The 144,179-nt window shown below is 38.3% G+C and overlaps 1 protein-coding gene across 1 annotated transcript; it reads right to left on the bottom strand.

Annotated features, from left to right (window-relative positions):
- Positions 1 to 79,450: 79,450 nt before the first annotated feature.
- Positions 79,451 to 141,753, bottom strand: LOC141332948 (neurexin-3b-beta-like). Its single transcript, XM_073837905.1, has 7 exons — positions 141,648 to 141,753; positions 139,458 to 139,573; positions 118,193 to 118,364; positions 103,710 to 103,799; positions 102,426 to 102,736; positions 89,889 to 89,967; positions 79,451 to 81,236 (listed from the first exon to the last, which is right to left on the bottom strand). Exons 1-7 carry the CDS (start codon positions 141,751 to 141,753, stop codon positions 80,272 to 80,274), a joined length of 1,839 nt encoding a protein of 612 aa, XP_073694006.1. The 3' UTR covers positions 79,451 to 80,271.
- Between the last annotated feature and the right edge of the window lie 2,426 nt (positions 141,754 to 144,179).

Genomic DNA, 144,179 nt, shown 5'->3' with positions numbered 1-144,179 from the left:
GTACGGTAGAACCATCACTTCTACTACAAAAGAAGTAAGTAATCTTCCTGATTTATCTGAAATCCTCAGCATATCCAATAGCTCAGAAAAACTTGATGATGTAATAGAAACTATGGACTCTTTCTTTTCTAGCACTTTAGATACAGTTGCTCCAGTGCGCTTAAAAAGATTAAGAAAAACAGTTTAACACCGTGGTATAACGATCACACTCACACCCTAAAGAGAAAAGCAGGAAAAATGGAACGCAGCTGGAGGAAAACAAAACTAGAGGTTTTTCGTACTGCTTGGCATGAATGTAACTTATCTTATAGGAAAGCATTAAAAACTGCCAGATCGGATTACTTTTCGTCTCTCTTAGAAGAAAACAAACATAACCCTAGGTATTTGTTCAATACTGTGGTTAAATTAACGAAAAATATAGCAGAAACAGGTGCAGACATTTCCCAACAGCACAGCAGTAATGACTTTATGAACTACTTTACTTCCAAGATAGATACTTTTAGAGATAAAATTGTAATCAGATAATGCATTGTAGATCTCCTGAGGAACAATTCCACTCATTCTCTATTATAGGACAGGAAGAATTGTATAAACTTGTTAAATCATCTAAACCTCTTATAAATATTATTAATTCGTCATTATCATTAGGATATGTCCCCAAAACCTTCAAACTAGCTGTTATTAAGCCACTCATTAAAAAACCACAACTTAACCCCACTGAATTAATTAACTACAGACAAATTTCGAATCTCCCTTTTCTGTCAAAGATACTAGAAAATGTAGTATCCTCACAATTATGCTCCTTCTTAGAGAAAAATGGTATCTGTGAGGATTTCCAGTCAGGTTTTAGAACGTATCATAGTACTGAGACTGCTCTTATTAGAGTTACAAATGACCTGCTATTGTCAACCGATCGTGGTTGCATCTCTCTATTAGTTCTACTGGATCTTAGTGCTGCATTTGATACTATTGACCACAACATTCTTTTAAATAGACTTGAAAATTATGTAGGCATTAATGGTAGTGCACTGGCATGGTTCAAATCGTACTTATCTGACCGTCATCAGTTTGTGGCAATAAATGAAGAGGTATCATTTAAATCGCAAGTGCAGTATGGAGTACCTCAAGGCTCAGTACTAAGGCCATTACTTTTTACACTTTACATGTTACCCTTGGGAGATATCATTAGTGTAGTGAACAACGGTCAAAATGGCATTCCAAGGATCAGTTTATGGCAGGCCCCCTTCTCTATCTGCCAGGGTGGAGGTAGATGTGCCACACTGTGATTGGATCTTGGTTGAGGAACATACACAAATGTTCAGAAACATCAGATAAGATGCCAAGACAACTACCAGACACCTCTAACAGAACAGGAAGGGAGACCTTCTGCAACCACGACCACCTAAAAGAGGACTCCTCATTGGACTACGGATTGAGCCCCCTCCAATCCTAAGGTTTGGGAATGACTGCCATAAAAATTCCTTCAGAACTCTGGATACAACAGCAGTGGCCGAAACAAAGAAGGTCACAAAGATCCATCCAAATCCTTTCATACATATGTTTGGAGACCTTAAATTGATGTAAACTGCAACAGATTCACTTAACCCTTTGATAAAGTACAATGTATGTTGATGGCCACCCGCGGTTACGAGTCATTCAAAAATATTTTTAATGATTTTCGGGTCGCGGTCGGTCGGGTCGTTTGAAATAAAGATGCCAATTAAATCTTTGTAATTTATATAGAACTAGACACACTTTTCTATGAAATACATAGACCTACACTTTATTGGCTGAATAATATTTACCTTTTGAATGTTGAGCGTTATTAACTGTTGAATAAATGCTGACGCGGGACAAAATGCCCGATTTCCCAACACCTTGAACTGATCAATGCCATTGTACCATTTTAATAGGCTACTTTTAAATGCATATAATGTCAGCTTTATGTGTTTTCTGAGAGGGGGTGGGATTTTTATTGGGAAAGTCGGGGAGAGATGCACACTTCGATTAGACTGGATAAACACATGCAGCATGCATCTTAATTCTTAAGAAAATGGTATTCCTAATAAATGTCTCGAATAATTTCATTATGTCCAATGTTTCTCTTTCTTTATGTAATTATTAGACACATTTCACTATGTCTTTTCAAATGCCTAGGTCTGTTTAATTTCCTTAATTATAAAATTTAGCACTATTTTTTAATGTTTATTTAAGCAATAATATATAAATTATCTCATGTATATGCTTGTTTAAAACCAGGGATTAAAAACGAATTCCGAATAAAACCGGTATTTTTCTTTACATTTCCAGAGAGCGAAACGAACGAAATTAAGCATTACTTAATAAATTCAAGGCACTACAATTTCCTTATTCATTTGATACAACTATTATAGCTATACAATTAATATATATATATAAATATTTTGTCATATTCGTGATTCCTGAATTTATATATGAAAACTTCATTTTGAAGTGCGTTCTTATGTTTGTATAAGAAAAGTCGTTAACCTAGTTGATTTAATATTCTTGATCATTTTAAGAAGAATAAAAGTTAAGAAAAAAGGAATTAGCTTGTACTCTATATATATATATTTAGGGCTATAGGCTAATCTTTTTCTTAACTTTTATTAGATCGAAATAAAATAACTATTGATCATATTTAACATCGGAGAATCACTGACATAATTTAGTGTAGCCTACTTCGAAAATGAAACTATTTAAATCTGTATAAAGGCAAGACAAACTAAATCACAACATGAACAATCTGTATTTTTCTTGTAATCAAGAACATTTCTTTTGACAAAATTACCTAATTAATGCCGAATGATGTTTGACAGTGAACGCATCTCCACCGCATATAGCCGCATATAATCGCTGGTGTCAGTCGCTAATATTAAACATGCGGGTCAGGAAGCGGGTCGGGTACAATATTTTCTTTTTTTATTTTGCGGTCCGAGTTGCGGGCGGGTTAGTTGAAGACGTCGGTCGGGTTCGGGTTGTTTATCCACTGACCCGCGCATCACTGAAAGGTACCCTCCGAAAAGACACTCCTTGTACTGCGTCTAAGTCCTGTAAGGGAAGAGACATTAACAGCTACACCGTTCTGAGTCTGAGCCCCACAGGGGAAGAGACATTAACAGATACAAGGTCCTGAGTTTCTGGCCTGACGAGGAAAGAGACCTCAAGACAGCTAAGGTTCCGCTCAGCTCTTGAGTAAACCTTTTATATTGAATTCGGCTGCCCTTCAGTTGCAAAGGACCCAGCAGGGATGGACCCCGTCTGACTCTTGCCACTCTGAAAGCAGCGCAGCCCAGTCCGCAAAGGACCTCCACATTGGCAGACACTGCCTTAACCACACGGCTCCTCAACCACGCAGTCCGGCTGCAAAGGACCCTGTGGAGACCCATCTGACCCAGCTGCCCGGTCCACGCTCTAAGGACCCCCTTTGGAACAACAGAAGTCCAGCATTCTCCAGGTCAGCGCCTCGACGGCTACCGGAACGCAACTACAGTATGTGCCCTCCCCACTGTATGCAAACCGCATCACCAGTGGAAGACGTCTCTGCCGCCGGACTGATCACCCGACCAAGTGGAACATAACTATAAACTTACCAAACCTCTTTTCTAAAGACCTTGGCTTAGTTTATACCTGCAGCCTATGTTTTCTAACCTGTTTAGATAACATTTACTTGTGGTCAGCATTACAAATTATAGCTATATTGTTTGTTCTGAGATAAATACGCAGTTATTTATCATTAAACCTACCAGAGCAATTAAGTGGGTTTCCCATAGACAACATTACCATAGAAATCTCTTCTATTGCTACATTCAGCTCAACAGCATTGCATTCTGCCATTCTGCGCTCATTCAATTTTGTTAGTTTCTAGACTTTATTTGGTATCTTCTTTCACATTTAGTTGCCTATTATCTATTAGCAGTGTGTATTCATTTATTGGTTTATCACTAGTGTTGTATTTACTCTTGCATATCTATTGTAAATAAATTTCATTAATTTTATTACAATTGTGTTTTCATTGTGTTGATGATTCAAGGCTCTACTAGCTAGCTAAACCACCAAACTTTCAGACAAATCAGTTGACCAACTCTCAAGTCTCAATTTATTGACCTATTGCCAAATTAACAGTCTTTGACTGATACACTGAACCCAGCGAGTTGGGAATTGGTCATCTGATTCACAAATGCACCTTGAGTGACGTGTGACCCAAAATCACAGCGTCATTGGTGACGTGAGCCCCGTTTACTACATTAGGAAACATGGTGTTAGCTTTCATTGTTACGCTGATGATACTCAGCTCTATATTTCTTCGCAGCCCGGCAAAACATATCTATTCGAAAAACTAACAGAATGCATAGCTGATATTAAAAACTGGATGGCGAATAACTTCTTACTGTTAAATTCTGAAAAGACAGAGGTGTTAATTATTGGACCTAAAACCTCACAAGTAATAACTAAAACACAGTCTAATACTAGATGGCTGCTCTGTAAATTCGTCATCATCAGTTAGGAACCTAGGCATCCTATTCGATAGCAATCTCTCCTTTGAAAGCCACATTTCTAGCTTTCTTTGCATTTGCATTTTTCCATCTTAAAAATATATCGAAATTACGACCTATGCTATCAATGTCAAATGCTGAAACATTAATTCATGCGTTCATGACCTCAAGGATAGATTATTGTAATGCTTTATTGGGTGGTTGTTCTGCACGCTTAATAAACAAACTCCAGCTGGTCCAAAATGCAGCAGCTAGAGTTCTTACTAGAACTAGAAAGTATGACCATATTAGCCCGGTTCTGTCAGCACTGCATTGGCTCCCTATAAAACATTGTATAGATTTAAAAATCTTACTAATTACTTATAAAGCCCTCAATGGTTTAGCTCCTCAGTACTTGAGCGAGCTTCTATCGCATTATAGTCCCTCACGTCCACTGCGTTCTCAAAATTCTGGCAATTTGATAATACCTAGAATATCAAAATAAACTGCCAGCGGCAGATCATTTTCTTATCTAGCGCCTAAACTTTGGAACAATCTACCTAACACTTGTTACGAATCTGGTCTGTGTTCTGCGGACAGCTCACCACCAGATGTTGCTCTTGCTCTGTTATCACACACAGACTGTTGATCTACACCCCAGACTTCATATCCCACTATCCACCACGCTTATTGGGCCATACACCTGTGGCCAATCAAAGGTCCTATTTAAGCCCCGGACTTTCACTCGGTAGGCACAGAGCATTGTGGAGTGTTTACATGAGAACTGTTTCGGTTGCGTTTAGTGCTCCTCTAGTGCTAGCACCGGTTCTTAGTTCCTGTTATTCCTAGTTCCCTGCGTTTAATAGCTTGGCTTTCTCTTTCCGCCTGCCTTTCTGGACTCTCGCTCGTTGTAAGGATTACTCTTCTGTTTCACGTCAAGGATTATGTTCGCCGCTGATCGACTCACGCCAGCTTCACGGACTACTCTTGTGCCTCGCGCCTACGTACCCGTTTGTGATTGTTTTGACCCTGCTCGTTCGACTATGTTTCAGCCTTGTCCCATGAATAAAAGTTTGCAGATGGATCCGCTCGCCTATCGTCTTTCACTCAATGTTACAGAACTGTTCGGGAGGCAGACACAATCTGTCAGTTTAAATCTAGATTAAAGACACATCTCTTTAACCTGGCTTACACATAAAAACATTAACACATTCCTATAACTCAAATCCGTTAAAGGATTGTTAGGCTGCATTAATTAGGTCAACCGGAACCGAAAACACCTCCCATAACACCTGATGCACTAAGTGCATCGTAAAAAGAATGGCATCTACGCTAATATTAGTCTGTTTCATTCTTATTCCGAGGTCACCGTAGCCACCAGACCCAGCCTGTATCCAGATCAGACAGTCACTCCAGTCCCCCGGATCCAGTCTGTACCCAGCTTAGATCATGGATCACCACCTGGAGATGACTTCAATAGCCGGATGAGCTCCAGAGACGGACCATCAATGAAGACCTCACCAACCTAGACGGCCATCGGTGCTACACCACAGGAACCTGATGAGTGACTTGACTTGACTAAAGGTGACTTGACTTGACTTGGTCCAGAATAATTTTGACGACGGAAAATCAGCCATAGTGTTATTTTCAGACAATGTAAGTCACTTAATAATAACTTCTTGTTTATTTAACTGCTGTATTAAATCAATATCTCATTAACAAACTCCCATAAAAATATTAAAAGCTGTCACTCAACTTAGTTTCTGATATCACAAAGCCCTATTATAATCACGACGCTCTCTGTACCGCAAGATCAATCTCTTATTTACACTCTCTCTACACTTTGTTTATAGAAGAATTCTTGAGATATATCTGTGATGCATTACTGTGCTGTGAACCCAGACACGTCAGCATTTGGCTTTCTGGTGTATTTAGGACTTACACAACAGGTACAAAGCAGCGATCGTATTTATCTCTGCCATGGTTGATCGCGCCTTCTTGTTATTCGCGCTAGTGACAGGAAAAACTACAGCGAGTGACGCAATGCGCATATTCGCTTGGCGTTCGGTGTGAGCGCACCATTAGGCTGTATAGGTCCTGTCTACTGTCCCGAGCATCTCGCACACTGGCCCCGGGCCATCAGGCAGTCCTTATTGTCGAACCCTGCATGTTCTGTAGATTGGCAATGTTTCTAAGATGGAAAAATGCTGATTTTGTAACATGAGAAATATGATTTTACTAAAGACAGGTTGCTGTCTAACATAACACCCAGATTTTTGACTGCAGAGGAAATAGCAGTACATTCGTCTAGTTGCAGATTGTAATTCAAGAGATTCCATTTACACTCAAGATTACGAGTTTCTTTTTTGAGAGACAGGTGACAATAATCACCAACTAATGAAACAATAAAAGGCAATAATAAAGGTCAAAAGGAAACCTAATAAACAGAAATATGAACAGACAAATAAAAAACAACATATTACCCAGACAATGTGTCTTTCAATTTATGTATTTATTTTGTTTCCCCTTGCATGTGAAATTTACAAATTTGTGTAACTGCTCATTATTGGTTTCCTAAATGTGTTCAATTTCTTGCAGTTTGGTTTCAATGGATAACTCTTCCTATAATGAGCAGGATGTTTGACTATTTGAGGATTTATTACACACATTAATGCTGACATGTTATTTCAGTGACTGAAGTTCAGCTACAGTATTATTGTAATTGAAAATAAAAGACTATAATCTATTCTAGTTCAACACAGTTTCACTGATCCTTTATAAACAGTAAACCCAGTATAGAGAGGCTGAGTATATATGGTTTGGATTGTGTGGATGAGGCTCATTGTGTTTCTGTAGACACTGTAGAAGGACAGAGTTCCTGTACTCTCATCCACATACACTCCTATTCTATGACATCTAGACATCACAGGGAGTTCAGTCTCAATGTTATTGTGTCTGAATGAGTAATTGGAGGGAGAGCAGATAAAACTCCAGGACTGATCATTACGTCCAAACACACACTCACTACCCAGTCCCTTCCTTCTGATGCTCTTATATGACACTGATATATATACACGTCCACTCCACTCAATCTCCCAGTAACAGCGTCCACACACACTCTCTCTACACAACACCTGAGCATACACATCAAATCTGTCTGGATGATCAGGATACGGCTGTACTGTGTGAGTGTAAGTAATCACTCTGTTGTTCTCAGACAGACGGAGGCGTTTATTGACTGTGTTCAGATCCAGAGTGAGCTGATGGGAATCTGATGAAGATAAAACACATCAGAATCAGGAATTATGAATCTGTTTGATCTTTTTTTTTATGTAGCTGAACTCTAAATCATCATTTACGTCATCAATTATAACCTTAATATATCTTTAACCTTCTCAGGAAGAAAATGAACACACTCTGTTTGTTGCACACAGAGTTTTTCTGCTGGTTTTCTTACTGACTTACATTGTAGGAAGTCCTTCCTGGTCCAGAGATCAATGTTGGCAGATGTGACTGTGGAAATCAACAGACATGAACAGTGTGATTCTCATGATCCTGCATTCATTTGTAAAATGATGCTCTCCAAGATATGAGATGACGATGGACTTGTTCTTGAGAGCAGATAAATCACCACGACTTTAGCTCTGTCTGAGATCTTCTTGAGCTGCTTTTTACAGGAAAGCATATATTTTGAAAAATGTCTAGTGTTTACAGACCCAAATCATCATAACACAATAACTGTCACAGTTTTGTCATTGGTTTTTCCCATTTGTCTTCCCCCTGTCATTTTGTGATCATTTGGTTTAGTCCTCGTTTGTGTAATCACCGTCACCTGTGTTTAATCATGAGTTACCCTTTATAAGTCTGTCTTTGAGTTCAGTGTATTGTCGGTCCTTAACGTTATTTTGATGTGTGTGAAAGCCCTCTGTGTTCTTGCCTGTTCCAGCCTTGATCATCTTTGAGAATTCTATTAAATATATAGTTGATTGTTAATCTCGTCTATCGTCTCGTCTCGTCCTGCACACACCCGTGACAGAAGGACAGACCGCAACAGTTTACCCGGCACCTTTCCCTGCGTTTCTTTTCCGTTTTTTGTATCAGTGTTTATTTTATTTTTTTCCCCGTCATGGATGATCCTAATGTCCTCATCATCCTCCTGAAGCAGGGGAACCGCTCTCTCGAGGACCACACCAGAGACTTCATATTCCTCGCCCCGTTAACGCACTACCCGGACAGTTGCCTATGCACGTTCTTCCGCATCGGACTTAATGATACCATCAAGAGGCAGCTGTCCGGGGAGGGTCCTACAGAGACTGTCGACTTTGTCGAGGAGGACGTCAGCCCCGCTCACGACCCAGAGAACAGCCAATCATCGCCCCGACACTCAGAGTGTGAACCCGAGCGCACCGCGGATGAGGGATTAGAGCCGCGAGCGACAGAACCGGAGTCTTCTCCGGCTGATCAGGTGCGTGAGCCGGATTCTACATCTGTGACGGTGGATTGCGACGTGGAGCAAGTGAGGGAAATGGAGAGCCCTGCCCACTGCAACTCCGCTGGGGGTGAGCTGGAAAACATCTCTGGGGACTTAATTGACTTTGTTTCCGAAGTTGTGGAGTATAACACGCCTGATTTAATAGACTTTTTCTCTGAACCTCTGGATTACATAAATTTCCCACCCACCCGCCCTCTTCTGTCTGAATCTGCCTGGTCCCCGCTGGTTCCGACCAGCCGTCCTGAGTCCCCGCTGGTTCCGCCCAGCCGCCCAAAGTCTCCCAGGTCATCAGTCAGTCCCCTTGCTCACCCTCAGCCCACCATCTCTGCAGTGGCTCGCCGCAGGGATGCCAGCTTACATCGGTGGCATGGCTGGAGGATCCCTCAGCTCCGCCTCCAGCCTCCGAGTCCAGATCTCCACCTCGGCCCTCCGACCCTGCGGCTCCACCACGGCTCTCAACGCCCTCCTCTCCACCGTCGCCCGTCGGTCCACCAGCTCCACCGGGCTCCATCGTCTCTCCGGCTCCGCCCTGGTCAGTCGTCGTCCCTCCGTCACCTAAGGACTCTGCTCCTCCGGCTGTGCCTCGTCGCGCCGTCCCACCGGCTCCTTCGGACTCCTCCCTCCCTTCGGCACAGCCTCCATCCTCTGTCGCTCCGGCTCCGCCGTGGACCTCCGGATCTCCGCCTCCGCCTCGGCCGCCAGAGCCTCCTGTTCCGCCTTGGCCCTCCGGATCCGCGGTGTCGCCCCGGATCTTCAGCTCTCCATCTCCGCTTCGGGTTCCTCTGCCAGCTGCTCTGCCTCTGTCGGTCGGCCCCCTGGAGTCGGCGGTCCTTCCTCCACCATGGCTCCTCCCTCCGTTGGCTCCGCCGTGGGCCGTCATCCTGGCTGCGATCTGGGTCCTGCTCTCCTGCTTCAGGTCCCTCCTGTGTCTTCCCTGGCTCCTCCCTCCGTCGTCGCCCCCTTGGACTGTCTTTTTTGCTCTTTGGACTTATGTTTTGGTCCCCCTCCTTCGGTTGCGTCCTCCGCCAAAGCCCCCTCCCTCATGGACTCAAGGTTTCTGGTTTTCCGCCCCTCTCTTCTTTTTTGTTTTTCTACGGCGCGAGGACGCGCCTATTCGGAGGGGGGCGTAATGTCACAGTTTTGTCATTGGTTTTTCCCATTTGTCTTCCCCCTGTCATTTTGTGATCATTTGGTTTAGTCCTCGTTTGTGTAATCACCGTCACCTGTGTTTAATCATGAGTTACCCTTTATAAGTCTGTCTTTGAGTTCAGTGTATTGTCGGTCCTTAACGTTATTTTGATGTGTGTGAAAGCCCTCTGTGTTCCAGCCTTGTTCATCTTGGAGAATCGTCTCGTCTCGTCCTGCACACACCCGTGACAATAACCATGAGGATTAATGTTATTGGTGTGTCACCTTCTGTATACATCAGCTGATCAAAAGATTTGAATTGATCTGAGAGTAAATAATTAAACTTATTTGCTCTCTTCATCATCAAACTAAACCACTAAAAAACATATTTCATAACTTATTATGTCATATACCATATATATAAGCAATATCACACAAGTAGACATAAGAAATGGCTGTATTTTGGCACACCTGTGATTTAGCCAAAGGTAAATTTCATATTCTCCAGCTCAATTTCACATTCAAAAACATTAGTTTGATTTCATGCTGAGGAAAACGTTATCTTTGGTATAACATTAATATCCTTTTATCTGTTAAGGATGATTTCTGATGACATACAGAAGTACTTTGCTGAAAGAAGTACCACAAGCATAGTGATGCAATTACAAACTGTGAAATGAGTTTTGTTGGACTATAAAAATTGCACTCTTATTAGCCAATCAGATTTAAGGACCTGAAAGAATGTCCAGGTTACATCTGTATGTCGAGTGGCCTATTTGGGATCATACTTGAGATTCCTATCACCTCTGAGCTAAAGAGAAAAGGCCAATGGACATTGGCGAGTGGAGTTTGTATGCCTAGCCACTCCCCCATACATACAGGTATATAAGATGGTGGCAAATTCACTCATTCAGGTTTCTGTTGAAGAGCTGAGCCTCGACCCGGCAGTCAGCACAGTTTAGGATTGTGGCAGGGGATGTAACGGCTCTGTTCCCTCCTTCAGGGAATGGGGGTTACAGATGTAACCTAGACATTCCCTCTCAGTTGTTCACTCCAATGTTATGTCGAGTGACGTATTTGGGATCTACCCGTGGAAAATGGCACAATCCTATACCGCGTTAGGTAGTTGAGGCACAAATGCTGAAAGGCAAGCGTGTCAAGACAAATGGACTAAATACGTAACCTGCCCAACGCCCTGTAAGCCGGATATATGGACCCACCAGGGGTGCTAGATCTACTGAGGTTGGGGGGCAGAGACAATGGCAAAACTTCATGTGTAATAAAGGGAAAGGAATATACCTAAGTCATAGATATATGAAGGGGAAACATAAAGAGTAACCGTGGAAAAATACTGAGACATGATGCCACAACTGGAGGAGGCGAAGGAGACTCCCTACCGGAGCACAGTCACAGACTACTCCGTCCTAGGCCAGGCTGCAGGGCATGGAGGACCCAGAGTTCACACAAGGGGAACAACTGAGGGAACAGCGCACGGATCTGTAAGGAATGGCGCTGCAAGTCGACACCAAGCCGACCTCCCACAAATTACCTGATGTTACCTGATGTTACATGGAGATTATAGAACCTTGCGCAGGTATTGTGTCCCACCCTGCAGCTCTACATATGTCTGCTAGAGAGGTACCTCTCTAGACATCAGCTGACCGAGGGACTGCGCCTTGACCTTAAACAAAAAAAATGAACGTTTAATTCACAAGTGTACTGCAACCGCATGCTCCACCTGGGGAACATCCACGTACACCCTGGCTGCCCCACCATCAAGATTAGTAAGGAGGGGAAGCTCAGATGTGAACAAGCCATGTAGGGGGCCCTCCAAACCTTGGTGAGCTCCTCATGAACCTCCAGGAAGAAAGGCACTGGGGCGGAGCAAGGTAGAACGTTGCTACATGCGCCCAGAAACCAATAATCAAGCTGCGAGCACTCGGGAGAAAGTGCCTTGCACACGCATAGCAACCGCAGCGGGTTCCACTGACGAAAACCCCTCCTTTGATGCCGCGATAGACATTCTGTCTTCCTCTGGAGCATCAAAAGTGATGCTAGGCTCACCGCGGGATAAGCAAGAGCCATCTTTCGGAAACTCAACGGGGCTATGATAGTGCTCTTGTCCATTTACTGAAGTCAGGAAACTACCACATCCAGAGGCACATGATCGAAAAGACATCCCATGACATGGGGAAGGGGAGGACCATGGCATACTTCGCTGGAATGCAAGAGACCAGCTTGCACTTTGCAAAAGGAGCTGGCTACACAGCCTGAAGATCGCAAAACTTCTTTCTTCTTTTTTCTTCTTCATGAGGCGATGTCTCTGAAGTAGAAATCTGAATGAGTGAATGCACGCCGCCATCTTATATACCCGTATGTTCAGGGGAATGTTACTTGATAGGTCTCTCAAGTACAATCCCAAATACGTCACTTGACGTAACGTGGGACTGAACGACTTAGAGGGAACTGTTGTATAATATCCTATATTAGTGTTTTACCCTGCAATTGTTGTTTGCTATTTTCTTTGAAATCTACAGTACACAAGGAGTCCATGATTAAAATAAGGATAAAACCGCATTTGTGGTTTCTCAGTATTTACCCCCAGTTGGTTTTAATTCAGCACCAGCAAGTGCAACATCCTCAATACTGCCCTCAGCCTGATCTGTGAGAGTGAAACAGATCAGAATGAGAATACAGTGACATTAAGTCACACAAACACATCAGCAGAACAAAAAAGAAATCTTCAGCTCAAAGCCAACAGTACATTTATTCTGAAAACATTCACGCTGTCAAACACCAATCATAAAAAATACAATAATTCCTATATGAAATATATAATTGACGTTTTTATTGATATATTCATAAATGAGCCTTCTTTAATGTAACTGTTTAATTTTATTTTTAAGGCAGAGTTAACCATTTCAGTTTCACTTTAACCTGTTACCTTGCTTGTGTTTGTTCTCTAACTCTTCAGCCAAATGGTTGTAGTTCATCTTTCTCAGGATGTTCACTGTGATCTTCACAGCTTCTTCTGGTCCAAAACGCTTCATCATCAGATCCACTGTGTCAGGAGCATCTGCCTTCTCCAGATCAGCAGCTGAATAGCCCTTATAATTTTTTAAGTGCCATTTAAATCTCTTCAGTTTTTCTGTCTAGATAGTCCAGAGCTTCCAAAATCTGTTCCGAAACAGACGCCATCACCCTTCACAGATTCACTTCTGCAGCATAAGCAGAAAAACACCTGAAGATACAGAAAGTCATCTGATTTGTGTTAAACAGCTATAATTACTTTAAAAAGAGTTAACAGTTGCCTTTGAGTTTTAATAATGAGCACAAAAAAAAAACATTGTAATACATTTTTGAACTAATTATTGTGTATTTTTTAACTTACCATGAAAAATCAGGACGCTTGTGGGTTTCTTGTTCTGTACTTGCAGCTGGAAAAAAGCCCTGAAACTTGTTTCTGGCAAAGCTTTTCTTTACACTAAACCAGAACATTACAGGAAAACAAATGAAACTTGTTTTTCAAATGACATGCGAGTGAGTCTGCCATCAAAATATTCAAATGACTTGCAAATAAGAAACATCATAGGCAAAGTAAATATGACTTACAGGAAGTTCCTTCTGTAGCATTGCTGTGTTGTGCTTTAAGCCAAATCAAATCTCAGTGGCAGCATATTTGATCTCATTGGTCTATAACTCCTGTCAATATGCAAATAATGTGCCTGCTGCTTAAGAGATGTGTAGTTTTAATAAACTCACATGTTTAACTATAAAGTATACCTACATCCAGGTAATCTTCTTGTAGGTTTGGAAAATAGGTCATCTGCCATGTTGACGTTATCATGTGTCTTACAACGTTATAACAAGCACAACAACTATAAGCAACATGTTTAATTCATCTATCTGTAAATATCTTGATAGTGATGAAACTTGCTAATTTTGTGGTCTTGTTCATGATTTAACTTCACATTTATTTTGTTATTGTAGTATAACCAATACATTTTGTGTTGATCTACCCTTCTAATGTGACCCACAGTTTAACCCTAAATGTCTTATTTATTATGAAAAAAAAATCTTTATCTTATTTGCAAATTTTTTCATTTACAAGCAAAAGTGTCTTTTTCTTTGTGAAATTTTAACCCTAAAAATATTATTTCTTATAAAAAAAAAATATTTCTTAATTTTTTGTGCAAATTTTTCATTCATAAGCAAAAGTGGCTTAATTCTCTTTTATCATTTCATTCTTCTTGGTGAATTATACTCTTGTTTTATCACAGGTTCATAAATAAAGGAAAAAGCTATTTTTGACACATTGTGATGAATTATTCAAAGACATTTAACCTCACCTTTTTGGCTATTTTCGTCCTGTTTTTAACCCCCCTCATCAGAATGCTCTGTTTAAATAGGCATGACGGACTGTAGACTCAGAAGTAAATGGCAACTGCATGGATTGTGTAATGTTTGACAGTCTATGCTTCACATCTATGTTCCGTGTTCCCCCCACCTTAGTTCATATTTCCTTATATGATTTGCTTCCTTTCCTTGTTAACTGATTAATCCTTGCACCTGGCTCTTGTTTGTTCAAGACAGCTAGTTCCTCATTTGAGTATTTATAGCCCCGCCTTTCCTCTGTTTCTTTGTCCTTTCTTAAACGTTTTTTCAAGTGGTTGTTTTCCTTTGTTCCTGTTTTGATCTATTAAAAATTCAGTTTGGTCGACTTGCTGGCTCCTTCGTGTTCTCCCTCGTGCTTCTCACCTCCCACAACCCATGACAGAAGACAGGACCACAAAAGGACGGTTAAGGACAAGCTGTGGCATCTGCGGCAGGGCGGTCTGAGGTTGGAGCGGTATGTGGTGGATTTTCTTGAGCTCGCTAACCACCTGAGCTGGCATGACACTGCTCTAGGTGCGTGCTTCTGGATGGGCCTGGATGACGAGACTATATGCTGCGATCTTCCTGTGTACAATTTCTTCTTTATCGAGTTTATCAATCTCATCTTTTATTTAAATGTCTATAATTTCAAGATTGAATAAATAAAGGAAGATTGGATGTCTCATCATCCAGCCCCCTCTGGAGCACGACATTTCGTGCCAGCTCACCCCACACCAGGAACGCCCACATACCTCACCAACGATTCGGACTGCCTGCCCAGCCCCAAACACCCCTGCATCATGCTGGCCACTTAGCGCTCAAGCCCACAACGTCAGCAGGTCTCTACGATGTCATGTCACCAGGCCAAGATGGCCACCTCTCCTGAGTCTCCAGCCAAGATGGCTGCCTCACCTGAATCCCCAGCCACGTTTGAGTTTATGGACATAACGGACATGGCTTTCGCACTGGAGTTTTCCATCCCAATCCTCTCTCCTGAGTCTCCTTCATCTCCACTGGTCTAGTCCAGCTCTCCTGGGTCAACTTCATTTCCGCTGGTCCCGTCCAGCTCAGCTGAGTCCCCTTTGTCCTGTGTAAACAAAGGGTAGGCAAGGTAATAACTAAAGACAGTACAAAGTAAAGAGAAATAAACCCTCAGTAATGTTCACCGGGGCAAAATGAGACTTTGGGACAGGCCTCGCTGTAAGTGTGTTATAAATAGCCAGGTAAACAGGGCTCAGGTGTCAGAGGTGGTCAGTACCAGGTACGGGGGTTATGGGAAATGTAGTCGGGAAAGGGAACTCAAAACTCTAAGCCGGAAGTCAGACTCATGTCGTAGCCCCATCGAGTTGCTGGAAGATGGTGCTTGCTCATCCTGCAATGAACCTAGCATCTCTTTTGGTGCTCCAGAGGATGATAGGATGTCAATCACTGCATCAGAGGAGGGGCTTTTGCCTGCTGAGGCAGATGATTCCGAACTGGCGGCCATGCTCCCTCCTAAATACCCTTAAATGCGTCCCTTAAATCATTCAAACTCTGTAAATACTCGGCACACAAACAGAAAAGTGGTATCTACAGAAAGCATGATATTTATGCTTTTAAACGAAGTAAGTTTTATCTATAATCTATTTATAATATTCTGTGATAAAGTAATCCATATGAAACCAAGGAGAGGTCTAGTCTATCCAGTTGCAGCTAATTATTTTTAATTTGATCACGCCCACGAGCTATGTTCTTTTGATATTATAATTAGCCATGTGCTACAAGCGCGGCAAGGACTGGAGTATCTGAATGCAAGGAAATAGGAATAGGTATAAGACTTATATTTACCTCGATCAGAAGAAGGACACAATGCGACGCAAACCCAACAGGAAGAGACATTTACATGAGTAAGTCTTACTTTTATTTGCCTACTAGCTTTTGCTGTTATTTACTGTGACAAAACGTGTACACATTTTACTAGTTAGACTTATTCCAAACTATAATTCTAGACTATAGACTATATCAAATGAAACATTATGTAGTACGTTTGATTGCATTGCATTTCTCACGATGCCAGGATATTTTTAATGTTCTAGAAAACAATGCGTTTATGACTGTAAGATGCATTTATGACGATTTGTTTATGACTGTAGGATCATATTTATTTATTTTATTGTATAACAGTAAGGCGTAAAAGTAATATGAGTGCTTACACTGAATGTATGTTTAAATCACGTTTATTAGTAATATAGTGCTAAACAATAATTATTTGTTTCTCAGATATTACATGTCCTTTTTTACAGTAGTACAAATGCTAAAGTCTATGACTATATACTCTACCAGTTATTCTCTTGTAAAGGGAAGTGTGTCCAAACCTTTGCCTGGTAGTATGTGTTAGGGTGCTGGTGCTGGAATGAGGACTGAACACGACATACGATACAATATTATATTTTAATGACTTCAGGACTGGAACAAGCAGAAACAGTGTTAATATCCACACACGAAACATCAACAAATGTTAAGGACCGAGATGAAATTGAAAACGAGGGCAGGCTTATAAAGGGAACTAATTTTCAAACACAGGTGACAAGGATAATGGAATAATAAGGGCAAAACCAATGAAAACAGAATGACAGGGAGAGACAACCCATACAGAAATGTAATATATGACATATATGTCCCTATATCAGAAGTGCTACTCTCATATATATTAAATATAGGGCAATATATTATTATCACATATATCCATCTTCTGGATATATGTAGATACATGTTTATAACATATATGAATTTCCCATAATACAATTTGTATATAAACATATATTGAAAGTATATATATGGTCAACTTTTATATGGTATTGCATGTTATGACTGTCAGAATCATGTCTGTGTATTGTCCTGTTCTGTCATGTTTTCCAAGTGTTTTTCCCCCCATGTTTCTAGTTCTATTGGTTTAGTCTGTTCTCCCCCTTTTGGTTAGTCCTTTTGGTTCCTTCCATGCCCATATTTGTATTTCCCCCTCGTCATCCTGTTATCTCGTTTGTGACCACGCCCCCGTTTCAGTGTATTTAAGAGTCTGTGTGTGCACTCCCCATTTGTCCGTCAATGATTCTGTTACTGCTGTTTGCTTGGTTTCATGTGCTCATCCTATACTCCCAGTTTTTGTTTTGTTTGTATTAGTTACTGTGTTTTATTTAATAAATCTTTATTCATTCTTCTCCTCCGGTTCTCCTCATCATTGTCCACTCCACAACCCCGCCTGGATCATGACAGATTGACGGACCTAAACAAAGGATGAATTGGGCTGAGGCTTCCTTGAGGGGACTGCGGCAAGGCGGTCGAGAGTTGGAACGGTATGTGGAGGAATTTATCGAGCTCTCCCACCAGGTAGGCTGGCATGAAGCTGCCATCTGCGCTGTGTTTGTTTTGGGGCTGGAAGAGAGAAGTAGGGTACCATGTGTCAAGATGTTTGATTGATTGCATGTCATAAAAATTCCACCCCCCTCCCCAACTGGACACCTGTTTTTGGACACCCCCTACCCCTCCCAAAACTGGACATCTGTTTATCCGGACCACCAACTCAATGGAATTTATGGTTGTTTTCCTATTGTTTTTGGGGTATGTGTATTTGAAACGGGGCCATGGAAAACTGTTCAAAACTATGTGCTTTTCAACTTTAATTGTGAAATAGTGTATATGTTTGGGAAACAGGGCTTAAGGGGTAGTTTTTATTAAAGTTGTGTTTTTCTTCACATATACAATAGAAACACAGAGAGGTTTGTATTTTCCAGAAAACTGTGAAAACAAAATCTATGTTGTAGTTTGTAGCATTACACCTTTTTAAAAATGTTTAAAAGTTTGAATAGTTTTTTTTTAGTGATAAAAGAGTTCTTGTAGAGTTCAAATCTTGTAGCATTACAATTTTAAAAGGTAGAGTTTTGTTACTGATACATGTGTTAAAGTAAAATAAACCAAATGTTGTAAGCTATAGAATAACAAAACTTTAAAGTTTTTACTGATACATGTGTTAAAGTAAAACAAAACCTATGTTGTAGTCTAAAGCATTACAACTTTTAAAAACGTTTAAAAAGTTTTTTACTGATACAAGATCAAGGAAAAGTCCTGTGCATCTCACACTGATCTAAAAAAACTACAAAATATCAGATGCAAACGTTAAGCAACAGCATAAGATACTTGACAAAAATCTATGTTGTAGTCTACCATTACAATGTAAAAATGGTAGAGTTTTTACTGATACAAGAGTTAAACTAAAATAAACAAAATCTATGTTGTAGTCTAAAGCAATACAATTTTAAAAATGTTTAAAAGTTTAAATAGTTTTTTTTACTGATACAAGAGTTAAACTAAAATAAACAAAATCTATTTTGTAGTCTAAAGCAATACAATTTTAAAAATGTTTAAAAGTTTAAATAGTTTTACTGATACATGAGTTAAAGTAAAATAAACAAAACCTATGCTGTAGTCTTAGCATTACAATGTAAAAAATGTAGAGTTTATACTGATACAAGATAAAGTAAAGGAGAGAGACCAGTGCATCTCACACTGATCTAAAAAACTAAAAAATATCAGATGCAATCGTTAAGCAACAGCATAAGATACTTGACAAAAAAATCTATGTTGTAGTCTACCATTACAATGTAAAAAACTAGGTAGAGTTTGTTACAAAGTTAATAAAATTTAAGAATCAAACACCTTACACTGTTTAGCGACAATACACCCTTTCTCCTCGCTGTCTGACTCAGAATGAACTTACGGGCGCTGCGGACAAACCCCACCCACAACAACCCCCCCTAACACACGCAGTAAAGCAGAGACCAAAGGTTTAAATGTATGGTAAAATAATTAAACAAATTAATACTTTTAAAAATCGAAGAAGACTTCTTATTTGAATAAATCGATGACATTTCATAATTGATGAAATCATTCCTCTGTTTAACATTAAACATTCCTCAGTTTTTTGTTTGTTTGTTTGTTTCATGATTCCTTTCAAACAAACGCCGCCTAAGCCACAGGAAAATATTTATTTATTTATTTTATTTAGTTAATCACAGATACTCCTTTAATCTATCTTTTCATTTTTGACAACTCACAGGACCACCAATTCAAAGGAGTTTATGGTCGTTCTCTTATTGTTTTAGGGAATGTGTATTTGAAACGGATCCATAGAAAACTTTAATTGTGAAATGGTGTTTTGTAAAACTGGTCTCAAGGGCAGTTTTTAGCGGATGTCAGTTTCCTTTTAAACAAACGCCACAGGAAAATATTTATTTATTTCATTTAGTTAATACAAGTTACTATCTTTTTATTTTTGACAATCTTAGAACTTATACGGTCTGTTAGGCTACACCAGCTGAGCCGTTTGTATGCATGTACATTAAAATATCCGAATGAAAGCAAATGCTTTGTTCCACGCTGCACAATAAAGGCAAGAGAGGATTCCGCAATTTTATTCCCGTACGTAAGACTTGCGGAGTGGTAGTTAAAACACATACACGCGTGTGTATTTAATAGTCTAAACTTAACAACATCATATAAATGTAAATATCTTGAATCACACAGCCCAGTAAACCAGAGAGGTTGGTGAGCGCAGTCTACGATCGCTGATGCATTCTTATCAGATCAGCCTACGTTGTAAAAACTCTTCTGGGGTTGCGACTCGTCACCTAGGGGGGTGTAGATGGGTCTACTGGCGCTGTGAACTTTGTTAAAAGTTTATGCCAACGTTAATTAAGAGGTCAAAGGATGTGCAGTGGACTTTTTTTTTTTTTTTTTTTACAATACGCACCTGCGAGTGTGTTTTCTTGTGAACTCTGCCAGAAGTTTAGGTAAAAGTTCAGTAGGTCAAAAGATGTGTAATTAGCCTTTAACAACACAGCTGGATTTGCGTGGGGCATCTGGTGGATTGTAACATTTAGGAAGAACACATCTTTCCTAATAAAAAACAGGTTTACAATGTGGATGTGGTGAATGTGTCTTTAAACTGATGTTCAGAATGAATAACAACAAGCTAAAATTAGCTGGAGGGCCACGAAGTTTGTTTTTAACAAACCAATCTATGCTAGTGGAAAATCTTGTTTTATTTTTACTTGTTTTTAGTTCCAGTTGTTTTTTCTTTATATTCAGTCTTAGCTCTTTCAAGTCTCAACACAAGCACAAACACTCACACAAACACAATGCACACATGCAAACTAAAACACAAACATACATGCAACTTGCGACTAAAACACAAAAAAGCAAACACTTGATGCAAAACACAAACACAAAACACAAACATACATGCAACTAAAACAAAAAACGCAAACACATGATACAAACTTAAACACAAAACACAAACATACATGCAACTAAAACAAAAAACGCAAACACATGATACAAACTTAAACACAAAACACAAACATACATGCAACTAAAACAAAAAACGCAAACACATGATGCGAACATACATGCAACTAAAACAAAAAACGCAAACACATGATGCAAACTTAAACACAAAACACAAACATATATGCAACTAAAACAAAAAACGCAAACACATGATACAAACTTAAACACAAAACACAAACATACATGCAACTAAAACAAAAAACGCAAACACATGATGCAAACTTAAACACAAAACACAAACATATATGCAACTAAAACAAAAAACGCAAACACATGATACAAACTTAAACACAAAACACAAACATACATGCAACTAAAACAAAAAAACGCAAACACATGATGCAAACTTAAACACAACACACAAACATACATGTAAACTAAAACAAAAAAACGCAAACACATGATGCAAACTTAAACACAAAACACAAACATACATGTAAACTAAAACACAAAAAGTAAACATACATGCAGCAAAACACAAACACAAATAGCAAACATACATGCAACTAAAACAAAAAACGCAAACACATGATACAAACTTAAACACAAAACACAAACATACATGCAGCTAAAACAAACGCAAACACATGATGCAAACTTAAACACAAAACACAAACATACATACAACTAAAACAAAAAACGCAAACACATGATACAAACTTAAACACAAAACACAAACATACATGCAGCTAAAACAAAAAAACGCAAACACATGATGCAAACTTAAACACAAAACACAAACATACATGTAAACTAAAACACAAAAAGTAAACATACATGCAGCTAAACACAAACACAAAGCAATCATACATGCGACTAAAACACAAACAATCCGTGTTAAAATGATGGCTTACACAAACCTTTTACAAATAAAAACGTTTAGCACCACATGATTATGGGAAGCAGTATGATTAAACAATGATGTAACTTTTGTTTTGAGATTTTTCTTTATGAATTAGACCTGAATTAGACTGAGATTTAGTTGTCATAAGTTTGTTTTGCAACAAAAGTATGTCTTAAACAAGGTGCTAAAAATGTCTCACAGAATTATACAGACTTTTCTTTCTTTCTTTAAAAATGGTATTATTATTATTTATTTTTACACTATGATGTTTTATTTTTTGTAAATGCAAATAACTGTCTTTATAGTTTTATTTAATAAAGATTTGGACAAATGATTTATAGAAGAAATAATCAAATATTCGATAAGTCCATCTTATAACACCCCAGGCTGATGTGTCTGATGGTTTGTGATGACATTAATATCTTACTGATACAGATGTGTTAAGTTTCTATAGTTATAAGGCTTATAGTTTGCAGTAAAATCACAACTTTTACCTGAAACATTTTTCTTTCAAACTCTCTCACGTATGTACACACCTTTCACAGACACCCACAAACAACCAACAACATCCTTAAGTTTGTTTTATCATTTCCGAGGCCCGAGACCCTGATGGAAATATTTTACCCCCAGTGTTAGGAAGTTTACTTTGGAAATGTAGTAGGTTATAGATTACAAGTTACCCTATTTTAAATCTAATAAGTATTTATAACTATTTCAATTACTCTTAAAAAAGTAATGTAACTGATTACATTTGATTGCTTTTTGTTACTTTTCTAAGTATGTAATGTCTTCAACTGTTAATGTTTTGAAACCAGGCAGGGTTAACAGGTCTCAAGGATTTTCACTTGAATCGCGATTATAATAATTTAGTTTTATAGCACATCCACCACTAAATCAGACTTACTTTGAGATTGTTCTGAGCTTTAAATACACATTTAAAACCATAACAAGATAGTTTAATAGCTATCATACTGTTTTGAAATCAAATCTATACACAGCTATGACAGGAAACATTGGCATCTAACAACAGGCTGGAAAAACAGTTAAACTTATAAAATAAATATACATCAACCCAAAAAGGAAATAAAGCAGTGACAAATAAGTGCAATACAGTCAAACAGTCAATGCAATTTATGCGCGATATCAATCTTTGTAATCGTTAACATTTTCATAAGTAACTGTAATTTAATTTTTCCCAGTATGTTGTAATTAAGTTACAAATACATTAAACGTTAAAAATGTGATCAGTATCACTTAACACTAGTTTGACAAACAAGGCTATGCTCATAAAACCAACCTGACTGAATTTGAAGCATCCTAACAACAAGTACAACCATTGCAGAAAACATTGCAGTAAGATAAAGCTATGAATGAGGGATTGACCAACTTGTAAAATGTTAAACCTATTATTACAAGTTCCTGCTTACCTAGTTTTATGATGAAACTTGAAAATTTAGGCCTGAGCTAACAATCGGTAAAATTAGCTGGTCGCGCTCAACATACATGTAGGCCTAGAACTCAACAAACATACCCCTTTGGATCATGAAACACCCTGTCTAACACAACACACACCCTACAGAATGGGGGCGATGGGTTCATAATTTCATGACGAAGACTGGTTGGATATTCAGACAGCAGGGCCTTATTCACTTTTTCTTAAGAAAAAGACAATTATTTAATTTCAAGAGCACACAACTAAAACCTAATGCTATTTCACAAGATAGCACAACAACGGTTGCTCCATTACAATATACACATCAAGTCTGTTTTAGTATATGCATATTGTATTACTCTTGAATATATTTGTTTAGTCTAACTATGTTTCAACAATTCTTTTTTGTTTTCTGTTTTTTTACTTTTACAAAGATGTTAAACTGAACACGTGTAACTAATACCTCATTCAAACGCTGTAGATTTTCAGGTCAGGGAACTACAATACCCAGCATACACCTCAGACTTCAAACATGGGGATGCACCCAAAATAATCATACATGACATCGCTCTAAATCGTTGGGGTGCTGATTATAGACACAATCAGATACCTTATTTAAAATGACTCACATTTCCACACTTTTTTGTGAAGTATACGCTCATACAGTGTTGTTATAAACCCCCCTTTTTGTGATCTGTGTTAGTGATCCAAAGTCTAAGTCTAATTCGTTTCTGCAAAATGATCCATTTGGACAGTTCGGCTCAATGAGCAGGTTCAAAGAATCGATTCATCGGATCCTTCTCGCACTGATGGCACCACACACTTCTTTACTAACAACTCAGGGTCATTTTATATCAGTGAAACATTTAAATAAAGTTAACTGTGAGAACGCGTATAATCTTTTGTTCCTTTAAGTTAATGATGTCTGCGTCCGAAGTTTCATGCACAGATCCTTCATTGTTTGTTTAGCTTAAATATTAGCTTTTAGTAAGTTTCAAAAGTGTCTGGCATGAAATGGATTTGTATTTTTAAATAATTACGGTAGTGTTAAAGGTTTAGGGCAGGTGTGTGTAAGCGGTGAAAACTTAAATGTGCCAGTAACAGATGAGAGCATTACTCAAACACCTCACCACGTCAGCTTTTAATAAAATATACCACCGAATGTCGCTAAAACAAATGATGTGACAGTGTTCATCAAACTTTGAAATGAATAAGCGTACAAATAGAAATACATGGTCTGACAAAGATTCTCAGTGAAGATGAAGATTTCGTGAAACAAGATTCCCAGTGTCTGATGATTGTGTTGGAAGATATGTGTTTGACAAAGAGTTGCAGACTGGTAAACTCTATGTTTTGGAATCTTGCAAAGAATATACATCCAAAAGTGACTACCTGCTTTTGACGGCCATAGACTGGGCATATTTCTACAATCAAATTTGGAGAGAATTTAATTTTGGTGACAAAACCTGGTACTTCATCCAGTTTAATGGATCCGTGCAACAAAGTCACCATACCACATAACCATTTCATCCTGTTGGAACAAAATGCTTCGTGACCAAAATTACCTATTTATTTTATAAGTTTAACTGTTTTTCCAGCCTGTTGTTAGATGCCAATGTTTCCTGTCATAGCTGTGTATAGATTTGATTTCAAAACAGTATGATAGCTATTAAACTATCTTGTTATAGTTTTAAATGTGTATTTAAAGCTCAGAACAATCTCAAAGTAAGTCTGATTTAGTGGTGGATGTGCTATAAAACTAAATTATTATAATCGCGATTCAAGTGAAAATCCTTGAGACCTGTTAACCCTGCCTGGTTTCAAAACATTAACAGTTGAAGACATTACATACTTAGAAAAGTAACAAAAAGCAATCAAATGTAATCAGTTACATTACTTTTTTAAGAGTAATTGAAATAGTTATAAATACTTATTAGATTTAAAATAGGGTAACTTGTAATCTATAACCTACTACATTTCCAAAGTAAACTTCCTAACACTGGGTGTAAAATATTTCCATCAGGGTCTCGGGCCTCGGAAATGATAAAACAAACTTAAGGATGTTGTTGGTTGTTTGTGGGTGTCTGTGAAAGGTGTGTACATGCGTGAGAGAGTTTGAAAGAAAAATGTTTCAGGTAAAAGTTGTGATTTTACTGCAAACTATAAGCCTTATAACTATAGAAACTTAACACATCTGTATCAGTAAGATATTAATGTCATCACAAACCATCAGACACATCAGCCTGGGGTGTTATAAGATGGACTTATCGAATATTTGATTATTTCTTCTATAAATCATTTGTCCAAATCTTTATTAAATAAAACTATAAAGACAGTTATTTGCATTTACAAAAAATAAAACATCATAGTGTAAAAATAAATAATAATAATACCATTTTTAAAGAAAGAAAGAAAAGTCTGTATAATTCTGTGAGACATTTTTAGCACCTTGTTTAAGACATACTTTTGTTGCAAAACAAACTTATGACAACTAAATCTCAGTCTAATTAAGGTCTAATTCATAAAGAAAAATCTCAAAACAAAAGTTACATCATTGTTTAATCATACTGCTTCCCATAATCATGTGGTGCTAAACGTTTTTATTTGTAAAAGGTTTGTGTAAGCCATCATTTTAACACGGATTGTTTGTGTTTTAGTCGCATGTATGATTGCTTTGTGTTTGTGTTTAGCTGCATGTATGTTTACTTTTTGTGTTTTAGTTTACATGTATGTTTGTGTTTTGTGTTTAAGTTTGCATCATGTGTTTGCGTTTTTTTGTTTTAGCTGCATGTATGTTTGTGTTTTGTGTTTAAGTTTGTATCATGTGTTTGCGTTTTTTGTTTTAGTTGTATGTATGTTTGTGTTTTGTGTTTAAGTTTGCATCATGTGTTTGCGTTTGTTTTAGCTGCATGTATGTTTGTGTTTTGTGTTTAAGTTTGTATCATGTGTTTGCGTTTTTTGTTTTAGTTGCATGTATGTTTGCTATTTGTGTTTGTGTTTTGCTGCATGTATGTTTAATTTTTGTGTTTTAGTTTACATGTATGTTTGTGTTTAAGTTTGCATCATGTGTTTGCGTTTTTTTGTTTTAGTTGCATGTATGTTTGTGTGTTGTGTTTAAGTTTGCATCATGTGTTTGCGTTTTTTGTTTTAGTTGCATGTGTTTTGTGTTTAAGTTTGTATCATGTGTTTGCGTTTTTTGTTTTAGTTGCATGTGTTTTGTGTTTAAGTTTGTATCATGTGTTTGCGTTTTTTGTTTTAGTTGCATGTATGTTTGTGTTTAAGTTTGTATCATGTGTTTGCGTTTTTTGTTTTAGTTGCATGTATGTTTGTGTTTTGTGTTTAAGTTTGTATCATGTGTTTGCGTTTTTTGTTTTAGTTGCATATATGTTTGTGTTTTGTGTTTAAGTTTGTATCATGTGTTTGCGTTTTTTGTTTTAGTTGCATGTATGTTTGTGTTTTGTGTTTAAGTTTGCATCATGTGTTTGCGTTTTTTGTTTTAGTTGCATGTATGTTTGTGTTTTGTGTTTAAGTTTGTATCATGTGTTTGCGTTTTTTGTTTTAGTTGCATGTATGTTTGTGTTTTGTGTTTAAGTTTGCATCATGTGTTTGCGTTTTTTGTTTTAGTTGCATGTATGTTTGTGTTTTGTGTTTAACCCTCTGGGGCCTGAGGGTGTTTTGAGGCCCTGAAGAAGTTTGACATGCCCTGACATTTGTTGTTTTTTCAGTATCTTAAAAACATTTTAATGGCTAAAGTCTGATTACATTTTAATCAGCACATATTGGGCTACAATAATATGTAAGCAACATTAATGTACATGGTTGTGTTTTTGAGAAAACTACGTTTATGCGTGGTTAGTGAAAAACTAAAGTTTTGAAGTCACTGAAATAAGGTCATGAAACACATACAGGCCATTTGTTTACAAGACTTTTGAGAATTGTATGGAGTAGGCTAGAATTTTATCAACCAAATGATGTGAAAATCATCTCGTTCACTCGTTCAGAAAAAACAATATATTGATGTAAATTTTCTAAAACATGTTTTGTGATCGAAAGGGATTATTCATAGGTGTGGCAATGGCCCATGAATATTTAGCAATTCACACCTGAAAGACAAAAGAGCCCTCCCTAATGGCCCCATCAATGACTGACTTGACTAGCAGAAGAAGAAACAATGTGAGAAGATTAAAAAAAAATCGTTTTTTAGATTATTTGTATTTTATTTACAACACAGTATAATCAAAACATACATAATGAAGGTCAAAGACACAATATTGAGCTCCCTCATCTAACCACACAGATGTGCACAGACTTTGTGGCATTTCTGAAAACTTTTTCTGAATTCAGTTCCACAAATAAAACAAGTAAATCTTACCTGATATTAAAGTGTGTGCACTTTAAATATCTGTATTTGTACTGTATTTTTATCTGTATCATCTGAAGTTTGTACAGCGCTCTCAGAGGAAAACAGTTTGAAGAGACTCAAGGAAAGGACAGCAAGATTCATCTGTTGAGCAGGTTTCTGAGCACTAAAAACAACAAAAGCAAAACATCTGTGAGCCTATTCATATTAGGAGCATCTATAATAAATAAATACACACATACACTACCAGGCAAAGGTTTGGACACACTTCCCTTTACAGGGGAATAACTGGTATATAGTATATAGGCATAGATTCTAGCATTTGTACTAATGTAAAAAAGGACATGTAATATCTGAGAAACTAATAATTATCGTTTAGCACTATATTACTAATAAACGTGATGTAAACATACATTCAGTGTAAGCACACATATTACTTTTACACCCTACTGTTATACAATAAAATAAATAAATAAATAAATATGTATGATTCTACAGTCATAAACATATCGTCATAAATGCATCTCAGTCATAATCACATTGTTTTTCTAGAACATTATAAATATCCTGGCATCGTGAGAGATGCAATGCAATCAAACGTACTTCATAATGTTTCATTTGATAAAGTCAGGAATTTTAGTTTGGAATAAGTCTAACAAGTAAAATGTGTACACGTTTTGTCAAAGTAAATAACAGTGAAAGCTAGTAGGAAAATGAAAGTAAGACTTACTCATGTAAATGTCTCCTCCTGCTGGGTTTGCGTTGCATCGCGTCCTTCTTGTGATCGTGGTAAATATAAGTCTTATTCCTCACAGCATATCTTCATTCAGAAACAAACTGTAACCAAGATGAACTTGAAGTCATGTTGCTTTGTTGCGGTGATGTGGGAGTTTCCTCGCATACAGATACTCCGGTCCTTGCCGCGCTTGTGGCACATGGCTAATTTGCATATCTAAAGGATTTTCGCTAGTGGGCGCGGTCACATTAGAGATAATTAGTTGGAACTGGATAGACTAGACATCTCCTTGGTTTCATATAGATTAATTTATCACAGATTATTTGTTTTTGATCAAACTTACTTCGTTTAAAAGCATAAATCTCAAGCTTTCAGTAGATACCACTTTTCTGTTTGTGTGCTAAGTATTCACCGAGTTTGAATGATTTAAGTGACGCATTTCTAAAAGCAGTTCGCGGAGACAGAGAAAACAGAAATCACCCTGTTTGTTTTCTTTATTCTAAATAAAAAAGCACAACTTTCTGCAGTTCTTGTGAGTGTGCACAAATAAAAGTACACACTTTACAGTTTCCAATGATGTATATCTCTAATTTGTATGACTAAAACCGACAGAGCATTTTTAGTGTCTTTTGCACTGATCTAAAAAAAAATGAGCTGGTATCGCCGGCGATACAGCCGGCCTCAGGGAGTTAAGTTTGTATCATGTGTTTGCGTTTTTTGTTTTAGTTGCATGTATGTTTGTGTTTTGTGTTTAAGTTTGTATCATGTGTTTGCGTTTTTTGTTTTAGTTGCATGTATGTTTGTGTTTTGTGTTTGTGTTTTGCATCAAGTGTTTGCTTTTTTGTGTTTTAGTCGCAAGTTGCATGTATGTTTGTGTTTTAGTTTGCATGTGTGCATTGTGTTTGTGTGAGTGTTTGTGCTTGTGTTGAGACTTGAAAGAGCTAAGACTGAATATAAAGAAAAAACAACTGGAACTAAAAACAAGTAAAAATAAAACAAGATTTTCCACTAGCATAGATTGGTTTGTTAAAAACAAACTTCGTGGCCCTCCAGCTAATTTTAGCTTGTTGTTATTCATTCTGAACATCAGTTTAAAGACACATTCACCACATCCACATTGTAAACCTGTTTTTTATTAGGAAAGATGTGTTCTTCCTAAATGTTACAATCCACCAGATGCCCCACGCAAATCCAGCTGTGTTGTTAAAGGCTAATTACACATCTTTTGACCTACTGAACTTTTACCTAAACTTCTGGCAGAGTTCACAAGAAAACACACTCGCAGGTGCGTATTGTAAAAAAAAAAAAAAAAAAAAGTCCACTGCACATCCTTTGACCTCTTAATTAACGTTGGCATAAACTTTTAACAAAGTTCACAGCGCCAGTAGACCCATCTACACCCCCCTAGGTGACGAGTCGCAACCCCAGAAGAGTTTTTACAACGTAGGCTGATCTGATAAGAATGCATCAGCGATCGTAGACTGCGCTCACCAACCTCTCTGGTTTACTGGGCTGTGTGATTCAAGATATTTACATTTATATGATGTTGTTAAGTTTAGACTATTAAATACACACGCGTGTATGTGTTTTAACTACCACTCCGCAAGTCTTACGTACGGGAATAAAATTGCGGAATCCTCTCTTGCCTTTATTGTGCAGCGTGGAACAAAGCATTTGCTTTCATTCGGATATTTTAATGTACATGCATACAAACGGCTCAGCTGGTGTAGCCTAACAGACCGTATAAGTTCTAAGATTGTCAAAAATAAAAAGATAGTAACTTGTATTAACTAAATGAAATAAATAAATATTTTCCTGTGGCGTTTGTTTAAAAGGAAACTGACATCCGCTAAAAACTGCCCTTGAGACCAGTTTTACAAAACACTATTTCACAATTAAAGTTTTCTATGGATCCGTTTCAAATACACATTCCCTAAAAACAATAAGAGAACGACCATAAACTCCTTTGAATTGGTGGTCCTGTGAGTTGTCAAAAATGAAAAGATAGATTAAAGGAGTATCTGTGATTAACTAAATAAAATAAATAAATAAATATTTTCCTGTGGCTTAGGCGGCGTTTGTTTGAAAGGAATCATGAAACAAACAAACAAACAAAAAACTGAGGAATGTTTAATGTTAAACAGAGGAATGATTTCATCAATTATGAAATGTCATCGATTTATTCAAATAAGAAGTCTTCTTCGATTTTTAAAAGTATTAATTTGTTTAATTATTTTACCATACATTTAAACCTTTGGTCTCTGCTTTACTGCGTGTGTTAGGGGGGGGTTGTTGTGGGTGGGGTTTGTCCGCAGCGCCCGTAAGTTCATTCTGAGTCAGACAGCGAGGAGAAAGGGTGTATTGTCGCTAAACAGTGTAAGGTGTTTGATTCTTAAATTTTATTAACTTTGTAACAAACTCTACCTAGTTTTTTACATTGTAATGGTAGACTACAACATAGATTTTTTTGTCAAGTATCTTATTCTGTTGCTTAACGATTGCATCTGATATTTTTTAGTTTTTTAGATCAGTGTGAGATGCACTGGTCTCTCTCCTTTACTTTATCTTGTATCAGTATAAACTCTACATTTTTTACATTGTAATGCTAAGACTACAGCATAGGTTTTGTTTATTTTACTTTAACTCATGTATCAGTAAAACTATTTAAACTTTTAAACATTTTTAAAATTGTATTGCTTTAGACTACAAAATAGATTTTGTTTATTTTAGTTTAACTCTTGTATCAGTAAAAAAAACTATTTAAACTTTTAAACATTTTTAAAATTGTATTGCTTTAGACTACAACATAGATTTTGTTTATTTTAGTTTAACTCTTGTATCAGTAAAAACTCTACCATTTTTACATTGTAATGGTAGACTACAACATAGATTTTTGTCAAGTATCTTATGCTGTTGCTTAACGTTTGCATCTGATATTTTGTAGTTTTTTTAGATCAGTGTGAGATGCACAGGACTTTTCCTTGATCTTGTATCAGTAAAAAACTTTTTAAACGTTTTTAAAAGTTGTAATGCTTTAGACTACAACATAGGTTTTGTTTTACTTTAACACATGTATCAGTAAAAACTTTAAAGTTTTGTTATTCTATAGCTTACAACATTTGGTTTATTTTACTTTAACACATGTATCAGTAACAAAACTCTACCTTTTAAAATTGTAATGCTACAAGATTTGAACTCTACAAGAACTCTTTTATCACTAAAAAAAAACTATTCAAACTTTTAAACATTTTTAAAAAGGTGTAATGCTACAAACTACAACATAGATTTTGTTTTCACAGTTTTCTGGAAAATACAAACCTCTCTGTGTTTCTATTGTATATGTGAAGAAAAACACAACTTTAATAAAAACTACCCCTTAAGCCCTGTTTCCCAAACATATACACTATTTCACAATTAAAGTTGAAAAGCACATAGTTTTGAACAGTTTTCCATGGCCCCGTTTCAAATACACATACCCCAAAAACAATAGGAAAACAACCATAAATTCCATTGAGTTGGTGGTCCGGATAAACAGATGTCCAGTTTTGGGAGGGGTAGGGGGTGTCCAAAAACAGGTATCCAGTTGGGGAGGGGGGTGGAATTTTTATGACATGCAATCAATCAAACATCTTGACACATGGTACCCTACTTCTCTCTGCTGGACGATGAGACGATTCGCTGTGATCTCCCCGTTTGTAATTTTTCCTTGATCGAGCTAATCAATCTCATTCTCTATTTAAATGGATCTGATTTTGAAATAGAAGAACTTCCTAGTCCGAGTAAGTCTCATCTTCCGGCCCCCTACCAGGCACAGCGCAACTCGCCAGCCTGCCCTAAACTGAGAACCTCCACATACCGTGTCAACGGCTCGAGCCGCCAGCCCAGTCCCAAATCTCCAGTCGTCCTCCAAAGCTCCGCTGCTGTCCTCAGCCCGATGCGGCCGGCCTCCTCCCCGCGCTCTCATCTACCGGCCTCTGCCCAGCGCTCTAATCTGCCGGCTGCCACGCCAGCTCACAAGATGGCTGCCACGCCGGAATCTGCACGCAAAATGGCTGCCACACAGGAGTCTGCCCACAAGATGGCCGCCGTTCCTGAGTCCTCGGCCAAGATGGCCACCAAGCCTGAATCCCCGGCCAAGATGGCCGCCGTTCCAGAGTTCCCGGCCAAAATGGCCGTCGTTCCTGAACCCTCGGCCAAGATGGCCGCCAAATCTGAGTTCCCGGTCAAGATGGCCACCGTTCCAGAGTTCCCGGCCAAGATGGCCGTCGTTCCTGAGTCCTCGGCCAAGATGGCAGCCAAGCCTGAGTTCCCGGCCAAGATGGCAGCCATGCCTGAGTTCCCGGCCAAGATGGCCATCGTTCCTGAACCCTCGGGCAAGATGGCCGCCAAACCTGAGTTCCCGGTCAAGATGGCCGCCGTTCCTGAGTTCACGGCCAAGATAACCGCCCTTCCTGAACCCTCGGCCAAAATGACTGCCCAACCTGAAATCCCGGCCAAGATGGCCACCAAGCCTGAGTCTGCACCCAAGATGGCTACCGCCAAGTCAGAGTCTTCGCTGGTTCCGCCCAGCCTTCCTGAGTCTTCGCTGGTTCCGCCCAGCCCTCCAGTGACTGCGCCGCCAAAGCGCCCTCCAGTGACTGCGCCACCAGAGCGCCCTCCAGTGACTGCGCCGCCAGAGCGCCCTCCAGTGACTGCGCCGCCAGAGCATCCTCCAGTGACTGCGCCGCCAGAGCGTCCTTCAGTGACCGCTCGCCCAGAGCCTGCTCTGCCAGAGTCTCTGCTGGGGTCGTACAGTCCTCCAGAGCCCGCTCCTCAAGAGCGCCGTCCAGAGCCCGCTCCTCAAGAGCGCCGTCCAGAGCCTGCTCCTCAAGAGCGCCCTCCAGAGCCCGCTCCTCAAGAGAGCCCTCCAGAGCCGACGCTGTCTCCAGCGCGCCCTCCAGAGCCGGAGCTGTCTCCAGCGCGCCCTCCAGAGCCGGAGATCTCTTCTGCGCGCCCTCCAGAGCCGGAGCTGTCTCCAGCGCACCCTCCTGAGCCGGAGCTCTCTGCTGCGCGCCCTTCCGTGCTCTCCTGTGTGGACTATACCCTAGGTTCCCCCAAGAAAATTTTGGGGGGGGGCTACTCCCCTGATCGGCCATGGCCACCTGGACTGTTTACCCGGCCATGGCCACCTGGACTGTTTACCCGGCCATGGCCACCTGGACTGTTTACCCGGCCATGGCTTCCTGAGCCACCAGATCCACCATGGCCTCCTGAACTATTGTCCCGGCCATGGCTGCCTGAGCCACCAGATCCACCATGGCCACCTGGACTGTTTACCCGGCCATGGTTTCCTGAACCCCCAGATCCGCCATGGTCTCTTGGACTGTTTACTTGGCCATGGCTCCCTGAGCTTCCTGACCCGTCATGGCCACCTGAGATCCCTGATCCGCCCTGGAGACCACCTCTATATCCCGTGTCCTCCTAGCGGTCTCCAGGGCGCCCACCCTCCCTCCCCTTTGGATGTTATTAGGCGCGGGACGCGCCTTCGGGGGAGGGGGGGTAATGTCAGAATCATGTCTGTGTATTGTCCTGTTCTGTCATGTTTTCCAAGTGTTTTTCCCCCCATGTTTCTAGTTCTATTGGTTTAGTCTGTTCTCCCCCTTTTGGTTAGTCCTTTTGGTTCCTTCCATGCCCATATTTGTATTTCTCCTCATCATTGTCCACTCCACAACCCCGCCTGGATCGTGACAATGACCATATATGTTTACAATATAAATTAAAATGGTATATTGTATTATATGGTATGTCCATATATGTTAACAATGTATATCAAAATTATATATGGTGCTCTATGTTTTGACCATTTGTTTCCAATGTATATATTGAATTTATGCAAGTTTATTAACCATTTATGCCTAAAAGATTCTGCTTATTGTAAATAACATAACAAATTTTTTTTTCTTAACTTTATTAATTGTTTCAGTTCAGTTTTCTGGGGAAAAAAATAGAAATGAATATATAACCTGTTCAAAAAATGCCAATGTACTAGTTACTTTTACTAGTAAAAGGAATGTATTATAGAGTTATTGAGGGGGAAAACACTTCATGTAACTGTTTGTCCATATTTTTTTTTTTTTTTTTTTTTTTAACAGATGCTGGAATCCAGAAATTTCTTCACCCGGGGCTTAGTGGGGATAGCTTGATGTTCTGTTTCTTATGCCTGTTCAGTGTTTTGATCAGTTATATATGTAATTGTTTCTTTTTTTATGTTTGATTGTGCTGGTCAGTAACATTTTTTTTTCCTATTTAAATAAATTCTGTTTAAATAAAGATGTTTCTTTGTGTAGCTTACTGTACCATTTAACATTTAAGGCTTAAGGTGTGAAATGTGCAATGCACTGCAACTTTGTAGAGTGAAGTGTCTCACATGTGTCTATAACCTGTATTTAAAGATCAAAGATCACATATTAAAATATTAAATGTATGAAACCATATATTTCATGCATATGGCTAATTTGCATATAACGTTATAAAAAAATACATATATCTCATATATATTAATAATTATATACATTCCATATATGGCAATACATGTATTATACATACATAAACATATTTTTGTATGGAGTAGACTTATATGTCAATATATGAAATTGTTCCATTTTCTAATAGGAATTATATATTGATATGGCATATATAGAACATGTATTTAATATAGGGGTATTTCATATAAGCACATATATTACATTTCTGTATGGGTATAGGGGAGCAAGACCACGAAGTGTTTTGAAGGTGATGAGGAGAATCTTGTTTTGGATACGGAAACGAACGGGTAGCTAGTGAAGTCCATGTAGAATTGGAGTAATGTGACAGGATTTCTTTGAAGAAGTGAGGACCCTGGCTGCAGAGTTCTGGATGTATTGAAGCTTATTTAAAGTTGTGTTTAGTAGACCATAGAAAAGAGAATTACAGTAGTCAAGACGAGAAGTAATGAAGACATGAACCAGTGTCTCAGCATCATTGATATTTAAGAAGGGACGTAAACGTGCGATATTTCGAAGGTGGAAGAAAGCAGTTTTAGTGAGTGAAGAGATGTTAGGTAGGAATGAGAGAGTGGAGTCAAAGATTATGCCAAGGTTTTTAACATTGGCGGAGGGTCGGCTGATGGTCCCAGCAATGTTAACATACTCAGTATGGGAAGAAGCAATATTTTTAGGTGAACCGACAAGTAGTAGATCTGTTTTATCAGTGTTGAGTTTGAGAAAATTACTGGTCATCCAGGCACTTATATCATTAATACAAGCTGAGATGGAGTTGGTGGGGAGAGGAGAGTTGTGTTGGAAACTGATATAGAGCTGTGTGTCGTCAGCATAGCAGTGAAAGTTGAAGCCATGATGACGGATTATGTTACCTAATGGGAGCATATAGGTGATGAAGAGTAGAGGGCCAAGAACAGAACCCTGAGGAACACCGTGGGAGACAGGAGCAGTAGAGGACTTAGCCTGGCGAATAGCAATGTAATGCTGACGATTAGATAGGGTCGAGAAATGTGAATATGGTGAGAAATGGTGTCATAAGCAGAGGAAAGGTCTAACAGAATTAAAATCCATCCTTGTCGTGATGATCGTGAGCGAGTTGAGCTCGTGTGTTGCCAGGGCGACGCTGATGATCCTTCGGGATGCTCGTCACCCCCCCACCCACCCCAGCGTCGTCCTGGTCCTGCGGATGACATTGGTTAGTAGGGGAGAAATAGGGGGTGGGTGGGGAGTGACCCCTGACAGACCTGCGAAAGCTGCCCAGATCCGAGAGAGCCCGTCGGCGTTGGTGTTGGCGGCCCCGGCCCGATGTTTGACGTCAAATTGGAAGTCCTGGAGCGTGAGAAACCATCTGGTCACCCTGTCATTGGTGTTTTTAGCCTTTGCCATCCACTGCAGCGGGGCGTGGTCAGTGACCAGGGTGAACTTCCGGCCGAGGAGGTAATACCGCAGCTCCAGGACTGCCCACTTGATGGCAAGGGCCTCCTTTCCACGGTGGCGTAATTCCTCTCAGCTGAGGTCAGCTTTCGGCTGATGTAGAGAACCGGATGCTCCTCACCTTCTTGAACCTGGGACAATACAGCTCCCAGGCCGGTGTCAGAGGCATCCATCTGCAGCAGGAAGGGACAGCTAAAGTTCGGGGCGCGCAGGACGGGTTCGGAGGTGAGGGCTGTCTTGATTTGCAGGAAGGCTTTGTCCGCCGCAGGAGACCACAGCAACTTCTCCGGCTGTCCCTTCCTGGTCAGGTCTGTCAGAGGGGCGGCTAAAGAGGAGAAGTTAGGGATGAAACAGCGGTAGTAGCCCGCCAACCCCAAGAATGCTCGTACCTGGGTTTTGGTCCGAGGCCTCGGGGCCGTCCTTACGGCTTCCACTTTCTTCTCCTGTGGGCGGATTAGCCCCCTCCCGACCTGGTAACCCAGGTACTTCGCTTCATCGAACGCTAGGTGACACTTGCGGGGGTTGGCAGTCAGCCCAGCCTTTCCGCAGCTTGAGGGTTTGGTTGAAGCGTTCGACGAGTCCATCCTTTTGAGGGTGGTAGACCGTGGTCCTCAACTGCTTCACCCGCAGCAGCCTGCAGAGATCCGCCATTAGCCGGGACATGAAGGGAGGACCTTCATCTATCAGTATCTCAGTGGGTATGCCGACGCCGCTAAACAGCTGGAACAGTTCCTGGGCGATGTTCTTGGCTGTGGCTTTGCGGAAGGGTACTGCTTCAGGATACTGCGTGGCATAATCGGCCACTACCAGGATGTGTTCGTGGCCCCGGGAAGACTTCGGCAGCGGCCCTACCAGGTCCATCCCGATGCGCTCGAAGGGCACGTCGATGATGGGCAGAGGGATCAGCTGTGAAGGGGGAGGCTTCTTTGGGGAGGTCCGTTGACAGGTAGGGCATGCTTGATAGAACCGTTTTACCTCCCCATCTAGCCCCGGCCAGTGGAAGCGGTCCCTGATGCGTTGTGTTTTCCTGACCCAGATGGCCGGCCATGGGGTGTAGCCAGTGGGCTAGCTCGAGGACCGTTTCCGTTTTTGTCCGGGGCACTACCAGAAGATGTTTCTCCTCCCCCCTTCGCTGTGCGACGCAGTACAGCAGACCATTTTGGACCACGAAGTGCAGGAGAGGATGCGGGGCAGGCAGGATGTCGCAGCCGTCCACGACGCTTACCTGGCTCCAGCAGTGCTTGAGCTGGTCATCCTCCCGCTGATCCCGAGCAAAGGAACCCCCTTCGGTGGCCTGTTGAAACACATCAAAGAAGACGTTAGGGTGTTGTGAATGGGACTCACCATCTCTCCCGCTATCCGAAGCCAGCAGGGCCGGGCGACGGTGTGATCCACGTCCTGGTTTCCATTTGGGCGGCTCCCCCTTTGGCTGGCAGGCTGAGTGACGTTGGAGAACAGGCGGTCAAAGCCTGGCCAGTCCCTTCCGAGGAGGACCGGCACTGGAAGATCCTTTACTAAGCCGACTTCTACCGGCCAGGTACCGGAAGCGGCTGAAAAGGTGATCCGTCGGACGGGGACTTGTTTTGTCTCTCCGTGCACACACGTGATGGGTAGCATTTTTTGCTATCATTTGTATCCGCTCGGGGAGGTAGAAGATGGGACTGCACCAGGCTGACCGCACTGCCGGAGTCCAGGAGGGCATGGAAGGTCTTCCCGCCGAGCTTTACTTCCACTTCTGGAGCTCCTGCTGGTAGGTCCGCGTGTACGATACAGCCTGCCAGCCAGTTCTTGGTCGGTGGTGCTGGAGCCTCGGTCGGCATGGATTCGTCGCGAGGAGAGGGAGCCGCCGGTCTGCTGAACGGTCGCAACGGACCTGGCGATGTGAACGGGGCAGGACCCGCAGCAGGCGTTCAATCACAACGCGCTTCGCTACTCGTTCGGCGGTGGGGTTTCCCTCAAGCAGCCAGTGACGTGAGAGGTGGGCGAGTTCGACAACCTGGGCACGGGCAGGGAGACGAGGTTTGTACTCCCACTCGTTGAAGAGTTGGGCAGCACAGATTGGAGAAAGTCCCAGACGGCCGAGTATTTCTCTCTTCACATCTGTGTATCTTTCAGCTGAAACAGGAGGGAGTGAAAAATACGCTCGTTGAGCCAATGCGATGTTTTCGAAAATCTGAAGGTATGCCTCTACGTCATCGTGTGGCGTCAGTTTCGGCATCAAACGGGCTGCTTGGGCGCGCGGATCCTGTAGCGGAGCGCGCTGGGCGGGGGCGGTGGCTTGGAGAGCCGCTAATTCCTGCTCCGTTTCTCCCTGCCGGGTGGCGAGGTGTTCATCAATCTGTTGTTGGCGGTGAGCCGCTGAAGAAGCTGATCCATCTCGGGGAGGAGCGCACGCTTACCGCTGTTGTTTGGGACATGGTGAAAGAGAAAGAAAAAAAAAGCTCGGGTGAGTTAAAGGAGTTTAATCTGTCCGTGAAACTTCAGTAAACTGCCCGCATTCTCCACCAGCTTGTGACGGGGTGAAGGACCACGGGACAGAGAACTCCACGGGGAAGAAAACTGATAATGAACGTGACAAGTGAAGCTTGTGGTGTGGCGTGCTCTCTGTAGGGTAGAGGGAGAGAAAACGTTAGCATGTGAGCTCTGTGGAGATCTTTCTCAGAGTGAGCCGGCAGCACGCCGCTTATAATGAGGCCAGTTGATGAGACGCAGCTGAGACCGATTCCGGCGTGATGATCATGAGTGAGTTGAGCTCGTGTGTTGCCAGGGCGCTGATGATCCTTCGGGACGCTCGTCACAGTATGTTAAAGTCACCAAGTAAGACCACAGAAGTAGACAAAGCACAGGAAAGGGTTAACAATTCATGCAGTTCAGCGAAAATGTTTTGCATAGATTTGGGTGGACGATATAAGAGAATTATAACCATGGGAGAGGTACCAGAGATTTTGAGAACTAAGTATTCAAAGGTAGAAGTCTCATGAAAAATAGTCCAAACAAAGTTGAAATCCACGATGAGTTGTGATAGTCCAAACAGAGTTGAAATGCACAAAGAAGTTTATTATTAGAAAATAAACGTAAAACAAAGAGCAAAAACAGAAGTAACGGTAAACCAATAGAAACCAGGAGAAGCAAACACAATGTAACATTATCGATGGACAAGGGGGAGTGAGCAGACACAGACTTAAATACACTACTAACAGGGCGTGGCTACAACGAGATAACAGGATGACGAAGGGGAAATACAAATATGGGCAAGACTAAACCAATTGGAGACAGAACTAAAGGGGAGACAAGGACTAAACCAATATTACTAGAAACATGGGGGGAAAACACTAGGAAAACAGAACAGAAACATAACTAAATCCTGACATAGACTCGGGGAGGCTGAGTGGAACCAGTGGAGACTCTGAGAGGCTGGGCGAGACCAGCGGAGGCTTTGGGCGCTCGGGCAAGACGTGATTAGGCCTTGAAGGAACAACTGTGATTTGACTTAACGTGGCAGGAACAGCTGTAGCTTGACTTGGCCTTGAAGGAACAGCTGTGATTTGACTTGGCGTGGCAGGAACAACTGTGACTTGACTAGATTCAGGAGGGACTGCTTGACTTGACTCAGGAGGTGCTGCCTGGTGGCCATCTTGGCCAGGGACTCAGGCTTGGTGGCCATCTTGGCCGGGGATACAGGCTTGACGGCCATCTTGCGTGCAGACCCTGGCGTGGCCAGACGTTGACGTGGCGGCTGGTGGGCTTGAGCGCTAGGCGGCGGCGGGCTGACTAGAGCATGGGAAGGAGGCCGGCCGCATCGGGCTGAGGACAGCGGCGGAGCTTTGGAGGATGACAGGAGCTTTGGGACTGGGCTGGCGGCTCGAGCCGTTGACACGGTATGTGGAGGTTCTCAGCTTAGGGCAAGCTGGCGCATTGCGCTGTGTCTGGGAGGGGGCCGGAAGATGAGACCTAATCCGACTATGAACTTCTTCTACTTCAAAATCAGATCCATTTAAGTAGAGAATAAGATTGATTAGCTCGATCAGGGGGAAATTACAAGCGGGAAGATCGCAGCTAATGGTCTCATCATCCAGCCCCAAAACAAACACAGCGCTGAGAGAAGCTTTGTGCCAGCCTACCTGGTGGGAGAGCTCGATAAATTCTTCCACATACCGTTCCAACTCAGGACCGCCTTGCCGCAGTCCCCTCAGAGCTGCCTCAGCCCGACTCATCTTTTGTGTTGGTCCGTCGATCTGTCACAGTTTAGCAGGATGATGAGTGGAGATGGAGATTCAGGAAACCGGAGTAATATAAACACTGATATTACTTAAGAAAATAAAAAAACGTAAAACAAATAGCAAAAACAGAAGTAACTTTACGTCTTGTTTTCTGTCTGCCCCTGGATTTTGTTTGTTGATTTAGAATAAATCAGTGTTTTTGTTTATATATCTTGTTTCCTGTGTTTTCCCTGGCTCCTCTCCCTGCACGGTGTGACGTGTATGGATGCTTTTGATGTTTACTGTTGTTGTTTAATTTTTAACCCTATATCTTGCTTCTGTGGAGGTTAAATGTCCCTGGTGGGATAATTAAATAGTTCTTATCTTGCCTTAGATTCTCCAGTATGGTATGGACCAGAGCCTGTCAACATTCACTGATGGAGAAGATGCTGTCAGCTGGTGGGCAGATGTTTCTGATTCAGGAAGGTACCCAGCACTCACCAAAACAGCACAGACAGCATTGTCTGTGTTCCATGGGCCACTGATTGAGTCATCTTTCAGTTACATGTCAGAAATCATTGACTCAAAAAGTGGCAGCATGAGCATCAGCACTCTGAGTGCCATCCAAACTGTGAAACACACCATGCTGACCCAAAAGAGGACTCAATAGAGAAAACATAAATCATGGGCCAGTGGATCAGAAGATGTGTCAAAACATCCTGTCAGCTGGAAGTAAGGACAAAGCTTTAAGAAAGCAAGCAGCCTTGAAGGAGATGGAGAGATGGAGGGTGTTTGACTGCCAGCCATCCTCAAGCGCTGCCGCAACCAGAAGAACCAAGGCAGAAGAGGAGGCTCTGGCCAGAAGGAGGCATGCGGCCAAACAACGAAAGCGAGCTTGTGAAACCCTTGTCCAGGCTAAGAAGAAAAAAAAGAATGTTTTTCAGTAAAACATACTATTTTTCAGTATGTTTTTCATTAAAGAAAATTAATGTTTTTCAGTTTCCCTCCATGGCGTTTGCGTGCGTGTGTGTTTGTGAAACCCTTGTCCAGGCTATGAAGGAAAAAATAAATGTTTTTCAGTATAAAATAATTTGTGTTTTGGTTCTTTTGTTGTTTTCTTATTTTAGTGTCATGCGCCTAACACATACTTGAGTTCACAGTGTCGGTATCGCCCATTCTGATCTAATGAATCATGCTTTCTTTTACATCACGTAATTAGCTGGGTGTGTGTTTCTGAGGAAGAGATGGCAACAGCATGCATCATGGGAGGAACACAGACCAAGTGTTTATACTCTAGGAAACTTGGGGTCCTGGTTTTCATGTGGATGTTTGTGTGACCAGAGCAGTACTTTTGGATAACCTTAAATGACTATGTGATGCCCCAATTGTTGGTTCTTCACAATTGAAGACACTAATATTGTTTCTACATGTATAAATGTATTAAGGGAATGATGGTTCCACTAGACCAATAGAGGGCGCTGTGGGAGTGCGGTGTGTTGCAAGGCATTTGCTGGGCTGCTGGTTATAACCCAGCAATACAAGAAATGATCACACGCACGTCTTTGTCCTGTGTTTATTTCACCATTCTAGGTTAGTCAACTGTTTAAAGTGTCAGTCTGTATGAATGTTGATAGAATACATGTTTGTGCTTATCAAGTGCTTTAGATTGGTTTGTTTTGGTAAAGTTTTACATGTTTAATCATTAACTGAATTCGTAATGTTAATCCGCAATTGGAAGTGATGTATGCTTTGTAATACTAAATACTGAAGGTGAATATGCTCAGATATGTTCATATATCAGTTCCTCTAATGTTTAGTTTACTTTAAAAATGCATGTGGTCGATCTAAAATGGGTAAAACATTCAGAGAATGTCACGTTTGAATACGTATTTAATACAGTTGAATTTAAGTGAAACTCAGAGTGATGTGACACCGAATAGCATGTGAATATGCAAATGAGTAACACAGTGATTGGCTAATGGACAGATCTTCATGGAAATGCTTCGTAAATACTTTGTAAAGAGACTGAAACAGTGAACATTCACATAAAGAGGCAATGTGTTGTACATAATGCATGTTATGATGTTTGCAGTTGCACTGATGTGAGCATTTTGGAAAATAGTGAGATAACCCAGCAATACAAGAAATGATCACACGCACGTCTTTGTCCTGTGTTTATTTCACCATTCTACAGATTGCTGGGAATGCTTAACTGTCAGCTGATGCAGACCTCCTGTACCCGCTACAGTTCTTGGGGGCTCGTCCGAGATTAGCGCCACCTGCTGGAGGAGTGGAGCTCATCTGAAAGAATCCGAAGACCAGCTTGCCGTGGATCCCTGACTGGAATCCTTGCTGTTGTTTGATTGTCGCTAACAGTGGTTCGGAGGTCGGTACGATGGCAAAAGAGAGAAGAAACCTGGTGAGGGAGATCAGGAAAGCACTATGTGAACTGCCTTCTGATGAACTCTTCCTTATCGCTAAAAACATTGTAAAAAAAATCGACGAAAGGGAAGAATCACAAGTAGAACTGGGGGATGAAGAGGGATGTTTTGATTTTGTAAGTGGGTTTTTGTGCTGTAAAAGCCTGATGGGAAGGGAAGATGAGGGAATGGCGGTGCTATTAGATCTAAGGGATAAAATTTCAAAAATTACTCAGTCCCAGTATGTAGCAGCGCAAAAAGATAAAACTCACGACTTGAGTACAGGGGAAGCTCAGGGTCATTCTGATCACACAACATCTGACACAAACACACATACCAGCCATTCCCACATGTACACAGCAGACACTGAGTATCAACAGATGTTGAAGATGTACGAGGAGCTTGGCCGAAAGATTCAAGCTACAAATCCCAATGTTATGTCCCCACAATCCAGCTGTCTCCCACTTCCTTTCCAGACTTACCCTCCCTCCCGCAGTACTGATGACCAGATGGCTAGAAGAGAACTTCCATATCTCTCACGGAGAGAGTTTAAAGTGCACGGAGACAAGATAGGTGACTCTACCTCTGAGATTAGCTTCAACAACTTATGCTGACAAATTGAAGAAGGTCTACATGAACATTTCAGTGAGAGTGAAATCATCAGAGGGGTACTGAAAATCACTAAACCTGGTCACTTCAAGGAGATGTTAATGGAGAAAGAAGATTTGACGGTACAAGAGTTGAAAGGGTTGCTACAGTCTCACTTAGGTGATAAGAGTAGCACTGAGCTGTTCCAAAATTTGATGTGTGCTCGCCAAGAAGAAAACGAAAACCCACAGCAGTTTCTTTATCGTGCTATTGGACTTAAACAAAAGATTCAGTTTGCTTCCAAGCACAGCACTGCTGATATAAGGTATGATGCTAAGACCATACAAGAGGTATTTGTCCACACGGTTTGCCAAGGTTTGGGGCCCAAGCATGGTGAGCTTCGTCGTGAGTTCAAACAGCTCGTTGCTACAGGAGATGTAACTGATGACATGCTTCTCAGACAGCTTGTAAAGGTTACAAGTGAGGAGGAGGAGAGACAGCAACGGCTGCAGTCACTGCCAAGACCTAAATCCACTCATGCTCGAAGCGCCCAGGTTGAAGGGGTTTCAGAAATTAAGGCAGCATCTGTGACTACTGAGCAGACTGATAAAGAAATTCGCAAGCTTATCACCCAAGTAGAAGCACTGACAAATGTAGTCAATTCACTGCAACAGGCTAAGAAGAAAGAACAGCATTGTCAATGCATGGCTAGAGCACCGGAAAAGCGGAGAAAGCCAGGTTGTCCTAACTGCATTAAACAGGGGAAAGAGGAGACTTGCAGCCACTGTTTCTTTTGTGGCGGGGAGGGTCACCGGGCTGTTGGCTGCTTGAACAGACAAAAAAGATCAGCACCTAACTTAAGGCCAAAAAGTACACCAGAGACAGCAGTCCCCGATTCAGGGTCACTCTGCCGTAACTATACAGTTAATGCTGGTTTATGGAGTCACATGCGTAGTACTGCCAGAAAACCACAAAAAAAGACAACCTGAGGACACAGGAGAAAAGACCGTCCAGTTTGTTGGGAAAAAGTGTCTACTGGAAGGAGAAATTGAAGGTCATCGAGTAAACATGCTTCTCGACACTGGAGCACAGGTGAGCATCATCGATCAACACTGGAGGAAAGAGTACCTACCAACACATGAGGTTCGCCCCTTATCTGAAATAGTGGGACCCAGTGCTGGTCTGGAAGTGTTCGCTATCAATGGGGAAGTAATTCCATTTAGTGGGTGGGTCGAAGCTACTGTAAGCTTACCGGAACATGAGGGCACTCACTACTTTATTCAAGTCCCCTTTCTGGTCAGTCAGCTACAGTTGGAGAGACCTCTGTTGGGGTTTAATGTGATCTCAGAGTTAATCACAGAACCGAGAGATAAAGCAGGCGTTCTTACTACCTTGCATTCCCTGATGAGTAGCACTGGAGATACCCAAGATGACCTAGTTGAAGTGTCAGTTGGCTTCATTCGTGCAGATAAAGTATATGCAGACACAGCTCGGGTGAGGGTAGGGTCGCAAGGTGTCACTATTCGGCCTGGTCAGGTCGACAATGTAAAATGTAGGGTACCTCCTAACTTCAACACGTCTGACCCCACAGTTCTGTTTGAGCCAAGTGAGACCCCACCACTAGCAAATCTTGACCTTGGAGAAGGACTAATTGAGGTTCACAAAAGGGGACAGTCATATATAAGAGTGCCAGTTGGGAATCACACTAAGCATGACGTGACCATTCCTAAAAGAGCCATACTTGGGGAAATAGCAGCTATTGCTAAGATTATCCAGACAGATCAAGTTGACTCACATGGAACTACTTCACCCCAGCTAGCACAGCCAGAGGATGGCGACACACAGTGGCATCCTCCTGTAGACTTGAGTCACCTGAAATCAAGTGATCAAGCAGTTGTGAGACAACTTCTTTATGAAGAGTCAGCTGTGTTTGCTCGTAATGAGAATGACATTGGAAACATCCCCAGCCTACAGATGACACTGAGCTTGAAGGATGATATCCCTGTGCAGAAGGCTTATACTTCTATACCCAAGCCACTCTTAAAAGAAGTTAAGGAGTATGTTCAGGACTTGCTGGCCAAGGGTTGGATAGTGAAATCTCGTTCACCCTATGCTGCTCCAGTAGTGTGCGTCCGAAAAAAAGATGGCACACTACGACTATGTATAGACTACCGACAGCTTAACAGGAAGACTGTTCCCGATCGTCATCCCCTACCCAGAATCCAGGATCTCATGAACACCTTGGGTGGTTATCGCTGGTTCTCCATACTCGATCAGGGAAAGGCTTATCACCAGGGGTTTATGGCCGAAGGGTCGAGGCACTTGACAGCATTTGTGACCCCTATCGAATGCCCCCGCCGCTTTTCAGCGGAGTATGGAAGAAATGTTAGATTCCATCCGTGATGAGTGTTGCCTGCCCTACTTGGATGATGTTCTCTGCTTTGCCAAATCCTTTGAAGAGCATGTAGAGAAATTGCGAGTTGTGTTTAGGGTCCTCCGGCAGCATGGAGTCAAGCTGCGTCCAACTAAGTGTGAGTTGTTTAAGCAAGAGGTCCGGTACCTGGGTCGTCTTGTGTCAGCAGATGGAGTAAGAGTGGATCCAAAAGATCTGGAGGCTGTGAGGGTACTCCGTGACAAAACACCTCAAAACGTTGGAGAAGTTCGCCGTCTTGTGGGCTTCCTGAGTTATTACAGAAGTTACATTCAAGATTTTGCTAGGTTAGCTAAACCTATTTATGAGCTGCTTCAGGCCAACCCAGCAGAAACTTCATCACAAGTAGGAAGGAAGAAGGAAAGGAAGAGGAGCCCGCAGCTGCCCTCTCGACATCCGGTTGTGTGGAAAGCTGAACACCAGCAGAGCTTGGACACACTCATTGATGCCCTTACCAACCCACCTGTGCTTGCATATCCTGACTTCGATGCACCGTTTGTACTGCACACCGATGCTTCAGAGCAAGGATTAGGAGGAGTGCTTTATCAGAGGCAGGAAGGAAGATTATGGGTCATTGCCTATGGCTCGAGGACATTGTCGCCTGCTGAGAAAAACTACCGACTCCATTCCGGTAAGCTGGAATTTCTCGCACTAAAGTGGGCTGTGTGCGAAAAGTTTTGCGACTACCTCTTCTATGCTCCGTACTTTACAATTTATACTGACAATAACCCTCTCACCTACGTGATGAGTTCAGCAAAGTTAAATGCAGCTGGTTATCGTTGGGTGGGGGAACTGGCATATTTCCGTTTTGAGATCAAATACCGTCCCGGCAAGAGTAACAATGATGCCGACATGTTGTCACGTTGTCCCCTGGACATGGACAGATATATCAGTGAGTGCACAGAGGGCCTGTCACAAAGTGCCATCCAAGCAACCTGGGAGGGTAACATGATGTCCAAGAATAGCGATGTAGCCTGGGTGGCAGCTCTAAACTTGAGAGCGGCTTACACAGTCACACTCCATGACCAGTTCGCACCAGCCATCAGTCCTGACGAATTGGGTAGAGCACAGCGGGAGGATCTGGTGATCGGGCCAGTAGTTGAATTGAAGGAAGCTGGTAAAATGGTGACCCCTGATGTTCGGCGAATGGCAGCTAGTGACACAATGAAGTTGCTAAGGGAATGGCACAAGCTGGTCCTAGAAAACAACATCCTGTATAGGAGAACGACACAAAGACGTCAACTGGTACTGCCTGCAAAGTATCGGCAGATGGTCCTTCAGCAGCTGCTTAACCACATGAGTCATGTCGGGACAGAAAAAGTATTGCAGTTGGCTCGAGAGAGGTTCTACTGGCCTGGGATGCGGAGGAGTGTGGAGGAGTATGTGACACGCCAGTGTCCATGCATAACACAGAAAAAGCCTGTAACACATCAGCATGCATCAATGGGAGGAATCACCTCAAGCACACCCCTGGAATTGGTGTGTATTGATTACTTGCACCTAGAGGCCAGTCGCGGAGGGTATGAATATATTCTTATGGTAATCGACCATTTCACCAGATTTGCTCAGGCCTATCCGACCAGGAACAAATCTGGGAAGACTGCAGCCGAGAAAATATTCAACGACTTCATACCTCGTTTTGGGTTCCCCGCAAGGCTACACCATGACCAGGGGCGCGAGTTTGAGAACTCCCTCTTCCACACCCTGCAGAAGCTCTCTGGCATGGGTCGCTCCAGGACTACCCCATACCACCCCCAAGGTAATCCTGTAGAGAGACTGAACCGAACTTTGCTCCAGATGTTACGGACGCTGACTGAAAAGGACAAGCAGTGCTGGAAGGAACATCTGCCGAAGGCGATCCACGCTTATAATTGCACCAAACATGAGTCAACGGGATACTCTCCCTTCTACCTAATGTATGGTCGTCATCCGCGACTCCCCGTTGACTTATTGTTTGGGCTGGTGCAGGAAGATGGATTCACCACTCCATGTGAATATGCTAAGCGCTGGGCAGATCGGATGACTGAAGCCTATAGGATTGCAGCACAGAGTAGCAAGCAGAGGAGTCTGCGCAATAAAGAATACTACGATCAGAAAGCCAGCTGTATCATTTTAAGACCTGGAGATCGCGTCTTGGTGAGGAATTTGAGTCAGCGAGGTGGCCCCGGAAAGCTGCGCTCTTACTGGGAGCCTACCATTTATGTTGTGAAGGAGCAGTTAGGTGATAACTTCGTATACAAAGTGCATCCTGAAAATGATGAGCGCAAGATCAGAACATTGCACCGAAACCACCTCCTGCTTGTGAATGACTTACCAACACCGGAGAGCCTGGATCCAAAGAGTCAGGAAGTGCCTAAAAAAAGAGGTGAAGCTCTGATGAAGGGGAAGGATACTACTGGAGAAGAATAAGCAATCCAAAACCTTCAGTATGTGAAGGAGAGGATCCAGAAAGTGGGCTGTTCCAGGGAGGACTGAATGGACCTGACACTATGGAGAGAGATGATTCACAGAGGGCTTGCACAAGAGGAACTTTGGGACAATTACCGACAGAACCAGAGTGCATATCTCAGGATGCTGACCTTCCAGAAGATAACTTACTACCTGTGGAGAGCTGGAAGTCAGCACAAGGCCTGGAGTCAGAGGATGAAGGCCCACAAGAAGAGCAGACCACTGAAGACCAAGAGGAAGAACCACTGCAGCAAGAACCCTGCAGAGCAAGCAGAAGGTCACTCAGAGAAAGACGACCGGCTCAAAGAATGACTTACCCCTTCCTCGGGCAACCTGCATTCCAAACATGGCCTACATTAAACACAATAACAGCAAACACAATTCAGTCACTACCCTTGACACCCACATCTGCACATACATGGGTGGGCCATGTCAGTAATCCATACCAAGTAGTGCCAATTACAGTTATGGTTCCAAATTATTAGTTATATATAGACTATAAGAAAAGTTAAGAGTTTCACCTTTTGTGGTGGGGAGAGTGTGATGCCCCAATTGTTGGTTCTTCACAATTGAAGACACTAATATTGTTTCTACATGTATAAATGTATTAAGGGAATGATGGTTCCACTAGACCAATAGAGGGCGCTGTGGGAGTGCGGTGTGTTGCAAGGCATTTGCTGGGCTGCTGGTTATAACCCAGCAATACAAGAAATGATCACACGCACGTCTTTGTCCTGTGTTTATTTCACCATTCTACAGGTTAGTCAACTGTTTAAAGTGTCAGTCTGTATGAATGTTGATAGAATACATGTTTGTGCTTATCAAGTGCTTTAGATTGGTTTGTTTTGGTAAAGTTTTACATGTTTAATCATTAACTGAATTCGTAATGTTAATCCGCAATTGGAAGTGATGTATGCTTTGTAATACTAAATACTGAAGGTGAATATGCTCAGATATGTTCATATATCAGTTCCTCTAATGTTTAGTTTTCTTTAAAACTGCATGTGGTCGATCTAAAATGGGTAAAACATTCAGAGAATGTCACGTTTGAATACGTATTTAATACAGTTGAATTTAAGTGAAACTCAGAGTGATGTGACACCGAATAGCATGTGAATATGCAAATGAGTAACACAGTGATTGGCTAATGGACAGATCTTCATGGAAATGCTTTGTAAATACTTTGTAAAGAGACTGAAACAGTGAACATTCACATAAAGAGGCAATGTGTTGTACATAATGCATGTTATGATGTTTGCAGTTGCACTGATGTGAGCATTTTGGAAAATAGTGAGATAACCCAGCAATACAAGAAATGATCACACGCACGTCTTTGTCCTGTGTTTATTTCACCATTCTACAGATTGCTGGGAACGCTTAACTGTCAGCTGATGCAGACCTCCTGTACCCGCTACAACTACGCCACCCTGGGAATTGATGGGACGTGATTCCAACAAAACAAAATATATATGTAAAAGTAACGGAAAGGAAAAAGGAAAAAAAATATATGGAAAAGTAATGTTAAATGAATATAGCACTCCTCATAAATTGACAAGTTTAATTACAGAAGCAATAATAGAAATTCACAATAAGAAAAAGATTTTACTACACATCCATAATCAAAAACTTTGTACCTTCCCCACCAACCAATATATAAATGACAAAAGAAAACAAAATCACATTTAATGACTCAAAAGATCAACTAATGGAATGATGTAGCGTCCTCAGCACTGGCAATTAAACAGAATCACTTTAGTAGGCTTTAAATGGAGGACACACTACCAATTCAGCTCAAACAGTTGAACTTTGGTCATCACACACAAAAACCCAAAGCAAAACAAATTATATTTGTGAAGAACCAAACTATGAAAAACAGCAGCACGACCCGTAGTAGACGAGCGCTTGATGCGACTTACTGAAGTCTTAACAGGAACGGCTACAGCTCATCTTGCCAATATATATATATAAAAAGAAACAAGAACGAACATTACTATAACATTACTTTATATTACAGTATGTGTACTTAATTGGTACATACATTGTAAATATCTTGTATCTACAGGCAAATGCGTGTAACACAAGGTACTTATCTGAAGGGAAACCACATTTTTTTCATCTAAAAAATATATTGAAATTACGACCTATGCTATCAATGTCAAATGCTGAAACATTAATTCATGTGTTCATGACCTCAAGGATAGATTATTGTAATGCTTTATTGGGTGGTTGTTCTGCACACTTGATAAACTCCAGCTGGTCCAAAATGCAGCAGCTAGAGTTCTTACTAGAACCAGAAAGTATGACCACTTTGGTCAAATGAACACTCTCATTGAATATCACCAGGACACCTTCAAACACCTTGAGGTCCAGCATTTCCCTTTACTATATCACATGTATATAATGATATCACTATAACTTCTTTTTTGTTATATTAAGCAGTAAATGTAAAATACACACAAAATGTACACACAATCAGTTCACAAAATACACAAACCAGTTCAAAGGTTTGGAACCAAGATAGCTGATTAAGCTCCGTGATCGCAGCTTCTGAACATCGCTCTTCAATATCCATCAAGCAGGAGAAAAAACAATTGTTAAATGATTACTAACTTTAGTCATTTAAAAAACTGAAGCGTATTTTTGTTTAAAATGACAATCTTTTGAATACAATCACTAGAAGTTACACAGAACAGTATGAAATATTGCAGTTTTTATAAATAATAATGTCCTTCATGAGAAACTGCTCATATTTCTTATTTGCAAATCGCTTTGAACAAAAGTGTCAAATCTAATAAATAAATGGCATGTTTATCTGTGTTACTTCTGTCTGTTTATTATTGAACCTGTAATTTCTCATTCTACTGCATACCTCAGCTATAACATGTGTGTGCTTGACACAGAGCGTGTCTCATGCCTCTTGAAATACTGGTTTCACTTGTTTTCCAGGAAATGAGTTTCAGTTTTTTTTTTTTAAATGCCAGTTCAGGGAAGGAACAAGTAATAAAAATGATGCTCTTTTTCTGCTTGTCCTGTAGGAGTGAAGCAGTGAAGGGTGATGGCGTCTGTTTCAGAGCAGCTTGTGGCCGCTCTGGATGATCTAGACACAGATGAACTGAAGACATTTAAATGGCACTTAAAGTATAAAGGCGTTTCAGCTGCTGGTCTGGAGAAGGCAGACGCTCCTGACACAGTGGATCTGATGATAAAGCATTTCGGACACCAAGAAGCTGAGAAGATCACGGTGGACATCCTGAGGGAGATGAACTACAACCATCAGGCTCAAGAGTTAGAGAACAATCCAGGTAACAGCTTAAAGTGAAATTTTAATTGTTAATCTAAAGAATTGATTTTCCAAAATATAACAAGGTCCTTTTCATATTTCAGACATGATATTGGAATTATGAGTGAATGTTTTTAAAGTTTCAAGTTTGATGGTTTTTAGTCCGAAATAGTTTAGTTTAAAGCAGTTTTAAACTTTAAACATTAGATAGATAGATAGATAGATAGATAGATAGATAGATAGATAGATAGATAGATAGATAGACAGACAGACAGACAGATAGATAGATGAGTTTGAATGAGTTGTGAGTGTTTGGATTAGGAAGGGAAGTTTGTTTGGTTTTCCACTGTGTAAAAGTTGTACCTGTACCGGCTTCCAGGTACTTTTTTTCGTACCACCTCCGGCGAGGTTCCAAGCGAGCTGAGGCGATACTAAAATGTGACGTGAAAACACAGCAGACTGCTGATTGGTCAGAGAGAATCATCACTATTCACTGCGTCATCATTGTGCGCGCCAGCAATAGTATCCAGAGGTGCGTTCCGATCGACAGGGTCCCTACGCAGTGTTCACTGCTCCCTACTCCCTTAGCACGGTATATCCGTTGAAGTGGACTTCGCTGACAATAATCGCTCATTTGGAATGCCCTGGAACGTCATCAAAGCAAATCAACGGCAGGGTCACGCATTTTATGATATAACATAAATAAATATTGTAATTTATTTTACTTTCAAATTTAAATACATATAAAATACATATAAATGTATGTATTTAAAAAATATAGTCCAAATGTATATGTTTAGACCGTTTTGTGTGGTCTTATCTCACGCACTTTTTTTTCCCCACACACAGCCTATATTTAACTATCCTGTTGTAACATTAAATAAAGCAAGACAGATCTTCACCTCGCCAGTTTTACTTTCATTCATAAAATACAATATGCAAATGTAACATGAATCGCCATAACCATTCATAAACAGCAGATGGGAGTTTTGCTTACTCAAACATGTTCTGAGGGCAGAAAGGAAAATGATTGGTTTACAGATTCAACCAATGAAATTGAAGCAGAGGCGGGGTCAGGAAATTTGGACGTGAGGAGAGTAGCGTCTCGCTGCAGCCTGCGGTGGACATCCAACCCCGCCCACATCCAAGTGTGACGCCAGACGCCACGCCCATGTTCAAACACGTCACACATCCAACATATTAAATAGTATTAACACATATTAAAATAATGATAATATGGTTAGCAATGTTCACATTTGTGGACATATCTTTAGAGAATTTGATAAAAATGAAAACATGCTAAGTGTTACTTTTACAATAACAAAACTTAATTGTCCGTCTAAATCTGATCTTGTGTAAGCTATGTCAAAATCGATTATAATAAACGTGAATTTATTTCATTACACAAACAAATAGGGCAAGGTTTAAATGTTTTATTACCAATTACCATTTTCTTAACTTTAATCAACCAAAGCAAGCGTTTTACCGGCTGTTCGAATGTAATTAGTTCCATATGAAAGATGACCTAGGTTTAATTTGTATTATTTAATACAAACTGTTTTGTTTACATCCCCGACACAACATACTTCCGCCATTCTTGCACATGTGTACAACATCGGGATTCTTCTTTTTTTTTTTTCTTCTTTTTTTTTTTAAATAATTGGACATAACAAAAATATTGAAATTGAATTCCAGATACACAAAATACAAGCTTAATCTGTATACAGTAATACAATATGTAATAAGAGGGGGGAAAATAATAATAATAAAAAAAATTAAATAAACTAATACCATAGAGAGAAAAATAAATAAATAAATGCATAAATAAAAAGTAAATAAATAAACAAAAACTAAATTAAAACCTAGAAACAACTAAACAATAGTTAAAAATTTCTTCCTTTTCCCTTAAATATACAACAAAAATTATATTGTGGGTGCATAACCAGAAAAAAAGTTCTCCGTGAAATGTAACAACAAATGTATTCATTTGTCTTAAAGACTTTTAAAAAAGTTCTATTTCTGATCAAAATAAATTACATTTTGGTATGCATTTAGCAAATTTCTGTTTATGAATATAATATTTGCCTTGAAAATTTTAAAAGTTAACAACGTACTCAATCATTTTACTTTTATGATAATAAGTACCGATAACATCTTTTAAAGAAAGCATATAATTATCATTTCTTTGCAGAATAGAAATGTGCTAACATCAGACAAAAACTAAGAGACAATTCACAATTATAAAACAAATGACACAAGTCTTCCTCATGTGTGTTACAGAAACTGCAGGTATTATCAATATCCATGAATTCAGAAAGAGCTACTTTACATGGATAAATTTCGTGAAGTATTTTGAAATGCACCGCTTTAAGGCTACCGATGGGGAGGGGTAATCAATATTAAAATTACTGATATTTTTACTGAACTGCAGCTGCTCTCAGGACAGGAGTAATCAATATTAAATACTGATATTTTTACTGAACTGTACGCTGCTCTCAGGGCAGGAGTAATCAATATTAAATACTGATATTTTTACTGAACTGCAGCTGCTCTCAGGACAGGAGTAATCAATATTAAATACTGATATTTTTACTGAACTGCAGCTGCTCTCAGGGCAGAAGTAGTCAATATTAAATACTGATATTTTTACTGAACTGCTGCTGCTCTCAGGGCAGGAGTAATCAATATTAAAATTACTGATATTTTACTGAACTGTACGCTGCTCTCAGGGCAGGAGTAATCAATATTAAAATTACTGATATTTTACTGAACTGCAGCTGCTCTCAGGGCAGGAGTAATCAATATTAAAATTACTGATATTTTACTGAACTGTACGCTGCTCTCAGGGCAGGAGTAATCAATATTAAATACTGATATTTTTACTGAACTGTACGCTGCTCTCAGGGCAGGAGTAATCAATATTAAAATTACTGATATTTTACTGAACTGTACGCTGCTCTCAGGGCAGGAGTAATCAATATTAAAATTACTGATATTTTACTGAACTGTACGCTGCTCTCAGGGCAGGAGTAATCAATATTAAATACTGATATTTTTACTGAACTGTATGCTGCTCTCAGGGCAGAAGTAGTCAATATTAAATACTGATATTTTTACTGAACTGTATGCTGCTCTCAGGGCAGAAGTAATCAATATTAAATACTGATATTTTTACTGAACTGTACGCTGCTCTCAGGGCAGAAGTAGTCAATATTAAATACTGATATTTTTACTGAACTGTACGCTGCTCTCAGGGCAGGAGTAATCAATATTAAATACTGATATTTTTACTGAACTGTGCTGCTCTCAGGACAGGAGTAATCAATATTAAATACTGATATTTTTACTGAACTGTGCTGCTCTCAGGACAGGAGTAATCAATATTAAATACTGATATTTTTACTGAACTGTGCTGCTCTCAGGACAGGAGTAATCAATATTAAATACTGATATTTTTACTGAACTGCAGCTGCTCTCAGGACAGGAGTAATCAATATTAAATACTGATATTTTACTGAACTGCAGCTGCTCTCAGGGCAGGAGTAATCAATATTAAATACTGATATTTTTACTGAACTGCAGCTGCTCTCAGGGCAGGAGTAATCAATATTAAAATTACTGATATTTTACTGAACTGTGCTGCTCTCAGGACAGGAGTAATCAATATTAAAATTACTGATATTTTTACTGAACTGTGCTGCTCTCAGGACAGGAGTAATCAATATTAAAATTACTGATATTTTTACTGAACTGTGCTGCTCTCAGGACAGGAGTAATCGATATTAAAATTACTGATATTTTTACTGAACTGTGCTGCTCTCAGGGCAGGAGTAATCAATATTAAATACTGATATTTTTACTGAACTGCAGCTGCTCTCAGGACAGGAGTAATCAATATTAAAATTACTGATATTTTTACTGAACTGCAGCTGCTCTCAGGACAGGAGTAATCAATATTAAAATTACTGATATTTTTACTGAACTGTGCTGCTCTCAGGGCAGGAGTAATCGATATTAAAATTACTGATATTTTACTGAACTGCAGCTGCTCTCAGGGCAGGAGTAATCAATATTAAAATTACTGATATTTTTACTGAACTGCAGCTGCTCTCAGGACAGGAGTAATCGATATTAAAATTACTGATATTTTTACTGAACTGCAGCTGCTCTCAGGACAGGAGTAATCAATATTAAAATTACTGATATTTTTACTGAACTGTGCTGCTCTCAGGGCAGAAGTAATCAATATTAAAATTACTGATATTTTTACTGAACTGCAGCTGCTCTCAGGACAGGAGTAATCAATATTAAAATTACTGATATTTTACTGAACTGCAGCTGCTCTCAGGGCAGGAGTAATCAATATTAAAATTACTGATATTTTTACTGAACTGCAGCTGCTCTCAGGGCAGGAGTAATCAATATTAAATACTGATATTTTTACTGAACTGTGCTGCTCTCAGGACAGGAGTAATCAATATTAAAATTACTGATATTTTTACTGAACTGCAGCTGCTCTCAGGGCAGGAGTAATCAATATTAAATACTGATATTTTACTGAACTGTGCTGCTCTCAGGACAGGAGTAATCAATATTAAAATTACTGATATTTTTACTGAACTGCAGCTGCTCTCAGGGCAGGAGTAATCAATATTAAATACTGATATTTTACTGAACTGTGCTGCTCTCAGGGCAGGAGTAATCAATATTAAATACTGATATTTTACTGAACTGTGCTGCTCTCAGGACAGGAGTAATCAATATTAAAATTACTGATATTTTTACTGAACTGCAGCTGCTCTCAGGGCAGGAGTAATCAATATTAAAATTACTGATATTTTTACTGAACTGCAGCTGCTCTCAGGGCAGGAGTAATCAATATTAAATACTGATATTTTACTGAACTGCAGCTGCTCTCAGGGCAGGAGTAATCAATATTAAAATTACTGATATTTTACTGAACTGCAGCTGCTCTCAGGGCAGGAGTAATCAATATTAAAATTACTGATATTTTTACTGAACTGCAGCTGCTCTCAGGGCAGGAGTAATCAATATTAAATACTGATATTTTACTGAACTGCAGCTGCTCTCAGGGCAGGAGTAATCAATATTAAATACTGATATTTTTACTGAACTGCAGCTGCTCTCAGGACAGGAGTAATCAATATTAAAATTACTGATATTTTTACTGAACTGCAGCTGCTCTCAGGGCAGGAGTAATCAATATTAAATACTGATATTTTACTGAACTGCAGCTGCTCTCAGGGCAGGAGTAATCAATATTAAATACTGATATTTTACTGAACTGCAGCTGCTCTCAGGACAGGAGTAATCAATATTAAATACTGATATTTTACTGAACTGTGCTGCTCTCAGGACAGGAGTAATCAATATTAAATACTGATATTTTACTGAACTGTGCTGCTCTCAGGACAGGAGTAATCAATATTAAATACTGATATTTTACTGAACTGCAGCTGCTCTCAGGGCAGGAGTAATCAATATTAAAATTACTGATATTTTTACTGAACTGCAGCTGCTCTCAGGGCAGGAGTAATCAATATTAAATACTGATATTTTACTGAACTGTGCTGCTCTCAGGACAGGAGTAATCAATATTAAATACTGATATTTTACTGAACTGCAGCTGCTCTCAGGGCAGGAGTAATCAATATTAAAATTACTGATATTTTTACTGAACTGCAGCTGCTCTCAGGGCAGGAGTAATCAATGTTAAAATTACTGATATTTTACTGAACTGCAGCTGCTCTCAGGGCAGGAGTAATCAATATTAAAATTACTGATATTTTACTGAACTGCAGCTGCTCTCAGGGCAGGAGTAATCAATATTAAAATTACTGATATTTTTACTGAACTGCAGCTGCTCTCAGGGCAGGAGTAATCAATGTTAAAATTACTGATATTTTACTGAACTGCAGCTGCTCTCAGGGCAGGAGTAATCAATGTTAAAATTACTGATATTTTACTGAACTGCAGCTGCTCTCAGGACAGGAGTAATCAATATTAAAATTACTGATATTTTTACTGAACTGCGGCTGCTCTCAGGGCAGAAGTAATCAATATTAAAATTACTGATATTTTTACTGAACTGCAGCTGCTCTCAGGGCAGAAGTAATCAATATTAAAATTACTGATATTTTTACTGAACTGTGCTGCTCTCAGGGCAGGAGTAATCAATATTAAAATTACTGATATTTTTACTGAACTGCAGCTGCTCTCAGGGCAGGAGTAATCAATATTAAAATTACTGATATTTTTACTGAACTGCAGCTGCTCTCAGGGCAGAAGTAATCAATATTAAAATTACTGATATTTTTACTGAACTGTGCTGCTCTCAGGGCAGGAGTAATCAATATTAAAATTACTGATATTTTTACTGAACTGCAGCTGCTCTCAGGGCAGGAGTAATCAATATTAAAATTACTGATATTTTACTGAACTGTAGCTGCTCTCAGGGCAGGAGTAATCAATATTAAAATTACTGATATTTTTACTGAACTGTACGCTGCTCTCAGGGCAGGAGTAATCAATATTAAATACTGATATTTTACTGAACTGTAGCTGCTCTCAGGGCAGGAGTAATCAATATTAAAATTACTGATATTTTTACTGAACTGTACGCTGCTCTCAGGGCAGGAGTAATCAATATTAATTACTGATATTTTTACTGAACTGCAGCTGCTCTCAGGGCAGGAGTAATCAATATTAAATACTGATATTTTTACTGAACTGTGCTGCTCTCAGGGCAGGAGTAATCAATATTAAATACTGATATTTTTACTGAACTGTGCTGCTCTCAGGGCAGGAGTAATCAATATTAAATACTGATATTTTTACTGAACTGCAGCTGCTCTCAGGACAGGAGTAATCAATATTAAATACTGATATTTTTACTGAACTGTGCTGCTCTCAGGGCAGGAGTAATCAATATTAAATACTGATATTTTTACTGAACTGTACGCTGCTCTCAGGGCAGAAGTAATCAATATTAAAATTACTGATATTTTACTGAACTGTACGCTGCTCTCAGGGCAGGAGTAATCAATATTAAAATTACTGATATTTTTACTGAACTGCAGCTGCTCTCAGGGCAGGAGTAATCAATATTAAAATTACTGATATTTTTACTGAACTGTACGCTGCTCTCAGGGCAGGAGTAATCAATATTAAATACTGATATTTTTACTGAACTGTACGCTGCTCTCAGGGCAGAAGTAATCAATATTAAAATTACTGATATTTTTACTGAACTGCAGCTGCTCTCAGGACAGGAGTAATCAATATTAAAATTACTGATATTTTACTGAACTGCAGCTGCTCTCAGGGCAGGAGTAATCAATATTAAAATTACTGATATTTTTACTGAACTGTACGCTGCTCTCAGGGCAGGAGTAATCAATATTAAAATTACTGATATTTTTACTGAACTGTACGCTGCTCTCAGGGCAGGAGTAATCAATATTAAATACTGATATTTTTACTGAACTGTACGCTGCTCTCAGGGCAGGAGTAATCAATATTAAAATTACTGATATTTTTACTGAACTGCAGCTGCTCTCAGGGCAGGAGTAATCAATATTAAAATTACTGATATTTTTACTGAACTGCAGCTGCTCTCAGGGCAGGAGTAATCAATATTAAAATTACTGATATTTTTACTGAACTGTGCTGCTCTCAGGACAGGAGTAATCAATATTAAATACTGATATTTTACTGAACTGCAGCTGCTCTCAGGACAGGAGTAATCAATATTAAATACTGATATTTTACTGAACTGCAGCTGCTCTCAGGACAGGAGTAATCAATATTAAATACTGATATTTTTACTGAACTGCAGCTGCTCTCAGGGCAGGAGTAATCAATATTAAAATTACTGATATTTTTACTGAACTGCAGCTGCTCTCAGGGCAGGAGTAATCAATATTAAAATTACTGATATTTTTACTGAACTGTGCTGCTCTCAGGACAGGAGTAATCAATATTAAATACTGATATTTTACTGAACTGTGCTGCTCTCAGGACAGGAGTAATCAATATTAAAATTACTGATATTTTTACTGAACTGTACGCTGCTCTCAGGGCAGGAGTAATCAATATTAAATACTGATATTTTTACTGAACTGTACGCTGCTCTCAGGGCAGAAGTAATCAATATTAAAATTACTGATATTTTTACTGAACTGTACGCTGCTCTCAGGGCAGAAGTAATCAATATTAAAATTACTGATATTTTACTGAACTGCAGCTGCTCTCAGGGCAGGAGTAATCAATATTAAAATTACTGATATTTTACTGAACTGTGCTGCTCTCAGGGCAGGAGTAATCAATATTAAAATTACTGATATTTTTACTGAACTGCAGCTGCTCTCAGGGCAGGAGTAATCAATATTAAAATTACTGATATTTTACTGAACTGTAGCTGCTCTCAGGGCAGGAGTAATCAATATTAAAATTACTGATATTTTTACTGAACTGCAGCTGCTCTCAGGGCAGGAGTAATCAATATTAAAATTACTGATATTTTTACTGAACTGTGCTGCTCTCAGGGCAGGAGTAATCAATATTAAAATTACTGATATTTTTACTGAACTGCAGCTGCTCTCAGGGCAGGAGTAATCAATATTAAAATTACTGATATTTTACTGAACTGTAGCTGCTCTCAGGGCAGGAGTAATCAATATTAAAATTACTGATATTTTTACTGAACTGTGCTGCTCTCAGGGCAGGAGTAATCAATATTAAAATTACTGATATTTTTACCTGAACTGCAGCTGCTCTCAGGGCAGGAGTAATCAATATTAAAATTACTGATATTTTTACTGAACTGCGGCTGCTCTCAGGGCAGGAGTAATCAATATTAAATACTGATATTTTTACTGAACTGCAGCTGCTCTCAGGACAGGAGTAATCAATATTAAATACTGATATTTTTACTGAACTGCAGCTGCTCTCAGGGCAGGAGTAATCAATATTAAAATTACTGATATTTTTACTGAACTGCAGCTGCTCTCAGGGCAGAAGTAATCAATATTAAAATTACTGATATTTTTACTGAACTGTGCTGCTCTCAGGGCAGGAGTAATCAATATTAAAATTACTGATATTTTTACTGAACTGCAGCTGCTCTCAGGGCAGGAGTAATCAATATTAAAATTACTGATATTTTACTGAACTGTAGCTGCTCTCAGGGCAGGAGTAATCAATATTAAAATTACTGATATTTTTACTGAACTGCAGCTGCTCTCAGGGCAGGAGTAATCAATATTAAAATTACTGATATTTTTACTGAACTGTGCTGCTCTCAGGACAGGAGTAATCAATATTAAATACTGATATTTTACTGAACTGTGCTGCTCTCAGGACAGGAGTAATCAATATTAAAATTACTGATATTTTTACTGAACTGTACGCTGCTCTCAGGGCAGGAGTAATCAATATTAAATACTGATATTTTTACTGAACTGTACGCTGCTCTCAGGGCAGAAGTAATCAATATTAAAATTACTGATATTTTTACTGAACTGTACGCTGCTCTCAGGGCAGAAGTAATCAATATTAAAATTACTGATATTTTACTGAACTGTGCTGCTCTCAGGGCAGGAGTAATCAATATTAAAATTACTGATATTTTACTGAACTGTGCTGCTCTCAGGGCAGGAGTAATCAATATTAAAATTACTGATATTTTTACTGAACTGCAGCTGCTCTCAGGGCAGGAGTAATCAATATTAAAATTACTGATATTTTACTGAACTGTAGCTGCTCTCAGGGCAGGAGTAATCAATATTAAAATTACTGATATTTTTACTGAACTGCAGCTGCTCTCAGGGCAGGAGTAATCAATATTAAAATTACTGATATTTTTACTGAACTGTGCTGCTCTCAGGGCAGGAGTAATCAATATTAAAATTACTGATATTTTTACTGAACTGTGCTGCTCTCAGGGCAGGAGTAATCAATATTAAAATTACTGATATTTTTACTGAACTGCAGCTGCTCTCAGGGCAGGAGTAATCAATATTAAAATTACTGATATTTTACTGAACTGTAGCTGCTCTCAGGGCAGGAGTAATCAATATTAAAATTACTGATATTTTTACTGAACTGTGCTGCTCTCAGGGCAGGAGTAATCAATATTAAAATTACTGATATTTTTACTGAACTGCAGCTGCTCTCAGGGCAGGAGTAATCAATATTAAAATTACTGATATTTTACTGAACTGTAGCTGCTCTCAGGGCAGGAGTAATCAATATTAAAATTACTGATATTTTTACTGAACTGTACGCTGCTCTCAGGGCAGGAGTAATCAATATTAAATACTGATATTTTACTGAACTGTAGCTGCTCTCAGGGCAGGAGTAATCAATATTAAAATTACTGATATTTTACTGAACTGCAGCTGCTCTCAGGGCAGGAGTAATCAATATTAAATACTGATATTTTTACTGAACTGTGCTGCTCTCAGGGCAGGAGTAATCAATATTAATTACTGATATTTTTACTGAACTGTGCTGCTCTCAGGGCAGGAGTAATCAATATTAAATACTGATATTTTTACTGAACTGTGCTGCTCTCAGGGCAGGAGTAATCAATATTAAATACTGATATTTTTACTGAACTGTGCTGCTCTCAGGGCAGGAGTAATCAATATTAAATACTGATATTTTTACTGAACTGCAGCTGCTCTCAGGACAGGAGTAATCAATATTAAATACTGATATTTTTACTGAACTGTGCTGCTCTCAGGGCAGGAGTAATCAATATTAAATACTGATATTTTTACTGAACTGTACGCTGCTCTCAGGGCAGAAGTAATCAATATTAAAATTACTGATATTTTACTGAACTGTACGCTGCTCTCAGGGCAGGAGTAATCAATATTAAAATTACTGATATTTTTACTGAACTGTGCTGCTCTCAGGACAGGAGTAATCAATATTAAATACTGATATTTTTACTGAACTGTGCTGCTCTCAGGGCAGGAGTAATCAATATTAAATACTGATATTTTTACTGAACTGTACGCTGCTCTCAGGGCAGAAGTAATCAATATTAAAATTACTGATATTTTACTGAACTGTACGCTGCTCTCAGGGCAGGAGTAATCAATATTAAAATTACTGATATTTTACTGAACTGCAGCTGCTCTCAGGGCAGGAGTAATCAATATTAAAATTACTGATATTTTACTGAACTGCAGCTGCTCTCAGGGCAGCAGTAATCAATATTAAAATTACTGATATTTTTACTGAACTGTACGCTGCTCTCAGGGCAGGAGTAATCAATATTAAATACTGATATTTTACTGAACTGCAGCTGCTCTCAGGGCAGCAGTAATCAATATTAAAATTACTGATATTTTTACTGAACTGTGCTGCTCTCAGGACAGGAGTAATCAATATTAAATACTGATATTTTACTGAACTGCAGCTGCTCTCAGGGCAGGAGTAATCAATATTAAAATTACTGATATTTTACTGAACTGTGCTGCTCTCAGGGCAGGAGTAATCAATATTAAATACTGATATTTTTACTGAACTGTACGCTGCTCTCAGGGCAGAAGTAATCAATATTAAAATTACTGATATTTTTACTGAACTGTGCTGCTCTCAGGACAGGAGTAATCAATATTAAATACTGATATTTTACTGAACTGCAGCTGCTCTCAGGACAGGAGTAATCAATATTAAAATTACTGATATTTTACTGAACTGTACGCTGCTCTCAGGGCAGGAGTAATCAATATTAAAATTACTGATATTTTTACTGAACTGCAGCTGCTCTCAGGGCAGGAGTAATCAATATTAAAATTACTGATATTTTTACTGAACTGCAGCTGCTCTCAGGACAGGAGTAATCAATATTAAATACTGATATTTTTACTGAACTGCAGCTGCTCTCAGGACAGGAGTAATCAATATTAAAATTACTGATATTTTTACTGAACTGTGCTGCTCTCAGGACAGGAGTAATCAATATTAAATACTGATATTTTACTGAACTGCAGCTGCTCTCAGGGCAGGAGTAATCAATAATAAAATTACTGATATTTTTACTGAACTGTACGCTGCTCTCAGGGCAGGAGTAATCAATATTAAATACTGATATTTTTACTGAACTGTACGCTGCTCTCAGGGCAGAAGTAATCAATATTAAAATTACTGATATTTTTACTGAACTGTACGCTGCTCTCAGGGCAGAAGTAATCAATATTAAAATTACTGATATTTTACTGAACTGCAGCTGCTCTCAGGGCAGGAGTAATCAATATTAAAATTACTGATATTTTTACTGAACTGCAGCTGCTCTCAGGGCAGGAGTAATCAATATTAAAATTACTGATATTTTTACTGAACTGCAGCTGCTCTCAGGGCAGGAGTAATCAATATTAAATACTGATATTTTACTGAACTGCAGCTGCTCTCAGGGCAGGAGTAATCAATATTAAAATTACTGATATTTTTACTGAACTGTGCTGCTCTCAGGACAGGAGTAATCAATATTAAATACTGATATTTTACTGAACTGCAGCTGCTCTCAGGGCAGGAGTAATCAATATTAAAATTACTGATATTTTTACTGAACTGTACGCTGCTCTCAGGGCAGGAGTAATCAATATTAAATACTGATATTTTTACTGAACTGTACGCTGCTCTCAGGGCAGAAGTAATCAATATTAAAATTACTGATATTTTTACTGAACTGCAGCTGCTCTCAGGACAGGAGTAATCAATATTAAAATTACTGATATTTTACTGAACTGTACGCTGCTCTCAGGGCAGGAGTAATCAATATTAAAATTACTGATATTTTACTGAACTGCAGCTGCTCTCAGGGCAGGAGTAATCAATATTAAAATTACTGATATTTTTACTGAACTGTGCTGCTCTCAGGACAGGAGTAATCAATATTAAAATTACTGATATTTTTACTGAACTGTGCTGCTCTCAGGGCAGGAGTAATCAATATTAAATACTGATATTTTTACTGAACTGTACGCTGCTCTCAGGGCAGAAGTAATCAATATTAAAATTACTGATATTTTTACTGAACTGTACGCTGCTCTCAGGGCAGGAGTAATCAATATTAAAATTACTGATATTTTTACTGAACTGCAGCTGCTCTCAGGGCAGGAGTAATCAATATTAAATACTGATATTTTTACTGAACTGTACGCTGCTCTCAGGGCAGGAGTAATCAATATTAAATACTGATATTTTTACTGAACTGCAGCTGCTCTCAGGGCAGGAGTAATCAATATTAAATACTGATATTTTTACTGAACTGCAGCTGCTCTCAGGGCAGGAGTAATCAATATTAAATACTGATATTTTTACTGAACTGTACGCTGCTCTCAGGGCAGAAGTAATCAATATTAAAATTACTGATATTTTTACTGAACTGCAGTTGCTCTCAGGGCAGGAGTAATCAATATTAAATACTGATATTTTTACTGAACTGTACGCTGCTCTCAGGGCAGAAGTAATCAATATTAAAATTACTGATATTTTTACTGAACTGCAGCTGCTCTCAGGACAGGAGTAATCAATATTAAAATTACTGATATTTTTACTGAACTGTGCTGCTCTCAGGACAGGAGTAATCAATATTAAATACTGATATTTTTACTGAACTGTACGCTGCTCTCAGGGCAGAAGTAATCAATATTAAAATTACTGATATTTTTACTGAACTGCAGCTGCTCTCAGGACAGGAGTAATCAATATTAAAATTACTGATATTTTACTGAACTGCAGCTGCTCTCAGGGCAGGAGTAATCAATATTAAATACTGATATTTTTACTGAACTGTACGCTGCTCTCAGGGCAGGAGTAATCAATATTAAAATTACTGATATTTTTACTGAACTGTGTAGCAGCCTCTGAATAGGTTTTTTCTATATTGATATATTTTGGTATATTTTTTCTGTTCATTTTTACTACTTTTATTGTAGTAAATCTGCATTCAAGTTTTTTTTTTCATCATTACTTTTATAAATCAGACAATTTCTGTATTATTGATTTGTCTTTTATTTTATTTTTCAGTTACCTGGAGGAGATGGCAGTAATTGGACAAATCACAGGAGCTAACACTGAAGAGGCATCTGATGCTGCAAAAGTCCAAAATGGAGATCTATGAAAATTTTTTGTAAATTTTGTTTTAACTCACTTGATAAAAGCACATAATAGGCACATTCGGATGGTAATTGGTTCTCATGGGGACGTAAGCAACTTTCAACATTTACAGGCGATAGTCTGTAGTAATGTTGGTAATTTTCCTTCCCCTTCAGTCGAATCACTTTGACGTTACATTGAGATCCCAATGTAACGTCTCCGTTCCCTCCTTCAGGGAACGTGGGTTACCTACGTAACCTAGACATTCCACCACCCTCATAAATATCCCCAGCCTACTGTTTTTCATGTGGTCATTAAGTTGCTGTCTGAGGAAATCAATTCAAAATTAACTGTTTTTCTTTTTGTCCACTGTTTAACACCATATGCTAACCGTTGTACTTTGCTGTAATTTGCATGCATATTTATTACTGATAAAAAAGTACTGAAATGCTAGAAAGTATATACAAAATCAATATTTCATAACTGCTGCAGTTTCACAGTGAGTGAAATGGGTTGAAATTGGTCACAATTATGGCAGTAACATGGATACAGTACAATTTTAAAATATGTATATAGGCCTACAATTACATTTGCAATCAAAATTATTTATCCCCGCAAGAGACTGCAGTACTTAACAAATACAAATTAAATTTAGAATGTTAAGTACAAAAAAATCCATATTTGTCAAACATGCGTATGTGGTTTTTATAAGTAATCATCAATCATTAAAAGTATTGATCTATACAAAAGTTAAGTGCATTTTGCTTAAAATAAATATAATTATCTGCCAGTGGGGTAAGAAACATAACCTTGTTTTAAGAAAATTGTCCTTACCCCTCTGGCAAATAATTTTAACTAGTTTTAAGCAAATTCACTTAATTTAGATTTTTTAAAATAGTATATTATTAAATTTGAATGTATTCTTATTATTCCAAGCATACAACATTTAATTTATAGCAGACAACCATTCTACTGGCCATGTGAGCAGTGCGTTTCTGGGTTTATATGATCACACATCTTGCTTCCCCACTGCAAATAAATTGAATATCACTGAGGTGCCATGTTAATATATTTTTACATGCTGTATGTTGCTATCATCCGAATAGAGCTTCTCTGACAGAGTTGACTTGGTGATACGTAAATATAATTGTAAAAGGTCCCAGTGTCAATTTTTGTGCAATCACTTAATGTTCTCATAGGCTATTGCAGAGAATTTAAGACTTGTAATTCAAAAAAATAGCAAATTTTTTTTTTTTTTTTTGTGCTGTTAATGTTGTATCATTCAATGTCTGTTGTACAGATTTGTGTAAGAACAAAATGAAAAATGTTGATTGAAAATGATGTTTACGGGTCCAATATTAAAATAAAATAATCAAGTTTAATGTCATTTATTTCTTTTTTATTCATTTACAAATAAATCCAGTGAATTAAATCCAGAAACATTTCACAACAAAAAGGTATAGCAAAGATCATTAAACTGCTGTAGTTTTAACTGGTTGATATAATCATTCCTAGAGGCTTTTAAGTTCTTTATTTCTTTAAGACACTAGTCAACAAATTTGAACGTGCTCCCTTTAAACCAAGGCCATAGGTTGCCTTGCCAAATATCTTCTCAAAGCCAGTTTCTTGGAGTCTTCAGAATTGTTCCTGCAATTGAAATGCATAAAGAATTGTTTCAATTTACACTGGTAGTCATGAAAAAAGAAAGAAAAAAAAAAAAAGAAAGAAAGTGATAAAAAAAAGAACTTGGAAAAGGTAAATACTTTGGCAATAAAATCAAATGCAATAATGCTGTACAAATACAAATATTCACTATGTGGCAAACATGAATTGTAACAGAAACTTTTTTCTTTTTTTTACCTCATCAGGAAGCTGCTGCTATTCTGGTCTCGCTGTTCTGAGAAAAAAAACACAATGTATTGTTACAGAGCATTATTATTATTATTAATTGCAGGCAAGATATATGTGACCCTGGACCACAAAGAAAATCTTAAGTTGCTGGGGTATATTTGTAGCAATAGCCAAAAATACATTGTATGGGTCAAAATTATTGATTTTTCTTTTATGCCAAAAATCATTAGGAAATTAAGTAAAGATCATGTTACATTAAGATTTTTTTGTAAAATTCCTACTGTAAACCTATCAAAATGTAATTTTTGATTAGCAATATGCATTGTTAAGAACCTAATATGGACAACTTTAAAAGTGATTTTCTCAGTCTTTTGATTTTTTTTGCACCCTCAGATTCCATATTTTCAAATAGATGTATCTCGACCAAATATTGTCCTATCCTAACAAACAATACATCAATAGAAAGCTTATTCATGTGATGTATACATCTCAGTTTTGTAAAATTTAACCTTATGACTGGTTTTGTGGTCCAGGGTCACATATATGCAACCAATCAGTTATAATATTTTTTTCTTAGAACACTGTATTCTTAGAGTCCAGCTCAAATCCTGTTTAAACAAACCTGTCTGTAATTATCAAGTGCTCTTGAAAATCTTAATTAGCTGGTTAATGTTTGTTTGATTAAGTCTGAACCTGATTTTGTAGGAAGGTAGATCTCCAGGAACAGGATTGGTTTAAACCAGGTGTTTTAAAATTGTTTCTTAAGGTAATCCAAGGAAACCATGGAATAAGGAAAACATTTAAATGTACAAAGCTTGGACTTGGGATGCTCTAGGAAAAAATTGGAATTTCTTGAGGTGGTATTTGGCTTGTGTGATAAAGGGTTAAAACAAATAATGCACGATGGAAATGCATTTGAAATGGGGATGGCATAACCCGACGAACCAGCGGACCAATCCTGTTGCACAGCATCTGAAATGTTTTTAAGGTCAGTCTTAAATTCCCATGCAAAGTATAGTCATACAGAAATACTTTGATGTGAGTACACTACAAATAACAGTAATATGAACCTATTGATTACTCCTGTCCTGAGAGCAGCGTGTATTTCATTAAAAATGTCAGTAATACGAACCTATTCAGTACTCCTGCCCTGAGAGCAGCTGCAGTTCAGTAAAAATATCAGTAATTTTAATATTGATTACTCCTGCCCTGAGAGCAGAACAGTTCAGTAAAAATATCAGTAATTTTAATATCGATTACTCCTGCCCTGAGAGCAGCATGCAGTTCAGTAAAAATATCAGTAATTTTAATATTGATTACTCCTGCCCTGAGAGCAGCATGCAGTTCAGTAAAAATATCAGTAATTTTAATATTGATTACTCCTGCCCTGAGAGCAGCATATGGAAGCAAATTAGTCTCATTAATAATTCACGCAAAAGACACGATGCACACATGCGTGTATCAATTCACGTGCACGAAAAAAAAATATTCACAAAAAAAACAGTTCACGTGCAAAAAAAATAATATATATATTTATTAAATACGTTTCACAAATTGCAAAACACAATTCAAAGATTTACAACTGTGTACAACAATTTTGAATGTTTAAAAATCACGAGTGTATCCCGGACTGTGAATGTATGAATAGCCTTTTTTGCGTGTGTATTTTTTAGACTTGCGTGTGTGTTTTTGAGACTTTCCTGGCAGCGAACTCCTCCTACGGGGGTCACTCGTACACTTTAGCCAATCAGGTTTGAGCCTGTCGATCGACCAATCATAACCCGCTTTGGGCGTGCCTACCTTACGTTACATCATCAGTGCGAGTCCATAGTTCCAGAATCCAGATACGATTCAGCTATTGATTGTTTCATTTAAGGTAACTAGCCTAGTAAAGGTGTATTGTTTTATTTTGCATGCTTAAAAACTAAAGGTAAAGTCGGTCGTTTAGACACACTCGTTAACGTGACCAGTGTAAGCCAGCGGCTGCTTTGAAAACAGAAAGTGTTGCCAAAGATGCTGTCTTGTGTTAGCCACAATGACCTGTATATTGGCCAAAATGAAGAAAGAATTCTGTTCATTGCCATGTTTTTGTTTAACAACGCTGGGTCTAGCTCCCACTTAGCACTGACCCTGCCTTTATTATTATAGCTTTATGTAATGATGAACTCACGAGAACTCAGTGTATGAATAAAGGTGTGTTTGTACTAACCATTTTGTGCAACTGGATGCAGTGTTTAATTAAAACACACTAATCATTTCCCTTGCATTTTACTTTGTGAACACATCTGGATGACAGTTATAGACCTCTTCATTCACATCAATCTTTATCTCTTTTATGTACTTTACCCATTATTTTTTAATATAATCAACATTCATTTACTTTTTTAAAATATTACATTATTGTGATTAACCATGTTTAATTTTATGTTGAGCAGTGATGTAAAAATCTTTGAGATTACAATACACAAGATGATGTTGGTTAGCAGATGTTAGGTTAGCAAAATTGGGTTAGGTTATTGTATTTGCTTCAGTATTACCAGTTGTGGAATTTGCTGGTCAGTCAAACAGACTGATCATAAAAAGGAATGCACCAAAGATTATTCAGTATACTTCATTCAAGTTCTGACTTGTTTTGAATGTTTTAATTCTGACATAAAACCAGAAAATTTACCAATGCATAAAAAAGATTTATGCCTTAACAAATACAAAGTCATAGGGTACCATTCTAAAAGAAATGTAGTAATAATGCATGACTTACATCAGTTGAAACTGTCAAAATGGATGGGTTCCAGCATGACTGTTTTGAAAGAGTTACAGTTCCAAATGAAACTTCTAGATTCACATCACCTCATAATTTGTGGCAGAGGTTGAATTAGGAGCAGCTACTTGTACATCATAAGCGTCACAATTCTGAAATAAATAGTATCTGCAGGCTGCAGCGTAAACAAACTTAAATTAAATGTACATGGTCTACAATGTGTGTGTTATTACATCGTCATCAGCTGAATGCGTGCCATCGTAGGATTTGAGACACAAGACAAGTTTTGCTCTTACAGCTCTTTCCTGTTTTCAATAAAAAACAAAACCACAAGAGACTGCTTGAAAAATATCCAAATAGATCATTTTCATTTTCTATTTATTTACATGTCCCATCTGTAAAAACCTTATTTTATGCTTTACATTGAATTTATAATTTTGATATCTTTTTGCGGTATGGTATCCACGTGAATGATTCTTTATTAAATACACATAACAATCGATAAATATTAAAACATAATACACTCTGAGCAGCTGCTGGCTTACACTGGTCACGTTAACGATTGTTTCTAAACGAACGATTTTTAAGCAAGCATGCAGTATAAAACAAAATGAAACGATCAACAGCTGAATCGTATCTGGATTCTGGAACTATGGACTCGCACTGATGATGTAACGTAAGGTAGGCACGCCCACAGCGGGTTATGATTGGTCGATCGACAGGCTCAAACCTGATTGGCTAAAGTGTACAAGTGACCCCCGTAGGAGGAGTTCGCTGCCAGGAAAGTCTCAAAAACACACACACAAGTCTAAAAAATACACACGCAAAAAAGGCTATTCGTACATTCACAGTCCGGGATACACTCGTGATTTTTAAACATTCAAAATTGTTGTACACAGTTGTAAATCTGTGAATTGTGTTTTGCAATTTGTGAAACGTATTTTATGAATTTATATTCTTATTTTTTGCACGTGAATTGGTTTTTGTGAATATATATATATTTTTCGTGCACGTGAATTGGGACACGCATGTGTGCATCCTGTCTTTTGGGTGAATTATTAATGAGACTAATTTGCTTCCATAGCAGCATGCAGTTCAGTAAAAATATCAGTAATTTTAATATTGATTACTCCTGCCCTGAGAGCAGCATGCAGTTCAGTAAAAATATCAGTAATTTTAATATTGATTACTCCTGCCCTGAGAGCAGCATGCAGTTCAGTAAAAATATCAGTCAGGGCTCTAGACTAACTTTTTGCACTGGTTGCACTGGTGCGCCTAACTTTTTTTCTTAGGTGCACCAGCACAAAAGTTAGGTGCACCCAAATTTTCAACCGCATCACATTTTACACCGTAGTTTTACAAGTTCACTTTTTTTTTTTTTTTTTTAATCCCTGTCCATATAGGCAATATTGACTTGTAAATGATTAACTAACAATCTGGTCAATATAAAGTTATTTATTTGAAGCATATTTTTTTCCCCAGTACTTTACCCTACTTTGTGTAATAACGAAAGCATTTCAGTGAAAAAATAAGTCCAAAACTCTCTATTTTAACATTTTGAACAATAGGGCTCTACAAAAATTTTTTTTATTTTTTTTTTAATTTTTTTTTTTAATTCTTGTTTTAATTTTTCTCATAATCAAATGAAAGCAAAAACATTTATTTATTTTTAAACAAATGAAAAATAAACCTTTTAAATTTTTGGCAAACATATATATGATTTATAAATAGGAATATATAAACACCTACATTATACTGTACAAAAGTAATACAGGACTAATATTGTTCTGTTTCATGTTAAACTGTACTTTTATTTTGACAGATTGCCGTGAAGTTTATGTGTGTACAGTATGATATGATGCTTTCTCAAATGAAACGGTAAAAGTGACACAGTAGGTTTGGAGATTGAGTTTATCTGTTCATGTGAGATGCAAATGCCAAAAATTAGCGGGAGCGTCACGCGTGCTTCAGTAGCCTATACGCGTGTAGTTAAAAAAAAAAATACACGTCTCCACCATTAATACATAGAGGCAAACGCAACATGCAGGATTCATTTTAAACGGTCTTTTTGCCTTTCAGTTTTCATAGACACTAGTCCATATCGCGATTTGAATTAAGTGACACATCAACTTTTGATTTATCAATCCAGAAATCAACGTATTACGTGGCATTCCTCACCATAGTAAATTCGGTTTTTATGAATGGAGTCCGCGATCCAGTCCGTGTTTTTGCGGAGGAGGCATTGTAAACGCTTGACAATGTAGAGACATCCTGACTGCATCACATGCATTTTCAAACGTACACACACGTACAGGAATATCTGGACCACGGCCAATCAGAGGGGGGGCGGGATCCGTCCTTCATCTCTGATTGGTTTAGACCACGATATGGGTCTAATGTGTGTCTGTTGTTGAGCAACAGGGAGACTTTAAGAGTGACGGAGTTTCGTTTTTTCCCCCTCGAACGGCTGGTCGCACCGGTGCAACCTTTGATTTTTTTTAGTCGCACCATTGAGAAATTAGGTCGCACGTGCGACCAAATTGGTCGCACTCTAGAGCCCTGTCAGTAATTTTAATATTGATTACTCCTGCCCTGAGAGCAGCTGCAGTTCAGTAAAAATATCAGTAATTTTAATATTGATTACTCCTGCCCTGAGAGCAGCATACAGTTCAGTAAAAATATCAGTAATTTTAATATTGATTACTCCTGCCCTGAGAGCAGCTGCAGTTCAGTAAAAAACACTAAAACGAACTTATAGAGTAAACTCCTGAGAGTGGCGCTAATGCTAACGCAAACTGATGAAACATAACAGAGATTTGAGTTTTGTTTTTGCTCATATCGGTTTCACAGACAGCGCGGTAGCATTAGAAAAGCATGTATTACTACATTTACCCCATAAGCAGCTTTGGTGCGATCGACTGATGAAGCATTCAAACGAAAATGCATAGGATATGATCGTATTGTTCCCTAGTTATCTTAGTAAACGACACATATGTTGATTTTTTATAAATACATGGTAAATTTACTTACCTTGCAATAAATGTCTCACACGAATCGTTAATAACGTATCTGTCTGAAGGATTTCCCTCCTCACGTCCAAATTTCCTGACCCCGCCTCTGCTTCAATTTCATTGGTTGAATCTGTAAACCAATCATTTTCCTTTCTGCCCTCAGAACATGTTTGAGTAAGCAAAACTCCCATCTGCGTTCCGTTCAGAGATACATTCATATAAAGACATCAGTGTCGTTGTCATTTTCATTTATTGCCTGATAAAACAGCGTTTTAATGCTGATTTGTATACAGCCGTTACTAGGGAAACCTTAATATTTCAGCGCTTTTAAAGCGCCCCCTTGTGACAGAGAATGACTTTTTCTTTTCCACATTTTTTCAGCTCTTTATGGTCAAATTATTGCAATTATCGACCTACGTTGTTATGCAGCAAACACAGAGTTGTAAATGTGAAAGAAGTTAATGTGCCTTCTAAAAATCTAAACAAATAAGACAGTAATATTTATGTTTTAAATAAATATAATAAATGATAAACTCGATTTATCCCTTTTAATGGAATAAAGGCTGAAATTCCATTGTATAAGATGTGTTGTTTTGTGTGAAGCTGTATCTGAATTATAAATCATGCCATTTTATGCCTTAATATTCTACCGTACATTGTCAAATCCCACTCATACTGTTCATTTTACTTCTGCGGCTCTTAAAAAGGGTCACAAATTGCCTTAAATTGATATTTAAAATATTTTAAATAGTGAAATAAAATTCCTTCCTTAATATGTTTGTTTTATTTCTATACTCTGCAGTAAAGCCTGTTGTCTACAATCTTACAATACAATAATCAGGGGCCACATATTTAAGCAATAAGGTACTCCGCTTCGCGTCGTGCCTAACAACGCCCTTCAGCCGTGATTTATTCATGATACAGCACGGCCTCAAGTACCTTATTGCTTTTATAAAACGGTTACCACACAATAAAAATATTAAAATCAAAAATATATATTAATTTATATATATTAAGTTGTACGTTTTCATAAAGTAAAATCATTAACATCTGCCTTCGGCTGTAAAAAGTAGTCCCTAACTGCTGCAGCTGTGTTTACGTTGCTAAGGGGGTTCAATGATACACAAAACCGTTGAGTGAAGCGGTCATAGCAGTGCCGTATCATGAATACGACACAGCTGCTGACCAATCAGAATTGAGGAATGGAACTAACCGTTTTATAAAGTTTCAATAGTGACCACTCAGAGTTTAATATAACAGCTGTTCTTTATTATTGTGTTTAACAGAGAGAAGAAAATCTTTAGGTTTGACAATTTAATACACAACAATTTCTAATCAAAATGAATAGGTCCAAGGAAAATATTTTTTATCTTTAAACATTAAAATGGTCTTTTATGTTCCGTTTCTTTCTCAAAACTGCTCCACAGCATTGGCTGCTAGAGGCCACTGTACTAATACATATATGTGACCCTGGTCCACAAAACCAGTCTTAAGTAGCACAGGAATATTTGTAGCAATAGCCAAAAATGCACTGTATGGGTCAAAATTATATATTTTTCTTTTATGCCAAGAATCATTAGGATATTAAGTAAAGATCATGTTCCATGAAGATATATTTTTTAAAATTTCCTACCATAAATATACCATAAACTAGTAATATGTATTGCTGAGAACTTCATTTGGAAAACTTTTAAGGCGATTTTCTCAATATTTAGATTGTTTTGCACCCTCAGCTTCCAGGTTTTCAAATAGTTGTATTACAGACAAACATTGTCCTATAACAAACCATACATCAATGAAAAGCTTATTTACTTAATTTTGAAAAAAATACACTTATGACTGGTTTTGTGGTCCATGGGTCACATATCAGCAAGGAATGTGTCACAATATACAGTACAGTATTGCTGCACTGATGTTTTGAGCACAGCCCTATTTATGGAGCCCCTTTTGTAGTGAAAAAATATTACTGATTCTGTTGTTTGAGTCCTGAAACGCAATTAAAACTTCAAATAATGCATAATTTGTCTTATTAATGACATTGTTACTTGTTACACAAGTAACTGGATGCCTACAATGAGGTGATGGACCCGAGGGGCTCTTTAATGCCTTGTTTCAGATGCCCTTTTTATACTTTGAGCACCTGCCCCTTTAAAGGTCTCTGCACAGCCCTGAAGCACATGTAAGACAAACTCTACATTATCCCGCTTATTACATGACTACCTACAAAATAAATCAATAATTTGACACAAAATATTGATTTTAAAAAGGAGTTTATTGATTTAAAAACGATTTGTATTGCTTCCGCTAAAGAAAATAGTCCGTCTCACTTCTCGTACTCAAGTAGAAGTACAGATACTTGTGTTAAAAAATACTCTGGTGAAAGTAGAAGTACTGATTTAACTTCTTTACTCAAGTAAAAGTAGCAAAGCGAATGATAACCATTTTTTTTATGCAAAGCTAACGTTACCTGGACCACACAAATGCTAGAGTGCAAGCTGAGAAACCTAAGTGGATATGGAAAAAAGGTTCTTTATAAGCCATTGCCTACATTTTAAATGGATGTCTGCAAAATAGGCCTAAAACATCACATAGCCTATATGATTATTGTGACAGAGACTGGGACTCCAGGTTAATGAGATTCTGACTGAGTAGCAAGATATGAATTCAATTGTGATTCTGTGAGAATTGAATTCACAGACCCAGTTTCTCTTTTTTAATCTTCCCCTTAACATTTAAAGGAATCTACATGTAGTAAAAAAAAAAAAAAAAAAAAAAGTAAGAAAACTGTATAATATCCAAGGTACACATTTATAGTAATTGTGCAGTTAATTCTCATATTGGATTTTCAGAACATTTTGGAATATTTGTCCTCACTCCAAATTTGTCATTGTATGTATTTTTTTGTTCAAATAAGTTGTTATGGGTCCTGCTTTACTATCCATATAGATCCGCCACCAGTTTGATCGGCGTGGGGGGGGGGGGGGGGGGTGGGGGGTTGTCTTAGTATATTTTCCTGCTTTTTTGTCCTTAGCCAATCACATGCCTGCTCCATACTCAAAAAATTTAAAATACAATAAGAAACATACAGATGTCTTGAGAAAAATATCCCTGTTTATAGGAATTGTCAACCTTTTCAAAGCCATTAGGTAATCTAGCCCCAATAATTTAGCTGTCATCTTCGATTAGCTCGTTCCCAGAAAACTCTTGTTTGAACATGCTGGAAAAGAAATTGGAATTATACGATTTTGTTCTAGACAAGACAAAATTGGTGACAGTGGCCATTCTGGTGTTTAACAACTGCCAGTTTAAAAGAGAGAACAATTAAAAAGAGTACAATTCCGAGACAAAAACCTTGAACAATCTCTTTATTGGTAGATAACATTGAAGCTTTATTCTGTCAGTTTTTATTCTGAATTATATTCATTGTCTGGGTGTAAGGTCTGTGAGACCATGGAATTTTTGTGTGCAGTTCTCCACAAAAACATGCTTTTGAATTATTTGCCAAATTCTGAGGGATTATTTAAAGGAATATCAGAGACTACAGGGGACTGCGAGGATATACAAAAAAGTATACAAAAAATTACAGAGAAAAAAAAAACTTTTTTTGACCCAATCTTAAAATTAATAATAATTTTTTTAAAATTAATTTACTGTTCCTTGCTATTAAAAAGTTTAAAAGTCTATAGGACTCATAGCAAGGGTCTATTGACAGCACACAATAACAAATTTTCAGTTACACAAAGAAAGAAAAAAATAAATAAAAGAAAAAAAATCACAAAAATGCCTTTCATATGCCCTCATGGCACTTGAAATATACTGTATAGTGCACAAGTCAAATGTTATGTTTTCATAGTGCTTTTTTTAAGCTCAACAGCAATTAACTTGGGGAAAATATCTATATGAAGATTTTTTTTGTGTTCCATAAAAAAATATCTATATGAAGATTTTTTTTTTGTGTTCCATAAAAAATAGCAGCATGCAAGCTTGAAGTGACATGAGGGTGATTAAATAATAACATAATTTTCATTCTGGGGTGAACTATTGCTCTAGTTTAACTCATCAGTCGGAGATGTCATTGCTTAGCCTTTATAATTGCAGCTTTCCCCAATTTTGGCCAACACTTGTGAAGCGGACGTTTATTAGTGGCAATGAGAGCTCATCAAATGCTCCATTTGGGCTCCAGCTGCAGTATGATGAGGAAAGATGATTGCATGCTCTCATTTCATTCATCAGCATTAGCCACAACACTGATCAGATATAACTGAGTTCACATGATGCAATTGCCATGTATCATTTAATAATGCCGAGGGACTGTCAAATGAATCAGGAGATAATGAAAGGAGGAAGAATATAATTGCCCAATGCCACATTTCCACTTGGGAAGTGTTAGATTTCTAAATGACAGTGTGAGATCATTAATCTGTTTTTCAAAGTCACTTACGCTTAGAATAGACTTTGAATCTCTAATATAGACACTGATTGTATTATTGATTATTAGTTTACCCTATGGTGTGGTCAAAGTTACTTAACTAGTTAATGCAGATAGATTTGTAACCCATCACTATTTTTTTCTTTCAGTGACCAGAATCAGATTTATAATAATACTAGAACTGTAGTACTGCCTTTGGTAGATGCTCTGCAGAAAAGAGCTAAAATATTCAACAGCACACATCCACTTTTTTTTTTAGCCGCCTTAGTTTAGTATATGTGATTCATTTTCTCAGAAATATTTTTCCCCATATGCTTAAATTCCTCAACAATTTTTTAACCCTAAAAATTCCACTTATAAAAAGTATTTAAGAATCAAGGCATGACGATGTTACAATACAGTGGACTGTCAGAAACTTGGGATAAGAAACACAAAATTTCACAGTAGCCTTGAAAACAACTGGGAACGTTTTATTGCTGGACATAGTTGTCAAGAGTGAAAACAATAACTGAAAAAAAAAAAAAAAAAAATCAAAATTACAGCACACAACTGAGTGCTGTGGTGATAAAAAAAAGAAGAAAGAATGGATATACATGAGAAAAAAGAGGAATTGCAACTAATGCCAGCACAAATGGTCATAATGTAACAAACCCAAAAGACTTCACGACAACAGTGCAACATGGTGAAAATCATAAATACACAGAATGAGACGGACTTAAAAGAAATAATTGTGAACTTCAGAAATGAAGGTGGTAGTATGAATCCAATCCATCATCCACCTTTTTTATGAGCTCTTGTAACCGTATTTAAAAAGAAAACAAGAACCACTTGGATCTTTGATAGCGTGGGGGGTGATTTCTGTCAGTTGACATCTTATGGTTTTCGCACATCTGACTCATTACCATCATCGAGACAGATTAACATACAATACTCTTCCATTACACTGTATGCAAGTACAGTGAGGTTTAAACATCTGGGGCCACAGAGGTAAAATTCTTCTATTTTGCATGTACCATTTGTTTTTATTTTTTGTCATAATATAATACGAATCATAATATTATAAGCAATTTGATTGAAATGTTAGATTTAGTTTTTAAAATCTCTTAGTATTTGGTAACACTAAGATTTTTGATTTGTGCAAAACCAGCTTATGTTATCAGCATAATTTGTGTACATCAATGGAAGCAAGTAAATCTGACCTGTTGTCAGATTTGAAATAAGAAAAAATAGCTTACCTGATTAGCAACAAGGACATTAGTGCAGAACCTTAAATATTTCTTCTACCTTATAATACCATTACTCTCATTTTTTTCTCCTAAAATCCTGAAATGTTCTGTTCATTTCCAGTTTTATATTAAATTGTAATTTTTTATTGTGGGCTCAGACTTTTGGACTTTACTGCATGAGCTACAATGAACTACATGTTTGCTTAGTTTGTACAGAAAGAGTATGAAAATTTCAAACCGTTATGTACAATAATGAGCTACAAAGTACCGCATCTATGATGTAATAAAATATGTAAACATATTTATTGTTTGACACAGGTGACTGTGACAACATAAAATATACACTTGTTTGCACTGAATTTGTCTCCCTCAAATAAAACCATACTTCAGCCCTCTTTCAGACATTAGATTGCTTCGTTCATAGTTAATCCATATGTGAATTGTGTGTGTGTAACAAATGACTTAAGAGGAACTGAAAGAGGGATTTCTGAATTTAAGGTTGAATGTCTTGTTTTCCATTTGTAAAAGATGGATGCTGTTCAGTTGAATCTGGCTATACATGACAGAGCCCAATTAGAATACGAATGTTAAAGCAAGTTAGTCCTAAACAGACACTGGAAGAGAAAAGGATGAAAACTAAAAGCAGAAACAAAGATAAAATGGGTTTAAAAAAAGACAAATTTTTTTCAACAGTAAACCCCTGAAACACATATTCCAAAAACACAATAAAAAAGACAAACATACCATTTGTTTAATGGAGCATTTTCTCCAGCGTGGGTTAGAAAAGTACTGTTTTATGGCAAATTTTCCCACTTTGCATCTCCAAAACAACATCATCTAGTTCTCCTCTTTGCAAAGATATCAGTACTACATCACACACATCACATGCATGTCCAAAATCATGACCATTACCCATGATCATCATTGATTTGTACAGGGTTACAATGGACAGGGGTTGCTTTGTTTTTTTTTTCTCCTTCATCTTTTTTTTTTTACACCAAGGATTTTGTACCTCAGAAAGTCACTTGAGGGATAACAATGTAACAATGAGATATTTTACACTGGCATTGTCCCACAACCAGACAGAAAGTAAGGTATCAAGGTCTCCAGAGTCCTATTTGCCTTTTCCCTATGCTTACCATATGCCTAAGTGTGCTTCAAATCACATGACTTGGAAATGGGTTCATTTTGACTCAATTTGATTGAGTTCTTAAAGGATTTCTCTGTGTAAAATCACTGTTTTCTGTTCAAGATTTCTCAGATGTTGTTCTGTCTCTGTTTTGTCATTCCGATTTAGTTTTATACGTAGTATTCCTTGTCTTTGTCTTTGGGTCTCTTGTTGCTGGCACCCTTGGTGCTGGGCTGTTTGTCTTTGACTACTGTGCCATTATTCTGTGCGGAACTGCTGATGTAGTTCCGTGTTTCATCTACCTGATAGGAGCCCTCGTCCCTGTTCCTGTATTTGTACATGGCATAGAGAAGGATGAGGATGCACAGGGCGGCAGCAGAGATGATACCCACCACCATACCCGTAGTGCTGCTAGACTCACGTATTACTTCAGAGGCACCAGGAGGAACTCTCCTGATACCTGGCACGGTGGGCAGGGCGCTGGGGATGGTGCGCAACATGGGCTGGGTGATGTACGGCCCTCTCGGTTTGGTGCCGTCCATGTCGAAAGACGTGGGAAGTGGTAGTAGCACTATGTCTGGTTGGGGTTTGATCTCACGGTTATTCATTTTCCCAGCTGGGATTTTAGGACCGGTCTCAGGCGTGACGGGTGATGCTGCTGAGCTCCTAAAGTCAGGCAGAGGTGGGATGGCTGTAGTCCTGTCTGCCTCAGAGGCCTTGCTAGATTTAAAGTCCTTTACTTCCCACTTGGGCGCGAGAGCTTTGTAGCCACCTTCGTAGGTCGATGTGGTCAAGATCTTATCTGTTACCAGGGAGAAGGTGGTGTAAAAATCTTCATCGTCAGTAGGGGGGAGGCTAGAGTCGAAGGCCTCCCCAGAGCCAAACCCCGATATCACCAAGCCATCACCATCATCATCATCACCATCATCATCATCATCATCACAATCATCGCTGCCTTGGTCCGACAAGCAAGGTACCCCCGCCTCGGTGGCAATTGACAGGGACTCTTTGGTGGTCTCAATAATGGTGAGGACGGGGTGAAGGGTTGGGGGAAGGGGGATGAAAGGGGCTCGAGTGGAAACAGGGGGGATGTCTACGGGATCCTCAACTAGAACAGGGATAACTAACTCCCCTCCTGGCAAGCAGAAAAAAAAGAGAAAGGAAATTAGTGTCCTTTCAAGTCTGGCTGCTTGCAAACAGGCAACTGTATATGACCAATTAAAGCAAAGCAAGAGCATTTGGAAAGAAATATGACCAAATAATAAAACAAACAAAAAACAAAACAAAAAAAACAACACTCGCCTAAACCAAAGGCCAAAGATACCAAGAAAGAACTGAAAAAGAGAACAGAAATATAAAAATGCGAGGTAAATTTATCAAAAGGCTTGAAGGGACATGCATGGTTTTGAGCTTTCTTTTTACTTAACTGACCTCTACATAGAACACCTATTACTCACAATTACTGCACCTCTGCAACGTAAGAGTGTCTGAAACAAGTGAACTTTGAACATCTTTATTTTGCTGTGTAAATTTGTGTAGAGAAGTGAAAGTACAAAACTGAGCTGATCCGTTTTGAGCAACTGCTCACATTGTGAATTAATTTAGAAAATTTACGTCTAAGCATCCTGTTGGATCAACAACATAAGACCAATGAAGAGTGTAATATATGGAACTCTCCCAAAAGATACAATTATTGTATTGAGATTTCTAATTTTCTAAGCGGCTTAAGACTGTAGAGAAAATTACTTTATTTCTCTTTCAAGTCTGTAATACTTGAGTTGAAAGCCAATTGCCTTTTGACAGTTCTTATGAAACTGCCACAATGGCACAAGTCACATAACAGTTCACCAACACCTGAATGCTTATTCTCGTACATGAACAGTGTCATACCATAGGTTACATGATTCACATCACTATATAACATTTATAGTGGTGACATTTTAATGTTGGGAGCAACAAACACACTGGGCTTCACCAAAACAGATTGAATTTTAATTAAAATGTAAAACCATTTTAAACTGTTGCATTTAGCTTTATTTATTGAATAAGGCCCAGTGTTTTATGATCAAATTACACAGAAACCTGTTTTGGTTGTTTTTCATGAAATAGGTCATTTTGAATTGTAATTGTTCTTAAAAGTTTTTTTTTTTTTGGTTACAAGTTACACATTCAGATGGTGGTTGAATCTGCCCAAACTTACGCCAAGATGGCTTTGCTTATTACAAACATAGGGCACTATAAGGCAACACAGGTCTCAAACAACGGACCAAAAGAAATGAAAGGAGAGGAAAGAAAAATAAAAGCAATGCAAACAATGGTTAATGGTTAGAGCACAGCACTATAAACATTCGCAAACCAAATGCACAGAGAGAAAAAGAGAGTATTAAAGTACATAAAACAAAATTAGTCTAAAAAAATTAAAAAAGCCCATAAAACAATTCATCAAAAGGTGAAAGCATACCATCAGTTCTGTAACTTACATCAACAAATTGCCCGCATGATTTTGGCAGGAAGAAAAAATTTACAAAAAATTAAGAAAGTTGTGTAAGAATGCTTGGGGATAAGTATGGTTAATCTGTAAAGATTTAATTAGGCAATCAGTTTATCCTCTGATTTTTTTTTTTTTAGACAAGATGATACAGGGAGGCAACGACACATACATTCACACCATGACATGAAAAATAACTTCACCATTCTGCTCATTTGTCCTTTCTTTTGATAAATAAAGGCTTTTTGTCTACAAAAGAAAACTGTACATTTTCTTTTTTTAAGATAATTTTGCTTTGAAGTATCTACAGATACATATTTTCTGTTCTTTTTTAAAATTAATTCTTAAACAATTGAATGTACATACTGTACCGTTGCTAAGAGGAGAAGGGGAGGGGCAAAAGAGAGAGAGAGTGGGAGAGAAAGAGGGAGAGAAAGAGAGAGAGAAAGAGAGAGAGAAAGAGAGAGATAGAGGGAGACCTATGAACAGACTAGGTAGGAAATGACATAGATGGAAGTGAAAGTGTACGTCAGTTGCCATGTCCATGTAAGGGCGGTACGAAGCGGTCGGGCGGCAATAGAGCTTTGGGCTGTAAGGAAGGGATGGGGATATACAAACAATGAGCATATACATGCCCATGTACCAGATCATAAAGCACTCTCAAGACTGACACGCTTACAGACCCTAAGCTGCAACTTCTGTCCCATGCAGTTTCCATTATGGAATTTAGATTTAAGCAATTTAGAAGTCAGATTTCAACTGGGGAAAATATTGACCAATATTTAAAGAGACTTTGAACATTTGGAGTAGATAGTGGTGAGGAATTAGCATCTTGTTCTTTTTTTTTTTCTTGATAAAAATTATATGTATAAATATATATGGCTGTACACAGGTATATAGTAGAAACTAAACAAGAATCAGTATAGCAACCATATATATATATATATATATACCAATGTATTGTTATTTGAACTTGAAGGAGAATTCCATCCAAAAAGACTGCCAACATATGCTGAGAGCCAAACATCTGGACCACTTCATAGTCAGACAGTTCATGGTCATTTTTACTACTACTTACTTTTAGGTTTGTATAATAAATACACAGAATTTACTTTCAAATCAAATTATTATTATTATTATTATTATTATTATTACTACTATCAAATCAAGCACAAAATGCTCCAAATGCCTCAAGTCAGCATACTGAGCCATGTCAGCATTTTGGACTGAATTCTCTTAAATAAATTTATACAAAGACATTTAGATATATATACAGTAGATAGATATATACATATATAAATATACACAAACCAGAGGATATATATGTATACATGTATAAACAAAAAGGCAATAAAAACAGAGAGAAATTACTAAAGATTCTCTCACACTATCAAGAATAAAATAATCATAAAGCACATAGTGAAGTCAAACGGAAGAGGGACATTGTACCGTCACCACCTTCGCAACTAATAATGTCATTATTAGTTTTGTAAATATCTTGTTAGTAGCTTGACAGCACAAAGCAGGGGTGTATTCAGGAAAAGGGCGAAAATCATTATTTTAGATTTTCACTGCAAGGTGAAATCATGCTTTTTAACAAGTTGCATTTAGGGAAAGTAGAATCACAGCACTGCAAGCTAGGATCAGGAAGGCTGAGAACAGGGTTACAGGATATTGAGAAACTCATGGGCAAAAGGCTGCGGGATACCGTATACACCTGTACCAACTTGAATCTGACAGGTGAATCAACAAAATCTCAATACAGAGATAAAGACCTATTGATTTTTTTGATCATTAGGCTATGTTAATCATGAATGCGTCAAGATAATTTAGAAAATAAATATTTGGCAGAAATCATTGTACAACCAACAGCCGATCGCTCACCATTAATGACAATAAAGACTGGGAATTCCACAAAATGGCCCTTATAAATATCTGTGTGAGATGTCTCTTACAAACACATAAAAAAAAACATTTAAATAAATATATATTTATTTTTATGTATGTAGGACATGGAAAAAGAGTAATATGTTGTGTGGTTGACCAGTATGTTTTTTTTTTTTTTTTTTTAATGGTTGATGCTGCTACTCATTATGGTGAGCTGGGTGGCATACAATTTAATGGCTGAAAAAGTCGACAGTATTTACAAAACCCACAAAACCCTAGCAAATTGAAACAATAATGGCAACTGCCAAAAAAGTTGCCTCATCACAGACTTGTTTACTGATTTTTGTTTACCCTAGGCCATCCTGAGCTAAATGAATTTATTGACTGCTGATTTTATTAGCTGCTTCAGATGTTTTCATCAAGATGAAAGCATCTACTAAAACCACAGGCACAAAGACAGCGCTACAATGGACCCCCACATGTCTCTGTAAATACTTTAATCTTACATTAGCACTTCAACAAGCAATGATAATTTTCACAGTGTTTTAATTCAGTGCAAACATTGTGTGCTTGTCTTAGGGGGCTATATTTGTTTTGCAGAGTGGAGATAGGAGGAAATGTTCTTTGGGCTAAGCTCCATTACAAAGCAAACACTTTTACACTGCATTAAGCCTCCAGCTCAGATAGATTGAAGCATTCTCTGCATTTGCTTACAGGAGTTAATTCTTGTAAACAAATCTGATGGGCCACCCTCTTTCTCAGCTGTTAACACTCTCTCTAAAAAAAAAAACTGCAGAACTTTCAGAGCGGAGAGAATGCGAAACAAAATAAATTAACCATAACAGCTGACATTCACAGTAGTGCTTTCTCTTCTGTGCCCCCAACCAAATCCAAGTGTCCTCGGTACAGATATCCGTGTCTAAACTCCGTGACCATCTTGCTTTTGCTGAGTCTTACCAAACAGTGATGAATGCCGCAGGTGTGTGGGGCTAAACCTGCCTTATCCCCTAATAGAATAGTCTGTGTGATCAGGTCCCTGTGGTTCAGAAAGCTTGCCGCAGTCAAATCCTTTTGTGTCAGCCATGCACTGTGCTCAGCCTGCGACTGTTGAGGTTCTCCTTTATCTCAGCCTCTGTTAACTCATCACCAGTATAAAAACTGAAAATGTGGGAAATGAGAAGTCCACATACTGTAGTGCTGAGGTAAATAGCGGCAGGGCATGCCTGCACAGAGCTTGATATACAAAAACTGGCTTTTAAGACATTTCCTCAAAGCATCAGATTGGGCAATCACTAAGCTCTGCTCTCCTTGGGTACAGTTAATCATGTGCTGTAACTGAAGATTTAAACACTGGTATTTTTTATATTCAGTATTGTACCTTAGTATTTTGAACTTAGTATTGTAGTATGAGCTTTTTATCATGCAGAAATTACTTGTTCAATTTACATAACATAATTGTTCAATTATGGTTAATTGTACCTGAAGTAATTACTTTTGGTAATTTACATTTTTGGGGGGGCTTAGCATAGGGTCAATTAGTTTGGCCTTCCCAGTTTAATTTAGTTTTTGATGTTTAGTTGCTATGGTTTTGTTTTCTCTAGTTTGTCTTTTTAAATGTCTCTATCTTTTGGCTTGGAGTGTCACAGATTGCTGCAGCTTCATCATTTCATATCTCGATGTGACCCAAGGTGTTAAATTAATATCCTCAGTCAGAGGCATGCGACCACTGTCTGCTGCACAATTTGTTGTATGGCCATTAAGCTAAATGTGTCAACTAAACAACCTTTAACTGATCTAAGAGCTGCTTCAAAGTGACAGCCGGCCTAACGGGGCCTGACTACACCAAAATTCAGCCCATGTCAGTGGTTCAGTGACCCATTCCTCAGGGTCTCATGTTCTCACCTCTCCATGCTCTCCTGATTGATGTCTTGCTTTGAAGACTGTTTTTCCATCTTAATTAACTGAGCCAAAGACAGCATGATGAAACCTTAGGGATCTTACAGATGAATAAGTTTTACCTTAAAAGTCTCTTCCATCTTAAACTGCACTGGTACCAGCTTTCCCCCGTTTGTTTCAAACATCAAGTATAAGGAATTGTATCAGCTGTCTTTGTGCATGAGTTTGACTGAGTTTATTTTTAGTCTTCAGGGAAAGTTCACTCCTATGATCTATTCAGAACATAAACATCATTTTTTTTTGGGTTATCTTAGTTGAAGTGTGGGTATGTAAACCATGTAATGGTGATTTATTTGTATACACTGTGGCTGTGTTTCTATCGGCATACATATAGGCTCCCTGGAAAACCATACCTCTAGCTCCAAAAATGCACCTACAAACACAATTCACTGCAGTTTCCAGTTAAAATGAACACTAGCTGCAGAAAAAAAAAGAAGAAAAAAAAAAAAAACTCACCAAAACTTGTATTCCTTTTCACACATATTTTGATTACAGGGACACATTATTGATTAATAAATTGCAATACTTCTTTTCAAAAAACACTTCTATCATACTAAATAATTTTTAAACTAATGTATTTTAATATGTGCCTCACATAATTAGCATTATATGTATTTCTTTTCTGTTATAGTACACCTGTTCGGTAGCTAACCTGGTACAGCACTGCACTTGCAAGAAGCAACAACATATTGTTTTACAGAAATGTGACCTCAGGCACATTTTTCCACATCCTGACAAAGGGTTTCCCCATTTTCAAAATTCCAATGTAATCCCTGTTCTTGGTATAACTGTTTCATTAGCCTTCTTGTGGAATTCCCATTAGTTCAAATGTGTTTTACAGAACATAGAGCAAAGATACAAGAAACAACAAAATCAGCAAGACATCAGACAGATAGAACAACTAACACTTAAAGACAAAGACATCAGCACATAGACAGATGATATGCACAACAGCACACATGGTCAGCCTGTTAGCAAGCTCATGGATGGAGAAGCACTCAAGATGGAGCCAATAACATCCATGCAAGAGTCATGATGGAGATCTCCCGCTGGGGATCAGTTAGTTTGCAATCAATGCATGCGTCAAATGCGACTGTTCAGTAGCAACAAATAGAAAAACAGATATACTTTGTGGCAATAAAAGTCTTTTTATGCCATCTGCATTCAAACAGACATGTCTATGCAGAAAGGCACAGAAATAAAGATGAGATCAGGGATGGAGGGGTGGGGTGGAGGAGGGGGGGTGGTCATTCTTTCACACACAACTTTCTTAAGACAGAATGGGGTTGCCTGCACAAGGCAAAATTAATAAAACATATGATGGCAAGAAAAGATTTTGTCGCCTTTTATTTCAAGTTGTCTAGAATGTGGGGATGTTTAATTTTAGCCTAATGGCACAAAACATAACAAAAATGAAGAAGAGAATTATTAAGTTTTTTTTTCCAACCACCAAAATTCCATGCGGCACAAGATGAGACGAAACAAGAGGATCAACTTTAATCCTGGAAAATGGAAGGGTGAGGACATCAAAGAAAAAGCCCCCAATAGGGTAAAAAAATAGTAAATTCTTGGAAATACAGCAAATAAACCCAAATAACATGAATGGAATGTCAGAGTGGATACAGTAGGAAGATGTTTTTCCACATGAAAAGGTTCAACCAAAACAGAACAGAACAAAGTGTCATGCAAACTGTCCAAGAAATCTGAAGCGAAGGTCAGACTGATGATGTGAATTTCTGTGTCAACATGAAATTGTATGAGTGTAGTGGTTTGTGGCTAAGTGTACTCTTATTGAATGTCAGATGAGAAGAAATGAAAGGTAACACTGGAATTGTCCCTTAGCGTACTTCCTTTTGCTATTGAATTTGAGAGGACTTGGTAATGGTATTAGATTTAACACAGATAGGGAGAATTTATCTAAAGCACAACTTTCTGCCATAAGGTTTTAAAACTAGCACAGAGTAAATATTTTTATAATGAGCAGAGTGACCTTGTAAGTTTGAGGAAAATATGCGGTAAAATTAACAAACAAATAAATAGGGGCCATCTGTAAAGTCATAGGTAATGACAAACCATATGGATACTAGCTTGCCAGGCAAACGGGTATGACACGCTTTAAAGATGATAAAAACAAAACATTGTTTTAGCTGGAAGTCATTTTTACAACTAAAAATATAAACAAACAAAGCATGATGCCAGCAAACATGGTTTTAATTGGTGTATTTGGGAGTGGAAGGTAAAAAAAAACTGGTCAACGTAGGACATATGTTTTGTATAACGCATGGTGTGGTCTGACGTAAAATCAAGGGCATTAATTAGTGTTCTGATGACATTTAGAAGCAATTAAAGGCCCTTTGGTTGAGAGGTACCAGTACAGTGCGGCAGGCAGACCATCGAACTTTCATAAACCAAACAAGCCTTGCATCCATAATGGCCTTGTAAACCCTAAAATCAACAGCAGGGTTTCATATACTGTGATGGCTGACGGCAGGAGTCTGACAATTACAGCAAATCCCAAGTTTTCTGAAAATGATGTTTTATCTTAATCTTGCCGAATAATATGTCATAGTCATACAAACGTTTGTTTAACCTTGAAGAAACAGAAGCTATGTGTGGAGAAAGGTGAGCACAGAAATTCGAAGATATCTGTTCTCTATTAGATGTTTTAACATAAGGCAAGCCTTCAATGTGAGGAAACAAAGGAACAAACAGGAAGGAGTTGTTTCTGTTGCAGTTACTGCTACACATCAGAAATCTCTATGCTCAAAGCATTATTCTCATTTGATTTGTAAACAACTCAAAATGTATCATCTGTCAAAGACGCACACACACGCAAGAAATCCATTGTGTACAGAACTGATACATTTTGAAGCATCAGAGTGAACCACATGGAGTTTGATACTAATTTTGTACTTTTGTTGTAAAGTTTGACTCTCTGTTGATTGCTGAGAGGACAAAATTAGTATAAACACACAACCATGTTAATGACGTTCGGCCCCATAATCAAGTGTAACTCTGAAATAGCCCAATGCTTCCTGGGTCATTTTAATTAATCACTGAACTGATTTAGAGAAATCAGCCCACAGATTTCAAATATACCAGAATTCAATAGAATAGAATTTGAACATGTCACTGCACAATAGATACATAAAATATCAAAGCTAGTGACAATTTTTAAAAGAACATATACTGTTCAAAATTAAGAAAAAAAAAAAAAAAAAAAAAAAAAAAAAAAAATATATATATATATATATATATATATATATATATATATATAGTACTATAGATGTATGTTTTTTTATTGCTATTGTTTTTGAGCTTGAAAAATGCCTTTTTGTGACACTTTTGAAGTTACACTGGGTTTTCATGGGGGTGATGCTTTGAGAGGGAGAACTCAAATAGAAGAGACTGAAAGACCAAATTTAAGCAAGCACAACCGTAACACATCCATCCCACCTGTGTGTCCCCCATCACACTCCTCCAGATCCTCGTCGTCGCTGGAACATTCTGCAGAGGACACAATGTCATCCGTTGTCTGGCGTGTGGAGACAAAACAAAAGGTTTAAGTGAAGCCAAATCTACCAATTCAAAGAGGATCATGGGTAAAAATAATGAAAACACATCATTGCTGCAAGCTTTATATATTACAGTTCTCTCCCTTATTTCTCAAGGGCAGCAGACCGGGGACTGAAATGTCAGGTTTGTTTTTCTATTTGGGTTTATTTATGGTGGCTGACTCTTCATACATCTCCTACCATCTCCAGCTTCTCATGGGCCGTCACAGATCATCACTGTCTCTGGACGCCTGCCTTCTGCTCGCTCATCAGCACCTTCCTCTATACCACAATTCTGATTTATGAACACACTTGTTCCCGCCTTCTCATTCTCTTCCAGCCTGGACACTCTGGCAGTGTTGTATTTCACCCCACATGCACACACAGCCTGTTAATCAGAGTAGATCGGTGCCTCAATAAAATAAGCCCTGTCACAAAGCAAGGGTTATGAAATCATAGCACTGATTGAGTTTGCAGTGCTCGGTGAGAGGACGGGCTCTAACTATTATTGAGTTTGACAGGCTAATGAAACAGACTTCGGCTGGAGCCTGGAAGAGAGCCTACATACTAGGATAGAGAGGATGCTGTCGGGAAAAGTACATTTGTACTAATCTGCTCATAGTTTGAGCGAGAGACACTTACCACCAAATTACTGAATATGGTTTGGGATGCTAGTATGCTATTGTTCCCAATATCACCTTAATGTAATTTATCCAAGGGGGGATTACATTACTCCCAATCAACCGTGTGCGGTTTTCCTCTATGGCATTAAACTCTGGGTAGCCAGCTCTCAGAATGTTTTAGATGTCACACTAACTAAAACATCTGATTAAATTTATCAGCTTATAAGCACACACTATTCTCACTGAGACTGGCTTGATAGGAGATTTGCAAATTGCGTGATTCTAAAAGCGCTGTATATTTTAAATAATTATTTACAATTTGCATATCTCAAGATGGAGCTAGATCCTACTGAAAATTATGTCATAATTAGAAAATCAGTAATGAGGTCCCTATTTGACTTTTGTAGAGTTGTTAGTGAATTCCGAATTCAGTAAAAACTCAGGTCATGCATAATCATGGCCAATAAAAGTTTTAATTGTCGAATAGTAATAGCCTATACGTAGCCTATATGTAGTGCATTTTGGGTGAGATATGTGTAAAGATGAGAGTTAGGATTGGGGTTGAAGTTCATTTAGGGCTAGAATTCAAGGTATTCAAGGTAAGGTGTGCAATCTTTTGTATAACATCAGATTTCTGTCTGATGTTAAGTTTAGGGTTTGACCAGTGATTATTTAAAACACTTTTGGCAAAAGTGTGCCATGTGGCATCCTAATCAGCAGATTCTTAAAATCTGCTTAATTCAGCAATTTTTTACAGGTTAGCAGAATGTCAAAAGCTAGACCAGCCAAAACCAGCATGGAAATGCATTCTTAAAGGACTTTTTAAGGTGCTGTTATAATGGTGCTGTATAACAGTGACAGTTAATTCAGACATGATCCTGTCACATTGCCAGCAGATGTGGCATTGACAAACCTCCTCAAGATCAGAGGGTCCTCACCTCCCATAGCTCCTTACTGCTGTTCACTACAGTTTCCCAGAGTGTGAAATCACAGCAGAGATTTGACAGATGTGTTCGTGCATGACCAGTCGCAGAAGTGGTGTCAAAGGACAGGCTAGTTCAGACCATAACAGCTCAGAAATTACTTTCTGCCCGCACAGAGCACCATAGAGATGCCACTAATGTCCCATCTACTGTCTGTGACCACAGCTAAAATATATAAAATATATAACAATACAAAAGCAATTCCAGACTGCCTAGAATAAACTACTCAGCTTCAAAACAACAAAGCGTATTTTGTCTAAGTAAAGGGTAGACTTAAAGGGACAGTTTACCCAAAAATGAAAATTTTACCCCCAGGGGATCCAAGATGTAGGTGACTTTGTTTCTTCAGTAGAAAACAAACAAAGATTTTTAACTCAAACCATTGCAGTCTGTCAGTCATATAATGGCAGTCAATGGTTACCAAATCTTTAAGAGTAAAAAAAAAAGCATACACAGACTAAACCAAATTAAACCCTGCATCTTGTGATGATACATTGAGGTCTTAAGACACAAAACGATCGGTCTGTGCAAAAATCCATCCATCGGTTTTTTTGCACAGACCGATTGTTATGTGTCTCAAGACCTCAATATATCGTCACAAGATGCAGAGTTTAATTTGGTTTTGTCTGTGTATGTTTTTTTTAATATTTGGTAAACATTGACTGCCATTATATGACTGACAGACTGCAAATGGTTTGAGTTAAAAATCTTTGTTTATGTTCAATTGAAGAAACAAAGTCACCTAAATATTGGATGCCCTGGGAGTAAGCAGATAAACATTAAATTTTCATTTTTGGGTGAACTATCCCTTTAACAATAACACATCTTGTGTTAATGGACAAGTCTACAATCTAGCAGAAAAAAACTCAGATTATGGTTCTCAAACACTTGCGCTGCTTTCTGTCTAATCTGCAGTATCATAGCTGAAATGGTACGTCATAAGTGACTAATTTGAAACATAGGCAGCAACTCTGTAGATCACAAAAGTACACATACAGATAGAAATAGTTACTCAAGTAGAGATAAAAGTAATAATGTTGTGTAAGAGTTCAAAAAAAAAAAAAATAATATTTAAATAGTGACTAACTTGTTACTTTGAATCTGATTCAGAACAAGCAAGATAATGGTGTTGGTGAAGTTCATGAAACGTATTACAATAGGGATGTTTTCTCCCCATTATGACCACACGTGAGAGAGGGTGTGTCTTCTTGACAAAAAATCTTGACATACTTTTTTTTAAATAAACAAATTAAAATGCTATTATATTAAACGTTTTTTTTTTTTTTCAGTAGATAAACTGACAGTATAATATCAGTGACAGTGGTTTTTGCATTCAAAATGCATGTAATGGGACATAAGGCAAACTAAATTCAGAGCACCCCCAGGGAACATCTGCAGTACTCACATATATAACAAAGTTTTTTCCAAAAAAAATAGGAAGGTATCGGAAATAACACCGAATTTACAGCATGTTTTACAATGATGAGCCTGTTTTCGCAGTGACATCAAATCTACTGTCCCTAGCTGTTGTACTTTACAAAAAACGATTTCACAGCTGGCTAAATCCAATTTTGTCACAAAATCTCCATGCCATACAAAAACTTATTTTGGGAGCCAAATATTCCCCATTTTGTGTAGAAATCACTCTCCATTTTTCATTTCCCCATTCTCTCACAGAACACAGGATGTCTGTTTCAAATGTTGACTTTCACCTCTACAATCTGAAAACTTCCAGAGACAAAGATACTGCTCTGTCATTCCCAACAAGATAGCCATCTCAGTGCCGGAAGCACTTGTTTCGATCGGGTCACTTCTGATCTGCATTATCATGTCAGATCTTGGCTTTGACAGACAGACACGAGAAAAGCTTGTATTACAAAGAATCGATGCCATCAGGCCGTATCTCTGTCAAAGGTCTGCCACAAGTCTTTTTGCTCAAGCCTGTCTTCTGGGACATTCAGAAGAAAAAGCAAGATCAGAATGATATGCATTGTTGTCTGGTTAATGTCACCTTCACTGAGTGTCCTACAGGAGTTTGAATATGTAACACTGCATGGTAGAAGTGATGAAGCATTGTACCATATCCTTCAGGAGTCTGGCCAGTGTTCCCTGTTTTCAACAAAACAGTGTGTACTTGAGAAAAGTAAATAAATTAAAATAAATCATTGGCACTGCAGAATTCATTCTTCATTCCTCAACCCCAAACAAAATTTTGCCTGGATAAGATCTAATATTGATATTTGTGGAGTGTGGTCATGATGCATTTGTTTTCTAAAGTCAACATTATTTTCTTCTTTCTGGATGGAAAGAAGATAGGAAAATAGTACATGCAACTTCCTTAGTACTAATCTAGGTGGGGAGGTTAATGAAATTTCAGCACCAAAACAAACACAGGCACAATATGATAGATTGTTTTTATTATTATTATTATTGTTTTTTTTTATTATTATTATTATTATAGTTTTATTCTTAAAATGGCAAAATATATTATAATTAGTTCTCGGAAAATTTATATTAAAGTATGCTTATTTTGTTACCCCTTGGGAAACAAAGAAATATTAACAATATTTAAATGAAACATTATACTGAACATGTACAAAATCATGCATATCAGTTACAAATGTAACATTTGCAACATTAATTCCAAATAGGTAGAACAATGCAAAAGTGAAATAAAAAATATTTGATTTTAGGGATGTGAAGCACATTTGTGCACCTTCTTTCATACACAGTACACGCCTGCAACTTCCCTTAGCACGCTCTAATTGTTCCAAGCCATAGCAGGCAGTTTCAAACAGGGCCATTTATCTTCCAGGGCAAAGGAAATGGTCTTTGGCCTTGATCTTTAATCACTCCCCTGCCGCAGTGTGCAAGGTCATCAGAGGAGTGGTGACAAACAGTAGTAGAGAACTGCCCTCGTTGCGCTGAGACTCGCTGACTAAAATTAGAGAGCGACACGGGCCCAACAGGATGTTTCAATTACAGCCTGAGATCAGGACAGGAAAAAATGAAGCGTCCAGTTACTGCGTGTGGCTTAGTGTGTAATGGAGACGCAGAGGGAAAGAGAAATCTGGACAAAGAGGGGAAAAGGACAGAGGATTGGAATCCACAAGGATTATAGAAAAGTCTGTTATCCAAGAAGAAGAGAATTTCGCTGCTAACGCTGAACTCTAGGTAATTTGAGATTTTAGGAAAATTTCTAAAAAGATTAAAATGGGAAACGATAAACAAATTTTGGATTGCTCATTGTAGAGAAGGAAGAGCTTACTATTTACTCAGCCTTATTTCATTCCAAGTCCATATAACTCTATGTGTAATATAAGAAAATGTAGAAAGTTGAAGATGCTCTTTTACAAACAATGAAAATGAACTTCATCAAACCATAAAGGTAACAGCATAGTCTTCTTGCTTTTAAAGCCATCATGGCACTACCGTTGTGGAAAGCAATTAATTATCTTCTTATATTTCAAAATCTAAATCTATTGATTTCTACATCAAGACAAACACTCAAATCACAACCTGTAAAGTTGGACATGAATGTTCTAAATGCTCTTTTATTTCTTCTTTTTCTTCTATTTTATTAGCTTATAGACAGCAGCCACATTCAGACAATAAATCATTTTTAAGATGTTTCATTACAACATCAGAAAGAGACGGCAACGTGTTTACCCTGTGCTTATATACTCACTGTCATCCTCTTGCTAGCTAGAGAGGTTAAATGTGAGCGGTGCTGATAAACCTAAAATGTCCATGCTGTTATAGCTCTGATAAGTCATTTTATTGTAGTGAAAAAAAACATTCTGATCCCACTAATTCATTTGAATCAATTTTTGTTGTTAATTACATAAATAATAATTAAAGTTATTATATATACATATACATATATATACCTGATATACAGTCCTGCATGCACATTGACTTTTCACTGTTCTTATCAGTGGACTTGTCTGTGTTTGCATGTTTCAAGCATAACACCATTCTGACAGTCCTTGAATTATTTACTCTGTTACTTAAATTAAAAACTGATTAATTCAGCAGTGTTGTTTTTTGTTTTTTTAATTGTTTTGACTGAACATAACTGACAATACTATGTCTAAAATTACTAGCAGATTTGTAGGAGGGTACTTTGGCAGTTTAACTACCTTTAATCATGAATATTTTGACAAGCTACAGTATAAAAGTTACTTTACAAATACGTTTTACACAAGCTGTTGTACGGGGCTTTGTGTTAAATGCATTAATGCCGCTATTTGCTTTTGTAACACCTTTAGGTTCTCAGTGTCAGGGGAGCTGAGACAGAGTGAGGTGATTGTATACACTCTTGCAGAGCAAAGGATTGTTGCTTCCCTGGGCCACATGTTTGTACAAATCTCCTGCATGATTTTTTTTCTAATGAGCCATTCAACCTAGAAGTCCCCTATCCATCTGCCACCTTCACATAATTGGGACCACCAAGCTGTCCCAAGGCACCCAGCATCCATCTCTCTGTGTGCGGCATGAGAAAAAGAGAGTGAAGTGAAATTACCACGCGGATCCCAAACAAATACATTGTTGCTGCTGACCTTTACATGGTTCTAATGTACACACGTTCTGTGCCTATCTGTAGGCAACCACTGCAGAGTTATAGAGCAGTGAAGTTCAGGCTGAAGAGACAACATATAGGTACTGTCGTGCAAATGAGCTGCTATAAATCAGCTACACCCTAAAATCATAAAATGGCACAAGAATTGTAGAGGAATGAGAATGCTTTGAAGTGAAACTGTCTTCAAAAGTGCACTAGGGGGTTTCATCATGCAGGAAAATGCATGTGCCCTTAAACTGATCTACCTGTGTAAAGTCCCAGCCATAATCTTTATGGCTTACAAATCAATATTCTTTGGCCATGTACATAGTGCAGCTCTTCAAAAAAGATAATGACAACCACGTTTACATTAAATTTAGTGTCTACTGCAAGACTGGTGGTTAATGCAATCATGTAAATAAAATTTACCTACTGTAGGACAGGGCTGTGCAGCATTCAGAATATGTATTAAATCAGATATTTATCATGCAGGGGATTATATCACCTGGTTCTGTATGGCAAATGACATATGTCAGTTTTAGAATATTTTACATATTAGGGATATATAACTATTTGTTTTGTCTCAAAAAAAAAAAGAATAGAAAAATAAATTCCTCTGTTTAATTGGTCTGAAATGCAATATACTGTAGAAATCCTGTCATTCCTATTCAAATTATGATGCTGCATCATGTGGGCCAAATTTGATTTGATGAAGGAAATCAATATTTTTAATATTTTCAATATAATTTTTAAGGGATTCTGAAAAAAACCTGCTAAAATGGGTGTTATGAATTTATATAAAAAAATACACTACACTTAAGATTAGATAAGACATATTCACTATTAACTAAAGGTTTCCCCTCAATAAGACCCTATACTACTTTGTATTGATATTAAGTAAGGTGGCTGTAGTAGTAGTTATGTTTAGACATGGGGTAGGGTTAAGAGATCTAGAAAGGCATTAATATCTGCTTTATAAGTACTAACAAACAGTCAATATGCTAGCTATTTGTTTGCTATTTGTTAAACAAATAGCTAACAGGCAATAGTATTCTCTAATCTAAAGTGTTACCGAAAAACGTGATCTTTTTAAATACATGACTATCCAACAATGTTATTTTGAATGCATTAATGTATTTGGCACAAATACAATTTACATTAAATTCAATGTGATTTCAGATAATAGCATTTAACTAAATATTCCACTATAAAAGAGAATGCCTACAATGCCATGCAAGAAATCTGTTGAATCTGTTCTTTTACACAAACCGTCTAAATGAACCATACATGAGCCATCCCCAGTAGAATGAATCACACTTGAAAAAGGTACATATTTAAGAGTGGATCATTTAGGAAGCAGGTTTGATTCAGCTCACTGCAAAGCTGGAACAAAGCTTGTTACTGGAAAAGCTTGCTACAGTAGTCAGAAAACAGCTGAGCCACTAAATGACACTGGAAAATCCAGAAATACCTTCGTTATGAAGCGTGCAAGTGTGTTGTTTCCATTTTCACATTATTTCTTTCACCTCTTCTTTACTTTTCCCTCATCACTATATACTCAACACAACTTGCCTCTTTTTATTTTTTTTCTTTCTGCCTTTTTCTCTCATCCCCCATACTTAAACAGCAAACAATCAAGCCGTGTCCTGTCGGCTATATTAACGACAGTAATTGAGTGCGTTAGAATCCGTAGTCTTTCATTCTGTTCAGTGGAAATGAGAATTCCCCAATGCTACTCTTGTTTAAGTGCAATACTTGCACAATCAGATAATGACTACATCCTCAACAGGCATGTATTTTATGCAGTGGTGATGGAGTAGTCGTCTAGCATATCTAATGCTTGTGATGCTTGCAGGTTTAGCCGTGACTCACACATCTTTAAAACAGCACATAGCTGAAATCACTGGAATTAGTCATTCAGTTTGGAGGCGGATGATGAGAGGTGACGTAAACAGCTAAACGAATTGAATGCTTAGAGCTGGAATCTGGCATAAAGCAACACCAGATAAAGAACATCATCTGTTTCATAACTGTCAGCAGGTGTCCGACTGCACAGATTAAGGGCGCCTACACACCACAGATTGTGTTGTATCAGAGAATACCAAAAAATCATTGATTTCAATGAGGATGGTGCACTACAAAGATAACAAAACACTAGGGTTGGCATTCTGATGTTTTCAACTTTTGCTTAACAAACTGAAACATAGACATTCAATGATGGATGAGAAGAAGGTTCAGTTGTGCTTTTGGCAATCCAATCCAATTTACTTTATTATCACCGTATCCACTTATCTATACACTGCTCCATTAGAGATTCTTCTAGTCTGTACAGTACCCTAACAGCTACTGAAGCAGCATTTGGGTTCACGCTCACACTTCACAAGGGGTCACATGTCACAAGTGAGCTACTACAACACAATTCCAGGACAAAAACCACATTAAAGGAGCACTAACAGGGGGAATGTGAGCTTTACCTTCAGACAAATCTGTCCCTGAGACACCCAGGTTGAGAAAAATACTTACAGCGTAACTACTTCTAGAAAAAACTTGCTTGCAGTTATTAGTATTGATGCTCCTATTATTGCTTCATCAAGGGTGTGATTGCACCCTCTGTAGAAAATAAATAAATAAATCAGCTACCACCACTAAACAGTGTGTAGTTCTGTATGTATCTGTTAACATGCTCAGCGTGGTCATCAGTCATGTCAGCATTTCTACAATGCCTCTTGCTTTTGTTGTTCCCTAGTGTGTAGAAGCATCATTGAGCAGACAGCGGCCCCGGGCACAGTGAACAGCTCTTGCTGGAGATGAATGGATATGCACGCTCTCACTAGAGTCGCCCTCTTCTACCAGAGATCAAGTGTGAGGCAAGACCTCTCCCAGGAGTCTCATCATTAATTAAGCATGAGATTGCTCTCATCCCTGCCTGGATCAGCTCAATCCATCTATGGATAAAATATAATCGCACACCTCTTACTTCTTGGACACTGAGGTGGCCTGCAATGGTGGAGAGTCAGAGGGCTATGCCAAATAGCACCTTACAAGCGTAGCCACTGGACCCCAAATGACTCAGAACAGCCCAACACTGGTCATACTGTAGCCTGGGACCCGCAGGGGATGGAAAACCTGTCAGCTTCTACAGGTACTTCTCTTGCTGTCTATGCTGACAGGCAGCAAGGGAGTGCTAAAAGTGAGACCTATGGAAAATTAATTTGTGGGCACAGCATGAATCAAACTACCTGAGGGCCTGGAAATTGATCTGGGAGAGCTTGTCATAGAAAAAAATACTTTCAACAAACCCAAAATGGAGATCTTGTTGGAATGAGAACATTCAAGTATTTTGACTATATTTGTTGAAGATGTTGTGGCTAAAACCTGCATCTCTAGTTTTGCTATTAATATGACAAAATTCACAGATCAAAGCAGAAAAAAAAGTACTGATAAAATTAATAATTTGTTTCTTTGAATCTCTGTTAGAATGCATTACATATTAATTAGTAGGGGTGGGAATCTTTTACCATCTCACGATTCAATTCGATTCCGATTCTTGAGGCCACGATTCGATTCAAAATCGATTTTCGATTCAAAAAGATTTTCGATTCAAAACGATTCGATTTTATTCATAATGATTTCTAATCGGGTTTCTGATCATGATCTACTCTCATCTGCTTTGCTATACAGAATGACAAACGGAGACATTAAAGTGGCTTTTTCACATTTATTAAGTTAAATTCTCAGGGAAGTGCCTTTTATCAAAAATATTGTATGGTTCTCAATTGCTACTCATTAGTAGCTAGCTATAAAATAAGTTGGAACAAAAATAAAGTGCTTCTTCATAATACAAAATGGTTGAAAATAGATGCATTTCCCAGGAAAGTTGCAGTTTACCAAAAATATCATGTAGAAAACAACCGGAGAAGACAAAAAAAAACAAACAATATATTTAAATTTTAATAATAATTTAATTTTAATCATTTTAAAATTTTAATAATATTTATCAGTCAGATTCAGTAACTTAAAGAATAACAAGTTATGAAAATAAAGTGCTTCTTTCAAAATGAAAAGCAAGCGATAGACCGAGTTATTTTTTTTTGCTCTCTCGGAGTTGGCAGGGAGTTTCGTGAAGCACTGCACTGTGCGATGGTCTGCAGCTGGCGGCTGACTCCGCTCCGTGTCGCTGAGCTCCGGGTGATGCCTAGTAATATGAGCACGCGCATATGTTGTGCTGCCGAAGTACTTGGTCTTCGTTTTGCAAAGCTTGCGCACTGTGTGTCATGTCCAGCGCAGTGCTTCCAGGCATTCGGTAAAAACCGAAATGCCGCCAAACTTTAGCTTTAAGTGAAGACGGGGCTGATTGGATCTTCCTCTCATCCATATTTGCTTCCTCTTTGTTTTAGTGATTTGCCGCGCACGCTTACGTTCAAAAACCGGCTGCGTGGTGACGTCTGTATAGGCTAGTTACAAAAATGAAGGCGAAAAGCCAGATGATTTTATTTATTTATTAAATCGATTCTTGGACATTTCAGATCGATTCTGAATCGTTGCAAATGAGAATCTAGATTTTTCTGTGAATCGATTTTTTGGCACACCCCTATTAATTAGCTTTCATGATTGCGCTGTAGCACTTTTATTGACTATAATATTGCAAAGTACAGTAGGATGTGTCCTGGAGCAACATTCTCTAACCTAAACCCAACTAACTCAAGGGGCAATGATAGGTAAAATCAAAGTGAAATGATTGGTCCATCAGAATGGTACATTACTAATCTTACATTACTTAAATCTGATATTATTCCAGGACCAACAACAATGTTAATCCAGTAGAATGCCTTATTCAGATAAAGCACAGACCATAACTATGTACTAACGTTCATCCATTTATCCATTCTCTATCTCTATATTGCTTCTACTATGTAGGGTCACAGGAATGCAAGACTCTATCCCACAAGCTAAAAGCAGAAAAACTGACTGTCCATCACAGGGCTAAAATACACAGGCAGATACATACATTTACACTCATTGTGGGGGAAATTGAAGTACGCAGATGACCCGATCCAACATTGAAAGAACATGCAGAATTCACACAGAATGATCTCCTGAGTTAGCCATGACTCAACCAAGGACCTTCTTGCTGTAAGGTAACAGTGCTAATATCCTAACACGATATACTGTATATAAATAACATTTACTCAGGGCTGTGGCCTACTAGTTAACATGTTAAGTCATGGGTGATGTGAGTTCACATCCATCTCCTGTCTTATTGCAAATATAGATGGCTAAAAAATAAAAAAATAAAAAAAGCCTTCCTGCCCAGAAATGGTCTGGATATGAGTTGTTAGGCTCCTATCAATGGTTAGGTTGCCAATGCATTGATAAAGTCATGATGCAGTCAGCACTGACATGAGAGGTTATTATTTTGCTGGTTGATCTGTTTAAAGGTGAGAAGAGAATAAGTCTTCTGGGCCTGCCATTGAGCGGTGCCCCAGGGAGAGTTATGGCTTTAATACAAAGACTGCTACTTCAGTTTTTTACCCTAGCATCAATGAAATGGTCAGCATGATCAGACATTCATTGGCCTCATGTTTGACTGTGTTAAAGAAAGCATTCTGGTAGTCGACAGACTCCACAAGGCATCTAAACAGCACATACAGTACAGACAGTACAAATGATAATGATAGCTTTGTGTGAGGAACACACCAAAATAAGATGTTATTTAATGATAATCTTCCCCTTATTTGGAGCACACAAATGCTTTTTGTTCACATTATGATGTTTTTAATGTTCTTGTTCTTGCCATGGCTAAGGCAGAGGGAAAGATTACCAGTAAAGTACAGGAAAACTATATCAAATTCAGTCCATTCTTCACACAATGCTATGTTATGACTTTAGAAGACTTGAGTTACAGTCCACAACTCATAGGGGGTACTTTTATGGTGTTTTTAGTCTTGGAGCATGTCAGTATAAATCACCATCCATTTTCCATGTGTGGAAAAGTGAAACTGTTACCTTCAGTTTATATTCTTCTTTAGTGTTGCACAGAATAAATGAAGTCATAAATGTTTGGAACAATAGTGTAACATTTTTATAGCTTTAATACTAAGAGGGCAATAGATAATAGTTTAGACATGAGAACTGAAGGTCTCTTTATTTACTATGTCTTAGTTGAAAGCATAAATGCACAATAAATGCATCTTTACACTGCTGAGTATTTGGCCACTCTTACAACAGCCTTGGTTAAAGGAGGCTAAATGGAGAAAATTAATGGATTTTACCTGAATGGTGGGTGGTGAACGCTGCTTGCGGGTAGTGGTGGTTGACAGGGTGGTAGTAGTCTCGATAAAGGTGGTGGACATCTCTGGGGGCATGGAGGTGGTGGTACGGGAGGGGCTTCTGCTGGTGGGCACATCCCCCACCAGTCTCACACTGCCATTTATCTTGATGTTGGCATGACCTTCAGCTGCCATGTTGAGAACCTTTAGACCATTGTAATAAAGACCAGAGAGCTGGCCTTGATACGGTTGCTTGCGGTCATTGCCGCCTATTGAGATGGTGGCTTGAGTGTTAAAAATGGTCAGCTGACGACCTGAGGGGAAGACCAGTGAAGGAAGACAGTCAGAATGGTTCATGTCACTTCTTGTATTTTATTTTGTAATTATAATTTTTTTTTTAATTTAGCCAGTTGAATAACATTATCATTTATGGTCTAGATTTTAAAATCCAGGCATAGTATTAGAAAATTAAAATTAGCTTTTTTTTCTTTGCTGTGTTTACTGTGAGGTGCTTCTTCATGCAAATGTTTTGGGACAAATTCCAAATGGCTTTTCATATAGTTAGAAATAGAAAGCTCATCTCATACATTTCAAAGGAATATCATGTTGATGCATGCATGTAGAACCACTAATGGGATTTCAATGTGGTTTTAGACAGTGTTAAAGGGACTTTATAATCATCTTATGTAGTTTAGGCAATGACCTTTAAACGCATTTAATAATCCAAAGGACTTTAATGGTAAATTTGATAAATGGTATGATGTGTCAGTCGATTTCATCACCGGTTTCAAATACAAAAGTGCGTTAGTCAGCAAAGTGGCGTTTCACTAATACTTCAGCACCAATTTGTTGTCTTTGAAAACGTGCTGCATTAAGGTTTGGGTTTTTGGACTATTCAACCACTAACATTAACGAAGATAATTCCAATGGAAAGTTAAAAACAAAAATCCTAACTTTTGTTGAGTTTTGGTTTTAGATTAAAAGTTGGAGTCCAGAAGCTACTTATGCAGTGTTATTCTTAGTTACCAGTCCCTTTAACTGGTCAATGATCTGATGGAAATAACAAAAGATCACAATCCACATAAAAAAATCATACTCAAGAAAATATTACATAATGGGAAGGGAAGTAAATTATGAACATTTTAGGTTAATTAGTGGCAAAAGGCTAAGCAAAGATTCATCAGACCTGGTTGGACAAAAATATAACGAAACGACATGACAAGGAGCATAAGAACGCAAATTAAAATCAACGGAAAAAAAAAACACTGAGGGTCTTGTGAGGGTTACCTTTCTCATGTAGCCAATCTTCGACCGGCCGGGTATATTTGAACGGGATTTTCTTATTAGCCATTTGATAACGCTCATTGTCGCTGTTGCCTTTAAAGTTTAAAAGTTTGAAAGACATCTTAGCACATTGCACATTTATACACTGTTTAAGAAGGTTTAGCCGTGTTTAAAATTATTTAGGTCTTGTTATCATTGGCAGTTTAGGTTTCATTCTAAGGTTAACTTCAGTTGTAAGATTATAAAGCATTTTTAACCAACTAAATAAACACTTCAACACTTATAATTATTGCAGCAAGAATCAGACACCACATTCAGACAATATATAGGCAACTGTTAAAGTGAGACATACTAACAATTCCTTTCAAACTACATTTCCACTGAGCCTCTGTAACAGGGGATCTCCCACTTAGCAATCTTTAAAATGGGGTGTAACTATTTTCCCACTGGACATCACATGCTTTTACATTTCAAAGTGCCAAGGAACACTTTACGAACTATTAAGGTAAGGATAAGAGAGAAAGGGGGTGAATGGAAAAAAAAGAGAAAGATACAGAAATAAAAAAAAGATAATGTGTAGAAGCTCTAAACCTGCTGGGAAATAAGGCCTGTGATGACACAGATTTGAGGAAGACACTGCATACAGATGATATCATTACAGCATGGTGTGAGGCCTGCTGCTGCAGAGTCCCTGAAAGCCATCTGAGGCACTGGGCCTCTTGAATATTTTGCCATTATTTGGACTTTGTTAGACATCTTTCTCCGACTGGAGTGAGGTGTTAGGGCTGTAAGATGATCTAACATCTGCCATCTTGTGCTTATGTGCTTATGTCCAGCTGCTTATAATAAATGCTGTAATCAAAGAAAGTTGGAGCTTTTCATATTTCAAGCACATGTTAGATGAAAGTTGGTCAAAATGAATGAATAGGATATTAAACAGATTCTGATTTTTGAAGTTTATCTTTGTCATACTTCGGACTATAAGTACAACAATATAGAGAACAAGTCATACAGTATAGTGCATTTTCAAAGTTTTTATGGTGCTTTTTTGTAATTTTTTTCAAACTCAATAGCATCTGTACCCACTCACTTCATTGCATGAAAAAAGCAGCATGAACGCTCTTCATGCTGGGTAAATAACATTCAACAGGGTAAGTAGATGATTACAGAATTTTATTTTTTGAGTTCCTATGCATTTTCACATACATCAAGCAGGGGAAAATACACTTTACAGCAGTACTCTGAAGAAGTTGTAATGGAAAAAGAAGATAAAAAAAACCCTACAGCTTGAGAGAAAAAAAAAAGCAAAAAGGACTTTAAAAGAGCAAAGTCACTCAACACATCTCACTTAGCTAAATAAGCCACTGAGTGCTGAGTCACAGTGTACCTTCTCAGAACTTCAGAAAGAGAAAAGGGTGCATAGAATAAGAGTGCTATTCAAAAACACAAAGGTTCTACAGTGACAGGGATGTGAAATGGACGAGGCCGGTGGCGATTCAAGGTCCTGCTTTTCTTATGCTTTCCTTTTTAAATAGGCAGAAAAGGGGCTTCAAAGTGAGTTGGTTACTGCTGGCTGAGCACGGGGGATGTGGGAAAGGTAAAGGGGTGAAGGTGGTGGTGGTGGGGGGTAATAAGTAGCTTCCAGGGCTGGCGATGCCTTTGATCCTGACAGGCAGCGCATGCAAGCCTGAGGCTGGAGTGGCTTTCCTGGATGGAGGCCTGCATGCTGGAGAGATCCAGTAGAGCTTGAGGGTTTGGACATTCATTTTAGAGATCAGACGCTTTGCCAGTGCTCGCTATCTCTCATGTTAATGTGAATTTATTACAATGATCTTTGCAGAGCTTTCTAACCTCCAAACAATGTTCAGTGGCTATAGAGAATGGGAATCTGACATCACAGCTCATTGCATTGTAGGAATTTAGGACACGGAAGTTAGAAAAGAGACTGAATAGTAGTAAATGTAGACATGTTATTATTATTTTGTGATAATGGAAATTAATACATGGTAATGGTAATTAATACAATAAGCATTAACCATTCCAACAAGATCATTCCAAAATATCTACATACACTACTGATCTCGGGTGGAAGTGAGCACTTAAAATGTTGCTTTATAATTATAGATTTATTATATACAATTTACAAATACTTTGATTCGCATTGAACTGCAAGCTCTCATAACACAAATATGGTGGAAAATCACATCTGGAAATATTATTTGCGACATCTCGTTGATACTCTACCACCTGTGTATGACTGAATCCATTAATTTCCTTTACTTACTGCACTCCTGTGCTTACTTGTTCAGCATCTCTAATATCAAGTAATCTTGCATTTCAAGTGAAGTTATTTAATTGTATTGCATCCACAAAAACACATTTCAAAGCAGCTTTATATTAAGTTATCCTGTTATGTCTATAATGGCTTAATTCTTTAGCATTGAGAAGTTTTAAGGTTGGGCAATATGACAATATATAACGATGATACAGTATCTCACAAAAGTATCACCCCTCACATTACAGCAACCATTTTAGTAACTCAACATACAGCCATTATTGTCAAAATAGCTGGCAACAAAAGTGAGTACACCCTAAGTGATAACAGCAGTATGTTGTTAAACCATGCATCTGTCCTATTCATCATGTTTATGTTTTTGTCTGCTTGACAAGACCATACAAAGTTGTGTATCTTGTATTAGAGCAGTTAAAATTAGGTGCTTTAAGTACAATTCTCTCATACTGACCACTGGATGTTCAACATAGCATCTCATGGCAAAGAACTCTCTTAGGATTTGAGAATTAAAATTGTTGCTCTCTACAAAGATGGCCAAGGCTATTAGAGGTTCAGTAACACCCTGAAACCAAGTTACACTACAGTGGTCAGGGTCATACAGAGGTTTTCCAAGATGGGTTACATTCGGAACAGGCAAGGGTCGATCAATGAAGTTGAGCACTCGTTCTGTACGTCAGGTGCAGAACCTGGCTTCAAAAAACAGATGCATGAGTGCTGCCAGCATTGCTTTAAAGGTTTTAAAGGTCAGCTTGTTAGTGCTCAGAACATACGCCGCACACTGCAACATGTCGGTTTGCATAGGCGTCGTCCTAGCAGGAAGGCTCATCTGAAGCTGGCTCACAAGAAAGTCCACAAACAGTTTGCTGAAGACAACCTGTCCAAGAACATGAATTACTGGAACCATATCCTTTGTTCTGATGAGAGTATAAGATAAACTTTTTCAGCTCAGATGGTGTCCAGCATGTGTTGCAAAGCCCTGGTGAGGAGTACCAAGAAAATTGTGTCTTGCCTACAGTCAAGCATGGTGGTAGTAGCATCATGGTCTGGGGCTGCATGAGTGCTCCTGGTACTGGGGAGCTGCAGTTCATTGAGGGAAACATGGATTCTATTATGTACTGTCAGAGATGCTCAAAAGTCTCTGAGCTAGAGTCCAAGTCAAGTCTCAAGTCTATGAGATAGAGTCCAAGTCAGGTCTCAAGTCTCTTTATTATATTAAGTCTCTGGTTATAATAAGTGTAGCACTGGTGCTCCCAACTTCAAAATGTTAGGAGCACCAAAAAAAATTTAGGAGCACCCAATTTCTTTTTAGCAACGCACCAATCTTGATTTTTCATAGCCGGGTCTGATTGCCGATGTTTTACAAGCAAATGGGCTGATTCTGAAAGCCTTTTTTTATACATTTTTTAAGCCTTAAGCAAGGGACAAGAATTAATGAAAACATGAGTACATGAACAAGATGTTTATTTTTTCTATTATAGGTACAGCCATTTAAATTAGAGGCAGCCACTGCATTTTTAAACAATCTACAGTATAAATGACAAAAAAATAAATGTCAAAGTTCTTTCTCAGTCGTTTTGACAAATGCAGCCATAATTAAAGTAGGCTACTCTTTTAATGTTCAAAATGCAAATAAGAGACCAAATTTTTCAAGCATGATACAGAGCTATAGACAACTAGACAACTTATTATAAGCTCATATACTAATAACATCCTAGATATTTTATGTAGCCTAATTTGCGCACATTGGGGAGTCGCTCTCTAAACGTGGGATATTAAAATTGATTTTGAATGCGCGTGCGCATTTTACTTTTGGTTTCGTGTTCGATTTCGGCCGGTTCCTAGTTCAGCGGAGCGCAGTGTCAGTGACGGAGTGATTGATGGCTAAAATCTCAAATCTGCATTTAAGGTAATAATGTAAAGATTAAGTATAAATAGTTATGTAATGTTGGAGAAAATGGCGAAAATGTCACTGTATCATCTCACATATTTATTTGTTTGTTTGCATGTACCAAAACCTGTTTTGGGACTGTTATGTTTTTACTTATTTTAAAATAACTTTTTATGAAAATTGAAAATAAGAATTCTTCTTATAATCTCCTCAGAAGCACAATAGTCATAGTTTGTGGACAAACCCTCTGCATAATTTACTAGCCCAAATCTTAAACCACTACTCCACACCGCCCATATTATATCTGAAAAATAAATAAATAAATAAATAACTAATGCATATGTGTCCCAGTATGAGTGCCTAACTTCACACCACAATCCTGGAGTGTCATGTTCCAGAGCTAATCTGTGAGAGATGTCCAACAAGCCAATGGTTTCTGTTTCCTCCTATCCATCACCACATTTGTGTAGGTTTCCCACAAGAACAATATCTGAATCACTCTCTTTAGATGGCACCACTTTAGTCAAAACAAATACTGGCATTGTGTCAGTGCATCCTCTTTTAGCGCCAAAAACTTGCAGTAGAGGGCCATCAGCAGATGCTGAAAGCATACAAACAATGTGCGAATGAATTCTGTTGCCAGTTCATCATGGTCCTTACTAGTGAGAAGTGAGAAGTGTCTGTTCCTCATTTGAACACAATCTAACCTTGGCTATAAGGGTATCGCAGGACACCTCCCGGAATAATTCATGTTCTGTTTCAGCTGTTCATAGGACATATCTTTCTCTCCATTGACTGGCTAAAGCAGTGGTTCTTAAAGTGGGGGGCGCGCCCGCCAGAGGGGGCGCACGAGTATTGCAGGGGGGGCGCGGGCCATCAGCAGAAAAATAAATATAAAAACGTAAACAGCCAAAGGACGTAACGAACGGGAGATGGATCGGCGTGTGAAAGAGAAGAGAAAACCATAGATGAATTCGCACAGACCCAGGCAGGTGCTGGTCATTCAAAAGCTCAATGCAGGGCTTCAAAGTTAAAATTATTTGCAACTTTGTCGCATCCAGCAGAGATGTCACTGACACTGCGCTCCGCTGAACTGCGGCATTCTGGCGCCTCAGTCTCGGTATACTGTACAAATTGGCATACATTCACAAATGATAACTCAGCGGCAGAGTTCAGCTCATGCAGGTGCGTAATTTCCATTGGGGCTTTTCAAAATCCTGTTTGTGTCCTCCCACTTTCAAATGGTTTTGTAAAAGTAATCTCTTGTATTGCAGAATGCACGCACCGAAAGTAAAACGCGCACGTGCATTCAAAAGCAATTTTAATACCCCACGTTTACAGAGCGAATACCCAATGCGCGCAAATTAGGCTACATAAAATATCGAAGCTGTTATTAGTATGTGGGTTATAATAAGTTGTATAGTTGTCTATAACTCTGTATCATGGTGGGAAAATTCGGTCTATTTGCACTTTGAATATTGAAAGAGTAGCCTACTTTGATTATGGATGCATTTATTGTCTTCACGACTAAGAAAGAACTGTCGTTTATTTTTTGTTATTTATACAGTAGATTCTTTAAAAATGCAGTGACTGCCTCTAATTTAAATGGCTGTACTTATAATAGAGAAAATAAACATCTTGTTCATGTTCATATTTTCATTAATTCCTGTCCCTTGCTTAAGGCGTAAAATAAATATAAAAAAGGCTTTCAGAATCAGCCCATTTGCTTGTAAAACATCTGCAATCAGAATCAGCCATGAAGAATCAAGATCGGCACATTACTAAAAATAAATTGGGTGCTCCTATATTTTTTTGTGCTATGCCTTAGGACAGCATGAAACCTACAAAAAATATATAAATAAATAAATAAATAACATAGAGAATTATAATAATAACAGTTATTCTCCCTGTGCTATTTTTTAATATTTCAAGTGTTGCATGTGGTTTTCTCCTGTAGCTTTTTTTTTTTTTTTTTTTTTAACTAAGAAAGCATTAATTTTTCATTAAGTTTAGTAAAATCATTTATTAGTCTTAGGTGGGATAGGTATTTTTTTAAAGGTTTAAAGGGGGGCGCGACCAAAAAAGTTTGAGAACCACTGGGCTAAAGTAAGTTCTATTGATAATGTTCTTTTGGGGACACATAGGACTGTGCAATTTTTTTCTCCAGATTTGTGGTATTAACACTGCAGAAAGTGTTACAATGTTCCTCTGTTGTGTAATTTTGTGTTATTTTGGCAATCAATATTTGTGATTTGTGTGTTTTCTTAGATGTGTTTTCTATGGCTATCCTTATCAACACAGCATAAGTGTTATTCATCCACTACATGCCTACCTTCTTTTTGAGCATTAAGAAAAAATGATTTGTCAGATTTGTAAATAGTTTAACATCATCACACCATTGCCTATGCCCACTGCTGCTAACATCTGTCTATAACAGGCACAACTGTCAAGCAAATAAAAAGAAAATAGATTAAGCAAACAGAACCTATTATGATCGCTGTCTACACTATATACAGTATACAAATGCCTGTTCAGTTTTGGACAATAAGCAGAGCGTAGCTTCATCGAATGTAGTACAACCTTTTAAATATATTGCCAAATAACTACTAATAGTGTGCCCTGATGGAAAGGTTCCCAACTTCTCCCAGGTAGAGCTTGATCTGTGCGATGCCAGCTGAACATCATTATTCTTAAGTCACATGAATGGAAAATGCAAATCTCGTTCAAGTAAAATAAACTCTTCAGTGTATATGGGTGTCCCATATAAAACATAGCTTTCTAATAAGTAAACCTTGTTGTCTTGATCTCATGTAGCAGTCCAAGACACCCTAAAACTGGTAAAAGTCAAGCCGTCTTTATCTTTATCTTGCTGGATCTGTTTACTGCTTTTGACACGGTTAACCACCAAATCCTCCTGTCAACCCTATTGGCAAAGGGCATCTCAGAAAACCGCACTCTAGTAGTTTGAATCTTACCTTTCAGACAGGTCCTTTAAGGTATTTTGGAGAGGTGAGGTATCCAAGTCGCAACATCTAGCTACTGGACTGCCTCAGGTCTCAGTTCTTGGACCACTTCTCTTCTCTGTCTACATGGCATCCCTAGGTTCTGTCATTCAGAAACATGTTTTTTCATATCACTGCTATGCTGATGACACTCAACTCTACCTCTCATTCCATCCTGATAATCCAACGAAAGCTGCTTGGATGTCAGTTTGTTTAACAGACATTTCTTGCTGGACGAAGGACTAACATTTTCAACTCAACCTTGCCAAAACAGAACTGCATGTGGTTCATTCAAACCCATCGTTTCATCACAGTTTCACCATCTAGTTAGGCACATCAACCATAACTGCTTAAAAAACAGCCAGAAACCTTGGAGTTGTGATTGATGATCAGCTGACTTTTTCAGACCACATTGCTAAAAGTCCAGCAGATTTGCTTTACTCAACATCAGGAAGATCCTTTCTTTCGGAACATGCTCCACAACTCCTTGTTTAAGCTCTTGTTTTTCTTGCTGCTCACATAAAATTCAAGGCATTAATGTTTGCCTACAAAACCACCACTGGGTCTACACCCCTTTACCTAAACTCATTATTTCAGACTTATATGCCCTCTAGAAGCTTGCGTTCTGCAAGTGAACGGCACATTATAGTGCCATCCCAAAGAGGCACAAAATCACTTTCACAGACTTTCACATTTTACCCTCCTGGTGGAATGACCTGCCCAACACAATCTGAAAAGTCCTTAGCCATCTTCAAGAATTGGCTAAAAAAACATCTCTTCCATCTTTATTTGACCCTCTAACTCTAGCACCCTCTATTCTAATTCTATTCTTTATGCCCTTTTAGACTTATACTCTATTCATTTACTTATAGTTTTTTTTTTTAAGAAAACAAGCAGTATTTATATTATATCTATAGATAGACCTATAACACTATCTTGCCTATTTTCTTTTTTTTTTATTATTATATGTGACCCTGGACCACAAAACCAGTCTTAAGTCGCTGGGGTAAGTTTGTAGCAATAGCCAAAAATACATTGTATGGGTCAAAATTATTGATTTTTCTTTTACGCCAAAAATCATTAGGAAATTAAGTAAAGATCATGTTCCATGAAGATTTTTTGGTAAAATACCTACTATAAATATATCAAAATGTAATTTTTGATTAGTAATATGCATTTTTAAGAACTTAATTTGGAGAACTTTAAAGGTGATTTTCACAGTATTTTGATTTTTTGCACCTTTAGATTCCAGATTTTCAAATAGATGTATCTTGACCAAATATTGTACTATCCTAACAAACCATACATCAGTGGAAAGCTTATTTATTGAGCTTTCATATGATGTATACATCTCAGTTTTGTAAAATTTAACCTTATGACTGGTTTTGTGGTCCAGGGTCACATATAATTTAAAAAAAACCTTGCTACGTGTACTGCGTTAGGCTAAATGAGACTTGTCATAGCACTTGCATGTTATTGCTCTTTTGTTGATTTTGACTTCTTTTATTGTCCTCTTTTGTAAGTCGCTTTGGATAAAAGCATCTGCCAAATGTCTAAATGTAATGTAAATGTAAATGTTTATAGTGCTTTATACAACAGAGATTGTTTCAAAGCAGCTTAAGTATTAAGGAGGAAAGTCCAATGAATCAATGATGCAATTTTCAAAAATTAGGCAAATGCAAATTCTGCTGTGAACAGCTGTAGCAAGACAATAATGTCATGATTTAGCTCCATTCAGTTTGAAGTTGGTTCAGTTCAGGTGCAATTACTATGCAAATTTAATTAATTGTAAAACCAGTTAAATTCAGCTATAAGCAGCTCTACTGAGGACTGTAAGTCCAATGCTGATTTCATTCAGTTCAATAACAGTGTCTATGTTGCAATATAAATTAACAGTGAACAAATCAATCAACACTGAAAACACATTGAATAGAAAACTACATGATTTTTTTTTTTTTTTAGAGAAACAAGTATGGAAACTTAGCATGTTTCCCAAATATCTGCAAACATATCAAAAAATTACATACAGTACCTTTAACAGCACCTCAAAAGTATTGTATGTTCTGACAGAATTGTATTTCTCTGGTGTCACTCTGGTTAAACCTGCACTTTGTGCACTTCTTATTGATCAAATAACTTTAAGGGCCAGATTTACTAAACAGGGCAAATTAGCTTCAGAACGCTATTCCATAAAAGCGCCAATGGGAGGGGAAAATGCTGTGTGTGATTAATTGACAGTGTGCATATTAAAGAACACAGACGCAGCCAAAGCATTTCCATAATGACCAGCACAATCTACCAAGAGCAGCGTAAATTACCACCTGCTTTAAGACATGCTTATTTCGGGCATTAAATTGTGGCGCAAATACTAGCAGAGCACAAGCGTTAATAAATCTTGTTGCGTGATTAATTTTATACTCTCCTCATATAAATTCAGCGTCTGAAAGGGTAAGTTCTACAAATGCATATTCAATAAGATCAGCAAAAATAACTGTGTTCATGCCTTTTCAGCTCTAATTCTAAATCCTGACTTTTAATGCCAAAAGGTTTGCACTGACGCAAGATGTTAGTAAATCTGGCCCTAAATATCTTAACTTTATATTGGTCAAATAACTTTGTAGTGCATGGAGATTGACACTACAGCGGATTGGTTTCCACGACAATGACTTGTCACAGGAAACACTGCCTCCAGAGACCACAGATACTAGATAACAACCACCTGACACAGACCAACTTGGGTCAGGATGACCAGTGACTGTGCCTCGACACCTGCTGCACAAGCTCGAGGACCCATACCTTGCCACCGTCTACATTATCACACCTGATAACGTCGACCACGGCACCACAGCCACTCCTTGAAGCACCAACCTCCAGAGAGCCATCTCTCTCTTCCAGCCGTGAGTGCCGGGTGCATGTCTGATTGTTCCGCACCTTTGACGTCGCTCGCTGTTGTCTGTTGGACAGACAACAACGTTCGAAAGAGGGGATATGTAGTGCATGGAGCCATCAGACATGAAATAACTAGTTATATTCCTTAAATGACTTCTCCCCCGATCTGTGATTAACACCTAGGTGCTATGAGCCAGACCTCTGGTCACTATCCAACTCATCCCCCACCATCAAGATAAGACTCTTACAGGAATGCAGGGAGATACACTTTCCTTATTCAGACACAGTCCCACATACAGTTATATAGAAATGTACACGTATCAATGTGTTACCTTTTCTTATATTGTTGTTTCTGTTGTGTATGTCGGCCTCAAACATTAATCCGCAATAGGTGAATTATTGTGCATGCTAAGACTCTCACATTTAGAATCACTCAGACAACCGAGAAGATACATAGATCATGTTTGGTGTCTATGAGTGGCATTTATTATCCCCTAAATGTTAATGTTTGTGGCATCTTAATAACTCCTTGCTTTATAGGTATTATTGAACTTTTGGAAGTTTTGTGGCAAAACAACCAATCAGCTTCCACATGCGAAACACCACTGTGGAAGACAAAGACTTTCAATCTTCCCGCCAAAACTCAGATCAACCGGATTGGACAAGGTCCAACTGTGGGCGTGAACGACCTACAGGTTTATAAGCCTTCCCTCTTTTCTCTTCTCTTCCCTTCTGGACTCGAACACACGTCACCCGCACCTCCCCCCAGATCCATGGGGGGCTCACCTAGCATTGGAGATGAGGCCTACAAACCCTTCTTCGAAGCCATGCGGTCTCAAGGAACTCTCAAGGAACTGGAAAGGACTTTCTGAACTGAACACATACGGAACCAATGCACAACAACAAGAGCTTGCAAGTATCCGTTCTTTCTACAAACGTAGATAGCTGCGTTTAAGGCATTTTATGAAAAACGATTTCAGGTTGTTCAGAACCGTTTCATTCCTGTCCCTTGCAACTCACTTTCTCTCTCTCTCTCTCTCTCTTACTTTCTCTCTCACGCGTTCTCTGTCTATTTGTGTTTTATGTACGTTTGTCTATGTGCGATCGTTTGTAAGTAGAATAGTTTAATAAACAACCATATATTCACATATAATGATTCTCTGTGCTGAATGCTTACATTACAATAGTCACTTAAACTGTTTCGATCTCATATTGCTACCTTAAGCCCTATTTTGTTCAATTGTTTTAACTCCCTTCTGATTAGTAAAACACGTTGCCGTGACGACGAGCCAACGTAAGAGTAATGGGTATCACTGAAGAATTTGCTGGACAAAGAAACAAGTCGATATCATCATTACTGTTACTGATCAGAAACTGGAAATTGCGTATATTTAATGACGATTATTATACACAATTTCCTGTGAGTTAAACTACTTTCCCTGACTGAAATGTATGTTTTAAATAACTCATTTCATCCTATTCATTGGTCAAAAGGACCTGGTGGAGATTTGAAGTGCACATGTGATGAGAGAAACATAGTCTCATACATGTACACAAACATATTGATCAATTTGAAATTCTTTGAGCTAACCAATTCTCTACAACTTTAACCTCCTTTTTCACAGACAAGGCTTAAGGCTAGTCCCAGACTAAAATGCATGTTTGAACTGCCTCAACTGAAAATATGTTGCTCTGAAATTTCTTAAAATAAGTCAGTGCCATTGTTCTGTCTCAAGATACATACCTGTAACATTTTCTTCTAAGGAATATTTTATAAAAGCTGCTTAAATATCTTAATTTAACTAAGGCCTAGTCCTGGCTTAAGATAACCCCCGTCTGTGAAACCGGGCCTAAATATTTTAAATAATATTAAACATCTTCTTACTGACGATGTGCCCCAACAATTGCTTATCCAATCATGCTCGATTAAAACATATGAATAAGCTCAGGGATCATGGCTACCATGGAAATTTCTAATGTCATGCCATGGCAACACAGCTGCAAGGATCTGATATCAGTTTATTGAGTGAATGCAGAGCATCACTGACGTGAAGGATTTCAAGAGCTATTCAGCCTATGAGTCTAAATCCTAGACTGTAATTACTCAAGAGATGGTGCAGCCCTTAACAGGGGAACTGAAATCAATAATTGTCAAATTACAAACACAAAGGTCCTGCATATTATTGGTGTTTGAGTGTGTGTATCTGTATGAACAAGAAAGAGAATTACCAAATCTGCAAATGATTGCTGAAGGGTCTCCATGAAAAATGACTAAATCACTTCAGAGGCAAAGCTTTAAATAATAAATAATTTACAAAGGCCTTTAAATAATGAGTACTTGATTGTTTCAATGATGTAAGGTTTAATGGAGGCAAATATGTAACATTGCTGATTGAATTCATGGGAGCAATAGGTCTTAATGACCTACTAGGGGAACTTAGCCATACTGTACTGTTTTAACCAGAATTCCACTGAAAATCACAGATGGTTAATTTTGTCCAGAGTGAAAAAAATAATAAGAGAAAGAAACAAACAAACAAACAAACAAAAAAAATATGAACAGAAACAAACAAACAATACACATTTCTATACGTTCAAAGCATTATACCCCACAGAACAGAACCCACCAAAATGTGTGGAATACTTTATCCTGCAATACAGTGTGAACTCAATATTCCATACTAATAATGTCTTTCCTGGACAAATTGTGATTTTTTTATTTTTTTATTTATTTTTTTATTTTTTTATGGCATTTATATCTAGAATCTAGATAACTGACAACTATATTAAGACAACTGTATAATAAATGCAGGCTAAATTAAACATAGTAACATAACATAGTTAGATCAACAATGTGGCACACTAGCCGATTACATAGGAAGATATATGGTTGTTGATAGATAGGTGTTATGAATATAAGGAACAAATGGATATAAAGAGAGATGTATTTAAAAGGTAAACTGATTAGAAATAAGAAAGACATTCCTTCATGTTTGTTCAGAATGTTTTTTTGTTTCATGAGTCATGTTAACATTGATATCTTCTTTTTTTTTCCACCACAGAAAAATTTCATATCAACAAGGTTATGACAAATTTGTGGTTTACACTGGATACTAAGTAAACACAAGATTCACAGCGAATCTGTAGATATCCTGCAATCTGTGTAAAAATATCTCCTCATTTAAAACACTGCTAGATGCCACTAGGAATGTCTACTGAATGAATGTTTCACATAGACTACATCATTATATCATTACATCATGTCTCTGAGACTAATTTGAGGCTGAGTGATGCAACAGCTTCAACAGAAGCCACTACACACTTCCAGTCGCTGTGCAGGTTTATTTTTTTAATATACAAAATTTACATGCATTACGTTTGGTCATTTAAGACATTTCAGGTGTTGTAATTAGCTTTGAGAATTGCTAATAGTCTGTAAGGAAAATGGCATGCTATCTCCGGCTTATTGTCAGTTTCCATAACAGCTTGAATAGGAAGCACAGCATCAGCCTGTGTCCTTCTGCCTGTCCCATGCGCCTGCATGTTGGCCATTTTAAGGCTATCTCACTTTAGAAAGACCTGCCGTTGAATACAGCTTGAGAATCCCTGACGAGAGCTGCTCTCTAATTGGACGAGAAGTGCAGGAGCCAGATATCCCATGGAGGGTGCCGAAGCAACAGAGACATCAAAGTGGAGGACACAGAACCTAAATTAATTGAGTGTGAAGGGTTTTTGAGAATTTTTTTTTCCCGATAGCGTTTGAGGGCAGTATTTCAGCACGCCCTATTTCTCTGTGTAGGAAACGCTTGAGCTTCTATAACAAACCTCTGCTGCATTTGATGAACTCATTTGTATTCATCCATCATTGCTGGCTTCCTAAGTCTGGGAGTCACAGATACACAGAGGTCCGGGGCTCATTCTCCCACAGCTGCTGTAGCTGCCACAATACTGCCTTAAACCTGTGCCCCACTCTTCCCTCTGCCATTCAAAGCCTCTCAAAAGCAGCTGGCCAGATGTCATGGCGCTTATCGCGGGGACAAAGGCAACGGCTTGGCCTGCCCATTGTGCGCAGGCCAGGTGCCTAGGCTTGATTACTCCCACATATGGACGTTTCAGAGGACAATTAAGAAAGCAACGCAAGCCAAGTCGATCAAGAACTAAGTGGCATTTGCTTTCTTCTTTGCAGTGTCCTTTCTCTTCTATGCCTTTCCCTCAGCAGAAAAGAGATCAGTGTTGTAATTATGAACACCTGTTCCCATTTCTAAAAAATTGCATGCTTTGAAACATGCATATTATAAATTACAAATTATGTTGTCCCTTGCCTCCCAACCCTTGATTTCCTTAGGAGCATATGATATCCAGTGGGTTGCCTGAGAAACTTTACTTTGGGTAGTTAGCAGGCTACATATGTTACCTGATGGAAAGTGCTCGTTGATTGGCCAGTTGTCCACCTGTAAGGTGGCGTTTCCCCCATTCCTTGTGAAGCGCACAACGTGATATTTTCCATCATTGACATCTGTAGTCATCTCTTTGACACTGATGTCCACTGTGCCAATGTTGAATGTTACGCCCACTTTTCCTTCTTCCTGGAATAGAAACAACACAAACAATCTCAGCTGAGCAACACCGAACGGCTGATTCAACTCTGTGTAAAAGGATGAAGGTGCTAGCTTAAATAACAGGAAAAATTGGCATGTTAAAGTGATCCACTTTTAGAAACCTCTGCCAGTGAGAGCACGCAAATTGATGTGGATGCCAAGACTGCTGCATTTTTTATATCCAGTTGATAAGAATGAGCTGCCAAAAGAAATGTGGGACATGCACGTAACGATGACTAATGTGCTTTGTACCAACCTACTGCAAATTCACAAACATATGCTCTTCCACCCTTCACATATGTATCCCATATGGCTCTTGTCTGGGGACTCTTCATAACTCCCTGATGAAAAACTATGATAACTTGCCCCATCATCTTTTGCACGGTCCACTAGCAGTATTCGCAAAGCCAATTTCCTTCCAAGTTCATGTTTACATAGCCATCATGAAAGGGTTTCAAGACATACCACACTCGATGGAGTGCATTTCCTTTACTATGTTGTTTGTTTTAATCCCTACCAGGCCTCTTAAAGGTGTAATTACCTGTCCTCAAGGCATGGCACAGAGGAAGCCATTTTTTAAACAAAAGGGAAGGTAAATAAATACATGGATGTGCTATACTGTGAGTGACTGTAAGTGTGTGATAAATTAATATGCCACCACACACACCAGCTTTTGCTGTTCCTCAATGTTTGCTGAAGGCTTCCCAAGACTCCCAGCATGCTCCACTTTCATTAAACACAACCTAAGATGCTGGTAAGAGCACAACTACTGCAACTGACAATTAAATTGGAGGTGCATGGGATGTTTTTTAAAGAGAGGTGTATTATGAATGTTAATTTTGTGAAGGCAGACCAAAAGCTGAAGAATGCTACATTGATATGGACTGTTTGCGCTCTCCATTAGAGCCAAGAAAAGCAGTGCAGTACACAGCAACCTGATCTAAGAGTTTGTGTAAGCTCTCTGATTGTAGCTGTACTATGCCTGGCACAATTTCAGATCTACAAACTGCCATAAAGTACTGGCTGGTTGGGCAGCACCATCTGATTATTAGATATCCCGGTTCAGACAGTCTCCATTGTGAGGGTTGAAATGATAACTGGGAGTGAGTCAGGAGGCTTTACAGATTTCTGTAAAGACAGGCATCGCTTTCAAGCTCACCACAAGCTCTACCACAAGCAACATTTGTGGCATTACGTTTAACAATGCCAAACTTTAGGAAGTCGAATCTCGTAAGGCGAATCTCTAGGAGCACTATTTGTGTGGCACATGAAAATGCTGCAGAAGCTGAAGTGTTCCAAATCGCTCACACAGTACATAGTAGGCAGCTCACTAAGTTTTGGTACAGAGCTATAGTCCTGCTTGGTTCCCTACTTGCATATCCAGGCTGGTGTGATTGATATTTCCAATTACACTGCATTGGCCAACAACATTTCATTGTCTTTTCAGAGAATGGGCTGGTAAAGGTAAATTGTATTCTAAAGAAAACAAAACCATTTACAATGATGATGGCAATAATGACTTGCCATTCTTAAACACTATTATAGTCCATTTCAATTCCTATATTTAAGATATTGAGTAGCATTAACACATTATGGTAAGACAGCACACACTATGTTGCTTTTTTCATTAGAAAGGGAACAGCACACAAGATAGATGCTTGTTGAATAATGCACTTTCTCTGATATAATGCCTGATGTCTTACAGATGGCGGCAAACTTTTAGAAGGTTATTGCAGAATTTCGCTGCAACGGAGAGCATAATGTCTGGTGTTTCTCCGCTGTGGGTGGTACCAGCATAGCCAAGAGTGATAAAAGTAATTTGAGTACAGCAGGGGCCTGCACCGATGAAGAAGGGCTCTATCTCTCCCCCATGTAATGTTCACTGACACCAGTAATAAGCTACACAATCCAATTCTGTCTCTCCGATCAATGACTCCAACAAAAAGTCAGCCCCAGGCATCAAATCTCTCCGAAAGCCTCTTTCGCTGCAGAAGCCTGCAGACAGGAGCGCAGTACCTTGATCTCTTGGCCAGGGACTAAATTATATGCAACCATCATCATCAGTATAAACAAAACGTAGTGCAAAGAGCAGCCTTCAAACTTTCTTTAGCAAATTTTTAGGCTATAATTAGATACTTTTCAGTTACTTTGTCTGAAACCCAGTTCGATTCTCCCTGCTGTTCTGTATTCACACTGAATCATTTGGCACCAAACTTTGGAACATTTGCATCATCATTGTGTATTTTAGCAGCAGCAGCAGCTGTTGATCCCTGATATCTGTATTGTTTTATTACTAAATCTTAACAAAATACACAAATTAGCACTTTGTCTGTCACAGATAAAAAGGATGCAAGGAGACTCAGTTTCTTTAACCATTAGGCTACAACTGCCCTAAATATATATATTTTTTTATTTCAGCAAGTAGGTCTGGAATTAAAGCAATCCAGCCTTGCTTTCTTGGAGTGAACAAAAAAAAAAAAAAAAAAAAAAAAAAAATCACACCAACAAAATGCTGAAGTAACATTGTGTTCAATTCCAGAATAATTGTAGAAATGTTTCAGAAGAACTACTGTGCATATAAATACAAATAATCTATATATTTATTAGTGAATGAGATGTAATGATTCCAAGCAGTTGACAAAAATTAGTCTACTCAGGAGATTCAGAAATGAATGAAAATACTTGTGGCTGCAAGTATCAAACAACCCTGAGACCTTTGATGAGGGCATCCAGTATCAAATAGATAACTAAGCCTTGTGTATAGATTTACATATGCCATCTACAGTACATGACCTAAGGGGTATATTTAGCCTGAGGTTAGAGCTCATCAAAATGGTATCACGACACATGCAGGAGATGAATCGATTAAATGAGATTAATGGCCTCTCGCTTGAATCTGGGTAAAGATCTGCAGGCCTCCTTCACCAAATGGCCATGAAACGCTAGAGTGATTTTGTAATATTTTGAGGATGGCAGGGAGCATTTGTAGCATTTAGAAGTCTGCAGGGCCCACATTGTTGGGGTAAGTGATGACCCTGTCAATACCTTCCTGCACACTTAATTCCAACATTAATATTTCAGCGTTAATGGAATAGAAACATGCCTGGATTTTTGAAGCAAAGACACACTTTTGCAAAATCATAGAAAATGAATATAAATGTGTCTCATTGCAGAGCCATTACATAACACCACACTGGATGCCATATTAATCTACTGTACTGTACTGTATTATGGGTTAATCTGTAACACTGTCAGTTTAAACACTTATAAATTAGGAATAGGAATAAAATCCCTATCATACGTGACCATCATCCTCCTGAGGTGACTGTATAAGTTGTAGAAGCCTACATTTATCTTCCTCTAATGGATTTACAATCAATATTTTTTTAAATTATATAACTCACATAATAAGCTTAAAATTTTAAAAGAACTTTCATTTGCAGATTAATTTGGGGAAATTATATTTGTATTATACTTTACAATACACTCATAATGTCACTCTAACATTAAACTGCTAACATTGAAGTGGACACAGTAATAAAACTAAACGGCATGTGTCTTTTTCAATATATGCTAGCAATAAGCTAATTATGTAATAAATTACATGAAACACTTCGCTCTTCATTATACACTTCCTCAAACTTCCTCAGCCTCGAACAGTCTGTGCGATCTCTTTGCAACTAATTTCAGAAGCAGTCTAAGTGCTACCTAAGTGCTAAATTCTCCTTACCATTAGGGGTGCAACGGATCGCAGATGATCCGTGATCCGTACGGACCGGACCCCACGGTTCGGTACGCATGTGGTTCGCGGATTAACTGTTAAATTGAACCTTCATAGAGTAAAAGTGTATAATTTGCATATGTTTTGTCTTGCCAATTTAACCATTCAAACTACTTAAACTGCTGCAGCAAAAGAGAACACGCGCGCTGTTTCTTTCTTTTTTTTCCGTTGCCGCACATACCTGAAGCGAGCACGCGCACAGAGAGAGAGAGACGCGCGATTCAAACTGCGTGATTCACAGATTGATTCCTCTTTAAAACTTCTCTTAACATACATGCAAAGTTATGTTTAATAACCGTTTTGGTATTCTGATAAACACAGTCGGTTATGTCTTCAGTGAACCGAAACAGCTAAGAAAGATGCGTGCCAGTATTAGAGACGTGCATTAGGCCTTAAAGACACAGCGTCCTATTTATACCTGCAGTGAGAAGCACTAGTTATTTTACAATTAAATATTAAATTTCTGCACCTGAATACTAGTGTTATTGATTTTATTAGTAACTTTATGTTGTATTCATCTACACTTGTCATTTTTGTAATTGACTTTATTAGTTCAGCTAGTAGTTTTTGCTGTGGATTAGAAGTACTTAAAGTTAGCATTCAGTAATTATTAAAAAAAAAAAAAAATTGTTTTGTTTGTTTTTTGCTGATCCGAAAAATGATCCGATCCGTGACTCCAAATCCGTGATATGATCCGAACCGTGAGTTTTGTGATCCGTTGCACCACTACTTACCATATTCTCTGAGTCATGCTAAGGAGCAAAATTGTCAATAGATATTCGTACTGGGCCCTTCATTAAATCAATCCACAAAAATCCTGCAGTCTGATTGTTGAGCAATGAAAAAAACCAGCATATGCTGGTTAGGTATGTTTTGGTGCTGGGATGCTGGTTTTAGCTGGTTTATGCTGGTCCTTTGCTGGTTTATGCTGGTTCTTTTGCTGGTTAATGCTGGTCCTTTGCTGGTTTATGCTGGTCCTTGACCAGCAAAATGACCAGTATAAACCAGCAAAGGACCAGCATTAACCAGCAAAGGACCAGCATGAACCAGCATAAACCAGCAAAGGACCAGCATAAACCAGCAAAGGACCAGCATCCCAGCACCAAAACATACCTAACCAGCATATGCTGTTTTTTTCAGCAGGGTGCATTTTCACTTTAGTGTGAAAACAACCTTACCTACTTAAATACATGTAATTTACATAATATAGATTACATGCCTTACATATCTGATAATCCAAGTCCATTGCTGTTTTTTAAAATGTAGGAGTGTCACTCAAAATTAGCCTTCAACTCTTTGTAATAGGAAAAGAGGAGTGAATGTGGAGGGTAACAGCTTTGACTCACTATTCGCTCAAAGTCAAACAACCAATCTTCACTTTGATCTTTTTTTCTCTGGGTCAGAGTTATTAAATATTTACCTTGCATTGCCTGTTGTTCCTACTGAATGCAAACAGGCAGACTCCTGGACATGTTTCCTATTTTTAGCAAGCTGCAAAGCTAACTGGAGTATTACTTTCATCTTTTTCTTCTTTGCTTAAAGATCCTATGAAATGCATTGATAAGTGCAGTTTCTTTTCTGTGTGATAACATATTGGAAAGGATGTGACATGTGGCCAAGTATGGAATTTGTGCTCTGCATTTAACACATCCAAGTACACACACAAACTAGTGAACACACACACTGTGAACACACACCCAGAGCAGTGAGCAGCCATGCTGCGGCACCCGTTGGGTTTGCCTTGCACCTGTTGGGTTTGCCTTGCTCAAGGGTCTCACCTCCGTCATGATATTAAAGGTGGAAGAACCAGAAAGTATGACCATATTAGCCCGGTTCTGTCAACACTGCACTGGCTCCCTATTAAACATCGTATAGATCTTGCTAATTACTTATAAAGCCCTGAATGGTTTAGCTCCTCAGTACTTGAGCGAGCTCTTATCATATTATAGTCCCTCACGTCCGCTGCGTTGTCAAAATTCTGGCAATTTGATAATACCTAGAATATCAAAATCAACTTCGGGCGGCAGATCTTTTTCACATTTAGCACCCAAACTCTGGAACAATCTACCTAACACTGTTCGGGAGGCAGACACACTCTGTCAGTTTAAATCTAGATTAAAGACCCATCTCTTTAACCTGGCCAACACTTAATACATTTCATAATCCAAATCCGTTAAAGGATTGTTAGGCTGCATTATTTAGGTCAACCGGAACCAGGGACACTTGACTATAACACCTGATGTACTCGTTGCATCAGAAGAAGAATGGCATCTACGCTAATATTAGTATCTTTCCTTCTTATTCCGAGGTCACCGCAGCCACCTGTATCCAGATCAGACGGTCAATGCAGTCTCCCGGATCTAGTCCGTGCCCATCAGCACCCAGAGATATCCTCTACAGCCCTGAATGTCAGCAGAGACCACATCAACTAGATGAGCCCCAGAGACAGATCATCAGTGAAGACCTCATCACTTAGACGGCCATTGACGCAAGACAGCGAAAACCAGATGAGTCCTCTCCAATCTGATTTTGTGGCAACTTGGAACTCTTGCATCTACATTAATATTAGTCTGTTTGTTTCTTATTCCCAGGTCACCATAGCCACCAGATCCAGCCCGTATCCAGATCAGATGGTCACTGCAGTCCCCCGGACCCAGTCCAAACCAAGAGCAGATGGTGGATCAACACCTACAGCCGAATGTCAGCGGATACCATGTCAACTACACTGAATGCTGGGTTGTTTTAACCCAACGTTGGGTTAAATATGGACTAACCCAACTGTTGGGTTAAATTTTTCAATTAAATTTTTAACCCAACACTATAACCATATTTGACCCAACGTTGGGTTAAAACAACCCAGCATATTTTAGAATGTAGATGAGCCCCAGAGACAGATCATCAAGAAAGAACTCCTACCCCAAATGGCCATGGGACAAGGCCATGGGAACCAGATGAGTCCTCCCCAATTTGACTTTGTTGCAATATGGAACTCTTGCATTATTATTGACATTTTACTTTATTATTTTAATACTGTAAGGTTGCTTTGACACAACTTGTGTTGTAAAAAGCGCAGTATAAATAATCTTGACTTGACTTGACTAAGAGAGTGCTGATCATTCACTCCCCCCACCAACAATCCCTGCTGGACCTGAGACTCGAACCCGCAACCTTCAGGTTATAAGTTTGACGCTCTAACGATTAGGCCACAACTGCCCCACTAGCCCCACTGCAGATTCTCTGTAGTACGACTAACACACTGATACCCTTTGTATTCGCTATATAGAAGTAATTTTAATTACGCTCTCAAACAAATTAAGCCATGGATGCCGCAATGATTTATGAGCTGCCTGTAACACACTTAAGTGTGAATAGACTGAATGATTGGGCTTCCTATTGAGAAGAGAGAAGCAGCAATGGTGCAGTCATGACCTTCAGTGAGGCTTCAGTTGATTGTCCATTGTCTCTGTCTTTCTCAATACAAATCAATCACTATAATGTCAACAACCCTAGTCAGTTTTAAAGCTGGCAGAACTTTAGCCACTTCATATTCTATGCTGACTAGAGGATAATGAAGAACAGAAAACTGTTATCTTGAAGAAAAAAAAAAGAATGCCAAGAGATCAGAATCTTTATTTTGGCTGGACCCTCAGTATAATTTTTGTAATAGTTTCTATTACCGATAGGAGTTTGTCACAGCTACATAACTGCTTAATGGCAAAAAAAAACAAAAAAACAAAAAAAAAAACATTTTAATGTTTATGTTTTAAGCACACACTTTTTAAAATTTGTTGTATTAGGGATTTATTTAGAAACTAAAACAGCTTTGTAATAAAATTGGAATTATTGCTGTAGACATTTAATTTAAATGTGTTTTGCGAATTGAAGTAAATAATTTAATTTGGTCTAGAGTTAAAACTGTACTACACAAAATGATCAGACAAAAATATATTTGTTTCTGTTCTTTTTTCTTCTCCTCCTAATGAAGGGTAAATGGATCAGTAAAACATTTTCAAAGCAGGGAACTACTATGTACTGTAGGTATAATGAATTTTTCAAAACATACTACTTTAAAAGGCTGGCAAGTGTCCAAACCTCACTAACACCAGCAAACCAGACATGACCAGACCAAATATTAATTGACTAATTATTCCCTATTTCCAGGCATATTAATAGAAATGAGGCTCACAATGCAGCTAAAGTTCAACTTGCTCAGTCAGCTTAGTCAGCCTGATTCTCAATACCCCGAAAATTGCATCCTCATGGATGAGAGTTCAAATATTAGTCAACCTTCATTTCATTTTACCTAATCAATTACACTGCAAGTTCTGCTTCAAACTTGAAACTGAAAAAGTAAACACTGAGGCCCGGTTTCGCAGACAAGGCTTAAGCCTAGTCCTAGACTAAAATGTAAGTCTGAGGTGTATCAACTGAAATAAAATTGCACTGATTGATTTTAAAATATATCAGTGCCTTTGTTTTGTCTCAAGATGCACACCAGTAATGTTTTTTTCTAAGCGTGTTTATAAAAATTACTTAAATGTCCTAATTGAACTATGGTCTAATCCTGGCTTAGTCTAAGCCCTGTCTGGGAAACCGGGCCTGAATGTTTAACATTCTATAGTCAAAATAAATTAATTGCAACAGTTCATACCTAAATTAAACTCAGAACAAAGGAAAAAAAGTCTCGTTTGAATCTCCATGTAAAGAATGTGAATATGCACATAAATGCCAGAATGTAAAATAAGTTATTTTACGCACATTTAAATGTGATCCATTTGCATTTCATCAAACACAAAATTGGCACCTATTTTCTATTATGCATAGCATTCACATTTATTTGTACATTAAATTACAGATCAAAATTACATATCAACTTGTGACTTAATATATATTGTGATCTCACATAGCAGTATATTTTAGTGCACACATTTAAGAGACATTTTCCTAAATGTGACACATATACCAAAAATATGCATGCAACATTTTGATGCTGGTGTAATTGCCTCCATATTTAATCATGTTGTAGTTGTAGACATTAATATGTTTTTAAGATACTGAGAAAAAAAAAAAAAAAACACACAAAGTCACACAGTCAAAACTTCTTCAGGGCCCCAAAACACCCTCAGACCCCAGAAGGGTAAACCGTTCCACACACTTGTATATCTACTGTTCACTGTTCAGCAAAATTAACATGTGTGGCTGAAACATCTATGTGTGTTGTGGTCATAAAGAGATGGTTTTAAATAAGATTAAGACGATAAAATACAGAAACAGTGATTGTGAGCAGGCTGGCCAAGTTTAGGTCAACAGAGGCTACAGCCATCCTCTAGCTTCGCCCCTGCCTGTAGCTAGTTACAAATGCTGTGTAAAGTTCTGCAAGCTCAGGCCATGTCCACACTAATACGTTTTCGTTTGAAAACGCATCTTTTTCTCTCCGTTTTGGCCTTCCGTCCACACCGAGACGGCGTTTTTGTCAAGGAAAACGGAGCTTTTTGAAAACGCTCTGCAAAGTGGATAAATCTGAAAACGCCGTTTTCGCGTTGAAGTGTGGACTGTGAAAACGGAGGCTTTTGAAAACGATGACGCATATTTAGTCATGTGACGCATATTGTACCAATAGATATCTATGTTTACACCAGTAATTGTGCCTGTGCTATTCACTGTCACACTGCTGCTAAAGAGATTTACCTTGTACACTCCTCAAATTACAGTCCTAAAATGATGACAGAAAATTTACTCACAGTTGCTGTCCTGCAAAACATGGCGACAACTGCTTTTCAGATAAAATATGAATGAGCACGATATAGATATTTCCGTAAATTATCCCGCCAGAAGAATTGCGTGAAAACTTATTATGTCTGTATAATTTTGGAGGCTTTACGCATGCGCGGTAAGGCGAATTTGTTTTCCTACGTTTCAGTGTGGATGAGAAACTTTTGGAAAACGCTTGGAAACGCTAGTGTGGACGGAGAGCGTTTTCAAACGAAAACTCCGTTTTCAAATGTATCCGGATTAATGTAGACGTAGCCTCAGATGATGGACACATAGCTTTTAGTTGCCATGGTAACAAATGGTAGCTCTCTAAGTTTTATATTCTCTTCTGGCAGAAACTTACCATCAACTGTTCCTGAAACTTAAATAAGCAATATCACAGAAGTATTAGAGTAAATATGGAGTGATTTTAGACTTTAGACAACCTGCTACTGTTGGGCAATACACAAAAGTTGTGGTATGGAGATGCAGTAACAGAAAGAATTGAAAGATAAATGGAGGCTAGACTTCAACAAATTCCTTAAATTTCATGCAATGACTCAAGAACACTAGTGTGTGTGTGTGTGTGTGTGTGTGCTTAATTTTGACCACAAATAATCCTATATATAAATAATCCTATAGATTAGTAAAAAGTAAGATGATTTAATTCAAACAACGTGCATAGTACACGTCTTGTTCTAAGTTACTGCAGCTGTTTGTTTCCAATAAATCTCTGGCTTCATTAATATTTTAATTATCTGACTCCACTTTAATTAATGACCTCTAATTTAGATTAAAGATCCAATTAATTTCTGATCATCATTTAAATATTATTCTAGGATAATGATTATTCACTATTATTCATTATTCATATTGTTCACTGGGGACAGGATGTCACCTAGGGTCATACACCAGGTGGTATTAACCTTCTAGAGCCTGAGGAATTTTTTTTTGGCAGTGCTGATGCTTTGACATGCTCACAGATCTCACGGACACAATGTAGCAAATACATTCTTAGTCACCAGCTGCAAGGTTTACTAATATCATTCGGTTTAGCTGCATAATTCAGAGGAGATCAGAGTATCTGAGGTTCTTACAGCTTTACAGTACGCAACAACATATGCTAGTTAGTGTGGGTTTGGTGCTGGCCTTGCAGGTAAACCGCATCAAAGCATCTTGACCCAGCATTGAAATTCATGCTGGTCTAAAATGGCCTTTTCAGCAAGGTACAGCAAGATTTCAGTCCAATAATGAAGCTCATCATTGGCAGGAGGGTACCTGAAACCTGCCGTTGCATTGTAAGGATGTTTTCCAGCTACTAAGACGTCAGCCATGCTGATGAAGCACAAAAGAAGCCTTTTCACGCTCCCCAACAGTCCGAGATTTGCTTGCCAAGGCATCAAAAGACTGCAGACACAGGCAGCTGTCTGCCCAGCACTAATCTGTATTAAACTCCAACAAAATAAACAAATCTTAGAAAATGGCAGTAATGTAATGGTGGAAGTGCTGTGAAAACCAGTCTGTGAGATAAATGGTTCCTTGCTGTCTAAACAAGATGAGAAAATCTTTCATGGAGAAGTTCTCCTGTGATTTGTGATGGTCTCTTTGTCTCGGGTCATAGCACACTAATGCACATTTATTTCTCATATCAGAGCTTCTAGAGCATGCCCACATAAAAAAAAACACGGTTCACAGTAAGAGACCATTACCATATGAAGACCTCATCTTGCTCTGCTTGTAGCCGCCCTCCCTGCTGCGCTGATGAGCATTGCCAATATGTCTCACGCTAATCAATGAATCCTCGTCCAGTTTTTAGCAATGATCAATGTCAGAAGATGAAAATTAATCCTAAATGAAGCAATGATTAAAATCCAACGTTACAGACAGAAACCATCTGGAGGAAAAAAAAGAAAACGGTCGACTATTTGTAATGTGGAAGGACCCCATGCCGTGAAACAGCCTAAAACAATTTTTAATGCAGTCCACCCTAAAAAAAAAAAACGCCCCCTGGTTCTGCATCAGAGTAGACAGGATGTGACATGTGGCCAACCAGCCATATGTTCTCTCTGTAAAATGGATTGAGAAGGATCTATCCAACAGAAGAGAGGCAGAATGGAAATAGGTAAAACAGTGGGATAAATAACGAGTCAAATCTAGGTTGCCTGCTTCCTTTTTGGAATAGCATTACGGCATGATCATTGTGAGTGGCCTAGTTCTTTGGTGCAGTGGACATTTCAAAAGTAAGCTGTCTTACAAACTTGACTTGTATATTAGGAACACGCACATACCTCTAGCTATCCAATGACCATAAAGCCAAAAGATCAGAAAGCATCAAAGAGCAACCCAGGGGGCTTACTGTGCACCCCCTTTCATCCTCTCCCCTCCTTGCTGAACGTGCTCTTTTTTGAAAGCTAAAGTGAACCCAAAATACAGCGGACTACATTTCCCATGCTCCACTTCACTGATTGCGCACACAGGTGCAGTCAATTACACACTCCATAAAGATCAGTCTCACATTACCATTCAACGCTGAGTATTGTTGTGTTTATCACTCTCCTAGCGATAGCACTTTACGGAGCCATTTCAAGTTTTCCTGAGTCTAATTAAGTCTTGTTTCTAGTCTGGTTTTCCGTGTTTTGATCCTAGCCTGATTTCCTCGCTTCGCCTGTTTCTCTGTCTGCCCTGGAACATTCTTGCCTGTTTTGGATTAACCTCTTGTCTTGCCTTTTTTAGACTCTGATCGCCCCTTGTCTGGACTATCACCTGTCTGTGGATTACCCATTTGTCTCACCCTATGGATTACGTTTGCTGTTGATCGACCCTCGCCTGTTTAGCTAAATACTCTTGTGTCTTGCCCTTGCTGGAGTTGACTCTTGCTTCTGTTTGACCATGTCTCTCAATAAAAGCCTCTTGCCTCTGTCACTCCGTAACATATATATATATATATATATATATATATATATTTATATATATATATATATTAGGGGTGGAGCCGAACCCGAATACGGTATTCGGAAAGGCACAAATAGCGTGTTTTTTTTACAAATACTTATTTCGAACAAATACTTAAAAAAATATTTGTATTCGGGAACAAGAAAAACGTTATATCAAAAAGCTGCGTTTCCTCATGAGACCGCAATCAGTGTATGCCCGCATGAGTGAGTGAGTGACATTCAGGAGTCGAGGGGTGAGGGGTAAAACAGGATGGATGGTGAGGGGTAAAACAGGATGGATTTTTTTTCCAAAAACTGGATTTTTACACCTATTTAGAATTTTACTCGAATACAAATACAAATACTTTTCCCCCCTCATATATATATACTATATATATATATATACTGTATGTCGTGTTACATTTAATGTTTACACCAATTACAAATAGCTATAGACTCCATCCCTCCCGACACCTATCCTAACCCTACTCTGCCAACAAGGCGGGCTATTTGCACTTGTAAATAGACAATCAGTTTTTTTATTTGTGAACTGATGTTCAGCTGTTCTTTTTAATAGTAATTTATGTTTGGGTCATTGTCATGAAAGCCCTGTAAACATTGTCACAGGCATGAAGATACATCTTTCATTTCATCAAGCTGAATGCTCACTAAAAACTCACACAGTCATCACATTTTTAAGGCAGCCATTTCATGTTTCATTCTGATGTGACACATCATTCTGAAGTGATATCTAAGTGGGAGAGTTGTTTACTTACTTTATAATTACTCAATAAAGTCATAATTTTCTTCATTCAGACCAAGATCTTGCATAAAAACAAGAGGCGTGATTTATTGCACTAACCAATAACATCCAATCATAATTGATCATATCCAATCACATAGTGACTGGAACATTGCCTCCTCTCACGTGACTTTACCCTAGTCATCTCAATTAGCCCCCAGAAAAGTCCCGGCATGCTATGGGGTCTCTGTAGAAAGTCAATGGATATAGATAGATATGGATAATAATATATATATATATATATATTAAAGAGAGTTGGGAAGTGTGTCCAAACTTTTGACTGGTAGTGTATATATATACATATATTAAGCAGCCAACGGTTTAAAAACATCAGTAATAAATCAGCATATTACAATGATTTCTAAATGATCATGTGACATTAAAGACTGGAGTAATGATGCTGAAAATTCAGCTTTGCATCAGAGGAATATATTAATGCATAGTAAAAACAGAAAACAGTTATATTACATTGTAATAATATTTTACAATATCTGTGATGATCATAAAAAAAATATTTTAAAAACATAAAAAATTATACTGACCCAATAGGGATGTCCCGATCAGGTTTTTTGTGTCCCAGATCTGATCAGAGTCATTGAATTTTGAGCATCTGCAGATACCATATCCAGATCCGATACTTAAAATCAATCTAATGTAATACAGAGTTGTGCAGAGAGTAAAAGGAATATGTTTATGTATATACAGTATAATACAAAAGTGCACATCAAATACACATGTGCCTTTTGTATTGCTATATACATAAAAATATTTTATAACAGGGGTTATATCAGACAATATGGAATCATTCTCTGTTCTAATGCAGTTAAAAATAGGCAAAAAGGAGTGATCACACATGCACAGTTGTGATATCTTGATCTCACGCCTCTATAAGAAGAAAAGTGTGGGGCTTGTTGCTACATGAATGACTTGAAAAATGTGTTAATAAAGGTGATGGAAACATTGTTTTGTTTTGATTGCTTTGATGATACATAGTAGGGATGCACCGATACGAATCGGCCGATAATGCTTGCGCGTTTTGTCAGTAAAGCCGGTTCTGTAATCAGCGGTAAATTCCATCAGGCGCGTGATTTCACGTTGAGCCGTATATACTACACACAGCCGTTGTTTACCGACGAGCTGCGCAAATCAATGTTCATTATCAATGTGAATGTGCGCAGCTCGTCAGTGAACAACGGCTGTGTGTAGTATATACGGCTCAACGTGAAATCACGCACCTGATGGCATTTACCGCTGATTACAGAACTGGCTTTACTGACAAAACGCGCAAGTGATCGGCCGATAAGGATCGGTGCATCCCTAATACATAGGTCACATTTGTCCCTTAGAGAACCAGAAACCCTCTCACAAAACTTACACAGACCTGTTCTGATCAACATTAACGTCCTCCAGCTCCTGACATGCTGTATCTTTGTAGCATCTCAAAGGCAACATCGAAAAGGCTTATGTCAGACAACCGTTAGACAATACACAAAAGCCTCTTCAAGGCAAACACAGCCCTACAGAGGCTGTGTGAGCAGAGAATAGAAGCATCTGTGACAGGCAGTTCTTCCACAAGTCTGCGGAGACATGAAGGTACTGAAAGCTCTGAGTGGACTCTGGGCCCTAATGAGTCTCTGGGTTGATGGGTACTCCAGTGAGTTGCGAAAAAAAGAAGCTCTTAGGCATGTATGTCAGGTATGTGCGAACTCATGTGGAGTGACTGACGGCTGCTACTGGGCCTAGAATGCATTGCACAGGGAATTTAGTTGAATGACGCTCTAAGATGTCAAGATTATTTCTTGGCACTGCACTTTACTGTTAAAATCAGTGAGGAGATCTGTGTATGCGAGAACTCCAAGAACGAACTTTACTGAACGAAGGTTGAATAAAAGATGAAACAATCGTTGTATAGCACTTTAGAACTCTGAAGTATCGGCTTACTAATTCTTCCACAAGGTACAACAATGACTAGGGCTGTCAACACTAACGTGTTAACGCATGTGATTTATTAAAAAAAATCCTTAACAATTAATGCAATTAACACAAAATTACTGAAACACACTTTATATTCTAAATCTTTTGCCTGATTTTGTCACGGTTCATACATCTGCCGTGTTCTCATGTCTCGTGATCATGTGTCTGTCTGTGTTGTTTATCATGCCATGTGCTCTGTCTCGTGATCATGTGTCTGTCTGTGTTGTTTATCATGCCATGTGCTCTGTCTTGTGATCATGTGTCTGTCTGTGTTGTTCGTCATGCTCATTCAGCGCAGCTGCTGATCAGTCCCCACCAGGTGTCACTCATTTCATCCGGCTACAAATACTCATCCCATTTTCTCCCTCTTTGTCTGATAGTTACTCTGGATGTTGGACTGTGTTGGTTGTCTTGGTTCGTGTCTTGTCTTGTTGGATGTTTATTTCGTCGTGGGATCACTTTCGGACATCATCTACACCACGGGATCTTCACGACACGTCACCACTCTGCCATCTAGCCCTTGTGTCACCCAGTCGAGAGACATCACCACACTGGGATCATCTGTACACATCATCTGGATCATCGGTTCTAATATTCATCATCTGTTTCAATAAATATTACCTTTTCACTGCACTTGCTTCCCTTCGTTTGTTTATCACGTTACAGATTTTGCTTCACTGTTTGCAATCAGATAATTTTAAACTGCTAAACTCCAGTCCAATGATCCATTAAGTCAAGTCAAGTCAAGTCAAGTCACCTTTATTTATATAGCGCTTTTAACAATACAGATTGTGTCAAAGCAACTGCACAGTATTTAAACAGAACAATAGTGTGTAAGTAACGCATTATTGTAAACAATCTATTTTTAGTTAAAGGCAGTTCATCAATGAATTCAGTGATATCATTGTCAGTTCAGTTCAAATAGTATACGATATCGCTGGAAAGTGAATTAAGTGAATGCATTATCTAAGCAAATTTTTTCTCTGCTGGATAAAGCAAACCAGCTTCTCTCTAATAAAGTTTTGATGGTTGAGGATTGCCTTAAAGATAAAGATGATTGCAGTGACGTAGAGAGGTCATACAGTAAGCATACGTAAATCTGATATATTGATGCACAAACATACCATGTATGAGCACTTTTCACACACAGACCAAACATTGCATCTATGCAAAGACACATTTCAGTACTTTCATGTTGTTTCCACACACATTCAGGACAATATTTTGATTTGCATGTGTATGTTGCTGTGTTTAGTCATTCCTAATGAATCCATGCACTGTTATAGGTATTTACACTGGTGTGAAAAAGTGTTGGCCCCCTTCAGAATTTAAATTTTTTTTTGTTTATCACACTTTAATGTTTCAGATCTTCAAAGAAATGTTATTATTAATCAAAGATAACACAAGTAAAACACAACATGTTTTAACCGGGGCCATGTGGGTTTGTTTTTTTCTCTCTTGCCTCAGTTAAGGTAAGTGTTCATGACTCTACCATAAGAAAGAGGCTGGGTAAAAACGGCCTGCATGGCAGAGTTCCAAGATGAAAGCTGCTGCTAAGCAAAAAGAACATTAAGGCTCGTCTCAGTTTTGCCAGAAAACATCTTGACGATCCCCAAGACTTTTGGGAAAATACTCTGTGGACTGATGAGACAAAAGTTAAACTTTTTGGAAGGTGTGTGTCCCATTACATCTGGCGTAAAAGTAACACAGCATTTCAGAAAAAGAACATCATACCAACAGTAAAATACAGTGGTGGTAGTGTGATGGTCTGAGGCTGTTTTGCTGCTTCTGGACCTGGAAGACTTGCTGTGATAAGTGAAACTATGAAATCTGCTTTATATATACAGTATGTATATTTTTTGGCATCTCCATGTGGTCCTGTTTGGTATTGACTTTGAACTCTGAAACATACAACTTTTTTTTCCAGTTTTTTTATTTTTATTTTTATTTTTATTTTTTTGCTTTGGTGTGCACAAAAGTATCAGTTATATAAACGTCTTATATCATTTGGTTCTTTGATGTCCTTTTGAAGTCTCTGAGTGTCTTTTTTGAAAAAAAAGAAAGAAAGTATATTGAAATAAGCATGCAGAAAATACAATTTTGTGAGAATTACCCTTAAATCTTTTGGTTTACTTTGCTGGATATAGCAAATAATGAGACAATTTACATGTTAAACAAGATAAATGGTATATGCTTAATTTCAACACACAAAAAGGGTGTAATTAATCTGATTAAAAACCGTATCTATTGACAACCCTAAAAATTACATAATGGCCAATGGGTTATATGAACAAGTAATTCTGCATTCTACTTAATACAGCATCAACTTTAATAACAACTATTTTCAGTGCATCTACAGTAACGCTGGTAAGGTCGATTATCTACTTTTCAGGACTGTCAATACAATAAAATATACAATCAAGATTAATTATGCTGATTAATATGAATGTAACAAAAAAAAAAAAAAAAAAAAAAAACACATACAAACACAAATTCGATCATATTACTCCGGTGTTAAAATCATTGCATTGGTTGCCTGTTACTTTTAGGATTAATTTTAAAATTTCATTATTTGTATTTAAATCTCTACATGGTTTAGCCCCATTTTATATTGCTGATCTAATCCAGGAACAAAAGTCAACGAGATCATTACGATCTCAATCACAGAAACTTGTTCCTCGGTCTAAGATGAAGTCTAGAGGGGATCGCGCTTTTGCAGTCGCCGCTCATAAATTATGGACAGAAAACAGTTTGCCTTTACAAATTAGGGACCTTCCTACGCTCGGCCAGTTTAAAAGCCATTTGAAAACATATTTTTTTATGATAGCGTTCGATCAAAGATGTATTACTTATTTAGATATATGGGTATACATTTTCTTTTACTTGTCTTTCTCTGCTCATTGTGTTACTGCTTGTACAGCACTATGGTCAACATTGTTGTTTTATTCAGTGCTTTAGAAATAAATTTGAACTTTGAACTTTACAAGTCTGAATATATAGTTGTAAGTCTGAATATGTACAACTGAGATGTACAACTATTTGAAAATATGGAATCTGAGGGTGCAAAAAACTAAATATTGAGAAAATTGCCTTTAAAGTTGTGCACATGAAGTTCTTAAAGGGGTCATCGGATGCAAAACTAACTTTTACATGTTGTTTAAACATTAATGTGTGTTGGCAGTTTGTGTACATAACCATCCTACAATGATAAAAATCCACCCAGTGTTTTTTTTTTTTTTTATCTTTAAAAGTAATATCCCCTTTTTAAAATCAGGTCATTCTCAGCTTCTTGTCGGTGTGACAGCACACTGACAGAGGCCGCTCCCACGATAGTAGATTGACATGAGCGCCTTACCTTAGACCCGCCCTGACTGAGCTGAAACAGTCCAACACCGACCGCCATTGTGTCGACTAAGGAAGGAAGGAAGGAAGACAAGAATGCCTCTGATCGAGCGATTGAGGTGTTCTGTTGTTGGATGTAATAATGAACATACCAGTAGTCATTTACTCCTGACATCTGAGCCACTGAAGATGCAGAGGATAACGTTACTTTCGTTTTTAAAAGGAAAGTGCCGATCCCGATCTACATATGCGTCTTGTATGTTCGTGTGAATCATTCCTGATGTGGCTAAATGCGGCTAAATGCAGCTAAAGTAAACATTAAGGCTCACAGAGAGGGGCGGGGCGAGCAGAGCTCATTTGCACTTACAGGGACCATGCAATAAAATGAGTTGAGTTTTTGCAGAGCTGATTTTGACAAGGTAAAAGGGTGTTTTTACACTACTATTGAGAATTTTTAACCAAAGTATATTAAAGACTTTTAATTAAGACCGTAAAGAATCATATGAACTTGTGGAAAATGGGAATCCGATGAACTCTTAAACAATGCGTATTTATCAAAAATTGAGATATTGTACTGGTATCGCTACAGGAATGCCCTTTCACAATTTTGTATCACTCCGCTTGTTCTAGCCGGGTCTGTTTTTTTTCGAGTGTCATGGCGGACATCCAAATTGCGTATCATTTTATAAATATTACTCTTTTGTGTCACAGAATGTTGTTTTCAGAGGTTTATATGTGAGAATGTACTTGTTTATAGTTAAAATATGCAGTTTGTTAATAAGGATAACGTCTATTAGAAAATTTGCTTCATCGTTTTCGGACGTGTGAGATCCAGATGCTCAGCGGGCGTTCCGCATTTATCAATCCGCTCGAGTGCACTCTCACCACGGCCAGATCATCTGGAATTTACTGCTGGCTCTGATGTCTCTGTAGTGGTTACACATGAGATATGTGTTTATGTAAGTGTATGTAAGTAGTTTATGTTAATGTAAGTTCACTGCTGTATATCCGAACGCTGCCTTTACTCTTGACTGAATTGCCAAGCAACTTTTTGATGGCTGTTTTTGTTGTTGTTTATTAAATATTATTACTCAATAAATAAAAAATTATATAAACAATATTGTAAATAATGTATTTAATAATAGTGTTTAGTACTGATAAACGTGCCTGTATTCGTGATGTTGATGTTAGTTACATTGTTCCGCCTTTAGATGGCGACAAGAGACTGTTTTTATGAGTGAGCAGTAAAAAGTGACTTTGGGACTTTTAAACTGAAAATTTATTAAGCTGAAGTTATTTTTAGTTTCAACAACAGCTTGACACAGCAAATAAATGCACTGAACAGCAAAATCACCCTTAACTGATGAAACGATATTAACGCTTTCTTCAGTAAACATTCAAACTATGTCATATCATTGTGAATATGAATAATGAATGCTCTATCAGATGCAGGTACGATAATCACTTGCCCAGTCCATCTCTCTCTCATAATACTCATACATGATACAGTGAGGTTTTAATGCAGTAATACAACAGGCATTCAATGAAGCAACTCAACGTTCATTCGTTACTAGTTCTAAAGTTTTGGAATTAGTAACAGAGCTTATGCTCAGCTGATCAACCGCCAAACTTTGATTTGAATTTGTGCCGAAAGGAAGTAGTTTGCACAAAAGAGGGCTTTTAAAGACACTCCGTTGTTATTCTGTTTATGTATTTACACACTCGTGCCATTGAACTGTTGCATAAACGCAATATCACACGAGTAGAGACTTGAGATATGGCTGTATATCGGCACTCTGTGATTACCTATGGCAATCGTCCTGCAGCCTTGTGTCTGTGGCGAATCAGAAGATATGGCTGTATATCAGAGATATGGCTGTATATCAGAACGGTTGTGATTCGCCATAGGCACAAGGCTGCAGGGCGATTGCCATAGGTAATCACACAGTGCTGATATACAGCCATATCTCAAGTCTCTACTCGTGTGATATTGCTCATGTACATGCCAATATATATATATAGGTGCTCACACTTCGTCATTATAGCAACGCGGGCAATATTCGTGGCATCAGGCAACCCGATTGTAAAGGATATGCGGACACCGTAGATCAAAGCAATCGCTGCGAGTTGAGATAAACCGAGCCTGCATTCCTCGGAAATAGGAACAAATGCGAGTGGAGCATATCAATGTGACTCATCACAAAGAGCACTTAGTCGCCAAGACAAAGTCGGATGCCTTTAAGCCTTCATAACCATGTAAACTTTTTCTATCTTTTTACAAACATGAAATTATCTCATGCAACTCATTCCATATTCCAAGTGTTCTGAAGGCATATGGTACAGTAGGTGTTACAGATCGGCACTATCAGAGGGCCACTCCTTGAACATTTCACACTACACAGACTCTTGCACCACACAAACTGCATTTCCCATGCTCCACCTCACCATCACATGATCCTCCACTTACTGTCACTCCCCTATATAAACTTCCGGGTTACTGCCTCAATCCCTAGTTCCTTCATCTCCACATGGATCTGGCCCTCCATCCCTCCCCCTGTTCCCCCTGGGGGATCTCTGTTACAGATCGGCGCCATCAGAGGGCACTCTGCCACTCCTTGAACATTTCACACTACACAGACTCTTGAACCACACAAACTGCACAAACTGCATTTCCCATGCTCCACCTCACCATCACATGACCCTCCACTTCCTGTTACTCTCCTATATAAACTTCTGAGTTACTCTTAGAAACTTGTTTTGCCCTGGCAACATTTCTGAGCGTTATTTCTAGTGTTTGTTTTTCTGTGCTTGTTTCTTGTACTGTTTATATCGTTATTGATTCTTCGCTGCCTGCCCTGACCCTTTTGCCTGTTCTTGGATTACGATTACTGCTTGCCCCTGTTTGTTTGTTTGTTGTTTCTAATAAATGCTGCGGATGGATCCTCTTGCCTCAGACTCTCCGTTACAGTAGGGTTTGCCGAGAAACAAAAAGAAAATGTAATCTATTATTAAGTTAAAATCTCCAGTCATCACATCCGTGCATTTATACGTGCATTTTATACGCACCTAAGAAAAGCACACAAGAGAGTCATTTTGAAACATCAAGACAAATAAAATTTGATTTGAAACAAAATACTTTCTTTCCTGAGGTTAATATCTCTATTCTAGGACAGTCAGTAATATACAGCCTAGAATGCGCAGAAAGAGTGCTTCTCTCCTTTTTTTTTAAGAGAGGATTCCCGAGCTCGCAGAACTCTGCATTTTGAGCAGAAAAAATTTACTTGTCCCAGACATGTATAGGGCATAGAATTAACACTCGCCAAACACCAAATGCGAGTAAAAATTGGCGTTGGCGAGTATATGTAACAGTATCAGTCGCCAGTTGGCGGGTAAAACTTTTATGAAATATAACAATGCAATGTAGTAAAAACAACAGCCAGTTTTCAAAGAGATTAAATAATAAAATAATCTTCTGACGACCAGCTTGTCCCTAGACACGGTTCTAACAACTTTTACCTGAGAAGATATTGCTGCTTTATTTCAGAAGATTAACTCTTCCCTTATTTATTCTTTATACCCCGAGAATGTGGCCACACATACCTGGGGTTATGTACGTTAAGTAAAGTTTGAAAGGAGCGCATTCGGCTGTAACGTTACGCATAGGCTGAGCCGTCCAGACAGCGCACCAGTAACTTAGCACTTCAATAGACGAAAACACACAGAGTTATGTCAAAATACAGGGTTTTGGTGAGTTACCTCATACATATATATCTGCAAGGGTCAGAGTACAGTGGGTGTGCTATGAATTTTGTCATCAGAATAGTATGTGTACTGTATAGTATGCGTGCTGTACGTACACCACCTGTTTTTTGTAACCACAGGTTGCACTAGACATTTAATTTGTTTTGCAGTAATCTGTTGTTCCATAAGGTGTCATCACTGTTCTGGGCCATTGTTTCAAAGTAGAAAACAAAACTAAAGAGATGAACAGCAACAAAATACCGAAGACTGCAACAACAACGGATGCTCACATTGACTAGCGCTTGTGAGTAAAATTTTATGAGTTGCCCACCTTTGGTTTAATAGAGTTCAAAAATATTTGTTATCAGTCATAAGTTATGGTGGAAAATAGAGCAGACACTGGACATGGATGAATCTTTCTAGAGCACATGTGTTGACTGCCCACGTTGTGTATAACGTCAGTGGAGTATACTTTGAAAGGCTACGCGTTCGACTATATACATAAACTAGCATATGCGTACAAAAAAGAAGTATACTTTGGGCTTTAGACTCCAAGTGAACAGTCAGCTCTTAAATTTTATGCACTGGAAGCAGCAAAAAATAGGCAAGTGGATAGATCTGAGTTACTTTGATAAGGGCCAAATAGTGATGTCTAGATGTCTGGGTCAGAGGATATCCAAAATGGTAAGTCTAATAAGGTGTTCCCGGTATGCAGTGCTTAGTACCTATCAAAAGTGGTGCAAGGAAAGACTGTTGAACTGACAAAAGGGTCGCCCAAGGCTCATTGATGCACGTGGAGAGCAAAGGCTAGCCCATTTGGTCTGATCACACAGAAGAGCTACTCTAGCTCGAAATGTTTAAAAAACTTAATACTGGCAATGATAGAAAGCTGTCAGAACACATAGTGCTTTGCAGTTTGCTTCATATGTGGCTGCATAGCTACAGACCATTCAGAGTGCCCCTGTCCACTGCCAAATGGGTAGGCAGGCAGACAGAGGCAGTGTTATGCTCTGGACAATGTTCTGGTGGGAAACCTTGTTTCTTGGCATTCATGTTGATGTTACTTTGACACATGCCACCTACCTAAAAACCATGTACACCCTTCATGGTAATGGTGTTCCCTGATGGCAAAGGCCTCTATCAGGCTGCTGTACCCTGCCACATTGTTCAAGGATGGTTTGAGGAACATGACAAAGAGTTTAAGGTGTTACCTTGGCCTCCAAATTTCCAAGACATCAATCTGACTGAGCATTTATGAGATGTGCTGGACAAACAAATCTGATTCATAGAGGCCCTACCCCACAACTTGCAGAACTTCTGATGCTAATGTATTTAATGTCTTGGTGCCTGATACCACAAGACATGTTTAGATGTCTTGTGGAGTCCAATACATGTGTTAAAATACAGCAAAATACTTGTCAATGAAACAATGACACAAATGGCCACATCCTTCCTTTCAATAATCTTAAAAAATATAATAAAAAAATAAGCTACACTATAGTTGGATGAAAACAAATAAATGGATAAATGGAGTCTTCGTCACACCTCTGTGTAAGGGGAAAAGCCCTGAAATGGTCAAAATACTGTATGTTTACCGGTAATTTTGTTCTCACTGGAAATTTTAGAAACCTAGCAATGCAAATAGTAATACTTTGGAAAGTTTCTGTCCCTTTGTCTCAACGTTCAAATTTTAAAAGCTTCTCTGTGATACTCATTTGATATTAAGTTTGGGAGCTAGGCAACTGCTTCAAATAACTAGAAAAATTATTTAAAATTAAATTCAAGTAATCTACAGAAAAAAAGCAAACAAAAAAATGTTTGACATTTATATTGTCTGCTTATAGGACATGCAGATTTAAATGATAAAAGGTGTACAGTGCACAGTAAGCTGACAAGCTGACATTCTGAATTTTACACCTGAAAATGTTTGTGATTTTGTAACGGTGTGATTTAGAGATCCAGCTTTGTTTGATCTTTCTGTTTCATTTAATTGGAAAGTAAGAAACTTTTTGCTGTTCTAGACAGCAGGTGCTTAATCCTTAATGAATACATTCAGTGGGAGTAAATCTTCTCTCCCCGCTTTTTTCCTCTTCTTTCAGAAGATTTATTTTTTCTAACATTGAGGTTTATCACATAAACTTTCGTTTTGATGGTTGAGTGTAGTGTTGGGTGTAACGGATCACAAAGTAGCTACTGTAATTGAATTACATTTTAGTTTGAAAAGTAGTGTAATGAATTACAATTTTAAATCAAAACATAAAATAACTTAAAAGACATTGTTTACTGTAAACATTCGCTGCCTTCTATAGTTAAACAACTGTCTGTATGGGTTTCTCTAGCATCACTAAACAGCAAAATAATGTCAATGTTATGAACAGCCTAGTAGCATATCCCTGTAGTATATAGTATGTACACTGCACATAATATTGTTCTGAATGCAAGGGATACCCAATGACATAGGCTACTACATTTGCCAGAATGTCTAGTATATAACAGAACAGATTGCTCTTTCCCACAATGCCATGCGCTCAACATGACCTTTCACTTCCATAATGAATTGCCCGAAGTAAATACAGGCGCAATTTCACTGACTAAAGACATTAAAATAATGGAAAATATATTTGTAATTTTTATTTGAACACATTATATATACTGTATATACCGTCAAGCCTAAAATTATTCATACCCCTGGCAAATTCTGACTTAAAGTTACTTTTATTCAACCAGCAATAATTGACTGGAAATGACACAGGCTTCTCCCAAAAGATAATAAGACGATGTACAAGAGGCATCATTGTGGAAACAAATATTTCTCAGCTTTTATTTACATTTGAACAAAAAGTGGCATGTCCGAAATTATTCATACCCTTTGCAAACGGTCACAGTCTATGGGAAAATCTTCTATACCATTCCAAATAGTCCAAGCTGTTCTAAAGCATCCTAATTACCCTTATTCATTGGGAACAGCTGTTTTAATTAACTCAGCAGGTGAAAAACAGAAGCATTGTGGCTGTTCACAAGTCAGCAAAGGGTGATACGACCATACTGTATCTAAATGTTTTGAGGTTTCAGTGGCTACAGTGCAAAGTATTATTAAAAAATACAAGACATTCCGCACTGTGAAAAATCTCAGAGGACATGGTCGGAAGCCAAAAGTGACACCTGTACTGGCCAGGAGGAAGGCACACAAAAGCCCGCTTGGCCTTTGGAAATGCTCATCTGGACAAAGAAGAAGACTGCTGGTCTTCTTTTTTTTGGTCAGATGAAACAAAAAATGTAATTGTTTGGCCACAATGATGTAGCCTTCATTTGGTGTAAAAAAGGAGAAGCCTTCAACCCTAAGAACACCATCCCCACTGTCAAACATGGTGGTGGGAACCTAATGTTTTGGGCGTGTTTTTTAACTGGTGGACCATGAAACCTAATCACAGTAAACGGCACCATGAAAAAGGAGAACAATACATCAAAATTCTCAACAA

This window comes from Garra rufa, chromosome 4 (assembly GCF_049309525.1).
Source record: "Garra rufa chromosome 4, GarRuf1.0, whole genome shotgun sequence".
NCBI lineage: Eukaryota > Metazoa > Chordata > Actinopteri > Cypriniformes > Cyprinidae > Garra > Garra rufa.
This window is presented reverse-complemented; position numbering and strand designations above follow the sequence as displayed.

Excerpts from the sequence above, each read along its gene's own strand:
- LOC141332948 (XM_073837905.1), bottom strand. The coding sequence starts at position 141,753 with ATGAATGCCAAGAAACAAGGTTTCCCACCAGAACATTGTCCAGAGCAT. Across the intron at positions 103,800-118,192 it reads CAACGAGCACTTTCCATCAG|GCAACAGCGACAATGAGCGT; the intron begins GTAACATATGTA and ends TAAACTTTAAAG. Across the intron at positions 89,968-102,425 it reads GTTCACCACCCACCATTCAG|ACAACGGATGACATTGTGTC; the intron begins GTAAAATCCATT and ends TCCACACGCCAG.